This window comes from Ammospiza caudacuta, chromosome 2 (genome assembly GCF_027887145.1).
Source record: "Ammospiza caudacuta isolate bAmmCau1 chromosome 2, bAmmCau1.pri, whole genome shotgun sequence".
Classification (NCBI taxonomy): Eukaryota; Metazoa; Chordata; class Aves; order Passeriformes; family Passerellidae; genus Ammospiza; species Ammospiza caudacuta.
Window position 1 is genome coordinate 92,800,633 of NC_080594.1, and position 121,896 is coordinate 92,922,528.

Below are 121,896 nucleotides of genomic sequence, written 5' to 3' on the forward strand. Positions count from 1 at the left end.
GAAATCCTCTCCCCAGAGCAGCTTTGGGGATATGACAGAAGGCATGCTCCACTTCTGGCAGAGATAAAGCAATTTATCCTTCTTTTTGCTGTAGAAAGCCCTGAATTTCTTTCAAGAAATGACAGTGGTGTGTATTAGTACATGATGAGGAAAGAAATTGCAAGAAATTGTCTGGGGTGGTGTGGTGGACTATTTTTTTGGACCACCGCGGGGCATTTTTATCTACAGAGTTGTGTCAGCGATTTCTGTGAGTTTATCCCCACTCTGTCGTTGTTGATGTTGGTGGTGCTGTAAATCTGCCTGTAAGGCACTGCCTGCAAAAGCAGCATGTAAAGCAGAAATTTGTCCTTTGTATTTTGAGCAAATTAGAGGCAGAAATTACATAAGCTGGCTCCCCAGTTCTGTCAGACAGTCTGGAGTCTGCTTCACTGGTCTCCTTTCCTTGCAAAAGTTATGGGGTTGAGGTGGCATTTATATACCCCATATATATACACTTATATATTTTCATTGATACAAGCATGCATGAAAATACAGATATATGCATATATGTGTGTGTATGTATATACATATATATATATATATATACATGCTTCTGTGTGTACATTTATATATACACAAGACAGAGGTTTCAGATGAGGGGCTGTGTATCTGTAATTATCTAGATTCTTTTGGTGAAACTTATTGAACACATCTTTATAACAGAGAAAATTGACTGAACGTGTGTTTTACATCTTCTTTTCTCCTCTTTATCTATTTTGGGGTTTTTTTGTATTTTGTTCTTTCTTTTCCCCTTTCTGTCTAAACATATTGAATGATAAACAGAGTCTAAAATTGGCTTTGCAGCAATAGTGTTGTGAGGTCTACTTAGGGAGGAAAAAAATCTTCTGAATAATTGTATGTAACGAAGATGCATTTGAATATACATTCTGTGTCTCTCATGAGCAATGTTCATCCCATGTTTGCAGCTTAATGTAAAGATACCACTATGCTTACATGACATGTTATGGCAATGTGGTATGCAAGAACATATGGAAACATACACTTGAAAAGAATGATGAAAATAATATAAATATTTCTTAGCATACTTAAAATTCATGCCTACATCTCAACTCTAGCATGTTTCTGTATGGGTACATGTGCTTTGTTTCTGTAGGTATTAGCCAGCCTTGCTATGAGTGCATGTGTGTGGGAGGAAAGGATATGATTATGGATTTGCATAACATCCTGCGTGAATGTAGACTGAAACTGAAAACATGGAGGAAATTATATAATCTATTTTTAAAGTCTACATTACTGCAAATGTTGCTTCATCAAGCTCTTATCGTTGCTGATTAATTATGTAGAATGAAGTGAGATGAGTTCTAGCCTTATATTCCATGTCTGCATAGGAGAAGAAATTTAAGCAGGGACTTGCAAAGAGGTGTTTCGGCATACAGTGGAGTACCATAACCTTATTTTTCTGTCCCCTGGACATTCCAGTTACTGGTGTCTCTCCTCATGCATGACATTATTGATCTCCATGGCAGAAATGAATGATGAAAAGGTCAACTTTTAAATGTGAACAATAGGGACCACTTGCTACTACAGTGGTTGGTGTAGGCAATGTGTGCCCTTGCCTTTTGCAAAGATTTCCATTATATCAACAATATTGATCTAATTGATCTAATCTAAGATCTTGCTCTCTTATATTTTTGTCTTCATACTACTTTTCTCCAGCACTTCCAGAATGAAACTTTTTATAGTTTTGATAGCTCTCTGCTTCCTAATTTTCTTCTTTTCCAGCATGGGAGGCACTGAAGCACAGCTCTTGGCTGTGCTGGTGCCCTCCTGATGGCTACTGTGGGAGGTGACCCATCTGGAGGGCACTTTTCCCACTACAGCACCCCAGCCTCTCCTTGCAGTCCCCAGTGGTCCAAAAGGTGCCAGCTCAGGAGAGAGCCCCTGTGGCTGCTGTTCTTGTAGGTGGGCTGTGCATATCCAGGCTGTGCCCCAGGAGACAAAGGTGGGACAGAGAGCACTGATGTAGTTTGGTGCTATCAGATGAGGGAAAAGGGAAGCAGGATATGGGGAGTTATTGTATTTTATTATTTAGGGAAAATGAAGAATGGGTACCAGGGATGAGACCCCAACAAGAGAATCTGAGTAATCCCAGCAGTAACAGTCCCACATCTTGGGAATACAGGGACCAGGGAGCACCCCCCCCCCCCCGCCCATATCTGTGGTATGACAGTTACTGCAAATATCAAGGCATTTCTAAGCTGAAGACACAGCTGCATCGTGTTTCAGATAAGAAACAGATAGAGTGCCTCAGTCTTCTCATCCTTCCTTCCTTCCTTCCTTCCTTCCTTCCGACACTTCCTTCCGACACTTCCTTCCGACACTTCCTTCCGACACTTCCTTCCGACACTTCCTTCCGACACTTCCTTCCTTCCTTCCGACACTTCCTTCCGACACTTCCTTCCTTCCGACACTTCCTTCCTTCCTTCCTTCCTTCCTTCCTTCCTTCCTTCCGACACTTCCTTCCGACACTTCCTTCCGACACTTCCTTCCTTCCTTCCGACACTTCCTTCCTTCCTTCCTTCCTTCCTTCCTTCCTTCCTTCCTTCCTTCCTTCCTTCCTTCCTTCCTTCCTTCCGACACTTCCTTCCGACACTTCCGACACTTCCTTCCGACACTTCCTTCCGACACTTCCGACACTTCCTTCCTTCCTTCCTTCCTTCCTTCCTTCCTTCCTTCCTTCCTTCCTTCCTTCCTTCCTTCCTTCCTTCCTTCCTTCCTTCCTTCCGACACTTCCTTCCTTCCTTCCGACACTTCCTTCCGACACTTCCTTCCGACACTTCCTTCCTTCCTTCCTTCCTTCCTTCCTTCCTTCCTTCCTTCCTTCCTTCCTTCCGACACTTCCTTCCGACACTTCCTTCCGACACTTCCTTCCGACACTTCCTTCCTTCCTTCCGACACTTCCTTCCTTCCTTCCTTCCTTCCTTCCTTCCTTCCTTCCTTCCTTCCTTCCGACACTTCCTTCCGACACTTCCTTCCGACACTTCCTTCCTTCCTTCCTTCCGACACTTCCTTCCTTCCGACACTTCCTTCCTTCCGACACTTCCGACACTTCCGACACTTCCTTCCGACACTTCCTTCCGACACTTCCTTCCTTCCTTCCGACACTTCCTTCCGACACTTCCTTCCTTCCTTCCTTCCTTCCTTCCTTCCTTCCTTCCTTCCGACACTTCCTTCCTTCCGACACTTCCTTCCTTCCTTCCTTCCTTCCTTCCTTCCTTCCTTCCTTCCTTCCTTCCTTCCTTCCTTCCGACACTTCCTTCCTTCCGACACTTCCTTCCTTCCGACACTTCCTTCCGACACTTCCTTCCTTCCTTCCTTCCTTCCTTCCTTCCTTCCTTCCGACACTTCCTTCCGACACTTCCTTCCTTCCTTCCTTCCTTCCTTCCTTCCTTCCTTCCTTCCTTCCTTCCTTCCTTCCGACACTTCCTTCCTTCCGACACTTCCTTCCTTCCGACACTTCCTTCCGACACTTCCTTCCTTCCTTCCTTCCTTCCTTCCTTCCTTCCTTCCTTCCGACACTTCCTTCCGACACTTCCTTCCGACACTTCCTTCCGACACTTCCTTCCTTCCTTCCGACACTTCCTTCCGACACTTCCTTCCGACACTTCCTTCCGACACTTCCTTCCTTCCTTCCGACACTTCCTTCCTTCCGACACTTCCTTCCGACACTTCCTTCCTTCCTTTTCAGCAATGGGATGTATTAGGTTTGCAAGAAGAGTAGGAAAGCTTGACACTGGTGCTTAAGTTCAAGCAAGCAAACCCAAAAAGGCGTTGTAGAGGAGACTCTCACTAATAGCCAGAAGTTTTAGATTAAATGTTTATTACAGGAGGTAAGAGGCACAGAAGAACATTTGGAAGGTATGAAGAAAACTAGTCACTATGATGCAGTGGAATACATCAACAAACAAGCCAACCAATGTGAGTTTCTGAGAAAGCTGGGGGACTCAGAAAGAAACCACAATTGCAGCATGTCTGTCTACATTCCCCACTACTCTTCATCCCTGAAATAAAAAACAGAACAGAGGAAGAAGTAGGCAGTGTGCCTTTGGAAATCCTGCTTGTCAGGCTCTGCTCAAGTCCCTGGGAAGAGATAAAACTAGCAAGAAAACAGAAGAAGTGAAGGGCAGCCAAAGGGGCATCAGATGAGTTCTGTGCTTAAGAGGAAGCAGACCCCATTTTAAAGAGAGAACTGAAATAAATTGTTGTGAAATGAGAATGATGCAGAACTATATTTAAACACTGTTTTATGTAAACTAAAATGAAGATGGAGTGCTGGCAATTAGGAAGCATCAACAAAATTTTATCTATTGATAAAAAAGCATGTGAGACAACATTTGGTAAATTAGCTGCTCTGACTAAATTAATCCATAATATTGAAGGGATTAATATTGAAATGCATATTGTTTCTCACGTCTCAGAAAAATGGAAAAATACATTAAGATGGGGAACCAGTATAAGGAAACCTCAGCTTGGTGATTTAAGACACCCATAAGCAGGGAGGTACCTACAAAGGACTGAGGCATCCGATGTCCCATTATAATTGCTAGCAGCTTAGGGCTTTGTTCAGTTGCTTACACATAGGCATGGAGTGATGGCCCAAGGGGACAGCAGGCATGCACTGGGGACTAGCAGTTGTATGACAGGAACTACAGGAAACCCATGTCTCTCTGGAGGATAGGACTGGAGGCCAGGCAGGAGAGGGCAGGCCTTGAGCATCTCAAAATGAACCAGGCACCTCTGGTTCACAGCCAAATCAGGAGCTGGGAGCAGGAGACAATGGGAGGCTCCAAATGCCTGTCGCCACAATTTAGCTCGATGTCAGATGTCCTACTGCACTGCCCTAGTGAAAAATAGTTCAGTATATGTATTGGCATCTAAGCATCACAGCTCAAGATTATGTCAGCTGACCTAAGGAATGGGGACCCAAGGCCCTTGAGTGAAAGATGCAGCAGAAAACATCAGCCCAGCAGCTGGGCAGTGTGATACATGGTTACCTCTGCTATCCTGGTACCACTTCAGACCTGTCCTTTAGAGAGGTTTATGATGGACCAACCTCCTCCTCCTCCCCAGCTAATGAAGGGAGAGATGTACAGCGGTGCAAACCCTCATGGCCCAAAGCAGACCTCTAAAATAAAAGGGATTCCCTTTCTTAAGTGTTTGTTGTTCCTGAGAGAGAGATTTTTCTTAGCATTTAGAGCAAAAAAGCCAGGTTCCTGATGGTGCATGCAAAAGGAAAGCAGCTCTTTTTCTTCCTTCTGGGATTTGGAAGTGATTTCTCTTGAAGATTCTAGGAGGGCTCATTATATATGGCAAAATCAAAAAAGAACTGCAACATGCCTAATTTTCATCTGTGGTGCGTTGGCAACCATGCTGCAAAGTGAGCAGAGGCCTTGACTCCCCTCCCTGCAGAGCTGGATCTCCTACAGAGCTGGATCTCTGCCCCAGATCTATCTTGTTCTGGCACTCAGGGCCCCATGGGGAGAGGCACCCACACCCATGGGGCTCTGTGAGGGTCCCTGGTGACGATGGGATACCCAGAGTGAGAGTGTGAGTCACAGTGATGGGCCTGACCCAGGAAATGAGTCTATCACTCACCTTCACCCCTGTCAGGGCCTCATTATAGTTTTATTTAAAAACAAACCCCCTTCAGCATGTAAATGCATACTAACTTAACACCATGGTACAGCAGCCCTTGCCCACAGCTTCCTGCATTTGCTGCCTTCTCAGATTCTTCTGGGTGAGAGTTGCAGGAATTGTGCCCACAACAACACAGCTGGATTGGGTGATGAGCTGGAAAAATGGGGAGTGATTTTTTAGAGGGGGTGTTGAGAATACTTCCTGCTGACATTTTTGTGCCCTGGTGAAATACATCACATCTCTGCAACTGCAGCTGCTGAAGAGGGCAAGTAAAATGCCAAGGGAAGGGAGGGGATTCCTACAATATATATGTATATATATCTCATGCAACTGGAAGAGATTCAATTTGCAGAGATTAAGGTGAACATTAGAGCAGAAATTCCATAAGGATGACATCTATGAAATTACAGAGAGCAATTTGGGAAACTGTGCTTCTTAAGCACTAAGGGGAACAAGAGTGCATTGTAAGGCACAGGATCTCTCATAGTTAATAGCTGTATTACAGTGATGTAGTGTTCATGCTACAGTTTAACATGAATCACAATGCTGACTGATGCATAAATACCATATTGTTTTATATAGGCTATATACGCACCATGACTATGACATTATTTTTATCTGCCCCTATAATGCAAGTTTAGAACTTCCCTCAGCTACTCCATAAGAGTTATGTACAATACTGGGCAAAACCCTTATGAAGTTTAATTTGACCAGTGCTTAAGGAATGTGCTAATTAATTTTTATTTTTTGCATTAGGGAGTAAATAAACTTCAGAAGTTTCCCTTGACAGTAAGCACAAGTTTATCTTCAAATGGTTTTAGACTGTAATGCAGTACTTAAAAATGAAACTTGGGAGTTCCAGTAGTTATCTGGCAAGTGACACAGACTAGGGTTAAGAATGTGACCATCCACTATGAATAGTTCCCACTTACATCTTTAGTATATGAATTTATAGAACTACTTATTTTATGCTTAATGCATTTAGTGGTGGGATCACTGGAATTTGTTCCTGGGCCCACTTTCCTTGAATAAAGAAGCACGGACTGCTGTCTGCTTGGGCTTTGACAAGAAATTATATTTATCTTGTTTACACCTAAAATTGAGGAAAGAGCAAGCCTGGTATGCACAGATCTAAGCATTTGCCTGTCCATTTGCCAGCTGAACATTCAATCACAGAAGTTGCACAAACAAATTAGGCATACAGCTATACAAACCTAGTTTGAAAAATTGGGCCATGCGTGGGTGTGTGCATCTAAATATTTTACAAGCTGAACAATTACCCTGGAGTATTTTAGGTTAGAGATAGATAAATGAGATGTCCATTGAAATTTACATCTAAGCAAAAATTTAAAGATGAATATGCATAAAATCTTTCAATTATCAGGTTTTCAGGCATTATGGGTGTCCTTCCTTCAGAGCAGTGCTGGGGAGAGCTCCATGCTTATGCAATTCAGTTATGTGACACAGAAGTAGCAATAAGGATACTGCCAGAATTCAGATTAAAAGAAAAAAAATTCCAGTAATCTATTTTATTGCTGCAGTATAGCAGATGTTAACAGTGATGAAAGCACTCAAAAAAGTGAACCAGTGTAGTGGCTGAGAGAGGAGATGCCCAGTACTACACTCAGCCACAGTGGGCAAGGCTTACTGACAGGTTCAGGAATTTGGGGGGGAGTTTGTTGTCTCTCCACAGCATTACTCAGTTCAGGCCACAGGTCTCCATACAATGTCTGGGGCCTGGTGATGTGGGGCTTCTTGTGGATGGGCAGTCTGGAGCCGTGCCATTATATCTCAAACCTCCTGGGAGCAGGCAGCAATGTCTGCTCCATGGTGTCATCTGCATCCCTGCATGGCTGGACTTTGTCCCCTCTCAGTGGCTTCACCTCCTTCTTGATGAGAGCTCAGATCCAGCAGGAAGAGTGACGAGCCTTACCCTCCTGAAGTTATCCTACCAAACCATTTTCTTTTCTGAACCCAGGACCACCTTTTTATGTTTGATGTTGCAATTACAGAATCTAGCTACTGGCCTATGAAGTGGTCGTCAAAGGCAAGCCTATGGCTGGCTAAGTCATGAGCAGAATTTGGGAATGGATTTGGAAACAGGCACTAGCTTAGAACAAAGGACATTGATTCTGCTCCAGCAGTTTAGTCTTGCTGTTCAAGGGTGCTCTCAGGATTTCCAGGTGACTAAGGTTACCTCCTGGCCCCAAAGGCCTCCCTGCTGTACTCAGTTGTACTTCAAGGATCATATCCCATATTCACTTCAGTTAATTATTACTTGTATTGAAACACTCCCTTTTAATTAATGGGAGAGTTGATGATCTCATATGTTTATCTGTTAGCAGTTTTGTTACTTTTTAATATCTAGATCACTAGAAGCACACAAACCCACCGCATCAAATGATGACGGCTGATTGTCACCTCAAATGGCGGAGAGGGCTGTGGTTTGGGGAAAACCCTGCTATTCAGGGCCACGTTCTTCTATGTGGTGTTTGGTGTACACCATCAGCTAACAACCACTCTGAGAGGTGCAGCCAGTCTCTTTGAAGGACAGGCAGTGGGAGGGGAAAAAGAAAGTCAACAACAAGAACAGCAGCCTTTTACGTGACACACCTACAAGTGAGCAGTGCTCATTCCCAAGAGGCTGGCAAATAACCACAATTACAGCTGACTGATCTGTCAAAAATTATGATTTTCTCTTATTTTCTTCAATGGAGATATTTTTATTTTGTCTGCTGACTTGAAAAAGCACCCCAGAAATATATTTCCATTTCAGTTTATGGTGATCAGGATGGGGATGCAAGTGAGGGGAAAGGAAAGAAAAGAAAATGCGAACAACTCCCCACATGTATTTCCTGGTAGTGTTGCCTGAACTGGTACATGTCAAGTCCAGAAATACAGAAGACAGAGCATACCAGAACTGTCTACAAACTATCACCTTTACCACTTTTCCAGCAGCATTGCCAACATATTTCTCTGCCCAGAATGTTCCTGAACAACCAAGACTGGGAAAACCTGTGGGAAAAGTAAAGAAAGCCCAAGCTACCTCATTTGCCCACAGCAGTCCCTACAGACAGCACCTATATGTGTGCCTCTCCTCCCTCTCCCGCTGCCCTGAAATACTGAGGCTTACTGCCCATGGGTCTGGAGGAACCTCCTGAATGGGCACTGCAGAGAAGGCTCAGCCCACTTCTGGGTGTGGGACAAATGCAGACTGTCCAGAGAAGATCCTCCTGGTACAGATTTCAGAAAGTATGGTTCCTTCATCAGTAAACAAACAATGAGTCATTGGCTGTCACATGGGAGAAAATGAGATTACAAAGGATGTATAAGTAAATAAATTAGTTCCCATTAGTCATGGCAACAGCTCAGTATTTCCACCCAAGTGTTTTATTCCAATTCATCTTTCTGTCTTTATTTTTGTAATATTGTTACTCTTTTACTTTGGGGAATGAAATTCTAATAAGATTCTCTGTAAATACAGTTTTTACAAATGCAGTTCTTGTATTAGACTACTTTTGAGGACACAGTCTTTATTTTTTCACATTTATGTACAGGGATGGAGCTGTGGGGGAAGAAATGAAGCTGTACCTACCCTCCTCTGCTCTGATAGTACTGCTGGTCTTGCATGTGGCCATTTGTCACTCAACCTTGCAAAAGGAGCTTTTACCATACAGGCATCTGTTGCTCAGCTCCCTGCCCAAATGCGGGTGTATTATACTCTATCTGTTTTACAGATGCCATCCAATAGAGCTCTGGAGGTTTGCTGACCCCTGTCCCCAGGCATCAATGCCAGAATATTGTGATCCAAACAACTGTGTCTCTCTGAGGAAATGTCTATTTTAAAACATGCTTTTGCTCCACTCCTTTCCTTTACATCTGCATCTCAGAGTAGTTGATAAAAACTTTTTGTGTTTACCCCAGATCCTGCAGAGATGGAAATCTTGCAGGAGAGCTGTGTTTTCATCTGTGTTTTTTTTTCCCAAAGACTTTGCTTTGCTATAGATGCCAAATAGTCTACAAATCATATGTTTTAAATATATGTATTTATTACAATTCCTATAATCTCTGTCCATGCCAAAAGCGTGACCTCCAAAGTAGGAGAAGTTGGAAATTATCAGAGTCACATCTTGATTTAAATGTCGCAGTTCTCATCTCTAAGCAAAAGTGGTTACTGTTTTCACTAAGATATGAAAAAGACTTCAGAAATTATTCCAGAGAATTGAATTATTTAAGTATTACCATTATTCACATATTTCCCTAAAACTATTTTCCAACTGATTTTGTCCCTTATTGCAAGATGTAGGAGGAATTTAGGGTGATGGTGCCTTTTCTGGTACATTCTTCAATATGTACAACAAAGAAAATCACTTCCTTTAAAATAACAACAAAAAGCATCTCTCTCCCTCTCTCAGTACAACTGTTTTTATACCTGCAGATGCTGTTAAATATATCTGTTCTAATTGTAAAATTCATTTCAAGCTATAAAGGTGATGGCATTTTCTTGGGGCCGCTGCTCAGGGGTGATTCAAGAGCCATCCAGCAAGACTATAGAAGTATGCTCACAGCCAGCACTGGCAACATAAATCTCTTCATCCTCTAAACAAATCAGTTTGACTTGGTTGGAATTTTTAGGTCAGTGGACCAAAAGTGTACTTGGACCCTTAGTTCCACTATATTTCCTGCATTTTCAATGACAATACTTTATTGAGAGTATTGTCTTTAATCACCCAGCAGAGGTGATGAGTGAGGAGAGGAGGGAAAGCAGAGTGGAAGGGACTTTAGCCCCTGTAAGCACCAACAGGTGCTGCAAGGTTTGTGAAAGCATCAGGTAGACAGCCTGGAGCCATCCCTGCTGTTTATACAAGGACTCTTTTTACTCCTGTCTTGCAAACATGTTTAGGCTGCAATAAATTGAAACTTCCCTGTTAAATTCTCAAGGCTCTCAAAACTTGGAGGCAATGTTAGTAAAAAATTTAAATAGGGGACTTCACAGATTATTCATGCCATCAACTTAAAAGGCTGTGGGATTTGTTGTAGTACAGCAGAGATTTTTTTAAATTATTGGTGTTAACAATAATCATAAGCTGAGGCCTGTGGTTCAGTTTATGGCAGTCTTAATTTATGATTGAAAACTTTATATTTAAGAATAAAAGTGAGAGGATAGCAAAATTATGTTAAAGGTAATTAACTTCATAGATGCAGGGCTGAAGGCTGCTCTAAAGAGTGGAAAAAACTCCAAACAAATCTATATGAGTGATGTATTTTATCCTCTTTCTTTCCAGCAGGTTAAAATTTAAGGTATCTGGTTTTTTTTAATTGACACTCTTAATGAAACAATTTAAATACTACAAAACTGTGTTTTGTTCCACTTATTGCTGTTGTCAAGGGCATTTCTACACAAAACCTGAACAAGAACAGGTCAGGTGGAGCGATGTGTGGGTGAATGCACTTCCTCTACACAGAGTGTAGCAAGACAGATTGTACGTAAACAAGTACTGATTCATGGTCTTGTCTTTGAATGACAGGGACAAATTTGTTTCTAAATTCTCCGTCTTCCTTTCTGACTGGAGAACTGATTCTCTGATGCTGGACTGAATAAATCACAGCTTGTGTTCTCTTATTTTGATTTTTGCTTTTATTTAGAGGGTATTTTTTCTTTCATGAATGGAAAGTAAATATATGAGTCTCACAGAGAAAAAATAAATTAATTTCTTTCAAGGCAATCCATCTGATTTGAGTTGTTCATTTAACAGAGGAAAGTGAGGTTGAAAACCAACTCTCCAAAGGCTAGCTCTGACAGACCAAGAAGGTAAGAATTCACCCATCTCAACCTGTCAAGAGCTGATGCTATCAATCCCTACACTGCTGCATAACAAATGTGTAAGGTTAACACTTATAGGATGGATATTTTCATTTGTTTAGATGATGGGTAAACTTAGGATGGGTTTATTTTTTTAATACTTATGAGAAATCAAAAGCACTTGAAGCAAAATAATTTTGATTCTTATTTTATGAATATAAAAGTATTTGTATTTTCTTGTTGAGACAGTGGGTGGGAGCAGTGGAATCAGGAGCTTTGTATTGAATTTCATCTCTGATAATGAATTCTTGATCAAAGGCAAGTCTCCTAACAGCTGCACGCTATAATTTCTTTGTCCTAAATGTAGCTGTATATAAAGTATACCTGCCTTTTGGGAGATTTCAGCAATGAATAGAACTGTATATGTTGAAAGTACTACATAATGCCACTATAGCTGATATTTAGGTTGAGGCTCTACAGCCTGGGTGCCCTAAACACTTTTCTTATTACCTCATTACTTTCTTTACTTGTTTATATGTGGTCTGTTCAGGTAGAACCCATTAGGCAGTGATAAGAAAAGATGTTCATAGTCAAGTCACCAAAAAGTCCAGAGTTTCTTTAGATAATAACTTGAAATAATTGCAGCCACAATTGGAGGGGGAATGGGAAGGATGGAGTTTGGACTTTGAGGGTTTTGTTTGGGTTTTTTTAAGACTTTGATATCTGCAAACATTTGGAACAGTTTAATGGTTCCCAAGTGTTGCCTAGCTCAAGATGATACATAATATGAAAAAATGTACCATCTATTTTCTGAGATTCTGAGAAAGTCACAATATAGACAAAGGTTACCACCAGAGTGACACAGGTATGTAAAAACTTGTGCACCCCAGAGTATTTTAGTAAGAAAAGTTTATGCAGCTTATGGAAGAATTACTCCACAAGGAAATTCAATTTCAGTAGCTTTTTTATCTCATTTCCTCAGTTCCTATGTCATCCCTGGAGCTCAACCCCTTCTTTAGGAGCCCTGAGTGAGTGGGGAAAAATGTGTTGAATTTAATGGTTGGCTTGGGAAGTCTTCCCCAAAGGACTGTTTGTGCACTATAACTGGCTGTCTGCTGCACTTATTTTGTTTTACTGGCTATAAGGACACGAGTACTTACATTTGCTCTCTTTCTCAAAATATTGTGGTTTGGCTGAGTGGTTTAGACTAAACTGAAGAGATATATCAGTACTAGAGAGGATGGTTTATTTTGGTTGTTTTACCTGTGTGTTTTCAGACTTCATCTGCACTGTGAGTATCAGGCTGCGTGTGGGAGTGGTGCTGCGGTGGGCGGATGTGCAGGATCACCATTCCTACACACAGACACAGAGAAGGGTTTTCCCCAAATGCTACACTCTGTTGTAGAGGGGAATTTGGAGATGGGAGCAAGGCCAGGGACCTCTGCACAGAAAGCTCTGTGTGCTGGGGGAAAGGTAGATTTCCCAGGGACTTAGTACCACATCCCTCACGAGCACAGTGCAATTTAGCTGTAGGCAAGGCAGGGTTGCCCACACTGTGACTTGCATTAATCACACCACCCAGACTGAGCCAGAGGACAGACTGCAGTCAAGGTCAACCAGGGCCGTCCTTGCAGTCACTCTGGCCTAACCATGGTACAGAGTTACCATGAAGCCCCTCACTGCCCCTTCAGCTTGGCTGCAGTGCGCTGCTGTTCCTTGAGGACACTTTTCAGCTGCACTGCCCGGCTGTGCTGCTGCTCTGCTGAACAAAGGGACACCTACCTTTCACCAGAATCAAGTTTGGTAAAATGTTTCTTCTGAGGGTCAGTCAATATGCCAGGGCCCTTGCAGCTCCCCAGGGGCTTGGCCTCCACCTCCAGGCTGCGTCTCTGGCAGCCTGTCCCCTGCAGTCCCATGCTGGGACGCCTGCTCGCCCACAGACATCTGGGCTTGGCGCCTGAAGAAACCTGTTCTCACTCTGGCTGCACCGAGTCTGGCAGCCTATTGCTCACTCCTTCTCGGGGAAACACTGCACTTAAAAGTCTGCAAAGCAGCCCTGAGCACGCTCAAGTCACGTGCGGAAAGGATTTGGATTACAACTCTCCACCTGCATGCGCAGCCCAAGCATTCGGCCTTGTGCAAATGCAGTGGACTTTGCCTATTGAACTATATTTTCCTCTCCAAGAGGACTTTCTTATGAGACAGTTATTCAGAAATTAATTTGTGCTGCAATGGTGATTGTATTGTTAGTGCTCCCATGCAGCTATGGGTATAGGCAATATTTTACAGGAAATCATGAAGAAAAGACTGTTGCTTTGAGCAAGGCTGTAATTTAAAGTTATCCAGAGGACATGACCTATGCTTGTATTCTCACCTCTATAGAGTTGCAAATGGTACAGTGCCAGCTCTAGTCCAGGTGATGTTCTGACCTAGGTTTTCAACATGACCATGTTTATTCTAATTGATAGGTTTAACATTTTAGACCTGGTTCATAAGCCTAAAGTATGAATTAGTGAGCACTTAAACCTGCGGCAAAATTTTCTTGTGTATGAATAAGAGATGCAGGAGTCCAGTATATGAACTCAATGTAGAAATGACTTCTCTCTTTTCCTGCCTGGGATGCATGAGATGTATCTGCAGTTCATGGTTTTATTTCACAGAAGGTATATTTTATTGCCTCAGATTTCATGAAAATGAAAAAATCAGTGATCATACTCAATTAGTCTAAAAAGCATCACTTCATCATTTGTAACAGGAGAAAAAATAACCTAAAAATATGCCCATGTAAATTACTTCTTGCATACGTTCTATTTCTTTTATGTCATTCTAGTGTGAACATCCCCCTTGAACACTTTCCTGCACTGGACATACTGATAAGCAAGTTCATTTAGCAAGCAGAAAATGAATGGAAGTGTTGTTAAATACACCAAAATAATTTGGATCAGAATATATCCCCTTCCTTGAAAAATGAAGGTTGGGAAGAGCATGTAGGAATAACAGCAAACACATAAATGTAGAAGATGCAGTTCAGTCTGGGAGCTGAAAGTGGAGGTGATGCTCCTGTGTCTGGCTCTGCCTGGGCTGGCAGCAGCCGCAGGGCAGGGTGAGTCAGGGCTTCTCCTCTCTGGGGTCAGGGGTGTAACTGGGAGCAAAAGAAAATGTGTGGAGGGGATAGGATTACTGCCTGCTGCCTCTCCCAACCAGAATGAGGGTCAACCACGTTCCACCGATTTATTTGTGGGAGAGGAGTTAGAGGAATTAATTTACTAATCCTACACCCAGCCTCTCTCTTCCCTGACTGCAGTCTTCCACTAATTTCCCAATATAGATTCTGTCTTCCTTTCTGCAGCTGTTTGTTATTGGTAATTCTTAATAACAAAATGCTATTTCCTAAGACTTGGAAACTTTTATTTCTTCATAAAATCAACTTCCACCTAATGTACATAAAGGATTTGTAAACTAAAGCAGATGTAGTAGATTTTTTTCTTGTCTAAATACATCTATCCATTTAATCTGAGGAAATCAGACACCTGCTCTAACAGTAAATGAATGTTCATGAAAATTAGGGAGAATTAGAATGTCAATTCTTCAATCACTTGCAAGTCATGAACATACACTTTTTGAGTAGCCCTGAAATAGTTTGCAGTAGTAGTTTTTAGGTGGCTAAAGATGACTCACTGCACTCCTGTAGTTGCTCAGGTGAGACAATGTGGGGGCAGAGATTCTACATGACATTGCTTCAGCTTCCCGATTGTATGACTGCAACTTAATGAGCTGCTTAGGGCTTACCCAATGAAAGGTTTAAGTGACTAAAAAAAGGCTTATGCATTATTAAGATTCCTGTACTCAACATTGCAAATCCATACCTTCCTGTTTGATTTCGTAAGTCTCTAAATGCTGCCAGCTCTGTACCTGCACGTGTCTGGGACCATCCCTGATACTCTTGTCATGTCTGGCTGCGATTGCAACCCAAAAATACATCACTTATTTGCCTTAAGGGCCTGTCACAGTAGGCTTGGCACACAGCCATTGGACAGATCCAACATCACAGAGGCAGCAGTGGTTATGGAGCAGCTTTGGCTATGAATATGCTCCACCTTTGTTTTTGAAGGTAAAGGCAAATTCATGGGGCAGGAAAAAGGGTGTGTAGTGCCACTGCATAATATGTCAGGTACTTACATGGAAAAGAGGGAGTCAGTAAAATCCAGAGATCTGTATCTCCTAGTCAGCAAAGCAAGTTCAGGATCCCTTCATCCTGGCCAGAGGAACAGGGGTGGGATTTTTAAGAGATACTCATGCACCATGTTTCTTGGTGCTAGGTTGCTTCCTGCAGAAGGTGCTGGCAGAGAATGTTCATATTCTGATCCCTTTGCCCCAAGGATTTTGTATCACAAATCCCAGGGAGTCAAATAACCACTTTGTGACCCCAAAAATGGAGGTTCCACCCATCTCTCACAACGCTGACACCACAGAGTTTCTCTCTGTGTCTTATGGTGACACCAGCACTCACATGCTGGCTTTATACTAGAGTCACCTCAGTTCAACAACCTGGAAGAAAACAAACAACAGCAAATCCTACATAGCTTTATGCCACACTAGTGAGTCAAAGGGAGGGTCCAGTTAGGGCCAGAGCTGGTATAAGCAGGATGCAAAACTGGGAAAGGAGGAGAGGCACATGTTGCCTCTCTTCTCTGTCCTTAGCTGAACACTTTGGTGCCTGTATCCACAGGCTCCATGTGTGCTCTGCAAGGAACACACTGCTGAAGAAGACCAGTAAAAATTAATTAGAAAAAGATTAAGTAATATAAGAATAGACACCTGTACAAACAGTCACAGCTCAAATGGTGGTTCCTGGGGACATGTTTGTATTAGATACATGCTCTCCTAGCTTTGAATAAATGTTTTCTCTCAGAGCAGAAACATTTATGATTTAATCTAGGAATTAGCCTTAGAGACACCACAAATGTCTAGGGTAATGTTAACCTTTGTCTCAGATAATCAATTGTTGTTGGTCAGCAAATAATGAATCTGATTTAAGGAGTTCTTAGGTGACACTGGTCAACCCCACACAGTTCTGCACTGCTGCAGGCAAAGAACTGCAACCAAAACACAGTTCTAAATGCAACAGGTTGCTTCATCCTTGGCACTAGCTCAACATGTAGGCAGCAAAGATAAAGCTTACCAAGACCTTCCTGTCCACCCTGCCCTTTAGAAGGCAAGGAACTGCGAGATGAGGGCTCATAAGCAGACCACAATTTGAGCTAGAGATACATAAAACCAATACAGCATTCATCTAACTGAGAGAAAATAATTGGTAGATACGCTCCTCAAGCTACTTTATTCTGCTTACGTAGAATGTTACATTGAAGACATAAGCAGGAAGAACCTGAGAAATGACAATTGAAAAGCAGATTTGCTATATGTCTTAATTTTACATTACAGCACAAAACACATGCAAGCCTATTTGAGATTGAAACCCTTTTTTAATATGCATATTATTAAAGAGAAAGAAAAAGAGAGAAAGAAGAAATTAAAAAGAAAATAGGAAAAGGAAAAGCGGGAAAGAAAAATGTCTTTTGAGAGTTAATTCTTCAGCCATTTTCCTCCGTTTTTGAGCTGGCACTCCATGACAACATTTCCATTATATGCTGTCTCTGGGGTATTGCTATCAAAGCATACAGGACTTTTCCATTGAGTGGAAAATTGGCGAGCCTTTCTTGTTTATAACTGCAAAGGTAACAACTCTGATAAAGTAATGGACATAATTATGACACTTTTAGCCAAATTGTGGGAAAAACAACGTTACGTTCCCTTAGCCTGCCCATTGCACCTGAATGTGTTATTCTTAAAATCAACACTGATGTTGCTTGTTAACAGCATCCCTGCTCAGAGAGGGCTTTGCACACTCAGTGACCTCCTGGCTTCAACAAACCACAGTAAAAACACCCTCCTTGCAAGTGTAGCTTAAGGATTTTCACAGCAATTGGTGCTCTCAATAGGCTCAGCTTTGGAAAAAGAGTGTGAGATTGACTTCTAGAGGCAGCAAGTGAAGCTCTGGGCTAGAAGGGGACTGGGCAGTTGTATCCATCTCAGCAGAGTCCCTCTGCAGTCCTTCCAGGCTCCACTGTGGACTGCTGCTTCTTCCCAACAGCCCTTAAAATGTCAAGTCCCATCTAAGGCTGAAATATAAATGGGTAGATGCTGCACATCACAGAATTATAAAATCATATAATCATAGAATAGGCTGAGTTGGAAGGGACCCATCAGGACCCCTGAGTCCAACTCCTGGCCCTCTGCAGGACACCACAAGAATCCCACCATGTGCCTGAGACATTGAGTCCCTTCCTCTCTGTCTCATAGTGCCTCAGGTACTGTAGGCTCTCTCACCACACCACTCCCTCCCCATCCTCACAGCTCAGGGAGTCAAGCACTGCAAACTCGCCTGAGCATCAAGCTCCAGACTCCAGCAAGTCCCTTGAATGCTCATCTTCTGAAGGCAACTCCCTAGGAAGCAGCCTGCTCTTTCAATGCTTTACCTTTGTGGTTCTCAAAGAACTTTATGAACGTTCACCAAGCTTATGCTGTAACACCTGTGAGGGGTTAAAACACTGCTATTTTCCCAAGGGTGGAAAACACCCAGAACTACCAACTTCTGGTGCACATAACTTGTGACCCAAAATATGCACTATTAAAAATGCAATGGTGGGCTTGCTTTTATTTACCTCCTAGTAAAAAAAGAGTAAAGAAGTAAAAACATTTTCAAGTGTGCCTCCACAGCTCTGAGAGCAAGAAAATTTTATTTGCTTGTACTTTTTTGCCTGAAGGGAGCTGAGACAACTTAACTAAAGATGCAATTCAGGCAGTTTGGTCTGTAAGTAAAACAAAGTACACACCATATTGGATGACTCATAGTGAAATTGCAAGAGCAGATGAAATCAGTGGGAGCCATGAGCTTTTCCATAAACAATTTCAAAGTTACTGACACTAAAGCACAAGGCAGTGCAGTGTTAGGCACCTGTTAGAGGAAGATACAATTAAAATACATAACATTGTGAGGTGATGTGTTGAACAGGCAGACAGCAATGTGGGGACCAGCACAAAACAGCATTTGTAACATCTTTAGATCAACGTGAACAACAGCATGTCAACATAAAGGCACATTTCATTCTCTCTGGATTGGATGCTTCCCAGGAATTCCCCTCCCGGGGGTATTTCAGTGGAGAGGACCCAATGACTAGGAGGTTTGGGACAGGAATGAGGAGAATGCAACCACTCCCCATTATCGTTTTTCCCACCCACCCTCCCACAGTGAGGAGCTTTTCTCCCTCCCAAGGCTTTCACAGGAGCTCTGAAGCAGCTGGCAAGGGGAGGCATGCCAGCTACAGCTGTGCTGGTGGGGGCCCTTAAGGGGGGCTGCAAAGGCAACTGACCTCAAGCTCTGACCCTCTGTAAGGCTCCCTGTGGTCTGCTGGGAAACTCCTAAGGTAAATTAAACTGTTCTTCAGGGTGAGGGCAGAGGAAATGGTCTTTTCCTGAGAGATCTGCAAAAGGAACATCATGACAAACCAGTATCAATACAAAGTAAATTAGCTGTGATTAGGTTTGCCTACACAATTTGCCCTGTCAGTTAGGGACCTCACCCATCACATTTTAAATCCCATGAGAACAGGTTACTGCAGTGTTGAGCTCCACAGAAAGTCAAAGTGTAGGTGATTTCAAACCTAGAACAGACATGATTGCTAGTATTGGGTCAAATAACTCATTGATTGGACTGCTACTTTTTCGTATGGCAGCTGGACAGCGCTGTGCCTCCTGTCTGGCATGCATTCACAGCTATGGCAAGCAATCTCCACTCAGGAGAGGTTCGCCATTGAAAGAACTGCAATATTTTACACTGGAATTTGAGGAACCATGCAGACCTTTGGTCTGGAATAGACTATTTCTTGCTGAGTAGAAATTGGTCCTGTATTTGGATGGTGTCAATGACTCAAGTGTTTATCCAGAATACTCTGATGCACATGTCCATCTATTTTCACAGGCTACAGATAAACATGTAGTGACTTAGGTTAGCATGACAAAGATGTTTGGCAAATGAGTGTCAAAACTACAAACACAACTGATCCTCCCAAAATTTGTTGAAGAAAAAATAGCACCTGGTATATTTCAGTTGGGTACTGGATTTGTAAGCTAAATCAGGACTGACTTTGCTGCTGCAAGCTGTAATGCTAAAATATACCACTTGTATAGGATGCCCTCTGTGCTTTACCTCTACAAATTATCCATCTCTTCATCATCCCAGTGAACTATTACTATAATCATATTAAACCAAGGAACCCTAAACTATCAAAGCTTTCCTGACTAAGCCAAAGCTATACAGCACTTGGGTGACAGTTGAAAAACAAAGACTAGGAACACTGACTTCTGAATAATTTTTTCTGTCTCTAGACAATTTTTGTATGTAATAGAGATCAGGTAAAAGAACGGTAGTGATGCAGATCCAAGTTTACATATGCTCAGCCAGTTGTTATTGCCATGTTGCTGTCTTTGCAATAGCAGCTTAAAAAAGGGACTGCTTTAAAAAGCCCTACCCAAAACCAAGATAGCCCTAATTGTATTTTGAAAGCTATTTTTTCATGGCTCCTTTGTCATTATTAAAAAGTTTGTTCCTTAAAATAATTGTGATGCAATCAATATTTAAAATAAATTTTACTTTATTTCACTTAACAACCCATAGCTATGATTTTGTATAGTTAAAAATTTTCTTAATCTCTGATTTAAGAATTCAGTGTTTCCAGATTTTTTTTTAATGTAATATTTGTATTTGACCACTGATTTTTATAATGCTGTCTGGTATTCAGTTTTTCTGTTATGCATAATCATTCAGCAATTCCAATTATGACTGATGGAGTCAGGAAAATTTCACTTTCAACCATATTAAGTTCTTCACACTATTTTTCTCCCAGCTAATTGTAATTTTAATTAGATTGAGCAGCGATTGATTGTACTGATGTACTATTCAATTAATTCCACAGCGATGACTGAGGTTATTTGCTGAATGACAGCAAAATACCAGAGTACACCAAATTTCGCAATAATTATGTACCAGTTCTGTTAGAAACAGTGGTCCATCATCTTGTATACCCAAATTCTGATTTTAAAGTCACATCTATTTAGGTATTTTAAATCAATTTCTCATTAGAAAATGAGGATGACTTCACTTGTTAAGTGTAGAGATCATAAGCTCCGCAACATTAAGAAGGAACTTAAAAAACTGACTGCACAAAATATCTTCAATTTAAATTTTTCATCAGAGGCAGCTGGAGTCTTGGTTTATTGTTGTGTGCCCATTGTGTTTTGCCTCCCATTATTGTAGATCACACAGATACAGGGAGAATCATCTAGTGATCACACTACTTATGGTCTTGTCTTTTAATTCCGGATTGAAAAATAAAATACAGACTACACTTCTGTATTTTCTGAACCAGAAAAAAATCAGATTAGACTATGACCATTGTAAGATGATGTTTGATCTGCATGGATTGTACATCTGTCTAGACTGTAGACTAAAATCTCGTGCACTGATCGGTAAGAGTCTGCATTACCCATTCAAATAGGAAATGTTGCATGAAGGTAAAATTCATGCCAGCATATAATAGCAGAAAATGACTTACACTGCCTGACCCAATTCAGAGTCGTCAACCTCAAACATTCAAAAATTGCATCACAACACCAATCATGGAACTAATGTAAAATCCTGATTTAAAAGCACATTGATTTTTCTTTTATCTACAGGTTTCTAAGTTCACAGAGAGCAGGCTTCCAGACTTTCCCTGGCAGTCATGAAGGATTGAAACATTGTTTTGAAGGTTGCATTTCTCAGCATAGGCTTATGCTTCTTGGGATCATTGCTCTGAGAGATACAATACATTTTGTATAACAATTAAAATAATTGGCATAATAGTTTTCAAAGGCAGGGCCCATGATTAGTCACCACTTATTAGAAAATAATTGGGAACGCTAATGGGGAGCATTTGTTTCCTTCTCTGCAGTTAACTACAGCATTGTCAGACTGTGAAACTGACACCAGTCAGACCTCTAAAGGATGAAGTCAGTCCTTTGATATGAAGTTGATAATTAAGGCTGTAGACACTAGTAGAGAGCCAAGTAGGAAGTTAAACCTGAGTCAGCGTGATATCACAGGATTATTGTGCTGCCTTCACTCACAACCTGCAGCTGCTTTTTCAACCTCCTGGCCCAACTCAGTCCCACCATCCCTCTGCTCCATTTGCCCAGGCTCTTGGGGTGACATGGTAAGGTAATTTATCTGTGGATCTGCAGCACATCACTTTGACACTTTTTGTGCTGCAGATCCACAGACCAACCAGACCATGGCTGCTGTACCAAGCTGGGATGGGCAGAGAAGTCCTGTCCAGGCACACAAAAGCTGCAAGGTTGTGGCTGTGGGTCCTCAAGGAAGCTGCCATGGAACTTGGCGCCCATGGAATGGGCTTCCCTGCATCAGTAAACACTACAGACACTTGGAAAATGTTCCTCCCAAGCAAAGAAAGCACTGGTCCCTGGCTTTACACAACGCATAGACTGGTAATGCAGCCTACTGGATCTCCAGGTAAGATAACTTCCTCTGTTTCTTTTCTGTTGCCTCTCCCTATACATTTTTCACTCATGAGAGGGGAGTATCAGCTTGCAGCCCTGAGCAAAGTCAATGTGGGCAATCCCATTTTGCTGACATAACCTACCATAGCAGTGGAATGCTATATCTGCACCACTGGCTCTGAACTGTTGCACAGCTGTGGCACATGTCAGGGGGTTGTGCTCCTCCTTTGAAATGGCTGCACCTCATGGCTGGAAGATGAAATGCCTGTGTCTCTGCACTGAGCAGAGCAGCCAACTCTAGACAGAATTTGGTATTTAAGTGCAAAACGGAGATTACACAGCAGAGTCAAAACATTTAACAGCAGTATTTTGAATTTCAAAACTGGATGAAAGATCAGTTTTAACCTTTGAATAGAGTTCAAAAGATGTCCCTCAGCACACATCCACTTTTAAATAAACAGGAGAATCAAGGGCCCTGACATTTCCAAAGCCCAAAACACCAGTTTGTTTTCCTTACATAAATACTTTGAATCTCAGCAACTGTCTACAAAAGATAACGATAGAATTTGTCATAGTTAAATGTGATCTGCTGATAGATTTAGCTTGCAGTTTTACAGCACCTTTGGGGAGCTCTGGTCCATTGAATAGAAGAATTTGGATGTGTTGTGAGCTCTAAGGACACGCTCTTCCCCTCAACGTTTTTCATAAATGTCATTGAAGATGCAGCAGCCATGCAGTAAGTGAGAAAAGCAGCTGCCTTACCGTCAGGTTGAATTAGAATCATAGTGCAAATATACTTAAGTGACTCAGCAGTAACTAAGTGAGTATTTGGGATCTACTCTCCCCTGGTAGTGGTCATGTAATTCCCCTTCATCTACATGGGAACTGAACACATGTTTAAGCAGAAACTAAATATATAGCGATGTAAACCCTTCAAGATTTTTTTTGGAGAGAAAATACACTGACAGAAGTTTTCTGTTATCTTCTGTTATTGTTGTTTGTGTTATTAAAATTAGCATTTTTGGCCAGGTTAGGGAGAATTAAAAATCCCCTTTTTTCTTCTCCAAAGTGCCTAAGGTTTTTTCACCTTTCCATTTGTTACTGACACAGTAGTAACAACCCCATATGTATAAATGGAGTTTATTAGACTACTGATATCTTTAAAAGGCAGTTTTGAAAATCAGGAGTAGGGGCTTTTGAAAGAGGTTAATCACAGAATCATAGAATAAAATATGTTTTGGAAAGACTTCTCAGATCATGGAGTCCAACATATATTAATTTAGATTAGGTATATTTTCACCCGAGTGGACTAACACAGAGTGACCAAACAGCTTTGCTACCTCTACTCTATTGTCTACCTTTGAACTGGGCAATGTTGTTTTCCAGATTTTCAACTTACCAGTCCCTCTGTCTCACATCCCTGCTAAAATGTCTCCCGATGGGAGTAGGTATTAGCTCATACACTAGATAGAGCAGCTGGTGAGAAAACCTGATGCATCTGGAGAAAAGATCAGGTATTTGTGCAGAAGGAGCCACATCTTGGAGGTGGTTGTTGTCTCCTGCCACTATGTGTGTAAATATATGAGTGTGGTTTGGACCTTCATGGCTGGGATCCATACATTCACGTGCCCGTCCTGTGGAAGCCACTGCTCTGCCAGGCCAGTGGGAAAGCACAAGCAGCAGCACACAGGAGACAGAAAATGGGTAGTCATGAAAAAAGAAAGGTAGGAAAAAAATAAAGAACTATAAACCAAAAGACACACTAGTGGTTTTTTTTTAGCCTCTTGTGCAAAACATGAACATCAAGATGAATTGGCTACCATTATGTAACTGCAAAACAGGTCTATCACACAACCTCTGAGTCTAGGGTTTGCATGTAGCCCTGCCTGAAGCAGCAGTATGAGGCATGCTGTTTCTTTGCCAAAGACATAGATACATATTTCTATTACTTACCCATCTTTTTTTTTTATTTTTTTTTTTTAGTATGTAGTTATGCCCTTAGGCTGGGAAAAATATTTATGCTCTTCTCTCCGGTGTATACATTTTCTAAGGACAGCACCACTCTTATGCATATGCAAAAGTGCATGCTTTACATATTTACTTTCTTTATACAAAAGTGTGCCTGCCACATCATGTACTGCTTTCACTTCTGTGCATATTCCCCCAAATTTATCATCTTCTCATATTTAGAATGTAATTCTCACTCAAATCACAAGCAGCCAGCTCTTCTTAATAACAGTTATTTCAGAGATAACAGCTAATTATGACATTTTAAAAGGCATACATTAATATTTCAGTAGGCTCAATGTTTTGAAATACTACACAGGGCAACATCTTGGTTGTTTTTGCGGAGAAACCTAAGGATTCATTCAGCAAATAGGCAGTTAAAACATCCTTCAACAAACCCTTGCAAACACTTTCTACAGTGTCTTCTGTTCATCATAAGCCACATTTTGAAAAAAACCCCCAGCTTTAATAGATCACTTCTTAATGTAATTAAGTATATTTAACAACAGTATGCTTCAGAGTGCTTAAATTAGTCCTTTGCCTCAAGACAATGTATTCATCTAAATCTCTCCCTAAAACATTCTTATTCTGTAAATCCTATTAGCATTAATCTGCTAAAGTTAGGTGTGTTTTATAATTTTTTTCAGATACCTGGAAAGCTTTGAGAGCTACCACTCATTCAGCAGCTTATGGTTCCTTCTGGAGGTCTAACTTAGCCTGGAAACTTTGAAAGGTTCATGCCACCCTGCCTAGGACATCCTCAACTCAACAGTGCTATAGGGAAAAGAATAAAGTGGAGCATTTATTGTAGGATGGCATTAGCAAGGGTGTGGTAAGAAGGGACAAAACCAAGACTGAAACCTAACTGTGTACTATAAATGCACAGGAGAGAAGGGATAATTCACCTCTCTTTTATCAATTCCACAGTGCATTTTGTTCTAGAAACAACAGAGACTTTTATCTGAAAGTCCTTGGATGACCGATCCCATTTAAATTCAGCCTAAGCCTCTGCAGGCTGGAGTGAGGCCTGACCATGCTGTGAGGTGGAGCCAGCAGGGACCCCAAATATTTTCCAGCTCTAAAAAAGCATGGTTAGATTATTGTTTCAAAAGGAAGATTAACGCCTCTCTCAACTGAAATGAAATGCATGCACAAAAACCTAGGAAAGGGGATTTCTGTTCCTCCCTGAGGTGCATGCAAAGTCTTTATTGGAAGAAAAAAGTGGCCACATTTTCCTTTCAGGTTTATCTCACAGGCATGTGAAAGGCACTTGGAACTTCCCAAACCATCAATTCAGTGCTGTGAGAATTTGTAAAAGTTAACAAGGGGAAGAGCGAGTTATTTGAGGATTTCTAAACCATTTTAAGCAGGAGCATGGAAAGATTGCAGAGCACACATTTTTAAATCATCTTATTTCAAGCTTCTAAAATCTTTGTCCCAAGATCTCACTACTATATTAAGCTTGGTCACAGAAAACAAGACAGCAGGGCTGCTGACTTTAATTTGGATTCAGAAAGAGTAGTGTTGCCTAGCCTTGCCTCCCAAGCCAGGAAATGCTGGAGGTATTGTTCCAGAGCTAACACTGGAAGCTGCCATGTTGTAAAGGGTTTACAATATTTTTGAGCAGCTTCCCCCTTGCTCCCTGCCCACCTTGAGGGATGATCTTTCCCCACAGCCCAGGGACATACTGGGGGAAGCGTGCCAGGTGGAAAGCACTGGGGCTGACAGGTTGGCTATTCCCACTAGAGACCAGGGCCACCATGGGGGCCTTCTCTCCTCTGCCTTTAACCACTCGTGGAGGTCTTTCCCGTGAGTGGAGGGGCACAGCAGCTGGCACGGGCTGGACATACACCCAGCCACGGCTCTGTTTTGGAGCTGGCTTATCCCAGGGACCAGCCTGAAGTGCGTCAGGGGAGGTTTAGGTTGGACATTAGAACACGGTTCTTCATAGGGTGGGTGGGCACTGGAACAGGCGCCCCAGGGAAGTGGTCACAGCACCAAGCTTGACAGAGTTCAAGAAGCATTTGGACGACGCTCTCAGCAAATGGTGGAATTCTTGGAGTGTCCTGTGCTTGGCAAAGAGTTGGACTCGATGAACCTTCTGGTTCTATTCCAACACAGGATATTCTCTGGTTCTGCGGCTTGGGGTGGCTGCCATGCCCACCATCCTCTGCCGAGGGCACAACACATACCAGTCACCGCCCGACCGGGCCGATACAGGGGCGCTGAGGCTGAAACTTCGCCCCGGGCCGGCAGGAAAAGAAGGGCCGGGAAGAGCTACGGCTGCGGCCGCCCCGCGGCTAATGGGCGGCGGCGGAAGCGCCCCGATACCGCGGCTGGAAATTCCCCGGCGGCAGCGGCCCCACAGTCCCGGCCCGTGGCAGCCCCAAGGCGAATCCCGGCGCACCCCTGCCCGCTCCGGGGCACTTCCCCCGGCCCGGCCCCGAACAGAGCGCGTTCCCCCCCATCCCCGGGTCTTTCAGCATTCGCCAGTACTTCTCCCGGGCGCTTTGGCTCCCAGCGGGGCAGCGTCTCCGGGAGCGCCGGGTCTCACGGGGATGGAACGGGAAGGAGGCGTCAGGGCGCCCCTGCCGGGCAGGGCCCCCTTTGCCCCGCCCCGCGGTCCCGGAGCGGTCCTCCCGCAGAGGGGAGGGAGCCACCCAGGCTGTCCCTGCCCGTCCTTCCTGCGCTGGGGCGGGGGAGCAGCGGCCCTCCCGGCGGGCGAGGGGGAGCCCGGAGAGCTCCTCCCGCGCGATCCCGGCAGCGGCAGCGGCAGGAAGGGCAGGGCGGGGGCGGGGGCTGTGCCTGTGCCGGGGGGGGCGGTTCGCGGAGGAGGGGCCGCCGCCGCCGCCGCCGGGCGCAGCAGGCAGAGGGAAGGCAGGGAGCGGAGCTGCCGTTGCCGCCGCCGAGGGCCGGGGCCTTGGACGCGTCCGGCGAAGAGCGCAGGAGGAGAAGGAAAGGGAAGCGGGGGGAGCCAGCCGGCCCCTCTCGGAGGACGCGGCCCGCATCCGCCCAGGGAAGGGCAGAGGGAAGCGGAGGGGGAGCGAGCGGGCGCCGCCGCCGAGGAGACAAAGAAGCGGAGCCCGCCTGGGCTGGGAGCCTCCCCGCCGCCGCCGCCGCCCGCCCCGCTCCGCTCCCCGCCGGCCGGCCGGAGGTGAGCGCGGCCGCGGGCGGGACGGGGATGGGGCCGGGGCGGGGGCTGGGGCCCGCCGCAAACTTGTGGCGGCCGCGGGGGACGACGCGGGGAAGGGGCGTCGGGAGCGGGGGAAAGGCGGGTGTCACCTGTGCGGCCGAGGCTCCGCGGCCGCTCCGCGCAGGAGGGGCCGGTACCTGCCGGGGGCGGCACGGGGGGCCCGGAGCGGGAGGAGTGTTCGTTGTGCCACGTCCAGTTGCGGGGGGGGCTCGGGGGCGGCTCCTCCTCATCCTCCCGAGTTGCTGCTCGTGTGCGTGTGGCAGCCGCTGCTTTGTGCCGCCCGGCCGGGGGGCAGCGCCGGGCCGGGACGCCACCCCCCCGCACCCCTTGCGGGGCTCCGGTGAATGGAGGCGGCGTATCCGGCGGCCGCGGGGCAGCGCCGGGGGAAGGCGGGCAGCGCCTCCCGGCCGGAGAGTGGCGCAACCCGAAAGTTTCCCGGGCGGGAGCGGGAGCGCCGCCGCCCCGCACGGGGACCGGCGGGCGGGCACACCGGGCTGCGGCGGGGACATCGCTCTCGGTCCGCTCCGTCACCGACTTTCGACCTCAGTAGGGCTGAGACCGGGGATTTTCTCAAGGAGCGCGGTGCGCTGTGGCCTCGGTCGATGCCGGTGTAGGTAAAGGACATAAAGGTAAAATTGCGTCTCACGTAACGAGTGTTCAGTGAAGCGCATCCCTGCGTGTTTTGGCAAGAAAATTACTGAAGTTTATAAGTTTTCTCTCCCTGTTTTTAATTAAAAATGTGCCCAGGATAACAGCTACCCCTTGCTGACAGGGTAGGCACTTTGGCCTATCTAAGATCAGGTTGCCAGATCGGGATTCAGGTTTGTAGTTCAGGTCTGACCTGCAGCTGGCTGATCATGAAGGCTCTCGGCTCTAGTTCCTATGTTTTTAAACAGTGAATGTGGTTCTCTGTGTGCATCAGGGTTATTCCGTGAATTCTGTGCAGTATTTCACTCGGAACTATCATGTTTTTGTAAAACAAAGAGAAATCTTTTGTTGTTTTAAAAGTTGTATGGTGACTGAAAGTCGGCAAGAATTTAAAGCATTCTTCAGCTTGAAAAGTGTTTCCTCCCATGAAGCTTTTTTGTTTCTGAGGAACATACTGCTGCTGTTACAGCAGCTTAACGTGGGAGAATTAGACTTTTCTTTCATGAAATGTGCTAGTGGCCTTTGTAAAAACAAATTTTTATGGCCTAACCACGCGTGGTTTGTATCATTGGGAGTTTGGACTGGTAACTTAATATGGAGGAATTTGAAAGGACTCACTGGGTAGGAGATTATGAAGAATTTCTGTTTGAAAGTACTTTTTTTGCCATTGCTTTTTAGGAATCTGAAGGAGTCAGCACCACATAGATGATGTCAATGGTATTATGTTTTCATTTGTAGGATTATAATTTCTGATGTAATGTTGTCTCTTTTCTGAAATATTGATTTCACAACTCTGGAAATCGAAAGCCTCTGTCTCACCCAAGTGTTTAAGAAGTTAAGCAGATCGCTTTGTCTTTGTAACTGACTTTCTTCTTGTGACTTTGACAGAAGATGTCACTTTTGGGAACAGTGAATAAATGTAGCAAGAGAAGGCACCTGTACCATGAAGATCAAGGCTGTAATTAGCAAATATTTTTATATAGGCCATGAAACAGATACAGATTCATTATAATGTTAGCTCTTATTGCTGTTGTTCTGTCGGTGCAACATTAGCTGTTGCATTTGCCTCCTGCTTCTACCAGATTACATTTCCAATTACTTTTGTGAAAAAAAAATTATACACAAAATCTCTTTTGCAATATTTTTCCAAAACTAACAGAGTTAGCCCGTGATAGTCTGAATCATCCTTTTTACTACATCTTGGCTGCTGAACATATGATAAATTCAGAACTTCAGCCTTTGCCTTGTTGCATTACAGAAATGGAACTTACCTCCCCTTCCTCTCTTTTCTTCTCTATTTTCCTGGCTAGCTGTCTGAAAGCTTAAGGGAAGGTGTTTGCTCTCTTCCGTGTCACCTCACATCTTCTGTTAGCTAAAGAGGGACAAGGTCAGCAGTGTCTGCTTCTTTTCCAGCCTTTGTTTTGTTTTGGTTTTTTGTGGTTTTTTTTTTTTTTTGGTTTTTTTTTTTTTTTTTTGGTTTTTTTTTTTTGTTTGTTTGTTTTTTTTGGTTTTTTTTGTGCCTTGTGTTGCTTGTGGTATGTTAATCCTTTGCAGTGCTCATGGCTTTCCTCGGTAGAAACTATAACAGTGATGACTTGAAAAGTGATACCCACATAGCTCTGTTTGCTGGTCCTGGTCTTGAGCAGCAGCAAAACTACCCAGAGTATCTGCGTTTTTCATGCTCCTTGAGCATAAAAGCTGCTTCCAGACTCATGGAGACAGGTGCTGTATCAATTTACTTGCAGAAAATCAAAACCAAGGCATCTTTGAATGTAAAGCATAGGTTGTAAAAAAAAAAATCTTTTCTGTTTGTATTGAGGGACTGATGGTTTCCAAGCTGTGGGTATTCCCAAACCCTACTCCCACGGTGTTCTGAGGAAGGGGGATTGCTGATGTGGATTTATTAGAGGTGTTTGAGGGAGTTTGAAAACTGAAAGCAGGCACTGCTGGGTTGGGGTTAATTCAGTCAGCCCAGGGTGAGGTGCTGGTCGCTGGACACCCTGTTCCCCCAAAGTAGGTCATCTGGCATGTGGAAAAGGCAGAGAGTTGAGGCTGTCTGCAGGAAAGCTGCTTTCTGCTTCTCATCAAATAATGAACTTAAAGGTGGTACACTTTGTCCTTGTGTTTACTAGGTATACAGAAATGTTGTAGAACAGTAGTTTCCAGGGAGTGAAAATCAGGAATTCTTGCTAGTTCCTGAAGTGAACGATGTTTAGAGAGCTGGAATGGTGCTTGCAGCGGGGGAAATAGCATTGTTTTGTTATCCTGAGGTGAAGAAGTGGGGCCTGCACTAATCACTAATCATTTCACCTGTGCACCATTGTCCAGTCTTTACTACATGAGATCCTGCTACACCTTTTGAGAAATGACTTTTCTGTTTGTTTTGCTTTGCAGATTTCTGCATGTTGGCCCAGGAATCCAAAACTCATTTCTGTTTTAGGTAGTTCCAATTTAATTTTTTCCTGCAAATTAATTAGGCCCATTAGTTTTCTCATAATAATGTAGTCAACGGTGTTCTGCCCAATTAAACTGTTGCTCTGTTTGGTAGTGTGTAAAGTAATTCTTCAAAATGGTAAGTTTTTGTTGTTTTGCTTTTTTTTTTCCTTAAAGCAATCTTTTTTCCCCATCATAAGAATTCTTAATTGTTTCATAAATGCTAATGACATGAGTGAGTTGAAGGTGCATTGCAATATGGAATATATATTTTTATATTCAGTTAAGTATATGTGACACAGCAAATCAATTTGTTTCTCGCTATTGATAAAGGGAGTTTATAGTTTAAACCCAACATAAATAATAACTTTGAGGTGGCCTGACAGTGTACATTTTTAAGCTTTCATAGAGTATTGCGAATTTTAAGAATTGAGGTGCAGAGGAGTAAATCTTGATTAGAGAATAGCCACCCATTGCATTTTAAATTACTGCAGCTATACACAAAACCCTGGTGTGAAGTAAAGTTTTAGGAATACTCATGCTATGAAAACCATTTGTTAGAGTGGAAGCTCAGGCATGCTGGTATAGCCTGTATTTGTTCACAATTCTAAAAACAAACTTTGTGGCTTAGAGGCTTTTTCGTGCTGTAGGTTTGCTATGCTGGTTTTGTCCTGATCTCATTAGCCAGTATTAATATGGTGATGTGTAACTACTGTTGATTATTTGCTGGGGCAGAAAATGTGGTGAACAAGGGACATTTGGCAGATCCCTGAATTCTCAAAAGTGTTGATTCTCTCTTACAGTTGTGACAAAATGCAGGTGGAGAATAAAATGCTATATGGGTGTCTTTTTACCTCCCCAGTTTTCCTCAACTCGTATCAGTTACTGTATGCAGAGTACACACAACCATAGAAACAGGTGTGAAAACAGGTAGTGAGATAAACCACAGATAGAATATAGCAGAAATTTTATTAGACAAAAAATGGTCATCTTTTACAGAATCAGGTAGCAACTTTTCTTAGGCAGTCTCCTTTTTAAATATTTTTTAAAAATTAATTGCATTAAATACAAACTTTGTTTCAAATAAGATCTTTTATCAGAAAAAGAAATACAGTTAGGGGAGCCTCTTGTGTTTCAGCAGTTGTGCTATTTGGATAGGTGGGGCGTTAATAACCAATAATAAATGAGCAAGCCTTCAGTTTATTACTTTTTTGATAGGAAGGCAGATTTTAGCCTTCTGAGGTGTTTGAAGTTTCTGTATTCCAGAAATGATCATAGTATTTATGAGGGCCTTAATACAGAGAAGCGACATGAGTGTGAAAGCAGGTCCTGAAGTTTATGGAGAAGCTGGAGGCTGTGGATGCTCTTCCTGATGCAGTCCTCCGAGTCTGGGTCACGTCCTCTTAGAGTGTGAGAAGCTGCTTTTAGCTGAGTGCTGACTCTTGCCTGTCTTTCCCTGTGGGTTACGCTGGGTCAGCTCTGTGCAAGTGCAGAGGAGCCGTCAGACACTGCAGGAGAACGGGAAGAGGGTTAACAAAGGCAGGTGCTTTTCGCTCATGCTGGGGTGGATTATTGATTCTGCTGGCAGTGCATCATTTAAAAAGTATGTGTTCTTTTTTTTAAGAAAATAGAAGCAAGCTCTTGGAAAAAAATTGTCAATTTTGCTTTGGATTCAACTATATTGTTCTTATTTATATTATTTTCAAGAAGTCATTTAACACTGTCTTGCAACCTTTCCTTCAAAATAAGATTAGATCCTTGCAAGGCTGGGAAGGTTTAGAAAGAAATAGTGGTATTCATTAAGCACATAAACTATAAATGAAGTATAGTAGGATTTTCTAATTCATCCTTGTCAAATTTACGTTGGCTGAAATGATGCTATTTATATACCAATTAAGTATTAGTTAACTATATAGTAAAATAAAACCTTTAATTCCTTCAGTCTTTTCATAGGTTTGGGAGAGAAGAGGAACACCATGTCCTGTTAAAACTTAATCTGTATATGGAGAGTTAAACTGTTTTAAATTTTTCAAAGCATTTTGGACTAATAAACGTTTCAGGTAACAGTAATAAGTAAAGCCTCCTGTTTAGCAAAACCTGGCACTGATACCAAAGCAGAGTCCCAAGCATTGATCATCCTGACCCTCTTGGCTTTGATGCAGTAAGAACACCCTCAGCATACCATGGCTGCAAGGTTTTTCCATCCTGTTATTACAATAGCAGTGTATCCATCACACTTGTTTTCTCCCACATCCGTTGTGTGTAGGACTTGCTCCCAGTGCCATCCTGGGCCACTGCTGTTTCAGGGGAGCTGACTTCTTAGTTGACATCCTAATGATGTTTAGGATGACGACAAGGAAAGTATTTTTCAACCTTTTAGTGCAGAAAGAGAGATACGTGGCTCTGTGATATGCTCTCGGGCTGAATTTTGATAGCTGTCATGACAACAAATGACACGTTCATTTCCCTGAATGGATGGTGTCCTTCCAGACACACACTGAGTAATATCAAATTTGACAGGTCTTGAATGATGGCATGTCAAAGATTCTGGATTCTACCACAGGAGACTTGGGCTGCTGCAAATGCACATTGCCACCTGGCTCAGCAAAACTTTAGGCTTTTTCAAGATTTGAGTTCAGGGTTTTTTTAGTTTGTTTTTACAAGTATCCTTTGAGCTTTCATTTTAAATAATCTAATATTGGTTGAAAATTTAGTTGGTAATTTTGGATTGAAAATTTGTTTGCTAAATACTAGAAGAGAAAAAAAGGTAGTTGGACCTCATCCAGTTGCTTTAAAGATGCCTGTGTTTTAAATGCCTTCAGTATTTTCAAAAATTTCAGCAAAACTAGAATGATAGGTTTTGAGTGTTTGCTAGATGGGAAACAAGCACTCTGTTTACTGATATTTTTCATTTTGTGTTAGTGCTGAACTAACAGAGCCAGTGATGGTACAAACACTGTAGATTGCAGGGCCAGGAGCTGACACCTGTATAGATGGTCTACAAACAGGGCCAGCCTGGCACAGATGGCTTAATTGGTTTATTTATAGGCTTGGCTGATGTTTATTTGTAAGGTTGCAGTCTCAGTTGACCAGGTGTTTCTGGTTTAACTGGACTGAAGAAGTCTTGAAAGTTGGGTAAAACCATATAAATGCTGATTTTTGTGTGTTTTGTATTGGAATGTTAAGCTGGATTACGGTCTGTCAGTATCTAGTGCTCTGGTAACTGACTCAAATGACCTGCAAACAGCAGTTTTTCATGTGTGGTGGTGTATTTGTTTATTTATAGTTATGAATTACTTTTGTTAGCAATACTGTCTGGCTATTCCTGTAATATAAGTGAAATGATAACTGGTACTATTTTGGTGTTGGGAAGAAGGTACCATGTTTGTATCTTTAATTAGTCCTTCCTACCAGAACTTGGAATTCTGTGTGTGTAGCAATTTTGGAAATGTAAGTGAAGACATAGAATTTTTCCCAGTGAGTATTAATATTTTGTAAAAATCCCTGCTATTTTTTCAGCTTTGTGGTTTTAATTAAGAATGTTTTTGTTCCAGTCATAAAATAAGTTGGTTATGGTATATCTTGTTTAATTGTGCTTTCCTTTAATCATTGCATGTTGAATGCAAAAAGTGTAGGTGGCTTTTATAGGTATAAACACAGGTATTTTTACATCAAAAAAAGAGTGAAGCCATTTAGAGTATAAACATCCTGAGCCTTACCTTTCCCGTCTTTCTGAAAAAAGATGAAAAGAAAAAGTGATGATCAATCTCCTTCCTTTACATTTTCAGGTCTGTTGGCAGTCTTTCTGCTAGGGCTGCAGGGATAATATAGAAATAATTATATTGTGGACTATTCATAAATTCACACTGTTTTGAATTCCATTTAATTCAAATAGAGAAAGAAATTAATGCTAATATCCCAAATAATGCCATAATAAAGGATCTGCCTTCCACTTGACACTAAAGGACTTATGTTCCGTTACATCAAAAGACCTAAATCATTTTGAGCATTCAATATTAAAATTCTAGTTCATGAATATTAGAAATTTAATCAGATACCTCAGTGAGGACAGTGTGAATTGTGTTGAGTTTAAACACTGGTAATCACAAAGCTTGTGTTTAGTACAAGTATCAAAATATGACACATCATTTTTATGAGCTTTGAGGCTCTTAAGGGATGCATGGGGAATCATAATGAACTGAAATGTTATAGACTTCCTATGGCAGAAAACTGTTAAAGTCTGGATAATGCCATTACTGGGACAACGTTTGTCTTCCTCCGTTAGTCTCATCTTATAATACTCGTGGTTGTATTCCTCTAGGATCTTTTCTGGTTTTGCTGACAGGAGATTCTGGATGTTTATTTTATTCAGGTATTTCTTTCACCACTCTGGAAGACACCGTGTCAAAGCTTTGCCAAACTTTCCTTCCTTGTTTTGTATCCCAGCTTTTGTCTCCGTTGTTGTGGCCCTGTAAAAATGCAAGCTCGGGCTCAGTACCACGAGTGGTCCTATTGGAGTGAACATCTCTTATTTACAAAACACGAAGCTGAGCCATGTGCACATCTCCTCCAAGACAAGAACCACTGTTACACTGCAGGTCAATTCTTTCTTAGTTACACATTCTTTACTTGTCACAACATGTATATTGAATTATAGAACTTCTGCTGTAGTGTCACACAGCCAGCTTATTTTTAGAGACAGATTTTTGCCTATGCATTGTGTATGACGTGACTTTTCCAGCAGTCCCATAAAGTCAGTGTGACTCCTAGTAGTTTAGGATTGTTTAATGAACAGTAATACTGAGCTGTTGTAGAACAGGTGTGGATCAGGCAGTGCTTGATATAATACCTGCTTAAGTTGATGGAAAAGGAAATTACACCTTCAGGGAAGAAACAAGGAATTAGTCTGTTTTGTGTTTTATTTAAAAATGTGGAAACCTAGAATTTAAAATAGAAAACCAAAATTAATGAAAACAGGAAAAAAAATGAGAAAGGCTCTTGAATGCATTGAGGGTTGTAATTCCTGTTGTGGAGGAACCCAGGTTTGAAAATAAGTATATTAATGCAGATCATGGAAATGCATAACTTTTAAAATGCTTTGCCCCCCCCCATGTTTTAACTGTATTAGATTGTTTAATGGTGCAGCTAGACCTGATTTCAATGTTCAGTTATAAAAGTCTTTTCAGCTTGCCCTTGTGATTTGTCTGTTATGTTCTTTGGTTTTTTTTCCTTCTTTCCAGATAGATAATTTTAGTGGTTAAGTAGCTGGTCATTTAGATTCCTTTGAGTTAATATAAGTGATATACTTGTGGTTAAAAGAAGATACCATACATAACTGCAATCTGAATTAATGGCCATTGACTTACTCTTCTCCAGCAATGGCATACATACCATTACTGAGTGTACATAGCATTTGAAGCAGCTTGGTATTTAGTAGATTATACTGTGCTTGCTATGCAGGTAGTAAAATTTTAAATGCTTCATTCTTCAAAAGTAGCAAGAATCTGATGTCAGTGAGTCACGAATGCAGGTGAGTCAAGGTGGAGTTGTGCTAGAGAGGAGGTCATTTTTCCAGTGCTGCTCCCTGGTCAGCTCTGTATGCCTGCTGCTCACCTGACTGGGAGCAGCCCTTGGCTCTTGTTCCTGTGCCATTTTCCTGCCACAGGCTTTTTTGAATGTGAGGGGTGTGCCTAGTTTGCAGGATGTTATGCCTGATGTTAAGCAGCTGGATTTCAGTGAATTTTTAAATTGTTGTTCTAAAATTATGGCACCTACTAGATATTAGGAGGACCCCCACAAAACCCAACAACAATGAAAACTCCAAACCTTAATGTTAATGCTTGCACCTGGTATTGATATAATTCATAGTTTTGACAGTTGTGTACATGAACCTTTAGATTTTCTTAGGGAAGGGCCATTTTATTTTATGATTCTGTAAATACTTAATTCAAGAAAATCTTTGATTTAGTTGGTGCACACCTTGACTATTGTGCCGTCCAAACTGACGGTGATCATCTGTGTCTTTGCTTTGTCAATCTCTTCCCTCTACCTTTTCCATTGCACAGTATTTTGTAGATAATTAGGATTGGGAATAGCCTTGATTACGGACGTGTTTTTGGGTTGTCAGTAATCCATTCATATGGCAGAGATATTTAAGCAAAGAAAAAACAATATTGGATAAAAGTAGAAAAAAAACGTAATCTGTCTAGCATGATTGCACACATTTGGGAATGAGTAAGATTTGACTGGAACATTGTCGTTACATGATGTGCAGAAGTAGAGTTGATGAACTTTCTGAAATGAGGATACACTTGAACCCTTGCTTACAATATTTCTGTAGAATTGATTTTAACGTCCTTCTTCTATGGATATATTCTGGAATTAGGGGTTAGGGTTTTGGGGTGAGCTCCCACATGGGTCAGTCAATATGTGTCTTTCCTTAAATAAGAAGAAACATTTTTAGATTGAGAAATGTAATAAATGTTCTGTATTGTTTTTCTAGAATTTTCAGTGGCATTGATTTGAAGTACTGTAAATTTATGGAAAGCTAAAATGACAGTGTGTAACTGTTTTGCAGAGAAATCTGTTTTCCTGCAGCTGCTGTGTGCGATATGTTGTCTTGCATTACACAGCCCTTTGCTCTAATACCTCTTTCAAAGCATCCAAATCTGCCTCCTTAGCCCGTCTCCCTTCTGCTCCCTTTGCAGTCCCGGGCAGCACCAGTCTGCCCCAGAAAGCCACATCCTGTGGTTAATGCACTCTTTGCAAGCAGCACAGGGCTGTCAGGTAGCTGAATGGCGTCCAGCTGCTGCGTTATGAAGCCCTTTGTCTAACGATCTGCTGTTAAAGTTCCCGTGGAGGCTATTACTCATGTATTCTTCATGCCGGAAGAGCCTTTCCATTAAATTAACAGCTGTGAATAGGATCTGGATGAAGATATTTTTGTTAATGTTTTGTTGGCTCTCTATTCTAGCTAAATATGTAGTTGCACACAGTCATGGAAATAAGGTTGTCTGATTGCTTATATCTGCTCAGGGTAGGAGAAAGTGTAGGGTGCTTTACAGGTTATTCTGCAGAATATCATAGTCTTATTTGCTACCTTCATATGGATATGCTTGCAACTTGGTATTTGAGAATGATTAATTAAATCTGAACTTAATGTGGTCCAAATTGGCATAGGATTTACCAGTATGAACTGTCTTTGGGCTAAGATGAATTGTATAAAAATGACACTGGACTTTCCTTCACTATACATCCTCCTCCTGCTTGTCTATTCTTTGTAGTGTGGGAGAGCTGCTGTAGAGGGAATTGTGTGATGGGATTCAGCACTGGATCTCAGTGTCACAGAGTGTTGGGGGAATGGTAGAAGCAATATTATTTCTTTTTTTTTTTAGTGTTTTCCAATACCTGCATATTCTCTTTTTTTGTAATATTTCTTCAGAACATTGCTGTTCTGAAAAATCTGTGTTGTTCTGTACTGGAAGGAAATGTAGCCTGGGGTTTTTAGCTTGTAGATGTGCTGTAATATACTTACTGACAGTTGCCCATTCTGAGGACTTTATATGCAACAGTGATCTGAAACTTACAAATTTTAAGGGCAGGTAAAGGAAAGAGAGTTGGAAATAGAAATTTTGAGTTCAGGAAGGGTTAGACAAAGGATGTATGATTCACAGTTAGTAGCCTTAAGTGTGTATGAAGGTTTAAAAAATTTTCATGTGGGCATACTTCTAAGATTGTTTTTTAAAGTAATTGTTTTGTGCTTATCAGCTTTTGCTGCAAAGTGGACATTATACAGGTTGCTGAGTCATTGACCCTTGTAACCAACAATTTGTATGTCTTCACCTTGTGTAGCTTCATACCAAGAAGCAGTAGAAATGTGATTTTTATATAAAATCACTAGGTGAATATACTTGTTCACAAAGGAAAGACTTAAATTTTTCTCCAGTATGTCTAATTTTTTATCATTATGTATGGACTTACAGAATGTGCTCAGCTGAGATTGATCACTGGTGTGTGAAATGACCAAATTATAACAATGGAGGGTTTTTTGAGGTTGGGTAATATATTTTCATATGTAGCTTCCAGCAATGACTTTAATACACTGAAGGCCACACTTTCAATGCTTCTGTTATTGAAATGTAGTGCTCTGATCGTTTTTCTGCTGAGCTTCAATTTAGAACTTCATCTGGAAAACATCCAAGGAAAAAAGCATCAAAGCAAAATAATAATTGTCTCGAAATGCAGGAAGATCTTCAAGTATAGAATTACAATAAGTAGCAAGAGCTTGAAAAAGTGCACTGGACACCTTAAAGGCTAAATCTGTAAGTAAGAAAGAAAAAGACTGGCATGTACCTTGATGTTGTAATAGTTTGCTAATCTTCCATACAGGAAGTAAACTACTGCATTCTTACTGTTTATAGCTTTGTTTCTCATCTTGACTCTTTTGGCTTTGCTTTGCCTAAAGTATTGTTACCACTTTACTGATAGATCCTCAAGAAGTATATTGCCACTTGCAGAGCCCTGAATTGGTCCTCTGCTGCACTTCAAAGCCACCAGGTGAACTCTTCCACATGTTTAATCAACTGAGTTATGATACTCAAGCCACTTATGAATGTGTTTAGTTAACTTTTCTGAGGTTTGGATTTGTAAAGAAAAGCACTTACAGGAAGAAGAAAATGATGATTAAAAGGAGTGTATGCACAGTTGAGAATTGGTTCTGATCTTCAGTTTTTTAGGTGTGCCAGTGTGAGAACAGTTTCTCTAGTTCTTCTGTCAGTGTAGTAATAGCTGTGGGAGGATAGTGGTGTGTGTGAGGCTTCAGTAGCTGACAGCTTTTTAGTTTCCTACAACTACAATTAAAAGTACCATAGAAGTTAAATTTCACACTGCTTTTATTGGAAGAATGATTAAAGAAGAAATGTAATCTGTATTATCCAGGAACACCTCTATGTATCATACTGAAGTCATTCAGATTTTCATTTCTTTACAGTAGGTCTGGACCCGTCAAACACAGATTTTGGTGGTTCTTGAATTGTTCTGGCAGCATCAGCAGATGGTTTCAATGCCATTTGAAGAATATATGGAAAGTTCTGTAAAGTGCAGATTTTCTAGGGTTTTGTTTGGTTTTACTATGCTTTGCAGTGAATATTAAAATGTTCAGGAAATTTAGCATACTTTATTTGTCTGCTGGGCACAGTAAAATTTTGCTGTAGCATGTGGAAACCACTTTTCATCCCACCCACAAGCTCAGTGTACCTGAAAAACCCAGTTATTGACTGTGGAATGTGTTGGGGAGAGATCTGCTCTTCAGCCTAAATCTTAGCAGACATGGGGATTTTCTTCACCTTTTGTATTACAGAGGACTCTTCTGCTTGCTTTAGTTTCTGCATTGACTTTTCAGCTCAGCCCACACATTTTTCTTGCTTTTCTAGGAATAGCTTCCCTAGATGGCAACACCAGTGGCTGGCAGCTCTGTGCTTGTTCTGCCTGGGGAAAAAGCCCTGGCTTTCTCAAAGCCCACTGCCTCTAGCAGCAGTGAGCTGATACACTCATCCTTGGGAGATGTATGTGGTAGTCTTGTCTCTGCATGGCTGAAACCCTCATCAGCTGCAGCAGCTGAAAGGATCCTGGTCTGGGATGAACTTGGTGGATTAGTGTAGTGGAAGAGTGTCTGCTAGGTTACATATCCCAGTCAATGCTGCCATGAGTTGTGTTAGGTGCTTGCAAATGTACTCTTCCCAGATTTGGTCAAAATGCTCTTGATTTTCTTCTTTATTCATAGAAATGAATAAAGTAGAATTATTCTGGTAGGTCTGGATTGCATTCTGATAGAACTCTAGTAGAATCACCTGTATTTCCTTGGCATTTTTTCCCAAGTCACCTTGGCTTACTTGGATAAATAGCACACATTCACTGTCTCCAAAACAGGCATTTCTATGGAATATGCACATGGGAAGTTTGTTGCAGATTATAGCATCCACCCCCCTGGAGTGAGATTATTTTCTTGATTTCTGTGCGTGTTTGAAAACTTAGTATCGTGCCTAAAGCAAGTCATGTCAACAGTTACCACTTGCTGGTAATTTTCATTTTAGGGGTAAAAAGATGGGTGTTAGGATAACTTAGTTTCAAGATGCAATATGAGGTTTAAAGAGAGGAAGGGTGTGTGCCTGCAAAAAGGGGAATGATTCTCTGTTTCTCTGTATCTGTGATCACATCCTTGGAAGAAAAAAGCAAGGAGCAAAGTTGTTGTGGTCGTGTAATGTTACTGAATTTCAGTTTGCTAGTCTGAGTTTTCTTTCTCAGAAAAGAAAGATCATTTAATCAGAGATGGCAAATAGTGAAAATTAGACAGCCCTGAAAAGTAGAAATGATAGTAGAGGGATAAATTAGTTGATTTCTACCTAGAGCACAGGATTTGCTCATTTTGGCAACAGCAAGATATTTAGTTCAGCTCCGCCAATTTTTTGGAAATCTCGCTCTAATTTGCTGAGCTTTGTGACTGTGTGATTATTTCAGCCAGCAGGAGAGCCTTACTTCTTTTGTCAGTTGTTGGGGTTTTTTTTTTTTTTTTTTTTTTTTTTTTTTTTTTTTTTTTTTTTTTTAATGTGTTTCCTAACTCTCTGGGGTTTTGTTTGGGAGGTTTTTGGGGTTTTTTTGAATTTTACTTTATCATGTGCACCATTAAACATTTTATGTAGAAATGAGAGGTAATTATTTCTTCTTCAGTTGGTTCACACTGGAATAGCCATAAAACCCTTGATCCTGTTTCTCCACTGTTCTGCAGCTTGTAAATCATTTACTTTGTTCTCCAAGTGCAATGTGTTTGTATAAATCTACTATTGATGTTGACGTATCATTTCTACTTCACTCTCACTTAAGGCAAGTGTAAATAACTTTACAGAGTTGCAAAACAGTAGGGAAATAAGCCTCCTCAAGCGAAGGCATCAGATTTATTTTCTGGGGCAAATGAAGAGATTCTTTGAAGCCTGATCAAAGCCCAGGCTCTCCAGTTGTGCGTAGTATAAACCTGGTGTAGTATTTGAGCAGAATTTGGTGGCTTCAGGAGTTTTGGGTTTGGTTGTTTTTTTTTTTTTTTTTTTTTTTTTTTTTTTTTTTTTTTTTTTTGTTATTGGGGCTTTATATCTCTGGAACCCATATTCAACATATTTCTGGAAATGACAAGTGTACTGCCATATGGCGTACCAGATTTCAAACCACTCTGAGGTGCATGTGTGATTTTTAGAGTGCCTGGAAGAAATGAATGAAAACCACATTCTCAATTTTATCTGTTGCTGAGCTCTGTAGGCAGAGGAATGGGAAGGCTTTGAAGTAAATTCTGCTGGAGGGATTGTGTTCTTATTTCTGAGCCACCATCCTAATGCAGCAAGGTGTAGATATAATTTATGTTTTAAAATATGCACTAATTTCAGCAGGGTTGTCAGTTTATGTGCTGCTGTGCTATTCTGGGAGGTGGTAAGAAATACTGAGCATCTTTTTGCTACTGGCAACTGTTACCATTTTCAATTCTTCATTTCCAACCCTTTTTTGTGCCTAAACCTATTTTTTCAGACTTTAATGCCTGAACTTAATTCTTAAGTATTGTTGAACTGTTACATTTCTGTATATGCCCTGCTTCCTTAAAAGGTTCTGTATTGATTATACTCTTGAGTAGATTTCTTAAGTTTTTGTGGGTTAGTAAAAGCTGAGGAAGCATTACTAAAGGTATTTGTATCAGGGTTATTTTTCATTCTGGAGACTTTATGTAAACTTTTTAAATGCAGAAAAGATGTTTGGGGAAGTTGTGTCAGGTTTTGGTAATAAGAAGCATCTCCTCTTTGCCGAGGGCAAGCTATTAAGGTAGTTCCTTATGATCAGTTGTGTGATCAGCTTACACAGTTCTGTGAATTTTCTTCAGAATCAGAGACAATTAATTTTGAAGTTTTTTTAATGTAGAAAGGGGGGATGTAATGTAGTTGTGAGATAGCTAATTTGAATGATTAATATTTTGCCACGATAGTTGCTTAGCTGGTAAAATTTGGTAAAATTAATTCTTTCTTGCTCTAAGAATAACTGAATGTTCACAGGGGAAATCATGTTATGCTACTTAATAATTTCCTCTAGATTTTTCTTTTAAAAAAAATGTACCTTGATACAATAATTGTTCATGACCACTTCCAACACACAGCCTCATGCTCTTTGATTTGTGTGAAACCCTAAGGCTTTTCATAAAATTCTGAGTTTTCTCCATGTTAAGTCATCTCCATGATTCGATTTAACTTGCTGTGTGCCAGTTATTGCTGTTTCTGACATTGAATGATAGAGTATGTTGTGTGTTCCAGTTTTGAAAAAAAAATGATGGCAAAGGAATGATGTTGCAGGTATGTGAAGCTGCAGTTTTACAGGTGTTAATAATTACGAACATCTCTGATGTTCTCAGATGCACGGGTGAAAAATGTTTTCCTTCTTCCTAGAAAATCCTGATTGTTAGGTCTGTTTTATTTAAGAAATCAGTTTGCTGAGGTTGGCTGTTCTGATGAGTTGAAAAGCAGGAAGCTGTGGTTCTTGCCAGTGGCATCAGGAGGGCCAGGAGCTGCCCTTGGGATCTGTGTGTGTGCAATCCTGCTCTGGGCCTTGGGACAGCCCTCCCTGGTAGGAGTCACAGAGTGGGGGTTCTTAAAGCTGGGAGCATGTCCTCTTGGGTGACAGTGGGCAGCTGTTGGAAAATTCCTGTAGTTTTCAAGGAGGAGAAAACTATATACCTTCTTTCTTTCTGAATGGTTTTGGTTTTTTTCCCCCCTGGTGTGCGATAGATTGTCGAATTATCTTCCTCTTTTTGACATGGTGGCTTTCTTAATAATTTAAGCAAACTTTCTTAAAAATTTAAGCAAACTTTTTAATACAAAATTATAGTTTATGTTTGTATTCCACTTAAAGACTTCTGGAGTAGAGAGATCCCCACAATAGTAATAAGTCACTGTTCTTTACTTTTGGCATTCTGTGAAACCATATGTAGCACCAAGTATATTTTCAGTAAAAAATTTTTCTTTGAAATCAAGAATTTGGAACTTTTGAAATGCAATTTCTGTTTGTCTTGGTAGGAATAAAATAAAGGACATTTTAGAGTTTTTAACTTCACCTGCTTTATGCACAAACAATTTTGAAACATAAGGTTTTGTGTCAGAATTGCCATCCATATAGAAACTGGTTTTGGAATGGTTTAAGAGGGGTGTTAGTACACTGTGAATTTGTTAGATAGTCCTCTTTCTTTACACATTTGTTTCAAAACTCTTCTTCCAGCTTTTCTAGAAATTCTTTGTATATTCATATATTTAAGAAAATCTAGGTAAGAAACACTTGGGAAAAATCACAAAATGGAACTCGTAATCTGTCATTTGAAGAATCCCTGTATGCTGAACTTTTGGTCATGTGTCTCTGACTTGAACCAGAATTAGCAGCAAACAGCTCCTCAGTTCTTCCCTTTCTGAAAGACTGACTTGAATTTGTTAGCATTTTGTTTTAGCTTTCAGAATTGGACTTTAAACTGTCAAATACAAAACCCTAGCTAAAACCTTTTGGTGTAATGGTCACTGCAGGTGATATGTGTTTCCTTTATTACGTATAAATGTTCTTGAATGTATTATCTCAGAAATTTCAGTGCATCAAAACCAGTGTTTGTTCTGAGGATATTACCAGCCAACCTTCATTTTCTATCAAATTGTTCTGAATACTGTAATAATTGGTAGTTGTTTGTCACCAGGTCAAGTTAAAATTAAGCTCTGCATAGGTCTTCTGTGTTAATTTTTCCTTCCCTGTCTGTGAAGGGATTTGCTAATTGCTTAAAACCTTTGTTCATCTCTTTCAGTGTCCCTCTAACATTTTGGCTGTTCTTGTCTTGTTTCTTCATCTTCTTTTTCACTGCTTGACCTTCTCATGTGAGTTATCTTTACTAGTCACTTACTAAAAGACTATATCTGCTATCCATGTTATTGTGTTGAAAACACCAGCAAAGAGCAATTCTGAAATAAAATTGTGATTGCTTGCCCATCCAAGTTTTATTGCTTGGTAGCTATAGCAGGTAATGGCACTAAGGAAGATATGATAGCATGTGTTAGCAATCAAAATGTAGCCCTGGTAGATTTGTAATCTCGTTTACGTCTTGGTACTGTTTGGAGAAGCTCTGTAGACCTGAAGCAGAATTCTTGCTGCCCTTAGGCCATCAATTTGCACATACTTCTGGTTCTGCAAATTTTCTTTGAAATGATAGATGTGTGTGGTTGGCTTGTTTTGTTTTGGGTTGGGTTTTTTAGTGAAGAATTGTTTCATAACATTTAGTGGTAATTAGCCTGAGTCAGTCATTTGAGATGGGGGGAGGAGAAATCCTGCCATGCTGAGAATAACAGAAATCTTGTGACTCTGATTTTGAGGACCCCATGATCTCATTCCATTTTTTGGTAAAGCTTTTGTATAGGTACACAAGATGCCATTCAAAGTTTGTGGATGTGTGTGTGTATCAGTCTAATGGCTTATTCTTTGACGTTATAAATTTGACTGATAAACATGTGCCAATAAATTTGCAAAGCTGGTGCTCAAGTCAGGATTATCTACTCTTCTGCTCACCAGTGTAAGTTGTCTTCAAGTAGCAGGTCCACACAGTCCTCCTGCCTCTCTGCTCCAGGGAGATAGGAGCAGATAGTAAAGAGAAGGTTTTTGTCTGTAGGGACATTGAAAGGCTGGACAAAGAAACAGTACCCTCCTCCTTTGAGGTGATTCTTCCTTCAAGCTTTATTCAAACAGGAGGCATTTTTGCCACGTGACAGTTTTGAGTTTGGTTCTCAGACCCCAAGTGCTCATTTTGAAGCTCCCATCAGGTTGTATTCTGCAGAGAAGAGGAGTCATGTTTCTGTGCTGAGGCCAGCCAGCTTTTTTAGGTGGCAAAGCTAAAACTGGCTTCTGAAACACAAGCTAAGCAAAGTGTGTAATATTTATCCTTACAGTTGATAATTGGGCACTGTCTACTGCAAAAATTTGTTACATGGGTGTAGAAACCCATGCTAGAAATTTTGGTTGATATGTCCTCTGTAGGGTTGCTTTTTTTTCTGTTCTGTTGCCTTTGTATCTCACAAAGTAAGATAGTAATATGTCTTTAATAAAAATAAATTGCCCTGACTTGCTTTGTTTTGGATATTTTTGAAATGTTGAATATTGATTGACTCTTTTTGAGCTCATTAACGCCTGTCATCAGCAGGAAATATAAGAATTCTGATAGAAAGAAGTTTGCACATGTAAAGTTATTACAAGCTGGTAAAATACAAGGTGAGAATAATTTTTTTTTGCAAAGGAATGAATGAATGGTGTACCCCATTTATGGTGTCAGAACCAGTACTAGATGATGCATCATGCTTTTTATCCTTGATATTGTATTGTCATGGTAGGTTTATTTCTGATTCCTGGAACATCACCAAAATTTTGAGTCCTGTTCACGCAGCATGTCTGTTCCTGGGTTGATTTTTTTGAATTTTATTTTTTTGTTTGCCACCACATGTCAAACGTGCTAAGAACTTGAAGCTTGTTGTACTGCTTTCTTAAGGTACCTAGTGCTTCTAAAATTTCAGTAGCTGTAATTTGAGCACTTGATATGTTCACAGTCTGTAGGTAGGTTCTAGTTTTGAAAAGACTAAATTTTTACTGGGAACTCTTACTTCATATTTGTCAGGAAGAAAACACTTGTGGCATTTTGATATTGCTGATTTAAATGAAAGGTTGTTATAACTAGTTTTTTGGAGAAAAATTGTGTGCATGCTTTAGCAATTAATAGTGGGTTTTTGAGACTGTTGCTCTTAGGGTTCATGTCATAGACTTTGTATTCAGAAGCATGTGGGATGGTTGTGCTCTTTTGCAGTTTGAGATGTGTAACGTCCCTAAAGGATCTGTTCTTGTTATAGAATTCATATTTGCCATCATAATCTACTGAAAGGAATGGTAAATTACAAAGAAAGCCAATATAATTAAAATAATGCAGAAAGGAGAGGAAATTGTTCTGCCTCCTTTTAAATTAACCAGGAATTTTGAAATTATTTAAATATACCAGTGCAATCTAGTGTTTTCAGATCTTTATTAGTTTGAAAAAACTCAGCGATGATACTCTTAGCTTAATTTTTAGGCCAAGATGTTCAGATTGAAGCCAGAATCTTCCTATTTCTGTTAGTGAAGCTTCTGTTCCTGCAGGTTGATAAAGCCTATTTAAAGTGTATGCAGAAAACCCCATGGAAATGCACCAGAGAAAACCATGTGATTGAGAAATATGCATGAAAAAATGCCTCTGCCTTTTGTTTCCTTTTGTCACAGAAAGGAAAATAAACCAAACCCCAACCTCATGTTATTGTCTTTTAATCTGCTCTGCACTGAGGAGGCTCTGGCCTAGATCTTCGCATTTTAATTGTGGAATTGGAGTACCAACCTTGAAATTACTTAATTACCCTCCCTCCCCCCATCAGCATCCTCTCTGTCTGGAATTTATCTGTTTCTCAGGTTGTCAATAGGCATGTAAAGAACAAAATTTAATAAAACTGTAACTAGAATTGTTTAATGAAATGTCTGATGTATTTAGAAGTCTGTTCTTTGAGTCTTTCTTTACTAGAAACAAAGTGTTTGGCCTATGTGTTTGAAAGTGGACAGCATATGTTTTCTTGGCTTTTGTTTTTTAGCAACAGATCATATGTTTAAATGGCAGCATGACATTTTGATTTCTAACCTGCAAGAGGAAGATGATTTAGTCAGGTTAGCTATTGAGAAAGAGCTATTCAACAAGGCTCTTCAGAGAGAGCTTTGACTGTTGTGACTGCCTACTACAAATGAGGGATTTTTTTGTTTTCTTTTGTTTTTTGGTTCCCAAAAGAAAGAACAGACTTCGACATCTATAAATATTTGGGTAGTTGGATGAGCTTGGGAAATACTGTGTGGAGAGAGGGACATTATTGTTATATATCCATAAATAAACTGCACTGAAGTTGTGAAGTATTCAGAGCTTCTGAAAGTTGTCTAAATTTATGAAATATTTAGCAATGATAATTTTGAAAATCCAGATAGGGTAAGAGCTAATTTTTAAAATTTTCATCATCTTTTCAGTACCCTTTAGAGTGGTCAGGTTTTGCTTTGACCTCCCCTCCCTGTTTTCCATCATGAAGTAACCCTGTGTCAAGGGTTCCTTACCCAGGAAATCTTTAAAAAACAACAGACAAAATAAAATAAACCCTAACAAACAAGAAAATGAGAACTGGGACACCATTGAAGTAAATGTTGAATTCAGCTGGTGGTTGTTGTTATGGTTGACATATGTTTTGAGCATTGGGACCAGGACCAATTTCTCTGCCACAAGCAGAAGGAACAGTTGTTTGAGAACTATGAAATAGCAACTGGCTTCTTCAAGGGATGGTGGGAAGAAGAGGCATTTCCCAAGTGTTACTGAAATGCCTGGCAGAGAAAGGTAGCTCTGAATTTTCTTTCTTGTAAATGAAATTTTATTAAGCTGTGATTGCCATCTATGTCATACTATAAAGATGGTTGAAAAATGTGCTGATTCTCATTTCATTCAGTTTATTGTCATACCGTATGGGATTTAAATGAGACCTAATGGAGTAGTAATTGGATTTGATTGGATTTGCAGTGCCTGTGTGACATGAAGGAGGATTCATGGTACTGTGCTCAGTCTGTTGTTGAGAGCAAATGCAAAAATTAAATCTCATACAAAACTGGAAACAAATAGATTGATTGAATATACCCTTAAAAAAAAAAAAAAAGGAAGTTGAGGAAAATTGTAGCTAAAGATTTTTGTTCTAGGCTTTGTCAAATTGCTTCTGACAGGCTGATTGACTGCATGATTCAGTTGGGAGATATTTTCAATTAACTGTATATTTACATATATATATATTTATAAACTGTATATTTTCAGTATATTAACTGTATATTATATGTATATAAAGTTAGGTTATTATTAGTTTAGAAGTTTAGTTAAAATTATTGTGTCTGATATTCTGTTATGCTTTAACAGCAGAAAACATATGGGTTGCTGATCTGAATTTGGTTCAAACTGGTAATAGCCAAAATTGCTGCCTTGCAAAGAGATGTCTATGAATACCTCTGAAAGCAATTTTGAGACTAAGTGCCCTAAGAAAATGTGGCTGCTCTTCATTGGTATTGCTTTTGAATTAAGGCTGTCTTGAGTTCTGGAGTGCAACCCTGCATTTGTGTATTAGATATTTCTTTGAATTTCTTTTTGAATTAGCTCTATACTCTAGGATATAGCAGATTTTGACCAAGATAGTTTCTTGTTTTCAGATTTTTCTGAGTATTGCTAATGACTGTATTCAGGGGAAAAAACCAAACGGAAACAAAAAATACCCACCTCTAATTGTGTGAGTTTTGGTGAAGAAGCACAGGCGTGGAATATACAGTCCTAAATATATCCACATTAATAATTAATGCTTTCCTTTCTCCCGAATTCTGTGCTGTCTTGATACCAGAAGCACTTGCAATATATATATATAGTGAATTATATCCTTACCACTGAAAATGTTCTGGACAGATCAGTTCAAGAAACTTTGTCTAAACCAGTCTCCTATTTTTGATCATCATACTTGTATTTAAAGGTTTATTCATCTCTTCATAATAGAGATAAGGCTTTCTAGGTAGAATGCATTTACTAATCAGCATATATTGCTTCAGTTATTTGGCACACGTAGTTTTTTTCTTTTGTTTCATAGCAGTCTCTTGAATAGCTTCATTTAAAAAACAGGTGAACTTACATTTTAATATGCCTGCAAAGAAAGAAAAAAATCCTCATTATTTCTTAGTTGAATTAAAATACTATTTCCCTTTCTCCTTGATCCTTATCTGTTTTAAAACAACAAATAAACAGAATGCTGATGCAGGGTTAGTAAATAGAATCTGGCACATAACTGGGCAGTAGTACATACTTCCAAAGAAAAAGGGAAATCAGAAGTTAAAATGATTTAAGTAAAGCAGCAAGAAGTCATACTCTTAAGTTAAAACACCGTTTGTCAAAAAGAGGGAGAATATTATTTTCTTCTATGTGGACTTCAGGTAAATTTATTTTTTTGTTCTGAGATGTTATACTACTGCTGTTAATGTTTTGTTGGAAAAAGAAGTTTTGGAAAAACCAAAATGGTAGTTGAGGATGGAGAGATAAGCAGAAATCTTTGTTATTACTTGAGTCAATATGTCTTTTTTCAAAGAAGTGGGCCTGGAAGCTATTATCTTGGGGGCAAATTTGGACAAGGTAATTGGCTTTGACCTTTTGCCAGATGTCTAACAGTTCCTTTCCCCCTCTCCCTTGCATCCAGATAAATGTCATGCCTTTAGGTTTTTGTTCCCTTGTTCTGGTTTCAAGAGTGGAGCTGCTTATGTAGCTAATCTGCGCTTAAAATTATTTCCACTTCTAACCCCAGTAGGACTCTCTTTTGGGGTATTCAGACAGCATTGACATAATTGGATTTCTGCCCAGATACTGTATTTAGATAGCTTTGGAGATGTCATTAATTTGACAGCTGCCATAGGAAATCTTTGTTTTGACTATTGTTACAGGGCCTGCAATGTTTCTACTGCATTTTCATTTGTAGTCTGCCACTGAACTGCTGTGATTAAAATGAGTAGAATAAGACACCATCAAATGTATACAAGACATGAAAGGGGAAAAAATCAGTGCTAAAAACTTCAGAAGGTAGGCTGTTGCCAAATTTTATTTGGGTATGATGAGATTCTGGAATACCTAGTTATCTTCCAAACACCAGTAACAGCACAGCCTGCGGCTAGAGCTGCTGTGTGCTGTGATGGAACCAAAGCTGCATTAACACTTCTCTTGTTGCCAGTCTAAAGCAAAGTTTCTGTGTGGTTCAGGCAAAAACTGCTTCACCTGCTTTTCTGATGGTTAACTTGGAAGAAAAACCAGGTTTTTCGGGGGAATGTGTTCTTTGGAAATGGAGGTCCAAGCAACTTGGCCATTATTTCCAAAAGGCAACATGAATCTAAGGATCTTTGTTCTGCATGATGAACGTGGCGATTTTGGGGACTGCTGTCCTGCCATGTTCAAAGAGAATGGCCACTGTACCACCTACCAGGCTGTATAGGTGGCAAAACCACTTCGAAGTTCCATGTGTTTGTCTCCAGTTCCCTTTGGCTCTTAGATGTGAACCTCTAGTTTGGTAGTTTTGTACTTGAACCTTATGCAGGTTATTGCAACTTGAACTTTGTTGTTTTTCATCAGTTACATCATCAGAGGACACTCAGAAAAACTTAAAATCTGAAATACCAGTTTTTCCCAACCTTTGATATACAAATGAACTGTGGCAAAAATACCTTGCTCCTCCCAAACAAGATAATTTTTGTCCAAGCATTACTGAGTACTAAAACCAGATATTGTTTGAGCCTATTCTGGTGTCAGTAAGGGATTTTTTGTTGAGTGGTCTCCCCCACCTCAGCTTTACTATTGCACGCATTCTAGTTTAGTGTCTGATTACGTGGATTCTTCAGCCCTGTGCTTTTTGGCATTGTAAATGAAATACTAAGTTTCAGTAAGCAGTAGTTTTCTGCTCTTCTTGATGGTGGTGGTTTAGAGAGGTTTCTTCAACTTGCTCCCTGTGCTGAAGTTGTCATAGATTTCTTCACCTGAGGGCCAGGGAGCCTGGGCTTCTTTCTGCTGTCCTGTCCAAGAGAAGTGGCTCGTTCATGCTGTCAGTACTTCAGATGCAGTTTGCCTTTGCAGAATAGGGCAGAACTTGCAAAATCTTCAGTGTCAGGTACTTTGCTTGGACAAAAATGCCTAGAGCATCCTTGTTCTTGGCGGCTGAGCATCTGGAGGAAGGATAAAACAGAGATACCTTCAGCAAAAAGGCTCAGGTGTGGGGAATGATGGCTGTTGCTGATGGCAGCTTTTGCTGGGGAGTGCCCAAGCCATGCCTTGTTCTGTCGGCATAAATTAACCACTTGCCACCTTGCAGTTTGAGTTATCAAGAAGTTTCTGACAGTGGTTTCCTTGAAGACATTAGTCACAATCTGCTCTGTGCATTTCCTCTAGTTCTCTCTATCTGCCTGGTGGCTTCAAAGTCAGACACTGACCTTGACCCTATCCCTCTTAAAATCACCATTGCCATATATTTTAGCACCAAAACAGTAGTGGTAGTATTCTTTTAAATTCAGACAGTGCTGTGTTCAATGTACACATAGGGAAAATTTTCTTCAGACTAAGAAAGAATGAATAATTTACCAGAATAGAAACTCTAATAAGGATTTCAGTCAGCCTTTAACTTGAATTGCCAGAAGGCTAAGTCTGCCTTACTTGACCCTCTGTGGCCCCTGGTACAGTCCATTTTCTGTTCCATCTCACCCCAAAGCAAATCATCTCAAACTGTGTAACTGTGAGATTTATTTGCTTATTTCAAGTGTTTGTCATCTTAGCCATGAGTGGTAACCAGTTGTGTCTGCTTAGTGTTTCTCTGATACTGAGTTAATGTCACATTCTCTTGTGGTAGCTAATTCATTGGAATATGTGGTTTTCAGTTCTCTAAAAGGCATCTGTGAATCTTTTTCCAGTTGAGGAGTTAATTTTCAGTAATCTACGTGTGCAGATTACTAGATTTTTCTGAAAAGTATATTAACGTGCTGCTTGTAGTCATCTTCCACAGTCCTGAAATCCATAGGTATTGCGTTAAAAGCTCTGACTCTAGTAGAGAGGTTTGGAAGAACTGGTATAATTCAGTGGGTTGTATACATCTTTGCCTTTAAAATGTTTTACATAAAGATGCAATAGGAAAAACAGATTTGTGAAGGAGCTGCTTGGGGCTGGTAAGTTGCTAACCACTGGGGTCATCCTCAAAAATTCTGAGCTGATTTTATATTCAATGGAAAAGACTGTTGTACAGTTTTTACAAAAAAAGTATTAAATTACTGATAAGAAAAAGGCTGAAGCTCAAATGGAGCCAGTTATTAAACTGTTTGTTTAAAGCAAGAGTTTATGCAATTCTTACTAATGATAGCTGCTAAGATGTTTCTAAAAATGGTATTTGTAATTTGAATAATAAAGCATCCTATTAAGGAAACCAAAAAATTCTTATGCTCAAACCATGGCTCAAGAAGCTCACTTAGTGAAGTATTACCTAGGGCTGAAATCTAATCCTTTCCTTTCCCTAGAGACACTGTGAGACAAAGTTTAAGAACACCCTTGGTACATACAGTTCAGTTTCTGCTTATCTGTGGTTATTGGCAGTTATAATTGGAAATGCAGGTCTTTCCACGTACATTTGTAAGGGTTCTTGAAGTGGTTAGAGCTGTCCTAAGCATGAATCAAGATTTTTGTTGCTTCTCCTATGTGGGCTTAAGGGGTGTTAATCCATATCCTTACAGAGCCAGCTTGTAAACCCTTAAAAGAAGAAAATAAGAAAGGTTGCAAGCTCTGTTTTCTTACTGCAGATAAAGAAGGAAAAATAGGGGATTGATGTAAAATGGAGTTTAAATACTTCACTTTTTGCTGATATTTCTTGAATGAGAATGCTAAAAAACTGGGAGCTATGATGTTTGCACAGCACCTTTGTTGTGAGCTTCCTTCAGCTTGCAGAGTAACTGGTCACAGCTTGCACTTATTTGGGTGCTTGATTTTTGGTCTGAACAACGGACATGTTGTGGTTTTGGTCATGGGGGTTATTTGTTTTGAGACTGCAATATTGCATGTCTTCTCAGAGTTCATAGCCTTCTTGTTGGGGAAGCTTTCTGGCCACCCATTCATGATTTTTCGACTGTGCTTTATGGTTTTTTTTGTTGTTCTCATGCAGGGACTGCTACAGAAGTTTGCAGCTCGACATAATCAAATATGAATTAGGTCATTATCAGGAGGTATCAAGATAGAAAATCCTGCTTAATCCAGGAATTTTAAAAATTGCATATTGCAATGAGTTTAGGTAGTAATTTGTTATCAGTATTTAGGTTTTTTAGTAGCTCAGACTTTTGGGGGAAGAGCTAGAGAATGTAAAAAGCATGTGATTTCTCTTAAAATAATGTGAATTTGTACAATATATGTTGTAGAAATCTCAGTAGATGCATCCACTAACAGATGTATCCCTCCTCATTCCTTTCCTGTCTAAAAAGATGCTAGTCATGCAAGTGATTGGAGGATAGACATACAATAAATAGGAAGCTTGCAATGGCAGCTAGGTTTTGAAAGACAGTATTTATTTTAAATACTGATTTTATTTAAACTACCAACTACTTGTGTGTCATGAGTATTTCAGGTGGTTGTGCAAATATATGTCAAAAAATATTCTTGTTTTTTTGGAAATGCGTACTCCAGAGAATACGCATTTTACTGCAGGAGTTACGTGAGAATACAAGTCAGCATAGATTCTTTAATTGTGTGTGACTAAAGTGTGAGCCATGCATATTTTCTCTAGCTGCATTTCTCTTCCTATTCCCCCCCAAGTATATGTTTATTTAAAGAAGAATGAGTTGTTTGAAGGACCAATGATACGTGTCTAACTGCTTTCTCTTCGATACAGACAGCATGGCCAGAGGTGCACGGCAGCTCTTCCGTCCAGACAGGAGCACAGAGAAGATGCACAACGTCCTACCTGTGTGCTGTTCAATAGAGACATGAATTTCTTAGGGTAACCTGTGCAACCTCTGGTCATGTCTCCAAACCTGGACTGCCTAAAAGAGGCCATTTAAACACGGAAATTTGTCTTTGGTTCAAGGGCTAGTCCCGTTTTTATAGCTGGCATACGAGCTCAAATATTTCCCAGTGTTTTAAGTATCTCACAGTCTTTTCTGCAAGCAAGGCAGCGAACCTATTCTTGTGCCTCATTTTTCTTGCTTCCTCACTGTTAGGGAACCACAATCTTTAGAGAAGAAAAGCTTAGTTGTATAGACTATATGGTGTGAAAGAATTTTAACTCTTTTGTGTTTTGTTTTTTTAAATGTTCTACACATCGTAATGCAGTGTTTTAATTTGCTGCCTTTTTGAAATCTGAAATATGATGTAAATTCAATTTTCCTTTTTCTTTTCTCCGTGTTTCATACTGACTCTGAAAGTGTATTACTATTTTAACGTAACCCTTTTCCTTAGCTGTAGAAGAAGGTAATATTAAGTGAGTTTTGAGACAATGTATATGACTAGGAGGTTTAAAATACAAAGCGTATACTAGAGTATTAAAAAACTTGTCGGGTTTTTTTTCCCTTTAAGCAAATTCAGGCATTGAGCTTTTGAGTGCTTAGGCTGATCTGTCTGCTGCTCCATAGAACGGGATTGTGCTTGCCCAATTGTCTGCATAGTTAAAATATTTTGAACATAGCCTATTTTAATGTAACTTCTTTTGAAATGTCTGCCTAATGGAGAAGTCTTAATGGAATACTTTAATAGCCCAAAGTGGTTACCTGCAATTGCTCCAGTGTATTTCAGTCAATTACAAAGGAAGGCAATATTTAATGTTGGAGTGAAGCTAGATGGTGTAATGAACTGGCAGATTGCCAACTTGATCTTCTCCACAGGAGAATTTGTATTAATGTGATGCTTTTCATTTGTTCTCCAGAAGGTCACCAGTAATATGTCAATTGGAGTTAAAATTCCCACTCTGTGCAGTACAGGTTTATGGTCAGATCATTCTTGTGTATTAGCATATTAAGTATCAAAGAGATTATTTTAGCAATTTCATGTCAGAATTTAAATAGGAGGTGGTTGGGTATTGGGAAGAGAGCCTGAGAGAATTGTCATGGAAATTGTTGCTGTAAGGCTGAATCTGGACTTTAGCCATGGAGATAAAGAAAATGGGGCACATTAGAGCTATTAGTGAAAGAAGAGGTGGTTAATAACTGTGCATGTTTCTTATAATGTAATCATTGTAAGACCACTAATTTATTCTGTGAGATAGTAACCTTTATAATAATGTTCTTATGTTAGATGTTATTGATATTTACCTTCTGGTACTCGTTTCCAAGCATCAAATTCAAACTCTTATTTCTGACTATTGACAGAGGCTTTTTACTGTGGAACCTTTATAGTCCTTGTGTTTGGAAGACCTTGATTTAGAAAGCAAATGAGTGACTAAAGTTACTGTTGAAGACAGATAAATTTGTCTTTTTGCTTTATGTGTCTGTAATCCCATGTTCATCCAATTGCTATACTCTGCCATTCCTATTCCTTGTCATAGTCTTTTGTTCCTCTGCTTTGGGCCTCAGGGGAAGTGTAGGGTGTGGGGAGACTCAAGAGTGCTAAGGAGCCGTGGCATTTCACATGCGGCAGGGCTGACGTTACTCCAGTAGTAGATGCATTGAGTGAGGTGTGGCAAATGGACATGGTGCTAAATGGTCCAGAAGTGATGGGCACTGGGGATACCACGGGAGTATGCCCATGCCCATCTCTCTGCCTCTGTTTGCTTTGCTGACTTCCAAAAAAAGTTGTTGACTTGATTTCCCGAGTTTCCGATGTTGCGCCAGTTTGTCTTTTGGGTGAACACTAAAATCCTGTGTGCTGCAAGGCTTTTGAAGGTGATTCAAAATAATTTTGTACTCTACTCAAAATTTAACAATTCATTTCCCAGAATGTCTATGCTATCAAATATTTCTTTGTATTGCTGGCTAGTAGGACATAGCAGGAGAACCAAAAAACTCCATGTGTGGTGCAAACTCTGCCCTGGGGGCATGCTGTTATAATTTTTTGACCCTTGAGAAGACAGGTCCTGAACTTCTGTAACTGAGGATTGTTTCAAGGAACACATTCTAAAGGAACATTTTAAATATAATTGAAATATTTGAGGTGTGGGTTTCCACCCTGAGTTTGTGTCACTTGGCAAATCACAGCGTTTTGGCAAAGCTTTGGACTGTGGGGGTGTGTGATGGAAATTGACTTCTCCTCTGGGGAAGTGACTGTTAGTGTGACTCCTTGCAGAAAACTTCCTCTGGCTCTTCCAAAGCCAAGTGAAGATTTTTATTATGAGAAAAATAGAAAATGGGCTCACAATGCAACAGGATTGAACTCAAGGAGGACAGAGACCAGTCTGCATCTTGTGCTTGTGTGTCTGTTAGGTTAACAGAGTTTATTTCAATATGACTGTTGTTAGGAGTGGTGGTTTTTTGTGCATCTTCTTCCTTTGACTATTTGCACTATCACCATTAACATTCCAAACTACTTTCAACATGTTTTAATTGAGCTGCCAAAATAAAACCTTTCTCGCGCTACAGAAGGAAGTTAGCATTGTTATGTTGAGATAAACACATGACTCATTCTTTTCTTACACGTTCAGATGAAATTTGGACTGTTTTTATTTTTTTTTCCAACTGTACTTCTCTATTTGACTAATAAATACACGGCTCATTTTTCAGGTATTGATGATGAATAGTGCTGTTTTCCAGCTTACTTTCAAACATATATTCTATTTACAAGTGTGCATTTGTGAAGGTGGAAACAATAATTAAGGGAGCTATTGTGTTTTTCTTTAAGGAAAACAAAAATGCCCTAGCAAAATCAGAGGCTTGGTACAGCACTTCAATGATAGATGGTAATGAGCAGTGGATGATTTGTGAGGTAGGACAAGAAAAGATAGTACTATTCAGAAGATCTTGTACCGAAAAAATGAGGAGATGTTTATTTTCTCTTTTTTAGCTCTTAATATTAAAAATATCCTTGTATTATTGACAGGAGAAAAACACGTACTACAAAACATTCAGCCAGCAGGAAAGTAGATCTGCTCTGTCTTGGGGTTTTAATGTTGCTTCATTTATTAAAGCCTCTCTCCCATTTACTTTATATCTGTCCTGCAATTTCAATAGAGCAGTTTTCAGTGGGAACACAGTTAACGTCTGTAATTGGTTAGAAAAACTGATACAGCAAAGTGTTGTTGCCTGTGGTCTGAGTCTGCAGAACACTGGAAGCCCGGGTGGGACAGCAGCTATTCCAGCCATCACCAGGAAGAGGAGAAGGGATTGGTCACCCTTGAGTCTGCTTTCTGCTCTCACAGGCAAATCTTCATTCAGGTGGTGAATTGGATCAGGAGGCTCTTCTGTTGGAATAACATTTTCTCATAATTTGCCATCCTCCGTTATTCTTTTTTTTTTTTTTTTTAATCTTGTGTGTTTTTTAAGGAGGGCTGGCAGCAGTTTGTTGTCTCTTGCAGTTGCTGAGGACCAAAGGGTGAACTTGCAGGAGCTGAGGGTCAGGGAGTCTCGTGTTCTTCACCCCTTGACAATATGTTTAGGTTTAAATGTTTGTCAAACTGTGACTTTAGTAGTTCTCTTACTCCATCTATTAATTAATGGGAGAGTAAATCTCACTTTGAAACATTTGTGGAAGGTATTTATAATACCTTTGTCAATACTATTTATTCTCCCCTCACTTCGTTATCGTGCATGGGATCACTGGGTGACTTGCTCCTGTGACGTTAATTTCTTCATAGGAGGCTTTTGTAGAGTCACAACTGCTTGGAGCCTTTTCAGAAAAGACTGAACAGAAACATTTGTGCAGGAGTGGCCGGGGGTTGTGTAGGGGTTTTAACACATCGTCCTTATGAGATAAAGGCTGCAGCACAAGAAGTTGCTGAGAATTTTTTTCATCCTTATGAATTGGATCTTAATGGATTGACACAGCCTGATTTTGTCAGACATCCTGTGGAGTTAGAAGGGTCATTAAAAAACAGAAACAAGTGTTTAAATACTTTGACTTCTCTTCTGAACAGTTTCTTTGGTGGCTTGAAATACTTAACAGAACAGTGGAGGCCAGGAGGGACCTCTGGACAAGCCATGCGTGTTCTGTCAAGGCTGAGGCTGTACCTGGGGCCGTGTTCAGTAGAATTTGAGACTCTCCCAGGAAGAAGGCCCATCACTTCATAGGGTGTATGTGGCTGTGCTTGGCAATACTTGTGTCTTCTTTACATCCAGCCAGAATTTCCCTGAATGTGGTTCTGTGACCCTTTGACAAGCTTCACCACTGCTGTCAGAGCTCTCTCATTGGGTCACCATCTCTTGTGCAAGAAGGCTTAGAGCCACATGTGGTAGTAATCCAGCTGAATTGCACATCTCTGTGTGTGTGAGGGCCTTCTGGATGGAAATACTTCACTGCCCCACAAAACTCATGGCTATGCTTTTGTTGCTGTACCTCTTTTCCACACGGAGAGACATTTTCTTTTTCTTAGAAAGTACAGTCAAGTTAAACTGACTAATACAAAAGTGAAGGAAACAGTAAATAATGGTGCTTTGTAAAATACAGTCTTTCTAAAACTAGGCTGAATTTTTAGTTCTGTTTCTTGATTGATTTTAATCTGTATTATGAAGGCTTAACTTGTATGTAGTTTGGATTGTTTGGGGTTACAATTGGCTTGTATTCATTGAGAGAAGTTAAATATGAAGATGGGGTCTGTTTATGCTAAACAGGTGGATCAAGTTCAAGCCATTCTGCCTGCTCTTCAGCATCTCATAGGAGGCTTTGACAGCCTGAAAGCTAAATTACCTATTTGGTAATGTTCTAAGTTTAGTGCTAGAACTAAAATACATGTTTGTTGTTTCAGGTGGTGGTGTATAGAACTTTGTTGTAGAGTCCTGCCTTTCACTGCCTGGATCCTTTTAACAGTGTGTCAAAGGTGAGTGGTTCAAGTTTGGTGGTTATTTTCATAACTTAAGGTAACAAGTGAACTAGAGGTATTGCTTGGTTTTGGCTTTTATGTACTAACAGTGTAGTTGTGATTTTTCGAATTTTTCAACTGCTGGATGAATTATTAAATAGCCTGTCTTTTTCTGTCCATGATCTGGGGCAAATTGGTTCTAGTTCTTACATTCAGAAAAAAAAAATCCAAGAAAAAGTGATAGGTTCAGACTGTTAATTGAGAACTAGATATTGCTTCCACTGTTTTATGACTGCTGTATCCTGCTACTCTCTGTTTTGACTTGGGATGTTTTCCCCTGAAGGTGCTGCCTGAAAGCACAACGTGATGGTGTGGGAAGTGTGGAGGAGAAGCAGTCATCCATAAACCATGGCAGGGCAGGCTTAGTATTATTCTTTGGTTGAATTCTAAAAACTAAGTAATAGCTTTGAAAGTGTTGAAAGTATTGGGTGTAAAGAAGGTTTTCATGTTTTGTGTGAGAGCAGAAGAGAATTGCATTTAGTATATAGAGAGCATCTTCCTAGGCTGACTGAGGACCTGAAATAGTCTAATGAAGCTGATGTGCTGTAGAACATCTTTTTGTGATAGAGTTTGGCTGGCCTTTTTCTTTTAATTTGTGCACACTATTGTCGGTTTCTAGTAGCTGTAGTTGGTCTCTGTGGCTTAGTAGGAATTTATTAACATTACTGCTGTACCAAAAAATAGAAGTAAAATGGTAGAACACTGAATAAGCATTCAGCGTTGTATTATCGCAGCATGGAATCTTGGCTTTATTCAGTACTTTACCATGTGGATTTCTTACTTCTTAGTCAAATTCTCTGTTTAAAAAAATGTTGCCTTCTTCAAGGGGAAGTTATGACGTCCAATTATTGACATTTTGGAACCTACAAATGGAAAGCAATAAATTAAGTTGTTGTGTGCCTTGATATTTGCTGTGAGTTCTATTAAATACCTAATTTATTGTTATGAGATGTTGAATTTAGATTTATTTATTCAATAAAATGAAGGTGAACCACTTAGAATTAAAAATGCAATCCAGTCTTAACTATAATGTCTCCGTATGCTTTTGCAAATGATTGGTTTTCCTTTAAACTGAAAAGGAAATTCTGAAGTAATACTGAGATAGTGGGCTTTTGCACTATATTTTCAAATTATCTGACATATGTCTTTAAATGTACTGAAAAAAATTTGTAACCCAGGCTTTTCTAACAGATCAGTGTAACCTTGAGCACTTAGGTGTTTAAAGACTGATAGTAAGAAACCTTTTGAATTAGTTTTCTTTAATAATTTTTCTATGATGTATAAGTAACAAAGTCAAAATATTCTTGAAAGAACTGTAAATGTGAAAACAAAATAAAAACACAGTCCTAAAGCAAATGATTAATCAAGCTTTTGACTTAGTCATTGTAAAATTATTTTTCTGCAATAATTTCTTCTCAAAATTAAGCCAGTATATTTTTGGCTATGGACTACATTATGTATTTATTTCAAATGTGTAATGTAAAACACAGAGCTTTATCTTTGGAATCTCTTACTTGTCCTTTTTTATGATAGTTTTAAGTTAAATATTCAGTGAAAATAATTTTAAAAGTACTCCACTGCTCACTTAAAGGAAATAGGTGTCTGAAGTCCTGGTCATGTACTTAGTCATCTTTATTTCTTGAGCTAGTTGCTGTGATATAGAGCATATTGAGCAATTTTTCTTTTGCTCTTTAATCCAGTAAATGTGAAGGGCAACCAAACATGCCCAAAGTGGAGTTCTTTGTATCAGGTGAAAGTTTCATGTGTTTTGTCAAGAGGCAGTAAGTAGATAACAGCTCACTGAAAGGTGTCGAAGAAGCACTACCTGGACATGTCATTTGGTGGGGTGTGCAAGGAGTATCTCTCCTTTTGTATCTTTTTTTTTCTCCTTTTTATTGAAGAATGAGTACTCGGGACATTCACTGTGTATGATTGGACCACACTCAATTTCAGTAACAAAATTAAATCTAACCGTGTTAATATTTTGTGCCTTTTTCCATCATTTGTGTGCTTGTTTCTGCTGGACTGTATTCAGCTTGGTAAATATGTGAATCTGCAAAACTTGGAGCATTCTAATGTTGTTCCCAAAAGGAAATGAATGTGTAGGTCTAAGTTCAGTAAAGCCTACTTATGTAATGCTTTGTTGAACCAGTATATAGTACACCTTTTGCCCTTTGAAAAGGAAATGAAATTGGCAACAAAGTAAATTTTCAGAAATTATGCTCCAAGCCCTCAAACTTCGCCAAACTGCAGGCAATCATGTATCCTTAGAGGATTTTGTTGTGGTTATCAAGGTCTGCCGCGTGGCTTTTATGTAGCTGGGCAAGCTGGCTTTTGTCAGTTGTTTGCTTTCCTCTCCCTCTCCTCTAACATCATATTTTATATAGTGGTATTCTGTACTTGTGAACTTGTCCCTGATTCACTTGCAGTAATAGAATCAAAACCGAGATCTTATGTTGTATTTTCACAACAAAATATTTTGAAAAGTGATTTCAGTATTGATATACGCATTGAGCATTTTGTATTTTAGATTAAAATCATTTGGGAAATGTTCTGTGATTTTTTTGACACTTAATACACTCATATGGAATGATTGGTTCTTTAGAGCTACCTCTGTATATGAGAGGGAGATTTTTAGATGAGAATCAAACTGGTATGAACAAAATTATTGATGACTTCATACTCAGCAGATTTGTCAAAGGCTGCAGTACCACACATAGAACAGAAATCCTTGTCTGTAAAGATTCTCAGAGTAACCATGATAGAAATGAGCTCCTCACATTTTGAGACTGGGGACCTGCACAAAGCTTCTGACCGATTGAGCCTCCTCCTCTGTTTGAGAGGAAGAAGCACCACAGACATTTCAACTTGTTGGAGCTGTTTGTGATACTGTATCAGAATATTTTTTGGTATTTTTCTGTGATTCAGCATGTTTGTAGTTGTTGATTTTGGATGTTTTTTAACCCAAGGAAAATGATACCTATTCTCAGTGTTTCATATGAGTTAGTTGTGGGAAACTTTGATACTGACAGTTATGAAGAGAATGAAAGGTATGTGCTGAGTGGATGTCTGGATTCCTTTCTCTTAAAAAAATATTCCTGTAATTATGCCAATTATCTCAGGTGCCCAAAGTGATTGTAAGACTTTGAATGCAACTTCAGTGTTACTTAAATATATTTACAGGCATTTAGTACAACAAATGAATTTATAGAATACTGCTTATTATGTTATGCGAGTGGCATAATACTTTCTAACCTATAATTGAGATGGTGGGGAAGAACACTTTCAGCCCACTGTTACACTTCCATTACCACAGTTATGCACTTCAAATAAATTGATCTTCCCTAAATTACATTATTTTAGTATTTCTTTTTTTAGATTTTTCTTTCCTACATTTTTTTTCTTGTTTCTCTTTGTAGTAATTGTAGCTCTACTTGAACTAGGGGCATGTTTTAATTTAGTAATAATATGAAAGTTAAGAATCAGTTGTCTATATGTTTCCAGTTCTCATAGTTTCAGGTGCAACTCATGATTGTAGGTGTCAGCAGTATACCTGTAACAGTCCACAAATGTCCTTTGCAATGTGCTTTAACTGCTGTCCATATGGATTCCTCATCAGAGAGCACTGTTCAGCTTTCATCAATGCAGGAAAATTAATTTATGTAAAAATATAACAATGACCACATTTATTTTATGATGGAAGTAGTTTTGGTATATGGTAGCCAATATGGGCTTTGTCTTGTCATCCAGCTTGTCAGTTTTTCTAAGCCAAATGGTTTGGTGTGTCATCTGGATGTTGAAGTTGGTGAATTTCACAGAAGGGAGGAATATTTAAAAGCTAGTGTGGTATATTTCTTGTGGAATTCAGTTTCTAATAATTTGGCTAATTAATCTTGGATTACAATTACTCTTTGCACTGTAGTAACAGAGCTTCAATTGTACTAAGCAGAGAGAACTGAGAAAATGAGCTTGTCCTGTTGTTTCTTTTTTAAGCCAGTAGCAATGCAAAGCACAGAATACCATGCATACAGATGCAAACCTTTTACACTTCTTTTTTCCTTTCCCTGATTTTAAGTTTGAGAGCCTTACTTTTAAGACATCACAGGCTCCTTGCCGTCTTGTGGACTGAAGCCCCACTTTCCTTTGTGCTGTCTTTTCACACCCTTTTGTTTCAGGGATCGCCTGCAGACCTCATCCCTCCTTATTTTGGAGGCTGTTGTTTGTGTCAGCTGCTTAGTTGTTCCCAGCAGTAGAGCCTTGGTGTAGCCTATTTTCTACCTGCTCCATCCTCTCTTTTATCCCCCCACCTTTCTTTTAAATGATCCTTCTCCTGATTTTTGATTCAGCAGCTTTATGCGTAATCCTTCCAGGTACTGTTGTTGCCACTCAGACTGTTTTTTTCCTTACCGGTTTGGGTCCTTGAAGTTTTGTAGCACACCTTTTCCTTGTGACTGCTTGTTCCACTTTTTCCTATTAATATTTAAAATCTACCAGTAGCCTGATTTTTTTTTTTTTAAATGTTCAATACCATCAGACGTGTTCATATATATGAGCTAGAAATGTGCCTTATGCAAGCAGCTACAGCAGGTGATGTCAGAGAGATTATTTCCCTGAAGCGACAGGGTGTTGAGGGATCCAAATTTTCCCAAGAAGGTGATTTTGAATTCTCTGTCTTGCACCAAAATCCTCAGTTCTTAGCACATTCCCTGATAAGCTCAGTTGTCTCATACCATTAGTTCTCAGGTTATCACATACCAGCCCCAAAAATGCTGTTGAATGAGGGTTAGACTTCTCTTTATATTTGATCTCTGAATTTGCTTTTCAAGATTAAACAGTCAGAGTATTAGTTTTCCTTGCTTAGTTCTCCCTGAACTAAATCTGAAGATTACTGAATGGTATTTTTTGCCAGCCTTAGATTTTCATGGGATCTGGAAAGGTCTGTTCCATTATTGCTGGGTAGAGGGCTGGTTTATGATGGTGAAGATCAGGATGCGTGGGGATGGGAAACATTTATCTCAAAATGAAAGTGTGTTGACGTGCATGAGTTTGCTTGAATGTTTGGACTAGAACTACAAAACTTGTATTTGTGTTTTTAAAATTGATTTTGAAACTACCTCATAAGGAAGGCTTTGACAATTGTGCTCCATAGAATTTGAATTTACTGTCAAAGGGATGATGGAAGCTGGCATTCTCAGCTGCTGACTTGCACTTCAGGCACTCTTTGGATGCATGGCTGCTGTAACATACTTTCTGACTGCAGTGAGTTACTGAAACTTCAGGAAGTCGTGAGCTGTAAGTCTTCTTCCATGTGACTGCTCACACATCGTTATATGGCCAAAATGGGGGTGTCCCATTTGTGTGCTGGGCTTATGTCCATTGTGTGAAGAGCAACTGCTGCTTTGTATTCCTCAGGAAAAAAAAGTGGTGGCAGTGAGATCTTAAGCCTGCTGGTTGTTGTGACCTGCTTCCTGCCTGGGGTTTAGGAGAAGGGGAGAAAAAGGACAGCACAAAGTAGGTCACTGGTCAGCTAAAGATTCTGGCCTGTAGGTGGGTGGCTGGGCATTTTGGAATTTCCACATCCTGAGTCAATACCCTAACTAATCCTGAAAAATTCTTGAAAATAAGAGAAACAAAACTGAGGGCAGTAATTGATAAAATTACATAGTGCTGCTTAGCTTTACAGACTATAGTTTGGTTTCAAGGTGGAATTTTTTGAACTCAAATAACAATACAGACCAAGACCTGTTCCTCAGACTTTATTTTGCAAGAAGCTAAAGAACAAATAAAGTAAAAATGCTTGGTATTACTCACTTGAAACACTCAGGGATTGTATAGTAGAGGAAAGGAAAAGGGATGTCTCTTCTGTAAGTTCTCCCTGGGGTGCAGAGAAGGAAGGGATGAGTATATCTTCCTACTTGTTCCTATTATTTTTTTTCTCTATTTTTTCTACATTCAATTTTATTCTCTGTTACCTTGAGGTGATTTGTGATTTTTTACATACTGGCTCCTATTTTTGTTTAATCATGGGGTTGTAACCTGCTGCTCCATTAATGCACTGTGCTACAGCTTCCAGTATTTGTGTGTTGGTTTTTGTCAGAGCGCCTTTCCTTGAGGCTTGATCCAGATTTGGTAACACTGTTGTCTTGTTTGAATGAGGTCTGAGTTAGATAATGAAGAAATTGCCTACTTCTGCTGTGCCGTTGCTTTTAACAGGGTTGTGGTCTGTCACTTTTGGATATTGACTACAAGTAATGCTTAGCACTTGACAGCATCTTGTATTACTGTAGTATTTTGTATGGCTTCCAGCTGAACAGGTGTTTGAGAGCAATGGCGTAGTCATTTTTATTGAAAATCAGTAGCAGTATAAATTTTTTAATTTGTACTAATCTAGAAGGAACAAGAACTCTGTGGTTAAAGGTCCACATTTCAGACCTGTGGTTTTGAATTTGTCTTTTCCTTTATTTAGTCTTTGTTCTTGTACAGATGTTAATCCTCACAATCTCTGTCCATGTTTGGAAATCATTTGGCTGCTATTATATCCCTTTCATTTTTGTTGATGCATTTTATTGTTATCTGGCAGGAATAGGGAAGAAAATGTGTCTGGGAGCGTGTGAGGGTAGAATGTCTCATCAGTGCAAGAGTACATAGCATTTCTGGATCAAAGGGAATGTGATGTAGCAGCCAAAACCAAATGTTTAATTTTGAACCAAGTTATTGCAGGGAGATTTTATTCAGGAAAAGCAAGCTTTGGAGAAATTTGACAGAAGATAAAAATAATAGGAAGAGATATAAAGGCATTTGGTAGTACTCCATTTTGTTCAAGCACTGAAGGTGAGAGTAGAAATGAGGGACGATGACAGTCTGGCATCACAAGGCAGTGTTGGTCTCTCTTGAATGTGTATTTTGCTCTTATAAATGCAGACTTTTCTAATTGCTTATTTTTGCTTTTGGGTAACTGTTTCTGTGGAAAAAGTCAGATATTCCTCCAGTGAAAATTTACTTTCAAAAGCTTATCCTTTTGAGCAGCAGATCTGGTGCAGTGGAAAATTGTGTTGGCCCAATAGCAGTGGAACAAGTTTTGAGATTGTCTGTAAGCCTCCTTAGAGCAGCTGGCACCTGAACTGCAACATAAGAGCTCAGAATAAGGAGCATCCTCCTAACGTACTTACAGAAGCGTGTGTTCTCTGGAGCACTCCTGGGGTTTTAGAAGAAGGGTTTTAGAAAATCCTCTTTCATCCTCTTCCCTCTTCTCTGAAAGGTGTTTCTCTCTTGGCTTTGTGTCCCTCTCCATCAACTGAGGAATTAGCAATAGCTAGCTGTTGTAATTTTGTAGCAGAGCACTCACAAGTACAAGTTTTTGGAAGAAGTCCTCATTTAAACTGAAGGAAGATATTCAAGAAATAATTGGATTGAAAGAAATGAATGCTACCAACAGTCCAGACCAAAAATTTGGTCTTGGTTTTAAATTTACAGCATTCTTTCAAAGTTATAGGACACAAGTCATTTTGAACCTGTTTGTTTAGGAAAGTTTGAGGGTTAGTGTTTCCTCTGCATTTGTGCTTTGGTAGCAGTGAGAGGATTCCTTGTGTTGACTCTGAAGTGCTGTTAGATGGAAGAAAAAGTAATTTTAAGGGGAGACTGGGATTGCCATTTCTTACCTAGGCTTACACTTTCTTGGTTAGCACGGCAGTCAGCGTGACTGACGAAAGACTCATGAAGCTGCAGCATTCACTCGCATCTCATAAAAGATCCAGGAGTGTTTCTTTATTTAAATTGTGCTTTCACTGGGTGCATGTCCTATCAGGAAATTAAAAGCATAGCTTCCTGAGTAACTATCTCGTGTTCCAGTCATTTTCAGGAAGATGTACAGATTTATACAGGAATAAATTTAATAGTGTTAGCTGTCTCTTAATGAAATCTGACACTGCATCTTTCAAGCTGCCTGTTTGGTTACATCCATAAGCACAGAATCAAGAATGATATCTTATGTCAAGTGATTATTTTTACCTATACCATTCAAAAACCTTGCTTCTAGAAAGTAGATTTCTGCCTGAGAAACTCTCCTAGACATGAGAAATAAGTGTTCATTAACCACAATTCAGCTTTGGAACTTTGTCTTGAGATTTAAATTAAGGAGTATCCTTTTTTTCCCCCACTTCTACATGCACCCTTTCATATCGGGTAAAAATTTTGGTCCAGGTGACCTGTAAAGAAAATCCAGGAATCTAAGAATTTATTCGGCATTCAAAATGACAGTAAACTGGAAAGTTTACAGGAGCAGAGTCTCTAGTTGCCAAGGTTTACAGGACCTTTAAATTAATTAGTACTCTGTGGACTAGAAAGTTTAAAATTGTTATAACAAAATAGTTTTCTCATTTTCCTGCTGTTATGAGGTAGATTGATGGGGCAATTTTTAGAAAAGCAAATGATAAATCGCTTAAGACTATAGAGTGAATGTTGTCTAGGAATGGCCAATATATTCTTTTTTTTTTCCCTTTAAAAACTTTGGAAATAAATGGGGTTTTTGAACTGAACAAACATCTCTTCTTTCTAGTTAAAAAGTGAATATATGATTTTTCCATTGGGGAACAGAAGGTCAGCAGTTCAGTTTTATTTTCAGCATTTTATAGACAGTTTAAAGTGAAATCCCTTGAAAAGTAGGTAGCGGTGTTTCAAGGGATTAGCAGTAAAACGTAGCAATCCACAGTGATTCTGAGCTTTGTCCTTCTGTGTGAGATCAAGGTTAAACTTCTTATGTCTGAGGACTGTTCTTTGTTTATACAATACAGAAATATACTAATGCTTCCAGTGAAGTATAACTCCTACAGACCATTGAATGTTTGAGCTATGGGAAAAGAAGCAGCAGTGGAAGCAAATCTTTCAAACAGTTTATTATTTGGAATCTTAAAAGAAATTCAAGGATGTCTCCTTTATAAAATCTCATGGTGTTCACCATGTCCTGAGTGGCTGGCTGGTTTAATTTTGAGAAGGAAGGTTTACTGATAGTAAGGATGAAAGTCTGTGAACAGGAGTATACTTAATTTCTTCTTTCACAGAGCATGGATCACCAGTCTGTCACATCGCTAAGTTTACCTAAATGTCCTCTCAGTAGAGCGTCTGGACTTTTTTTCTGACGTTGTGTGCTTGGCTCCCTCCTACTCTGTTTTTTTAAGGGCTGTGGAGAGCTTGTTAGGTGTGAAATGGTTTGTAATTTTGTCTTATGTGGACACCTAGGGTATGTTTTATTCTTCCTGGACTTTCCCTTCTCTTTTATCTTGTTTGTTTTTTGTTTCATGTGTTTCTGAATAGAGAGGCGAACTTAAATGCTGTCTGCTGGGAGAAGTGGAGAGAGAGCCATCCAGTGCAACAGCAACAAACATTAAGCTAATCTGTGTCTCTGACTTTGTAGAAGCACTGAAACACCCATAAACCAGTGCAGGGATATGGTCATTAATCATTGCTGCTGATTTAGAGGTGAGATGAGGTCTCCTTTCCAAAAGTTTTCTTTGGGGCTGCAGAGTTTATTAACTGCATCATTTTTTCTGGAACTGCTTTTAAAAGAATTCAGGAAAAGATGAGTCAAAGCTCTTTTCTGGCCCTCTTGCTATATCTAAATGTGAGGCAGTCTGAGATTTTGTTGTGTTTACTCTGCAGCCAAGAAAAATGGGCCAAAAAAGCTGCCACTTTTCTGTATGTCTCATGTTGTCTGTAGTCAAAAGGTCTGAAGATACACTCTCTGCGCAGTCTGGGTATTCCCACTGCTGTCTAGAATGTACCATTGCTCTTGGTTGCCTTCAAAATAAAGCAGGAAGACTTTGTGCACTAATAGTGGAAAAAGTCACCGCAGGTTGGGTCATTCACAGTCACTGCATTTGCATTAAGCTGCTGACGGAGGCAGAAAAAAACCTTGCAGCTGCTGCCTGTACTTGCCTGAGCCCTGCCTGCTGCTGGGGATTGCAGCAGCAGGTGCAGGAAAGGGAGCTTGAGGGCAGATGGCACAAGCACAGGGAGGGCAAAGGCTGGAGGAAGGGCTGGCCAAGAAGAGGGATATTGGCCAACTGTCTGTTGTTGGAGTTGCTTTATATTCAGACTTTTTTTTTTCTTCTCATCTTTCAACAAATTAAAATCAGCAAAGATGACAGTTCACATTCCCTGTGTTTTCTGGTAAGTATATGATAAAAGGGCATGGAAAGATGTACAGTCTTCAAGATGGAAGGAAATACCTTCTTCCAAAAATACAGTCAGAGAAAAAACAGTAAAATTCATCTTACTGTAAAAATCCTCTTGTTGTTTTTTGGGTTTTTTGCTTGGTCTCTAGAAGGTTGCCAGTACTGTCTGTTAATCTTTGTCCTATTTTCTGAATGACATACAGATACACATTTCTTAAAAACATCACACATCCCAAACAAACTGAAACATGTTTGTTTGGTTTTCTTAATCCCTTAAGGTTGTCATCCCACATTTATGGAAAGATTTGAGCTAGAGTTTTCTCACAAGCACTTTGCTCTGTCTGTTGGTGACTATACTAAGCTTAGTTAAAGACGTGATGAAGTGTTTTCTCTTTAATTTCTGTTACTATTGCTATTTATCTTCTAAGCATAGGTAAGTTATAATGCTTGTAGCTAGTACTGTATAACTGTAACATGAGCTGCTATAATAGAAACTTGTTCCTGTAGAATACCAGCTTTTTGCCCTTTGAAACAGAACTTTAAATTTAAATCATCTTTCAGAAGCTGAAAATGAACACTGCCTACTTTATAACAGTCATACTGTTCCAAAAAAGGCTATAGAAATATCCTCTTCAAGTAAAACATCAAAAGACTTTAAAAAACTCAGCATCCTGAAACAGCAGAGCACTTATCACATAAATAGAAAAGATTATACTTAGTATTATGTGTTTTAAAGTCTGCATTGATTAAGCATTTGTTTCTTGAACTGCACCAGATGAGGAAATTTTGTGGTATAGCAGTATTACTAATGAAAATCTTAAAAAAATATTGAACTGGGAGGGTTAGCTTGTGTGAAAGTCATGACATAAAACAAGAGTGCATAAAATTAGAGTGGTATTGCATGATTAGTAGGCCAGAACTTAGATTTGTGTTCTGATGTTGCAGCAGCCTGCCTCATAACAGTCTGGATGGCTTTCTCTTTGTACCACCAGAGAAGTTAGCAGCCCAAAGTGTCTGTTAGTTTTCATAGAATATTTAGGGATGGAAGGGACCTCTAAAGGTCATCTAGTCCACCCTCTCCTGCAGTGAGGAGGGACATCTTCACGTAGATCAGGCTGCTCAGAGCCGTTTCTAATCTGACCTTGAATATTTTCAGGGATGGAGCATCTACCACACCTCTGGGCTACCTGTTCCAGTGTTTCACCACTCTCATAGTAAAAAAAAAAAATACTCTTTCTTATATCTAGTCTAAATCTACTGTCTTTTAGTTTGAAACCATTGCCCCTTGTCCTATCCCAATAGGCCATGTTAAAATGTCTGTCCCCATCTTTCTTGTAGGCCCCCTTTATGCACTAGAAGATTCTATAAGGTCATCTCTTCTCCAGGCTGAGCAACCCCAACTCTCTGAGCCCGTCTTCATAGAAGCAGTGCTCGAGCCCACTGATCATCTTGGTGGCCCTCCTCTGGACCTGCTCCAACAGGTCTTTCTGTGCCGAGGGCCCCGGATCTGGATGCAGTATTCTGGGTGGGGTCTCACCACAGCAGACTCAAGGGGCAGAACACCTCTGGTGCCATTAAGTGTTGCACCAGCCTGGATCACCCTCACCTTTGACCTGCTGGTCCTGCTGCTTTTGATACGGCCCAAGATGCAGTTGGATTTCTGGGCTGCAAGTAGGCATTGCTGGGTCATGTCCAGGCTTTCATCTACCAATGCTCCACAGTCCTTCTCTATAGGGGTTGCTCTCAATCCCTGCATTCCCCAGCCTGTACTGATATGAAGTGGCCCTGACTCAGGCATAGTACCTTGTACTTGGCCCTTGTGAACCTCCTCAGGTGAGCATGGGCCCAGTTCTTGAGCTTGTCCTTGTCCCTCTGGATGACAACCCCTCCTTCAGTTTTGTCAGCCGTAGTTTGGTGTTATGTGTAGACTTGCTGAGGATGTGCTCAATTCCCCCATCTGTGTCTCTGATGAAGACACTGAACAGTGCTGATCCTAGTATGGACTCCACTTGCCTCTGATCTCTATCTAGACACTGAGCCATTGATCAATGTCCAAATACCCTCTGGATGTGACATCGAGCCAATTCCTCATCCACTGAGTAGTCTGTGCATCAAATCCATATCTCGCCAATGTAGAAAGAAGGAAGGGTGTTGTGAGGGACTGTGTACAGACAACATCTGTATCCTTTCCCTTATCCACAGTTGTAGTCACTCCATCAAGTTGTTCAGGTAAGACTTGCATTTGGTGAAGCCGCGTTCTCACGTAACCATTAGCAATTTTATTCCTATTTGATATTTTCCAAAGTCTTGTGTTTTGTTTCTTCTTGCAGCTTTTGACATTGTGTGCCTCAAATTATGAATCTGTATTAGTCTTAACAGTGGGCAGCTGTGACTGTGAGGTGACTTTGGCTTTCAAGAAAGGAAGAAAAATGTGAGCTGGAAAATTGCCCTCACTGCCCTCATTGTGCTTGGCAGCCCCTTCTTTTGAGGGCATCCCCACCAGTCTTGTACAATAGACACTTGTGCTACACCTTCCTGCTGAAGTGGAGCTTAGAGAGCTGGGAAAACCTACAACCATCAGACATTGAATCACTAAGAATCTGGACTGCAAGCAAAACATAGGTGGGTCTTGCTCAGGACATGCAACCTTTTTGTTTAACACTATTCCTTTTCCTTAAATATTGAGTTTACATTTGAAGCAATCCTGCTTGCTTATTTCACCTGAGCAGACTCATTGCTGTGACAGACATCATGAAAGCTTTGGATGAGAAATTTTCTTACTAACATCTTTTTATACATTGTTAGATAAACACACAAAGATTTTGTTTTTGTTGAATGGTAAAATGCTGTCCTGACTCCTTAGCAGGAAAGATGTATTTCTGGGTGTTTCTAACATATATTCTCCTTTATTTCTCTGTCGGCCTTTTTAAAAGACTCCTAAGCCACTTACAAGACAAAAAAAGTGTTTAAGCTCTGTGCTCTATTGGAGCTGTGCAGAAATTCGTTACCACTAAACTATTCTTGAGGTTTCCTGTTTTCAGTTGTTCTGCAATGCGAGATACAAGGTGCCGGTGTGTAGCTGCAGCTGTATTAGAGATTGGCTTATCAGATCTCTTGTGGGGCCAGGAGAGGCCAACCTTGCCTGGCAGCTGTCACAGGCATTTGGCTGCAGGAGCAAACTCCAGCGCTCGCACCACTGTGCCCGTAAACAGTGGCTGGCCACACCAAGGGGACAGGGTCTGAGGTGTGTAGGTAGCAAGGTCTAGTTAGTACAGCTTTAAACTGCTGCTTAATTATGAGTGATCCTTCACCTTTTTTGGAGATATACCACCTGATTATGTTAACAAGAAATATAATCTAAAAGCCTCATCCTTTGTGTGCCTGTAGAAGGAGACTGTGGCAGGGCTTCCTGCCTGGGTGCACAGGCTGTAGCACCTCTGGTGCCATTAAGTGTTGCACCAGCCTGGATCACCCTCACCCTTTCTTTTATAATTATGCCTTTCTGGTTGTTTTTTTTTACCCCTAAGTGACTTGAAAGGAAACCAAGCATTTTTTGTGCTTCAGAACAAATGTCTCAGTGCTGCCAGGAAAGCTCATGGCACCTACTGAGCCTGCCTTTGGGTCACTCCTGCATTATGGCTGAGGCTATTATCCCTCAGCTGATTGATAAATCTGTCCAGCTTGGGTGGATGGGTAGACCTAAACCAGGATCTCAAAAGAAGTGGAGAAAAGAAATTTAGGGAATAGCTAAAGCTGTAATAGCTTTGTGGATGTTTCTGATATCTTAAAAGTGTTTTAATTTTTCTTATTACTTTTATGTGCTCGTTAATGACAAAGAAGAAAATGGTTGTCTCTGAAAATTAATCCCATATGTAGAAATAAGTATTAAACCTTTTTTTCCTGCATCATGTACAGTCAGATTGATATTCTATCTAATTCTGTACTTATACTTTTGCTAATATTTAAATTATTCCAAGGCAGTTTTAATGCCTTTTTTATAGTTCTTGATGAGCTGAATTTTACTTCTTTCAATACTTTCAGTGTGCATTTCTGGACTTGAGCTTATTGCTGTCAGTTTTTTCTTTTCATGGAAAGGACCAGGGTGAGGGGGCACAGAAAACCTCTAGAGCTTTTTATTTCACTTTTTTAACAGATTATTTTTTAACCAGTTCTTCTTTGGTAAATGCTAAATTGTGAGAGTAGGTTGCAAATTGTAATAGAACATTCCTCCTTTGCAGTGGATGAATTTATTTACATCTTTGTTCACGTTTATTTTTTACAGCCTTCCACTCATCTTTGTTTTCAGCTTTGGAAATCTGACCCGCTAAAATACAGACAGCAGCATCTATTGATTGTGACTGTGTCTTCAGTTTGCACATCAAAGTAAATTAGATAATAATTACTTGCACTTACTCAGCTATCACTTTTAGTTCTGTAATCAATGCATCCTAATGAGACCTAATAGTGAAATCCCCCAAATTAATTGTCAAGCTTGTGCTAAAACAGTCGACTATTTTAGTTTGCCTGGATGTGGGGGGTGTTTTTGCTCAGGTATGTGTTTGACACCTCAGAACCACACAGCTGGGTGATGAATGCTTGTTCACTACATCTATTTAGTTAACTTCCTTTAAAAAAGAGAGAGAGTAGTCTGATGCAGTGACCTCTTTCCAAAGAAATGTGTCTCTTGGGATGAGTTGACACACATTATATGAAGTATTAAAGTGTTAAGCAGTTATACAAAGTGGTCTTTATGTGTTCCATCTCTATTTGTCCAAGCACCAGCGAATAGCTCAAGTAACAAAGCATGCAAAGGGTTTTACTATCTAAAACAAAGGTTATAATTATAACAACTGGTAATAATTTGGGTCAGTTTGTTTTCACTTTTTAGACTTCTGCATTTTGATATTTTCTTGTAGCAATCATTAGAAATATGTCTTCCTTGGTTTAGGTTATCTTTGGCCTTTGAATGAAGGAGGTGATATTTTCCTGTTTCTACTGGAGATAGCTAAAATATATCCAAAAGGTGTATTCTTTTTCACAAGTGTTTATTTTAATTCACATTACTCGTTCTTTTTAATACCTTCTGAGTTCTGTATTTGTGTTAGTGTTTTACTGGTCCTGAAGAACCGAACGAAACAATTTCAAATGTAAAGATGTGGTTTTTTAAAATCTTTCTGTATGTCAAAACTATTCATCTCGGCTGATTTAAAAAAACTAACCACACACTGACTCATGCAACAAAGAAAAAACTGTAGGTGAAAACAAAACTTCAAATTTCCTGAAACTGTGGGCAGGTTTACCAGAGATTGCATTATCATAAACAAGAAAGCTTCAGATTTAGAGTGTACTTCAGATGAAGTGATCTAACAGAAGTTATTAATTGCAGAATACAAGAAGCATATCCAGGTACTATGAAAAAAGTCTGTATGAACACAGCCTTTTAAAAATTTATTTTCAGCAACTATGTTACTTTAGAGGACCAGATATTGCCTATTTGCCATAGCTTATGAACAATTAAACAGTTGTGCACTAGATAACCGGCTTGTCAGCAACAGATGCTGTATGGTTCAAAACACATTTTGATTTTTCAGAGTTTGGGGACAGGAGGAAAGGTTGTTCAGCCTTTCAATCTTAGAAAAAAACATGATATATAATTAGGTAGTTTGCTATTCTTCCCATGTAATTAGCTAAATATCATGTAGTAATTCTGTTTTACTTAATATTGTATAGCAATTAGATGGTTTATGTCCATCAGTGTCATGTAAAAGCCTCTGTATCAATTCTGTCCCTTTCTTTCCGTGTGTCTTCCAGAACAGTCTGTTATATCAATTGGCACTGCCTATTATTAGAATTTTTGCTTGTTCCCTTGGTGAGGGATTACATTTCAAGCATTACTGTCAATCATTTTTCAGTGATGTTCCTTTTTGCAAAACAAATTGTGAACAAGGAGAGCAACTGCTTCCTTTCTCGCTACATGTTTACCTTCTGTTAGTACTGTCCTAACTAACCCTGACATAACTGTGAGCCTTCTTCTTGAGGCCAAGAAAAGATGCTGCCTTTCTACCCACTGGACTAGGGCATTAAACTGGTTGGAGTGTTGACTTGTGTCAGTCTATAGGAGAAGACTGCAGTTTGGTTGGCATGCTAAGATAAGAGTCCTTTCCTATTGGTCATTGTGGAGAAATAGGTTGGTCCTATATGGGGAGGGGGAGAGAGAGGATTGGAATCCAGCCTCGTAAAAAGAGAATGGGATCTGCATAACAATTCTTTGTATTTTGGTATTTAAAATGGCACCAACTGAAAGACACCAGTCTTTCACATGAAGAATCGCTAGTAGATTTACAAGGTTGTTGGAGCAAATTCTCTTAAGTTCCTCTATCTTTAAATTTCCATCATCTCAAATATTACTTGTATGGTTCAGTTTTAGGAAGGCTTCAAAATGGCATCAGTGTTTCTTTATTTAGTTTGTTTTTCCTGTCATTGCTAAGTTGTTGGATTGTTGATAGTTTATTGAACATAACCTTTTCCTTTCTGGACTTTCTTCTCATAAAGTCATACAGAAGCTACAATACTAGATATTCCACCAATGTCTGCATTTATTCTGCCCTATGGTTAGTTAATGTTCTTCACTTGTCTGAGCAGACTTTCAGTACAGCCACAACTGTCTTGCCTTTGGCTGAGTTTTTGTTCATTGCCTTCTTGGCTGCACAGTTTTTCAGTTTTGCTCTCTCTCCCGAGGATAATTTTCTGTAGAAAAATTTTCATTTTCAGCTGCAGTAGGGCAGATTCCATTGAAGACAGGACTCCTTTCCTAACAAAACCTAAGCTGAAGGGAAGTAACTAAGTGTTTGAAAATACATGGGCTCAATCTCACCTATATTAGTTTTAACGTTTCAGCAAAAATACAATGTTGGCAAAATAAATTAGTTTTTTGAGACTGATAGCAGTGAATGAATTGCTGGATTAAAAGGAGTTGGAGTTGTGTATTGGTATTGCAAGAATTAACCTTTGAAGGTCTGGATTGTGGAGTCCTGCTTGCTCTCATTTTATGTGGTGTCTTCATTTTTGGGGTTTTTTTTTGTTTTGTTTTTGAGGTTGGAAGTTGGATTGCCATAGAAGTAAATGACCACTTGATGTGGTAAGGTAAAAGCCAGGGTCACGTGAAACAATATTGTATGGAGGAAAGACTGTTGCAGTTCCCTGCAGACTTGTATTATATCCATATTTCAAAGCTTTTCAGTGGTGCATTCAGTGTGGAATGTTGTTTTGTTAGGTAGGAGAAGACAACTCAGTATTTCAGTGCTTGGACTTTTGAGCTTTTTGGGAAGGAACTTTCCAAAATGGTGTACACTTTTAGCAGTAACAGATTTTCGTTTTCTTGATGTGAAGGAAACTTATGTTGCCATTAAAATCTTTGGGAACTTTGGTATGTTTTATTTTGCAGTATGTGAGCAGTACACCGAAGAAATTTCATGCTTTCAGTCTGTGTCAAGTTTTTACAGTACTCTCAGATGCTTTGGGAGGTTGTGTTATTGTGTTTTCTTTTCATTTTCCCCCAGATCTCATTATGTTGTCTGCTTATAATCTTTTATTTGGCACATGGCTGTGTTGCAGAAGCATTTCAAAGCTATTACCTCTACAGCCTCCCTTCTGGGAAACAAATATGTCTTTATTTACATACTAGGAAATCTTAGCTCTGCAGATGTCACAGTAAGAGCCATATTGAGAGCGTGGTGCTGGTAATACCAAGGTTGTGGGTTCAATCCCTGTATGGGCCTTTTACTTCAGAGTTGGACTTGATGGATCCTTGTGGGTCCCTTCCAGCTCAGAACATTCTGTGGTACTGTCCTTGATGGATACAATCTAATGATGTAATTATAAGAAAATAATTTGAAGAACTTTAATGTATTTCCCCACATTAAAAACAAAGAAAATAAAACAAGCAAACAACCCCAAAACACAAAACAAAATTTGCTCCCCCAGAAAGAACAAACCCAAAATTTTAAAAAATAACCCAATATAACTGAATTGTACACACATGTACACAGTTTTAAATGGACAAATGTTTAACTGCAATTACATTATGCATTTTGACTCTAAATCCTGTCTCCACTTGGGAAGGAGAGCTTGTGCCACTAAGCATTTAGAAAAACCTGGAGACTATTTTACTGAAAGGGGTTATGTGTGACATGATGCTCAGGAAACTTGGCTTCTCTATTCCAGAATACTTCTACCAAAATTGCATCAAGCAAGGGGTCTGCTTGTGAAATGACAGCATTTCTCAGGCATAGTGACAGTTTTACATGTCTAAACTAATGGGAATTTAAGAAATTGAGTAGGTTTGAGCACCCTGTCCTGGGTAGTTTCAGAGGACTACAGTTGATGTTGTCAGCCCTGGTAAATAGTTTCTTCCTGTGCTTCTGTCCTTGCCCAACACCATGGGGAAATACTTGATGACTCTTACAAAAGGGCTTAATTCAAATTGTTTTTTTCTTTAGAGATATAGAAGAGTTTAATAGTTTTCCACTAGTCACTACTCAAATATTATTCCTAATGTGGGGTTTTTATTATTAATATGCTGTAATATTGATAATTTTAACTTGCTTGTATTGTGAAAAAACCTTTTTTAGAAGGGGGGCCTATGTAGTGGCAGCAGCATCAACCAATTGCAATGATGATGTCCTATTTCTTCATGTTCTCCATGTCCCCAGGAATAGTAAGAATTGACCATTTTACAATTGCTGAGATAAAATAAACCAAACTAAATTGGAGAGAGAGATTATATTGATAACACCAGCCTCCAGAACATGTTTGATTGCAGTCCCCTGTGGCTACATCAGCTTATCGACCTGTAGGCTCTCTGTCCATTTTATGTCAGTCAGAAAGCAGGGCAGTTTATTGGAGACTGAGGTCTGAAGTTCAGACTCTTGTCTATCATTGTCAGATGGGATTATTATTTTAAGGGAAAAAAATGCTTGAATTGTTACTGACTTATTTCTTGTAAAGCTATCAGTTCCTCTGCATAAGTCACAGCCTGTTTGAGCTGTGCTTCTCAGCTATTCAAAGCATCATAGCTCCTTTTTAAGTTTGTCTTGGGGACCTCAGCAATGCAAATGCATATTTGAATAATGTTTTAATTGTTGTATTTTTTTTTCTGGTTTTTGATTGGTAAATGAAACCTTAAACCTGTTCAACTCAGCTTCAGATTTTCAAAAATCATGTCTGCTTTGGCCACGAGGAGTAAATTTGCTGGTGTTTGCCAGCAAATGGCAAGCACAGCTTTTTTGCTATCAAATAGTTTAGCAAGTGTAGCTCAGGCCAATGCGATGATCTCCTGGAAACAAAATTCATGATAAGAAGAGGCTATTAATTTATAATAGGGTCCACTATTATGTTTTATGATTGTAGATTAAGTAAGTAAAACAGTTATTTTTCTTAGAGTATATAAGTTGGGTTGTCTGGCATGCAGTTTTCACAGTTTGTACTGTAGCTAAAGGGGAAAGTGTGTTTGTGTGTGTATTTACAGACTACAGAAGGAACCCTTTTGGAATATAGGTGATGTAATTCTGCTGAACAGAATTTCTGAATGAAGCTTGGTTTTTAATTACCTTTCTGTCACATAAACTACTAGGTATCAGAGAAGACAGGGTTGTGGACTTCCAAGACCTAGGCAACAAAGTCAAGTATTACAGAAGCCTTTGGACATTAATAGTTTGAAGTACTTTTGTACCTTTTTCTACTAATCTGTTGTTCAAATGAAATCTACAACTTCTATTAAAAAAAAAAAAACCCAAATCAGACACATTAATTTTCAAATATGTTCTCACCTCCTACTCCTACTCCTACTCTTCCTCCATTCCCTCTCCCCCAACCTGCACGGCAGCAATTAGAACATTTTAGGTGACTTCTCAGAATTTAGAAGGTAAAATCAACATGTCTTGGTTGGCATTATAACATATTTGAATGTCATTGGTACTAGTATTGGACTTTTTCCTTGCACGCTATTGTGCTGCCTCGCATTGTTCCTGGTAATTGCAGGGATGCGTAGGAAAACGTGGAGGCATGCAGCTGTCTTTGTGCAGCTGACAAATAGCTTTGAAAAATATCATTGTTCTTACAAGTAAGTGAGAGAAAGACAACTCATTCAGTCTTAATGGAACTCTGGATATGTTTCAGGTAGGGAAGAAGTGAAATCCAGTGGGTGCTCTTTTCCACCCTGCTGACTAATGCCTGGTGCAGGACTGTGCTGAGCTGGGATCTTCCTGGGAGCAAAGGGGGAGTGAAGGCTCTTAAAGGCAGTTTTGTGCTGCCTGCACAAAACGGTGAACAAAGGCTTGCTAAAGACAGTACCCTCTTATTGATGGTAGATTTCCCTGCTGGGTTACATTGCTTCTTGAATTATTTCTTAACTTTCTACTAAATAAAGATGGACAACTTTGTTTAAATGCAGAAAACTTATATGTGTGAGATTAGTATGAGGATGCGGAACTAGTGCAGAGGGAAAATGCTTTTTTCAAATGCTGCTATTTTATTTTTTTTCTCAGATCAGAGCTTGGAGTGCCACATGTGGGATACTTTTATAATGCTATATGAAAAAATGAAACAGATTTTATAAATAAGCTTCTGTTTATATATATCCATGTAATATTTTATATACATTTGGAAGACGTGAATGTAATACATTAGATTTTATAAATAAGATTTTATAAATAAGCTTCTGTTTATATATATCCATGTAATATTTTATATACATTTGGAAGACGTGAATGTAATACATTAGATTTTATAAATAAGATTTTATAAATAAGCTTCTGTTTATATATATCCATGTAATATTTTATATACATTTGGAAGACGTGAATGTAATACAATATGACTAGAATTTACTGTCAAGATGTTGCCATAGTTTAGTGGCTGAAAAACAAAGAAAAGTCATTATGATTTCCCTTATTTTTAAGATGGTTTTCCCTGTATGACATTCTCATTTTCCCCTAGCCTTTTTCCTACTTATTTTAGAAGAATTCAAAGGAAAAAAAGAGTAAGAATTATATGACAAAGTTTATGAGGATAATGTTTTATTATTTTGTTGCAGAAGGACTCCATGAAAGATGACAGAAGAAGTTATTGTTATTGCAAAGTGGGATTACACTGCACAGCAGGACCAAGAACTTGACATCAAGAAAAATGAGCGTCTTTGGCTATTAGATGATTCTAAGACATGGTGGAGGGTAAGAAACGCGGCCAACAAAACGGGATATGTGCCATCAAATTATGTGGAGCGAAAAAACAGCTTGAAGAAAGGTTCTCTGGTTAAAAATCTAAAAGACACACTGGGTAAGTCCTTTTGTATTTTGGAATAAATTTAGTAGACTTGATGAGTTTCAGGTTGGGAATGTAATGTGGATATAAATATTTTTTAACATGTGTGTTTGGTCTTTATGCTTAGTTTGAGGTGACATAATGGGTAGATGATTGAGGGAGGGAAGGAGGGAGGGAGAGACAGAGAGAGTGGGTGTGGGTGGAGAATCATGTGTAAAAATCTGCAATATGTTTCCTTCCATCACATCCAGAAGAAAAAGATGTTACTTTTGTTCCAGTTTTCAAAGGATCTGTATTTTCAGTGGCTGAAGAACTGAGTTTCATAGACAAATCAACTGCTGAATCCTCTCACACTAACTCCTCTCCCTTGAAAGATGAAGGATGTAGACTGGATTGTTCAGCATAGGTATCATAGCCAAAGCTAAATCATTCTATGAATGGGATTTTACAGCTTGGCTATATACAGTTAAGTTTCTGTAGTCTGAGAAGTTCTTTAAACTTCCTAGTCCTTAAATATGTATTCTACTTTCAACTTGCACATCAAGTGTTCACAACAGTATCTCATACGCATAAAATAATCTAGCTTTGAAAAATTTTGTGTGTATTTTAAAGAAATCTTGTATTTGAAAGTCAAGTTAAATGTTTTTTTTTTTTTCTCTTTGATTTTTTAGACTGATTAAAAAGGGCTTTGCATAGAAAAGGTTAGAAAAGGTTATAAACACAGTGATAAATTGTTGTTTTATGCCAGGAAGACCTACTAGTGGTATTTCAGGATGTTATGAATAAAACAGAACCAGGTACATTAAAAGTGTTTTGAGGGGTTTTCTTTTACTTTTGTTTTGGTTTTTTGCCTGTGTTTTATGAAGTCTTATATAGAGAAAATTTATTCAGTTGCAGACTGCTGTACAAAATGACTCTTCAATAGAAAAATTAGGATTCAGGGATTGGATTTACTAGAAAGTTAAAAGGTTCACTTAAAAATAACATGGCAATAGCTTATGCAGGATAATCCTTTGCCAGTGTTGCTTCTAACAGGCTTTGTTTCTTAGGCATTCCTTCATTACCATGTCTTCCACTACTGAGTTGCCATAAAGCACATGGAAATTGGGGACTAGAGGATGGGTGGCAGGCAAACAAGGTTATCATAAAATTTACCATGGTAACATTTAGAGCCACTGTCCTTTCTACAGATACTCTTAGAACATACTGATTATAGTGCCAGGAAATGTGATTATGCCTTTTCAAAGATTAAAGTCCCAGTTGTGACATTAAGCTCCTTTTATATAGATTTATGTTGTTTAAAACATAAATATAATGTATGTATTTTGTCTGAAAGGTACCTTAGGAAAGGATTGCAGTCCTTTGTAATAATATTTCAAGTGTTCATGTAAAATGGGGGCAATATTTGCTTGATGCAAACACATTTTTATTTATGTCCAACAGAAATCTCTTTAAGTGAAGGAATAGAGGTGTGTCCTAGCCTATGTGTGTGTTTATTTTCAGTCTTAGCAAAACTGCATGGTGCAGGGTGCTTCCCCTCATTCTAGAGGTGAGTGATGAAAAGCTGTGAGAAAAAAGCTTGGTAGTTTCATGGCTGAACCATCCCTAGGTGTCACACCTCCCAAGCCTCAGCCCTTTGTGCACACCTGCATGGGTTTTTAAGTTCTGAAGTACTGTTATGACAAGTAACAGTGCTTCAAAACAGACAGACAACATTCCTTGTTCCCTTTCTAATGGTTTTCTCTGTGTGTTTGTTCAGCTGAGGCAGAAAGTGCCTTATGATGGGGCCTGGTCTTTGTGTGCTGTGAGCACACTTACCTGGTGAGCATCCAGTGTGTGAAGCACCTCTCATGCTCTTCTAAGTTCATATACCCTGTGACAGTGAGAAACTGCCTAAGGCATACCTTAATCACAAATGGATTCAGAATATTCTTAATATCTATCACCCAAAGGAGCTGGTGCTTAAGAGTATTCTTTTTTAAAAGTTTAGCTGCTGTGAACTCCTTACCATAATGAAACATGTATGTGCTGTGTACCATGTATCTGTACGACGTTTTTTACCTTTCCTGAATCAGTGTCCTCAACTAAACTATAGTATTTAAGCCTTTCCTGTCTTGCTGTACAGTAATTTCCCATTCAGAACAAGCAGAGCATGTGTCCTTCCTTAGAGGATCCATTGTTTTGAGAGGCCATCAAAAATGCACTCCTTCTTTTTAAACAAAGGTTTGCAAATTGCAAGACTGACGCTTCCTCTAGTGAAACAGCTTTTGAAAGTTTTGCTTCACCCAGTGAAGCAAGTTCTTAAGTTCTCTTTATACAAATATGTCTAATGTATCACCATGTCTGCCTCTCCAAGGATCACAAGAAAATTCTCATTAAAATACCTCCTAACCCACCTACCCAGTTGGGAATGGTGGTCATGAGTATTAGTCCTTAAAGCAAATCTGTTTCCGACTTTGATCTTGAAGCTACTGCCAAAATATCAGGTACTGAACTTAAAGAAAAACCCCAACAAAATGTCGCTTAATAGTCTGTCAATAATTAATCATGAATCTTGTGAAACCTCAGGAGAGAAACAGCAGACTCATAGCTGCTTCCTGTGACGTACCTACACCCCCCCCTTTTCATGCTTGTGTCACTCAAGCAAATGGTTGTTCCCATGGAGATGCACTTTCCCCTGCCTCTTCCTTAATAGATTACATTTCCTTGTGTTAAAAAGAATTCATCTGAAAGCATCGTTATCATGCAAATGATGTCATCGTGTGTTGTGTATGTGATTACCTGTAGCTATCTGCCACTCTTGTGCTTATCCACCGTAATTACTGGTGCTTCAATTATATTTTTATATTCAATAAATATGAAAAGTGCCAGCCATAGCTCAAATTGTGGCAGACCCTGTAGGAGCTATAACTATTTAATTAATAGTTCCCCTTGTTTGCTGTTGAAGATGCATCATCTGAATAGTTGTTCATCTTTGGCAGTCTGTTTTCTAATGAAACTTTATGCCAGCAGTTATGTTGGTGTCTTGTACACAAAAGCTTATAATCTCATCAGTGAATTAAGTCATGCCTGTTTGATGCTAAAAACTATTTTTTCCTGAACTGTTGACTGTCATTAATTATATCTCAACCCTTGAATATTTTATTAATAGAGTCCTATCAGCTTTACAGTTTTTTGGCTCAGGGTTGATGGAAGGTTGATGGACATATGGTTACCTAGAATAGGCAGCTTGATGTTTTAAAATATCAGCCCATTCTTAGCAATGTCTTAAGGCTTTCTTGAACTTCCATTTTATTTTGCATTTAAAAAAAAATTAATTAAAATGTGTTCGGAGAAGCTCTCCTAAATGTGTTGGATGCTTATTAAAACACTGATTAATGCTTGTTTAGCACATGTTCTTTAAATCAGTTCCTTGTGGACTGAAAAACAGCTCACCCAAAATCTCAAATGACCCCCACTACTTTCTGAAGAGATACTTTAGAATCATCCTATGCCTTTTCACAAAACAATAGCCTTTTCTACACCATTCACTTTGCCTTTTTAAGGGCTTGCTCTATTCTGTTGTATCTTCTTTTAGTCCTGACATCAGGGAATTTTCTGTGGCTTTTAACTTTTCTTAAATTACGTGGAGAAACTTTGAGTCTTGTAATTCTTTGATTGATGGATGTCTGGTTTTGTCATTTTTCTGTTTGATATATACTACTTGTGTCTTCTTAAATCTCTTTCTTGAGTGAGGTCTAATGAATACTCAGCTACAATGGCCTAGTTTTAATTATGGAAATAGAGTGTATAGGCCACCTATTGAGTATTTTAAATGATTCATCTTCTCATTCCCCTTTTTGTCTTGACTGAGTGATACTGCAAGTAAAACGTTAATGGTAATTTGGCCATTTCAAATTGCTGTCTTCTGTTTGCTCATATTGAATGAAATCTGGTAATTATAACTATTCTTAAGGCAAAAGCCAGCTTCTATGCCTGTGATTAAAATTTCATCTTCATTCATTATAATGAAGCTTAAAATAGTTTCCTTTTACAGTATTTCTTTTGCAGGGAGGGTATTTTCTATACATTTTGAATAAGTCTTACTAAGCAAGAGACCTCCAGCATGCATCTTTTAAACTGTAATTTTCTGTAATATAATTCTTCCCATGTGCTGGGGGGTGGAAAGGAATTCCCGTATCCATTTGGTTGGAGTGGGTGTTTGCCAGCACCACCCCCAGAGCTGCCTCTGAGTGCAACTCCACGGGTTTCCCCGTCTGCAGCAAGGATGATCTATGCCTGCTGGCTCGTCTCTGTCATGCCAAACAGAAACCTTATCTCAAGGAAGCCAAAATAATTGAGAAGTCAGTTGTTTGTGTACTCAAAATAAAACTTCTACATTTTTTCCATCCCTTTGCAAGTCATTTTCCTGGCAGCAGCACAACTCCCCAGGCAGCAGCGTGCCATTAGTGACTGAAGCGTGTGATCCAACAGCAGGGTGCCATTTTCATGGGAATCCATGATTTTCTGAATGTTTTTGCTGGTTTTGCTGCTTTTGCTTCACAAGCAGCACTGCATACAGGCTTTTCTTGCAGGTTTCTGGTCTTGTTCCCTTTAGTGAGCAACTACGTAAGAAACCTTGAGGACTCTTCTGCTCTGCTCTTGGTGTGGGTTTTTGAACAGATGCAGTGCAAAAGAAAAAGGTTTAATAAAATGTGTATTGAAAAGGAGATTGGACACCAAGAATACAGAAGAGGTATTTGTAGATCTGTAGAAACAACAGAAACAGATGAGCTTTGGTAGTGATGGCAAGTGACAGTAACTTTGATAACATTTCACAGACATGTTTGAGTTGCAGGAGAGTCTTTTTAAATGGCTCCTTTATTGGGCTTCTGGAACCCAATAAAGGGTTCTGGAAGTCTGCAAAACTTTTCAGTAACTTTTCACTCAGTGTACCAGATTTGGAAAGTAAGAATTGCCAAGTGAGACATAATGTAGAGAAGCCAGTTCTTGCTTGCATCAGTGTTCCTAGCAGGTTATTTCACAAGTGTTATGAGCATCCAGAAGTATTTCCTGTGTTTGTCAACCCCTGTGGTGTGTGTCTATCTGGGTCCCTCTGTACATCTGCAGGAGTCCCTGAATGCCATATATACTGGTGCTTTCAGGAATCAACAGTTTTATATCTCTCTCCTCTCCCCAGTTATTGTTATGAAAATGCTAGAGTTTTTTCAAGTCTATAACTTCATATTTTCTCATTTGAGGGCTACTTAGTGCTACTTTCTCAGTGCTTATTTGGAAATTGACAGGGAAGTTAGCCCTTTTTTGTTTGCAGAGTCACTGTAACAAGCAGAAATGAGGAATTGCTCATTTTTTAATGCAATGGTTTTTTAGCAATGGAAAAACAGTTCCTCATTAATGTTGGTTAAGAGGCTTGGTGAACTTCCGCTTTACATATAAATATTTTAACTCAGATGTAAACAATTACCATCACAGTTCTGTATAACATGGTTATGAAATCTCATTCTCCAGTTAAGTTATCAACCTTTAAGTTCTGGTGTGTGTGTGTTATTGGCCTTTATTTTTCTCCCCTTTTTTGGTTTGATTTTGAGGACTTTTAAAAATATCTTAGTGATCCAATTTTGGGAGCTCTGATATGATATGTGTGGCAGATTTAACTGTATAAGGTGGTATTTTGACATTCATCAGATAGCTTCTAAATCTTGTTTTAAGTACTGAAATTTGATTACTAAAGTCTTTCATTGGTGAAAGTTACTTATGACTCTAACGTTGCCTGTTTTAGCTGAATATTTTCCAGTTCTTCCACACTTAATTTTTAAAAGTGTGTAATCATAAGAAGTATGCACAGTATTTTTTGGCACAGTCAGAGCACTAAGTTGAGTCTTCAGTACCATTTGCTTGATTAATTTGTTACTGTATCAGTGACCTGTCTGAGCCTCATCTGCAAGATTACAGAAAACACATTAAATTTGTAATAGACCCAAGTACCAGTTTGAAAATATTTCTATTCATTCTTAATTAGTTATTTCCAATTACAGTCTTCTATGGACACCCTAAGGGCATAAAATTTGCTACAGAATGAAAGAATTGTGGAAATAAAAATAAATATGGTATCACTGTGTAATAAGTGTATTGTATAGCACAGCCTCTTAAGTCTTATACAACTCATATTAATAAAAACAGGTCAACCTTATAAGACAAACAGTTATTTTAATCTCTCTAGAACTCCAAGCTTCCAATGTTTTTGGCCTTCCTTGTCACAGACCTGTAAGGAATGCTAGTCTTTCCATTCACAACCATTAATAAAGTTGATTTTAAAAAAGAAATAACTTCTTCAAGTATATATCTACTTGTCAAATTATTTATCACATATAAAAATTCCTAAGAAGGAATTGTATGAAATTTTTGTTTAGCCCAACATCTCTAGCTGAAATTGGTGATAAAATCAATTCCCTTTTAAGAATTCAGTAAAAATAAAAGTATTTTTTCTGTGTCTCTTATTGCTGTTTTGAAGCTTTCTAGCTTGTGGGCATGACAGTAGTGGCATGTCTGTTGTGCTTCTTGGAGGATTCGATGAAAGTAAGTCATCTCTTTTTGCACTTTAAAGGAGTTGGCACACAGGACTTTAGGTTCCAATTCAGGGAGAGGAAGTAGTGGAAGTGTTTATATACAGCACAAATTCTTGCTCAATTTCCTAGAATCCTAGAATAGCTCAGTTCATGGTTGATTTTGCTGAACAGAAGCACTTTCTCTGCTGTGCTTCATCCTACTTTGTAGTAGTGTTGCTCAGGATAAGCATGTTTGTTTGTGAGACAGTGTGGCAACCGTGGTGACTCTTCACCAGTGATGAAATTGAGGAGGACATGGTTTTGTGGTAGTGAGAGAAATGATGGGAATTCCTTTTAGGTGTGGTGTCTTTAGTTTCGGGGAAAAATAAGCCGGAACATTTTTCCATGTTCACAATAATAATAGATGATTGTGGTTACATAGATTGCTGAGAAGGGAGGAATGGGAGATGTTCACAATGATTTTAGGCACAGGGAAGAGATTTCTTCTAGATTCCCATCTAGAGCATGTGGAGATAGGTGCTGGCAGTGCTGATGCCACTGGAGTGGTAGCAGATGATTTGTATAATATGTAATTGAAATACTTTGCTGTTTCTGGAAATATATCTGCCTCACAATCATCATTATAATCTAGACTTGATTAAAGTAGTCATTTTCACTTTATTGATGATCTTTGAAAGTATGGAGACATACCCAATAGCAATAGTTTTGCATATGGAAAATGACATAAGAACACTGATGACAGGGTAGGCTCTGTCTTCTGACTATCAATTAGATACGTAATTGCAAAAAAATACATTAATTTTGAATTAGTGTTACTATAAAATGTTTAAATATTTCTTTAAAATGCAAAACAAACTCATGAATTTATGGGTTTGGACCTGTTGTACACCCACAAACATTTAACTAATTTTGATATGCATATCAACTGCGTCCACTGAAAGAAACATTAAAAGAATCCAAGTCTCTGCTTGGTGGAACTGAGACTTTCTAAAAGATACTGTGTTGTAATTTCTAAAGAAACATCTGCTTGAGAAGGAAAAATCTGAAGTTGCAGAGCAGACTAATGCAAAACCGACAAACAAACAAAACCACAACAAAAATCCCCAATGAAAATTGAACACAAACTTCATGCCTTTTAAAGAGCTGAAAGCAAAGCATTAAGGTGAATATTCTGGAGAACTCATGGTACAGAATAATGCTTCTTTTATTGCTTGATAAGAGTTTCTCTGCTGGATGTATGCGGCAGGCCCTTTATTTGCTCCAAAGTGAAAAGCCAAATGCAGCAGTGAATGCAGAACCTGAAGCTTCTTGCAGTGCTAGCTTGTAATGATTCAGAAGTTTTCTTTTCTCAGTTTACAATTGTATGTATTGTATTCTGTTGAAGTTTTAGCTTTATTGGGGTAGATTATTTATTGGGATAGATCATTTAAAGGATGTGCTGCTTCAAGAATAGCAAAGAAAAATATAATGGAAACCATGATGTGTTCTACCTTTCAGCAGATTTTTCTGCTGTGATGGTTGCCGTAAAATGTTGCAAGGCTGAAAGCATAAAGAAATCCTCCTATTTTTAGCCTATATTGAGTAAATACATTTGTTCATTGTATTAGAAGTTTTATCTAATAGGCATACTTTTTCCCCTTTTCCCATGCAGAATGTCTGTGTGTGCTTGGAGGTACATTGGCATTTACAGATCAAAGAACGAGCCTTTATTTTATTCATAATTATATGTGAAAAGATAAAAGGATCACCTTAACTTACTGTGGCTGTGTGTACTGATGTCTTTGGTATTATTTCCCTCAATTGTCACCTTGGCAGACCCTTGGTTTTGCCCCTTTCTGAGCCAGTTATGTTTCAACCTGTAACGTCTGGCCTTAGAGCAAGCCCAAAAATTAGCTCCCAAGGTAGTTTCACAGTTCACTATTAAAGAGAGTGACTCCATTGCCTGTAGCTCCTCCTACGCCCTGTTCCAGCTGTGGAGGCAGTCTTACTTTCTTAGCATTAAAAGTTTATGTCTGAACCCTCAGCTCTTTTGATGTTTCATTTTTTACGTAGAATAAAATACTTAAAGCATTCTGCTAATTATGTCTCTTCTTCTGAACCAGTAGAAATAGAGTGTGGGTTTTTCCCAAGTACTGTCTAGTACTGGATTCATTGCACAGTGTTCCCCTCTGTCTTCCTTTCCCTCAGGTTCCTGGGAGAACTGAAGTTGGCTGAGGCAGCAGAACTGGGGCTGCAGTGAGGGTCACTGCATTGTACCTATCTGCCTGGGCTGGACTTTTTCTATAAGCACATGTTTATAGGAAAACATGTATCTGTGTGCTCTGCATACTGCCATCCCCTTTGGCTTCATGTCCTAGCACGTAAAGGTGGAAGCAGAGAGCAGAAACAGATGACAGTAGCTGAGGCATTAGAGGTATTGTGTGGCTTGTTTGGTGGGTGAAGCTGGGTCACCCTTCTAAAAAAGACCAAGCTAAGGTAACTGGCAAAAGTCAATAGCCTCTGTATATGCTCTGAGGGACACCATTTTCCAAGGAATTACAGTGACTCAAATGACAAGAGATTTTTCAATACATAGGTGACAGTGGCTGTTCCTTCTCCCACCTTAGAATCATTGGGGAATTCTTCTCCTTCAGATGTGGCTATTTCCTTCAATATGCAACTTTAAGTAATTCTTTGGTTTTACTGGATGGATCTCTTTTTTTGGGTATGTATGTCCTTGTGGTGTCTTGAGGTTTAATATTTCAGGGTATATTTTAAATATTGTTTTTTTCTCTACGTGTTTCCACTTGGGTTTCATTGCTTTCTGTTTCTCAGGTTTTTCGAAGACCATGGCATGTTCTCATACCATGCAAATAGAATTTGTAAATTAGCATTCACACTAAAAGAAAACTAGGGTTTGTCTTAGAATGTGTAAGGAAAGGTTTCCTTCCATTTTCTGAGTCTCAAAAGTGTTTTGTGGAGTCTGTCCATAAAACAGGAATTGACATGTGTGGAGTGTATGTAGATAAAGCACAAAGCTGCAGTGCTGGAGAGAATGTCCATCTCTCTTGTTTTAAGGAGAAAGGTTCCAGCACAGATGGCTTTTTTTGAGAGTTGCTTCAGTGGTGAATGTGATTGTTTATTGACAAGTTATTTTTGTGATCACAGCAAGTTCATTTGGACAGACACCTCTCTTAATGGGTGGTCAGCTTGGACAGGTGGACATTTAAGGTTGCTCTTTCTAATAGATGACTATTTGTAGCTGTATTTTGCACTAGAAATTGATTTAGGAATTAGGCTGTAGACTGTCTAAATTGTATGCAGTCATTGCCATAATGCCTGTTTCCAGTCTTTGGAATTTTGTAAATTAAAGGACACGGAAGGTGAAAGAACACAGAAAGGAAAAATGTATTTTGATGTGGTGGAAAGGTCATTCTTCTTGTATATGGGCTCTACCGCTTTCCTAACCAACCTGTAAGATATTTTTAATTGTTTATTCAGGAAATTGTTCTCCAGAACAGAAGATAAATGTATTACTTAATTATTGCTCTATAGCTACTGAGTTTTTAAATGTACAGAAGAAATTTTTCTGGTTTGTGTGTGAATCCTGGGGTTTTGTGTTTTAGTTGTGAGGACTAAACCTCAGAGGAGATGGGCTGTTTTTTTAAGCGAGCCATTTCATCCTGTTACTTCCCCTTCAGAGATGGAGAGGCCTGATTTTGTGTATGTAATTGCAAATAACCTGAGAGCCCTTGATTAACAAAGCTATGTGCATTGAAATTCAGAGAGGAAGTCAGTACAGAAAAGGTAATACTTAGTTTGCTTTCCCCTTCCTAAAAGGAGTTTGTGAGAAAACTGCAGTATTGATGACAGGCTTCTGAGGAATTTTGAGATTTTTACAGAGAAAATGTAATAAACATCCTGTATTTTCTTGTAACACTTATTTAATGTTGGGAAACCTTAGTATGGTATAACATGGGCACCCTGGCCTTATGGTAGAATTAGTAAGGCTTTACATCCTGCTTGATGTTGGTATGTGTCAACTGGAGTAAAACACTGTAAACTCGAAGGGTAGATGACTGTTGTACTTTCAGGAGGGACTGTCTTGGGCTTTTTGATGCTGAGATACTGCTCTTTAGTCAGTATTTGAATCATTGTCTTCTAAAGCATTTCTTTGAGTTGAGGTGCTGTATAATAGCTGCTTTGTAGTTTCTCTGTTCAGGTTTAGGCTTGGTGATCCAAACTTCAGCCTCTATCTGTTATATCTTTGCTTTTCAGATATAGAATTGAGATATAAATTTGAGCGTACAAGAAGTGAAATGACTAAGTTAGAACTATAGTTATATGTATCTAAAATAGAATCATTCCATCTTGGTTATTTGGAATGGTCTTTAAATTGGAGAGTTGTCATCCTGCATTCAGGATAGTCTACTTTGTACCTTGCTGTATTTTTTTCCCCCAATTTCTTCTAATTAGGTGGGTTAGTGTTAGGAAGTCAAATTTGTATCCTGAGCTGTCATGTGCACTTCTTTCACTTCATATAAATGTGAGATAGCTAAATATAAATCATCTTTCCACCAAGTGCTGGAAGGGGAGAGGGAACAGAAGCTGTGATATACTTCCTGAGGGACAGGAGTATGCATTGAGGTAGAGCATCTCATGCCTATGAGTGTTTTATTTTGTCAATATCCTCTGTTATTGTTTGTGAAGGAGGGGCAAAACAGTGTTGCTTTTCTTCTCTACACCAAGGGAACAGAAAGCAAAGGGAAGTCCTACATGACTACTGTGCCTTCTCCAAGCACTTTATAGATATGTTCTTACAATTACAGGGCTGCCTTAGATTTAAGGCGTTTGTGCATATATTCTCTTATCAGAACATCTTTCAAAGTCAAGATAGCATCATTTATAAGATTAAAAATTAGGTGGAAATGTTTTTGTGTTTGAAAGCAGAGACTGCCTATTTAAAGCAAGCAAGTTTCAATTTAAATATGTAGAGGGAAATTGGTAGGTCTTGAGAAACCCCATTCATTTTATATGCCTTCCATTTGAAACCAAGCCTGCTGTTTTCCTGTTATATAGAGGATTTTAAACCCTAAGACCATTAAAATTTGCCTAATGAATCTTCCACTTCACCTTGCCACTGAGGCAGTTTATGTAAGCCTGCAGACTGTGCATTTGTCTCTGTTCACATATGTCCCTATATTACATCTTTAAAATTTTAAGCTTTTGTTCTGTGAAGCTTTGGGTACAGAAAAAGCTGATCTTGTAATTTGAGTGTACCTTTCCTAATCACAAATAGGCATGTGTAGCACAGTGAAAAATTACAGGAATTAATGCAGTAGTTGTTCTCAAAATAGTTGTTGAGTTGATTTCTTTGCAGAAGCCTCCTGACTGAATAGTGTTTGATGCATGGAAAACTTTTTTGTGTATTTGAAAAGCAGTGATAAAGCAGCCTGGTTGTCGAAATGTCAGAGTTTCACTTTGACATTTAGAGAAGAGTTTCCATTTTCTGATTTGTTCTAGTGAGCCTTTTTTTCAATTGAGCTTCTTAGAGAAGATACAAAAAGTCATTAATTGAGCTGTAAAGCTTTATTTCTGTATTACAGATGCAGTTGAAGGTTTCTGGAATTTATAGCAGTGTCCTTTAAAGAGTGCTGTTGATGGATATGTTGCTTCTAAAACACTGACTATCCCATATGGATCTTAGCCTTTGAACATTTTCTTGGAAACTGGACGTGGAGGGGAGAAGAAGTGGGAGGTTGCAGTCTGAAAATGTGCAGAAATGTTTGGTTTTTCTTTCTGTGTTATAGAAGAAACTTTGGTCTGCTGAATTCCTTAGTAATAAAGAAGCAAAGACTAGTTAATTTGAAATTATAAAAGTAATAATAAATAACAAAACTACATGAATGTCTGATTTGAATGTTCCAGTTGACAAGAAGTTGTGTTTAGCTCTGTATTGAGTGGATGAATTACTTAATTTACATTGCATTGTGGTGGGTTTTTTCCCTGAAGAATTTTCTGAAAAGTTAATTGCCTCTTTCTTAATGCAATTTTTAGTTTATTTCAAAACAGACACTGTACACTTTGCACTCTTATTAAATGTATGCATAAATATGCAATATAATTCATTACTGTAATATTCAGAGATGAATAACTTATTTGTTAAACAAGAAAGGATCATTGTTTTTAAGTGCATCTGTGTGAAGTTAGATGGAATTTCAGTTTTGTTAGAATACACAAGAAAAATAGTTTTAGTTATCTTAAAAAATGCCTAAAAATGTTGGAGAAATATTGCTTCTAAGTTAAAAATTAATTTTGAGAAATTTGGTTGTTTCTGTTACATCTAACAGAAAATACTAGATTAGGAAATTGAATGAAAATTTCTGGTTGCCTTGACTTTGAAGATTTTTAAAATAAGGAGAGCTGTTCTGTAAAATGGGATTTAATGTTTAGGGATACTAAAAATTATATAAATATCAGCTGAAATTTTTTTCTTAACTTTTTATAGAACTCTGAAATTGGCAGCAATTATGTTAAATTTTTTTTCTCTGGGTATTTATACTGGGAGTTCTCCTAGTTGATTTGACTTCCTCAAATTTATCAGCCTGAAACTTGTTTATCTTGAATCTTTCAGCTCTTTAATGGAAGTTGTTTTCAGATATTATAATAAGGTTAAATTTTTCAGCATTCTGGAGTGCTTTGTTTCAGTTTGAATTGTAAATAACAAAACCCATTGCTATTAAAAAATGGTTAAAATGAAAATATTTCTATTAAAATTGTACTGTGCTTTTGTTCTTTGTCCAGCTTCTATAATTTTATGGGATTCTTTGGGGGTGTTTTATAGCTATAAAGCAAGTGGTGCTGTTAAAAGCATTTTACTCTAAAGTGAGGGTGGCTAAGTTAAAATGCATTAAAATTAGTATGAAGAATTTTACAAGTAATTGCTTTGTTGTTTTGGGGGGTTTTGTTGCATTTGCTTTTTTGTTGTTGTTGGTTTTGTTTTGTTTTTTGGGTTTTTTAAAGTTCAGATAGTAATGGTCAGTAATATTTTGAAAAACTGAGTTACTGGTTAATTCATATTTCCCATGAAAGATCTTTTTTTAAAATTATTTTTTCCATAAATGAATTTTAAAATAATCATGTGAAGTTTAAATTTAAAGCCCATGCTTTGACAGCCTGTGTGAGAGTTGTGCATGTACATGTGTCCTTTTCAGCTCTATTATCAGTTTTTGTGGTTTTATTAGATTATACAGCATATTTTAATTTTTTGAGAGACAAGCTTGTTGTGTTTGTAAATAGACTGTGAAAAAGAGTACCTGTTTGATGCACTATTTGATGCACTATTAATTCAAGCTATTGATTTGATGCAGTATTATTTCAAGCTATCTCTTTGACTCTTTTCTTGCTCGTTACCTTTTGCCAACTTACAGCTTTGTAGTAATATATAATAACTGATCAAAAACTAATTTCAAATATTAGGGTAGAATACATTATAGAAAAATTATTTCCAACGTGTAATGATAAAAAATCTATTAAGATATGTAAATACAGCAATAGATGAAAATGCAAAAATAGTTGTCTTTCTAATTGCCATGGGGAGAACTAACAGCTTTACTCAGCAACCTTCATTTTTATATTTCCAGCTGCATATTTAGACTTAAAACTGGCTTCTCCAACATTGATAGAAGATAATTGAAGAACACCATTTAATAGAACTCTAGTCCCTTAAAGAGAAAGTAGTTTTCAAAACTCAGTTGTATTGAGACAGTTTTGTTGGTTTTGCAGGGTATTCTATAGTTTAAAGGTGACTTTTGGAGGATTCTTAAGGAGTTGTATCTATTGTATTTAGTAGTATTTGGTCTTTTTCACTGAGTTCTGAATTGAGGAATTCTGCTTTGGAAATTTGGTATCTCACAATTTCTCAAAGCAATATTTTTGTCCTATTGCAATGTTTTTCTGGTTTTTTGTCCTTTGATTTTGATTTGATATGCAGGTAAGCTGCAAAAAATATATTTTCTCATCATTTGTATATTAAAATTTTGTATTAAAATCAGAGACAATTTCTCAGATAAATTTCTCAGAAATTCTCATTTGGTACTGAATAATGCTTTTTGTATACAGAACAGGGAAAAATGGAAAAGGCAGTAATATCAAATCAAAAGACAGTAATAGCAAATCAACTTTAGAAAAAGTCAGATATCAAATCAACTTAAAATTCCTTCAAAAAAGAATTGCAACTGTATTTAGTCTAAAGTTAAGCTACATACAAGATTTTACAAATTTAGTGGGCAGTCTTGGGAAGGGGATCCTAGAGAATTTGACTGCAAATACCTTTAATGTTTGGTTCATGCTGTTCTTAGGCAGAAGTTAATAACCGTGAGTGTGGATAAGCCTGTGGAGATGTTCTTTCATCTCTGGGGATGATCAAATGCAGTTAAAATACAAAATGTGGTTGTTCATCAGTCTCAGACAAGGATACCAGCTTGCAGGAACGTGGAAAGACTTGTTAAATAAGTCTTTGTAAAATTAGGAAGGTGTCTATTTTGTAAATAGTCTTTTCCTAGTAAAGGTAGTGTGGAATATTAAATCATGATTAGCAAATAGAATACAAACTTATACTAGTGGCAAGAATCCCTTTCTATGCAAGTGTTATGTATGTGTTTGATAAGGTATGATTTAAGATCATGTTTTAAATATAGTTCAACTTGTTTATCCTACGAACCAATTTTCAGAGAGATTGTAGCTCTGCAGCCTTGTTTCAGTGCCATCACTGAAGGCAGAAGAGAGAGAGAAACTCTTTTGTTTTCGGCAGGAGCACCTGGGCAGTTGGGGCATCTGTGCTGACAGGCAGCCCAGCTTTGGCCCAGCAGTGTGGCCAGCATGGCAGGAGATGCACACAGGGGCAGGGGAGCCAGCACTGCCCAGCATCGGGCCAGAGGAGATGGACCACAGGGAAATTTCACCACTTGGAGCTCTGGGGCTTGGGGGAGCTCAAGACATTTCCTAGGGAAGTCTAAGGAGGACAAGGTGGGAAGGCTGGGAATGCTGTGGGGAGAGGGAATTGGAGATGCAGGCTCAAGGACCTTTTAGGTACAATGGAAAGACTGTCTCAGGGACAAGCTGGTAATGAAGGGGTGCTTGCACAATGGAAACTTAAGTGACAGGAAGAAAATTCATAGGAAACTGGTCTTCAGCCTGCTGCTCAAAAAACAAGCTATTCTTTAGAGCCACAGCTGAGCTAGGAAAGGAAGACAGCATGTAGTGATGCAACAGGCACGTTTCTGAGTTTCCCTAGGACTCACCATGGGGCCAGAGGATTTCTTTCACTGCAGAGAGAAGGAGGATTTGCAGTGGATCCCTCCTCCAGAAATATTGCTAACAAGTTGATTCTCTTTTTTTGTCTTAGTAGTATATCCTAAGAATTATACCAGCTCACATCACTTGGGAATGTATTTATAAGAGTGCAAGTGAAGTAATTTACTGTGGATTATTGTAGAGTATGAATAGTGTTGCTTCCTACAAATTGCAGTAGCAAAACAGGCTTTCTGCTGCTTTGCAATGCTTCTTTTCCTTCCCCACTTTACTTTCACTTGAAAGCTAACCTCTTGCTTTGGATTACTCCTTACGACTACTGTTTGTGTTACAAAGGATTGTGGCTTCCACAGGTTACAGATGAACTGTACCCAGTGAGTCAGAACAGGAGAAGCACAGTTGTAGCAGATAGGTAGATAGATCAGTAGATAGTTTTTCATAGGTTGTCACAAAGACAATAAAATACACCAAAACTATGACTACAATTGCAAGTATATTCAACTTTTCTACATGAGACTCCCAAAGTGCATCAATGTTTCATTTTCCCATTAAATCCTTTATATGTGTTTCATTCCATTCAGACATAAGAATAGGCATCCCCTTACAAACAGTAGTAAGTGAACATTTCTGTTAGTAGAATGGTAGTGTTTACTCTTCTAGAGATGACTCGTGTAGATTGTACTTTTCTTTTTTTAATGGAGTTGTGTTTTTTCTTTTAGATGCATATACAAAGTTTATAATTGGCCTGACTTTATTCTTGCTTAGCTGTGGTGAGCCATCCCACTAAACTGTATTTTTAGACTTTCCTAAGGAAATGAAGCTTACATTAGTCATGCTGTCACAGTCAGCTGTCATAGTCCGTCCATCTGTCCATCCTTGATAACTCAGCCAATTTTAGGCAAACTTGACAGACTGGCAGAGATAAACTAACTAGTTTTCTCCCAGTCTGTGCCTGGGAGAGTCATTGCTGGTGTCCCTGACTGGAGGAGAAGCCGGAGCACCCCCAGCTCTTTGCTGAGTCCAAGCAGGGCTGAGAGGCAGGGGGGCGCCAGGCACTGTGCTTGGCTGGCCAGCCCAACAAAGGTAGGGAGGAGGGCAGCACCAGGGGAGATGGAGTATGCTTTGAGGGCGTGGGGAGATGGCAGTGGGGACCCAGAGATATGAGAAGGACCTGGGGACGTGAAAGCAGTCATACAGTTTGGAGACTTACTGTGAATCCTGCACGAGAAGGGAGAGGAAGAGGAGGAATAGCTCAGCAGGAGGTACAAAGTGCAAAACAGGAACAGATTTCCATGTTCTGCTCATGGAACAACTTGTTTCCTCTTCAGTCATGGACACAGTTATGAATGTTGCAATCTCACATTAAAAATTGTTCTTAGATAATGTGCATGCCCTTTGCTGTGCCTGACTACAGATGAGTCTCTGCATAGTTTGTTCCTTTGGTCAAAACAACTGGAAAGCCTTTGGTGCACATTGCTGCTATTGCAAAATGTTAATCATTACCATGCTGTCAGCCTTAAAAAGTTTGTTCACATGAAATGTTAAGCTCAAACCAAAGAACTCCAGTTGTCTTTATTGATAAAAATTAGAAACTTTACTATGGTTTTTTTTTTATTATTATTTTACCAAATTTGTCATGATTTATGTTTAATGGTCATGATAGGAAGCAATATTTGAAATGTCAGATGCACTATTGGAAGGTCTGTGAAAAAAGAGGGAACTTCGGCAACTCCAAGTGGAAGACTGTGCTTGAATGATAACTTTTTCCTAAATGCTTAGATACCTTTATCAGATTTCAGAAGGGTTTTTGAGAAATTCTGGATTTTTACCTGTTTGTAAACAGTTTTTTCTCTAGATACTTACGTTTGTGGCATTTTCCTGCCACTCTACATCTACATTTCTCACAGTTATCTCTGTGCTCTATGTTTCAACTAGGTAGGCCAGCTGCCTCACCATCTACTGCTTTTTTCCTTAGTTCTTTTGCTGTAATTCCAAGAAGTGGACTCTGTATCTTCATTAGTGAGCTGATAAAAGCCTAAGTTTTTAATCTGGAAGGTTTAGTCTCAGTGGAGGGCTTTATGTAGAGAGAATCTATTGAAATAAAGTTGCTTGTTTTCCATGAATTTATAAAAGTAATTTCCCTCTTTTCTTAACAGAACGACCTTTAAGTTGTGTTTGTTTATATCACTGTAATTTAATGCTCATTAGTTCTGAAACATCCTTGTCTTTTTGGTTAAAAATGATCTCTAAAGTGATGAAAATTTCCAGTCTTGGCAGAGATCAGAGCCTGACCAGCTTCTGATTAGTACTTGCTTGTACACTCTTTTCCTGTGATTGTGTCCCCTAGTACAATAAGCTGCCTCCCTCGTTTTGCCTGAAAGTGCAGCCGCTGGCTCTTGGCTGGAGTGATGTAGTTAGAATGACAATAGGATGTAGCAGGCTACAGCAGGAAACAAGGCCCTGCTGGGGAAGGTCAGGAAACCACTTTAGGATCATCAGAATTTTCTGCCATCTTCTGAGACCATAAGACCACATATTAACTAATGTATTTTTAACCCTTCTAGACAGTGATCCCTGCATGGTTATGTGTGCACTGTTACTCTGTGCTGCACAGATAACTGTGAAATAAGCATGAAGTTCTGTGGTGAGCAAACAGCTTTGCTGAAGATGCCCATTGTATATGCAAGTACAGATATATATATATATATATATATATCTAAATAAATTAAAACACAGTTTTTGGCAGTGGAGTGGCTGGATTGAATAGGCTTGAATAGTTAAAAATGAAATAGCATGCATGTCCTTATTTCAGATTATTTGAAGAAACAAAGTACCTTTATTTTCTCTCCATTAAGTATTCTATAATCAGCATGTGTGCTCTTGTGTCTCAAATAAATCTCTCACCTTCTGCCCAGGCTCTGTAACTAGGGAGAAAAGTACAAATACTCTTATTTCTGTGAAGGTTTTGCTTTCTGTCCCTTGCATGACATTTTGCTTGGTTGTGCTCTACTGCGTCATAATCTTTTGTTTCTCAGAAATTCTTTAAGTGAATTTCACAAGACAGGGCTACTTGTTCACTTTATTATTTTGTTTATATATAAGCTTAAGGAGGGGTTGCTGCAAAAGTTTGAAAAGTACACCAAGTGTACCAATTGTGTTGTGCAGTTTTTCTGTTTTTAAACAGACATTAGTATGGTTTCTCTAATTAAGAAAAAAAAATACTGTGTTCAATGTTATTGTTGTTTCTTCTGTACATTGTATTTAACACTATAATTAAAGCCATGACAGGACACCAGAATTTATAGATTATAGGGAAATACATGTAAATGGTCTTCCTCACCAGCAGATTTCTGTTGTTATAGTGTGTGATGAAATGTAGGTGAAAGAGGTGTGGGTTTTGGAAGGGGGATCGCAGTTCGAAGGAATTGCAGCAGTGCCTGCCTGGGTACTGCTAGAGCAAAGAGAGCAATACAGTCTGCAGAGAAACTTAGGCTTTTACTTCTGTGCTCGTTAATTTTTGCAGGTTTTCTTTCACTTTTTGTTTGAGCCAAATTGAAGTCATCTCCAAAATTAAAAGGCATGGTCATTTGGCTGGAATTTAAAGATAGAGAAGAGCAAGCTGAGAATCAGTTTCAGTGATTAGCTGTTCTCCCAGTGAAGAAATCACTGTGTTTAAGTGTGCTTAAACTCTGCTTCTTCCGAGAAGAGAATAGAAATCATTATTACACAAATTGCTCTTTACCTAATGGTGCATCAGCTGGATGTTAACAAGAATCTCTTAAAGGTGTTGCTATTTCCTGACGATGTAGTATTAGAGAAGAGATCTCCATTTAGCAGTGTTGTTGAAGTGAGGGTACAACATGTCACCACATCCAGCTTTTGCAGTCTGGGGACAAGCATTCCAAGTGACCACTTTACATTTCTGTCTTTACCAGGCTTGGGAAAAACCAAGAGAAAGACGAGTGCGAGAGACGCCTCCCCTACTCCCAGCACAGACGCAGAGTACCCTTCCAACGGCAGCAGCGCCGACCGGATTTACGATCTGAACATTCCCGCCTACGTGAAATTTGCCTACGTTGCCGAGAGGGAGGATGAGCTGTCCCTCGTTAAAGGGTCCCGAGTGATTGTCATGGAGAAGTGCAGCGACGGCTGGTGGAGAGGGAGCTACAATGGACAGATCGGCTGGTTCCCTTCGAACTATGTGGTAGAGGAGGTTGAGGAGGCAACTGCAGATTCACCCAGCTTCCTCAGCCTTAGGAAAGGCGCTTCCATGAGTAACGGCCAGGGCACCAAAGTACTCCACATCGTTCAGACACTGTACCCATTCAGCTCGGTCACGGATGAAGAACTCAATTTTGAAAAAGGGGAAACGATGGAAGTCATTGAAAAGCCAGAAAATGACCCAGAATGGTGGAAATGTAAAAATTCCAGAGGTCAAATCGGTCTTGTTCCTAAAAACTATGTAGTAATCATTAGTGATGGTCCTTCCATGAACACTTCCCATCCACCTCAGATAAGCTACACGGGACCATCTTCTACCGGACGATTTGCTGGAAGAGAGTGGTATTATGGGAACGTTACCCGGCACCAAGCAGAATGTGCCCTGAACGAGAGGGGAGTGGAAGGAGATTTCCTTGTTAGAGACAGTGAATCTTCGGTAAGTGGTGCTCAGCCCTCAGGTTTGTAACCCCCGTGCATGGGTTAGCAAGCACGGCACTTAACAGACTCCCTGTCTTGTCACCCTTAAAGAAACGAGCAGGGCTTCAGCATTACCAACCAATATCCTCCCTCCTTGTGAGAATGGGTCTGTCAGTGAAATGCAGTGACATTTACACTGAAATTTAACAGCTGTGGTCTGTATTATCCAGGGGTTTTTTTAAATTTGTGGACAATCAAGTAAAATATTTCAGGTTTCCATTTGGCTTTTCATGTGTTTCTCATGCAATCCTCAAATTTAAAGCACTACATGGTAAAATAATTCTAGGTGATTAAAAATTGATTAGTCATTGATTTGATCTGTTTTCAAACAGAATCTTTGCATTGGTCAGTTCTGTTCTACGTTTAATTTTAAAATTACATTGTTTCTTTATCAGTAAAATTCCATTTAAAAGTATTTTTGATCTACTTAGATAATTTAGTTTATAATAAGGTAAAGTTGTTATTATATCTAGTTGTTAAGGTTGTTATATACAGCAGAGAGGGTCAGTATGCCCTGTAAATTGAGCCTTGATGGCATCAGAGGGATCTGAGTAATGCTGATTATGGTTCATGTCATTCTGAAAGTTCAGATTTAAAATTCAGCTGAAAGGACTTTCATGTGTGCTGAGGCCAGAGAATTCACAGTTAAAGCACTAAAATTTAATTATCCTTTGGCTGTGATTTTGAAAAGATGACAGATTTTAATCTTATGTTATACATAACATTGAGAAAATTGACAAAATACAACTTTTCAACAGTCCCAGATATTTTTATCTGAAGACAGTATTGTCTGATTAAATTTCAGGCACCTCTCCTTGATGAATTTGCTCTGCAAAAACCGTGATAGCTATCGAACTACCCTTTCTTGGAAGCTCTGTGTCATTGAATTCCTATTTCTGCTTAATTATAATCTAAACAAAGGCAAATGCAAATAAACCTCAAGAGAACAGGAAAAAAGTTAGAGATTAAATTAAAATAAACTAGAGGAAGATAGGAAGAAAAATAGGAATTTAGAAATCATGACTGATTTACAGAGGCTAAGAGGAATCAAGTTTGTTTATTCAACAGAAGAAAAGACTGATGTGAGACGCACAGTCTTGTAAAATGTAGAAAGCCACTGGAGGATTATGGTAACCATTAAATTACAGTAATTCCTTTTTTTCCCAACATTCTTTTCCTATCAGCATCCTGTCAGATAGAGGCATACTGGATGTGGTGGATTTTTGGCATGTTGGTCCAGCAGGTAGAAGCTCACTTTCAGATCTAGAGGCTTCATTATGATTTATACTGAGACAGTAGCTATCAATTTCCTTTCATCTCTTGAGAAAGTGCCAGAAGGAGAGTGTGAAAATGAAGACATTACTTAAAATGCAAAAATGCTTACCCATTTTTCAGGACATGATATGTCACAGTGACCACTATGCTATAGCTTGGTTTTTTAGCTCTTAAGAGTCTGCCTCTATCTGGAGTAAATGACCTACCTTCAAAGAACACAGTAACCTTTTTATTTAATGTGACATCATAACACTAAATCCTCGCATTCAAAGCAGTTTCAAACTTTTTGCCTGCATTGTGGATGGAAATCATTGCTTTGGAGTACAAAAAGATTCATTCAGAATGTGCTCTTCAAACTATTTCTAGCATCTAACACTAAGTGGCATAACAAAAAAATTATTCAGTTCATATCACAGCAAGTTTTTTGCACACCTGCAGGTAAAAAAAAGGCACTGAATTGAGGAACTTAGCGTTTTTCCTTCTTTTTGTACTCTTTATCTGGTCTTGAAAACCCTGTATTTGAGCCTTTTTTTAGCTATGAGAAAACTGCAGTTATGCACGTAAATACCTCTGTGTTAGTACTGCATGTGGGTTTTAGTTTTTCTTAGGTTTAAAGAAATAATTTACCGCATCTCAAACTTTCATCTGCCCTAATCTTTATGTATCATTCCATCATATAGTGTGTTTATGTATGTGAATTATAAAACACTGGGGATTGCTAGTTTTTTCCCTGGAGTGCCACAAATGATACAATAAGTGAATGGGCATAATTGCAAGCATTGAGAAAAGGATCGTAAAAATCTATTTCAAACTTATTATGTATGGAATAAAAGAGTTTAGCAATGACTAATGAATTTCTGACAGTTGCTGTATTTCACACATGTGACTACAGAGGTTGTTCATGCTGTGGCTTAAAGTCACCAGGAGTGTCTTCACAATCTGAGCAGATGGTCTTGATTAGAGAGAACAGGCTGAACAGAGCCAAGCTGTCAGCTCCCTGATTTGCTCATCTGACCACCAGACCAGCACTTCCCACTACGCTGTGTTGCTAACTCACCTTTAATGCTAGGAATGCAGGGGTTATTCCTTTCTAGAAAGGTCCATAGATAAAACTGTGAGTCATGCTCCTAATACTGTGCCTGATTTTTGACCTGTTTTAGAGTTTTCGGTAGCCTTCCATCACCATAGTTACAAAAATTGGTCTGCATAAAAGTTTTCCTTAGATTTCAATTTTGCTCTTGTTACTGAGCTATGAAAAGCTGTCCTTGGATAGATGAAGGTTTGTATTATTCGGTATTCACTTGATGAGACTGTCATGTTTTTGCATTTCAAGTGTTAGTAGTTGCAAGATTTAACAATATTTCTCTAGATTTAACTTGCCACATGTTTATCTCACAGCTAGATTTCTTTAGCCAAAAATATTTTCCTCAGTAACACTTAGATCTAGAGGATGCTACCATAGAGGAGAATAACCTGAGATGAACTCTGTAAGGTAGCTAGGAGGCTGATTATCTTCATTAATTACGAAATACTATTATTAGAACCATAAACTTGTTTGAACCATTTAAGCCCATAGTTTATGTAACAGGCACAGTTCCCTACTGATAATGTTTTTGCCAACTGTGTTATACCTAGGTAATGTCACCTTATTTTGGAGATCTAAAAGAACTCGGTACATGCCTTATTAGAAATACTGCTAGCTAGTTCTTCTTTCTGTTGCAGGCTGCTAGGTTAATGAAACCTGCAGTTTGTCTCATTTAAGTAACAAAACAATGAAAAAAGAGGCAGATTAACCTATGCAGTCTCTGTGGAGCCACTTTTTGGATTGCAGGCTCTTCAGCAGTCAGATTTTTGGTCTCTTTGTGTAGCTCCTAACCCAAGACAAACAGGTCTTGGCTGATACTGGTGGTCTTGCTTGGGTGGGTGATTGTAATGCTTTGAAGACCTCAGATTTCACTGAGTACAGAAGCAAATTTGAATGGGAGAGGGTTGTTTTGTTCAGGTTCACACCAGGAAACAAGTGTGCTAACTAGTACTGCAGCTAACAGGAAGCAGTAGTGTGTCACCTCCAGCTTCTGAGCAGAGCCTTTGCTGCAGACACCCTTAAACTTCAAAGGGAGCTTCTGTCAGAATTTGTGGGCCCCTTGCAGTCCTCTGCAGGTGGCTGTGAAACTGGTGATCAGGCAAACACCAGTGCTTCGTAGTCCTATGAGGTCTTCTCATGAAGCAGAGGAGGTGTTATTTTTCTCAGCCTATGTTAGTGAGTGAGCTATGCAAGTTTTTGGATGATTTCAGGAGCAGTTGTTCATTAGGAAGTATTGGTTACCTTCTGCTGGTAGTGTTACAGCATTCAGGTTACAGTAACCCATCCTAAACAGAGTTGCAGAGTATAGTTTTAAGATGATACTGATGATTTTGGGCCTATTAAAATGATTCTGAGGATTGTAGATGAGACTGGATTTGTCAGTTTTTGAGATCCTATTTAGCTTCTGTTCTTTGTCTAGCAATAATGACAATAGAAAGAGGAGGCAGAGGTTCAGAGTTTGTATGTTTTTTGAGGTGCTAATTTTGTAGCATTCAGTGTCCCATGTTTTCCTGGGGTTTTAATCCTGCAGCTGTTGGATAGAAGCAAGGAAATGTGGCAACTGTTTAAAAAGTGAACATTGATCATGTTCTGTGACATGCAGTGATTGGTAAGTACAGCAGACATGAGGAGAAAGTTTTTCTTTGAAAAACGGCGTAAGGAAATATCCTAGTGGCTTATTTTAAATGGAAGAACAGAAATCTTATTAGAGCTGTAGTTGAAGATCAATGAAACCAATTCATATTTGTGACCTGTGTAATATTGATTTTGGAACATGAACATTACATAGGGAAGAGAATGGTATTTGCTTATATCCAAATGAAACAGAAGGGATAGAAAAAGAAATTAACCCTCCCAGATGGCTCTTTCCAGCCTGACCTTAGATCTTTGAGCCATAACTTTGAGTTTTTTGGCTGGGTGATAGAGTAAGAGGAGAAGTGAGGGAAAACTTGGGTATGGAAATGGAACGAGTTGGGGAGCCCCAGGACAGGCTCACTGATGGGAGCTCAAAGAGCCTGGAATAGTTTGAAGAATGAGTGTGTGAGAATATCTTTTTGAAGAAAGGACATGGGCAAACAGAAATGGAATGAAAGGGAAAATTTGAAATAAGTTACAGGATCAGTAAAAGATTTTCAGAGGGAACTGTTTTTCACAACCTTGCCATTTATAAATGATAAAATTATCATTTCATTCTCAAATTGAGGATGTGAAGAGGGAACTCGGTTTTTCATGTTTCACTTGTTTTTCCTTATATTGCTTTATCACTTGTTTTTGTGGTATTTTTTAATTGGTTGTGGGTTTTTTTTAAAGAGCATTCCATTTCTCACCAAAGAAATAAAGAAACAACTTCCTACCATTTGTTTTCCACATGGCACCAGCTAGCTGATGATCATCTCTAGGTACAAGCAGGTGTTAATGGAATTGAAAGCAATTCAAAGTACTACAATACAAGGACTGTAGGTGCATTCAACCTAATATTTAATTTTCTGATTTAGGAATTAATTTAACTTCAAGTTAGGTTTTTCAGGTGTAGGTCTTTCCAGTTATGGTGGTGCAGAAATATTCATAGTTTCCCTGCCACAAAGCTATGCTCTGTAACTCTGTTGCAGAATCATCAACTGTTCTATAGATTTAAGGGATTAAAGCTTACTTTTGATCTGCTTTTATTTGGTGTATGTGAATCTGTTTTTCCTGGAAAAGTTAGTGTGTAAACATCCAAATGTAGCAATTAATTTAAGAGGGAGAAGAGAGAAAAATTGGCCAGCAGTTAGAACAAAATAGCTTTAACAGTAAATAAAATAAACAGACTTGGAGCAAATCCAAGGAGGACAGCAGGGAACCAATTCAAACTGCATTGAACCAGCATACTTTGAAATGGAAGTGTTCATAGCAATAGTTTATTTAGATTTTTTAAAATAATATTTTTAACGAATTTGCATTTGTTAGGGCAAGAAGGAACCAAAATAGAAACAAAAACAAGTCAAATTCCTTTTGCTGTTCATTCTTGAGTCCTATAGAAGTTACTACTCTGAGACAAATAAAGGGTTTCAGGATTTTTGCAACAGCTGTTTGAGCTCTTCCATCTCTTTGCACCGGATGATGACTCTCAAAAGAGTTAGATCAGCCCTTCCGCTTTTTACATTTTTTAAATTAAATCAGATAATGAAAAAATAAACTTTGTAACGTAGGCTGCAGAAAATATGATAATGCCTTCTACTTAGGTATCAGTCTAACTAGAGGCTCCAGGGCTGTGGAGAATAGACAATAGTTCATGAGAAATGTTCATTCACTAAGGTTATAATTAAACTGGCAGAAGGAGTATTTAATGTATTGTGTGGATCAGCTCACAGAGATAGATGCCTGGCCAGTGCCTGGGTCATAGGACAGTGGGTCAGAGGTCCAGCATCACTCTGCATGTCATTAGCACATCCTTAATGGCCTAGAAATAATGTTTCTTAAGAGATACAAGGAGCTTTGAAAACTCATAATTTTGACTTGCTAAAAACAACTTTTGTCAGAAAATAGTAAAAGATTTTTGAGAGCAAAGTGATTATTTCAACTTCTTTTTCAACTTTTGCCATAAAATTGTTTCCTGTTTCTAAAACAAACAAAAAACTTTAGTTGAGATTATGAACTTCCTATTTGTAAGTTCTTCTGTTTTAATTGAGGGCCTTTTGGTTACTGGTTTTTGTTTGGTGTAGGCATCACCCATGGAAACAGCAGAACTTAGTCAGCAAGATTTGATATTGTTTTTGGAATTCTAATTGGCTAAGCTGTACTTGCTGCCTCAGTCTGTCCTTGGTGAGACCCTACAGACCTGCCTGTGTTCAGGGCACAGCAATCAGTACACTGCCCATGGGTCTAAACTTCTCCTCCATGAGCTCAGGGTCCCAAAGCTTCCGGAGAGCTTTGTGCAGGCCTGTGCTTTGTTACTGTTTAATGGCTGCTGCTTGGCACTATGGAGGTTCCACTGGAAGCAGGTCCCAGGCCTGTGTGGCTATGGCTGCTGGTGGGTTTGTCCACACTGCATTCAGGGCTTTAACCACAGCAAAGTGTTTGTACAGCCAGGTTGGCTTTAACCCAGTGGGGTAGGTGCTGAAAATAGGCCACTCTGGTGTGAGTTCTGTGCAGCCTTCTTTATGATGCTGCTGAGGCAGGGGCTTCATATCAGAGATAACTGGCTTAAAATAGCGATTTTCGTACTTAGAGTTAGGGATGGACGACAGGGCACAAAATGTATCTTGGGTGGAGCACTGGAAATCCCAAAGATGCACTCTTATGCACATTTCTTTCCATCATGTTCTCCCACCCTTCTCAGTCCCCTCTTGGCAGTCACAGAGAGTGTTCCATGTATTTTGAGCCAGTGGCTGCTCACTGCCAGAGGAAGCCTTCCTGATGGAGCCTGCACTGACCCGGTCAAGGCCCAGTGACCCTGGATTATAGATGGAACAAGTAATTATCCTATGGGTATTACATAAAATAAGTTTTAAAGAAGTGATGCCTGTTGATCTGGAATGTAGTGGCTTTAAGTAGAAGAGGGTTAGGCTAAGGGTGTGGGGAGGTTGCTGCTGCCTTTAGCAGAACAAAAGGAGAAGAGCTGCTGCCCAAAGCTGAGCCTCGAGTCTGAGTTGGACCAGAGCCAGGTCAGCAGGCATGGCAGGAGCTTTGTTTGCTCTGGGCAGGGCCCATGGAGTTAGAGGGAAGGCAGAAAAAGCGTTAGTGCTAAGACAGGTGAGGGGGAGATGCAGGAGATGAGATTTTTGGGATCGACAGGACATGAGGAATGTGTGGGCAGAGACCCATTTTATTGCAGGAATAAAGACAGCATATCTGAGAAAAGGCTGTTCTCCAGCTTATTTGGGTATGTGCTGGGTGTGTGTTTGACCCCTCACAAATGCAGTGTAGAGGACTCAGGGTGTGGTTTTGGGAAGTCTGATGTCAGCAGTAACATGTGAGGGCTCCTGACCCCTCCAGTTGGTCCTCTCTGGCATAGAAATTCATGTTTTGCCCCTACTCTCTAGTGTAAGAGCGATAATAAAAGAAAAGAGGGAAGAAAGAGAAAGTGAAAGGGAGATCAGATGGCAGAGGAAAGGAGATCTGCAGCCCTGGATGCAGGATCAATCCAGCCAACAGGGTATCCAGGGCCTGGGCAATGTATCACCAAGGCTTTTTGGGGCTACCTGGTTACAGGTAAGCTTTCCCCTCCCTAGGATTAGGTTTCTTCCTCTTCATATTAATGAATCAGCATGAGTACTCTTCTGGATCTTTATGGAAATGGGGGGAGCTTTGAGGGTCTTTTGGTAGTCTTGATCCCCCTCTGCTGGACTTGCCTGTTCCTTGACCCCATTCCCATGCCTGCATTGTTTTGTGTTGTGTGGTCTGCTTGGACCAGAACAGGAAAATTGGCCCCAGAAGGGTGCTGCCCTACCTGTGCACATCCCCTGCTTTCCAGCCACATCCTTCTCTAACTTGCCTGCTTGAATGGTCATTGGTATTTGAGGCATAGACAGCAGCACATTAAATCCTTATTGCCCAGGCTCCTACACCATCTCTGTGGCCAGCCAGCAGCAGTAGGTGGCTGGAGACAGAGTTCAGCTGGAAGCAAGGGACACTGTGTCCTTTCTACCCTCCTATGTGGCATGTGGTGAAGGAAGTGGAATGGTCTCATTCTGGCTGTTTGGATGACAGCTCTCACCTTGTTAAAGCAACTGATTGCCAGGATGAAGAGATTTATCATTAGAAATTGTTATGTCCTGAGTAATTTAATTAGTGCATAAATTCTGTATTTTGTGGGTAGTGGTGTGATGGTGAGATTTGTACGGTGGTTTTTTTCTATAGCTTTATCTTGTTTTACAAAGAAAATGTACTCAATGGGAGAAATTATTCCCTGTGCATGTGGTAATGAAGATAAAAGGTGCATGTGTTTTTGTCTTTTGCAATGCAAAGCAAGAATGGCCCTCTAGTGGTCATGGCTTTAAAAAAAGCGAAGGGGGATTTTCTTCATCTCGCCCAAGCAATATTGCAGTAATTGTTTTCTCCTGGGCACTCTAGTGAGAAAGACATGCATGATAAAAATTCTTCCCTTCTCCTTGACATTCTTGTGCTTCTAGATTGAGTAACTAAGATAATATTTGCAGTTTAGTCATGTAATTGGCAGCTTCAAACTGTGCATCTGGGGAGCTTTCACTTAACTGACTTAACTGCTCACATTAATAACAATGGTAATTATTTATTGAATAATAGGCTATTGGGTTTCTTAAGGAGCTAAAGCACCGAGCTGTGGCTAATGTAAATTACTGTCAACTATATGACACAGTTTGTTCCTGAAATAGCAAAATTATGCTGTCATTTTGTTCTCTTCTATGTAATTTTTTCTTTCTTTCTCAATTCTTCTCAACAGCCCAGTGACTTCTCAGTATCTCTAAAGGCATCGGGGAAGAACAAACATTTCAAGGTGCAGCTCGTGGACAATGTCTATTGTATTGGGCAGCGGCGATTTAATACTATGGATGAGTTGGTGGAACACTACAAAAAGGCTCCCATCTTCACCAGTGAACACGGGGAAAAGCTATATCTTGTGAAAGCACTTCAGTGACGTTGAAGATGGACTTGGCCACCTGGGCCTCTTATAACTTACAAGCCTTAGGTCCTAAATTCACTTTTATAGAGCAGAGCAATATCTGAAGCAGGCTTAAGGAATAGGCTCTTTCTAAAGTGTTTGCTCTGTCAGTTGCTGTTTGTCCTTTTTTTTTTGTTTGCCTCTCTTTGTGTTCCAGTTTTGTTAACCTCTGACCACCTCTCTTCAGGTTGAGAGTTTCCCTTGGGTGGCCGTGGCGAGCACTCACCTTCCCAGCAGAGTTCAAAACGCCCCTCTCCTGTGTACGTTTACATAGTTAGCTCAGATCAAGGAGGGGCGTTTTCAATTCAAACCAGTGTTAATCTGTTCAGACTGCTCATGCAGGCACAACTCTCCCTTCAGAGACATCGGGCACAGTTTGAATGCACTGAAGCTGCAGCTGCTTAAGTGAGAGAGAGTAGACATAACAGTTGTGGCTGTGAGTTCTGTAGCTCTATCGCTTACCGAGTAGGATAATACAAAACCTCCTAGTTCCTAGAAGCACTCTTTACACTGTACTCTGCTGTTACATTGCCTCTCTGACTCTTCGTAAAGAGTACACTAATTAAAAGCATTTTGTAATAGTACTTCTTAAACTACTATGGTAAGATTGTAGTAAAAGAAAACTAGTGTATTTTGGTCTGTAATTGCAAAAAAGAGAAATTTTATTTGAAAGTTGATTACTAGAGAAAGAATAATTGAATTGTAAAGGCTGAATGTTTTGGTAATCTACAACCAAATGTGCCATCCACATAATGCTTTTTCCTCTTGCCCTTCTGCTTGTTTGAATTAAACGATTATGTATTTAATTCTCAAAGTAATATGTATCTGTAGCTGATTGTTGACACTAATACAGAAGATTAATAAAAACTGATCTTGGGACAGGGTGGGGCGGGCTACCGACACTATATATATATTTGCTTTACAGAAAGAAATCTTCGGGTTTTACAGAGGATGGCGTGGTTGGTAGGAAGAGACACACAGAATGTTTATGAAGAAAATGCATTTTTCTCTTTTCTTTACATTTAAACTCCTTTATGGTTTAAATATACAGTCTTTAGATGGCACATTCCTGAGATTGAAGAACGGATCATGAGATCTCAAAATCTTGCATACTCAGTTTTTTGGATATTGTAATAAAAAAGGTATTACGTCATGATGGAGTACTGGATTTATCCTTGGGTGGTAGTCCTGGTGTTATTTTAGCAAGGTGAAATAGAGTAAATAATTAATTTGTTTGTCTTGGAATTTGTGTGGCCTAAAAAATCATCTGCGACTGCAGAGGACAGTTTTGATATGAGGCAGTGTCTATTGAGCTCTGTGTTTCTTGTTTCTGTGATAATTAAGTCCATTCATAGCTTTAATGAAATCTGCAAGATGGACCTATTTCCTGGTACCTCTTTGCTATTAAAACACATTTCTTACCTATTCTGTGTTTCAGCCAGTAGCAGTGCAACTACCTCTGTGTATAACTAGAGCAGGTTAAGCAGATACCAGCACTGTCTGACTTGCTTTGGGGTAAATCATGCCACTGCCAGGAGACTGCCCTGGCACCTTTGCCAATGAGCTGCAGTCTTGCTCAAATCCAAGAGGCAAGTACAATTTCTGAAGTTCTATGCACATACTATTTTTCCACCACTCTTGAAATCTTATTTCTGTAAGATTTTCTGAATTGACAGCTTGTGCTGAAACTAAAAAATGTATTTTTCTGTATGTGCATTAACTAATAACTGGGCAGTGACACTTGTGCTTGGTAAAGCTTAAGGAAAGAAAGCAGTGATACAGAGCAATCCAAAATGATCATGCATTATCCTGAAGAGCACCTACCCCATGACTGTCTTCTAAGAAGATAAAAGTTTTCCTTAGGAAGTTGGTGAGGATTACCAGTTGTTTACACCTTACCTACAGAAAGACTGCACAGTGGGCCTCTTAAAGTTCATGAGTGAATTCTGCAGAGAATGTAGGGATTTGCCTTCTAATACCTAGTTTTTTCTTTAGGTGAATTGAAGCATGTACCGGGTATGGCAATAATATTAAGAAAGTCAGCTATATGTTGTATGAGCATTTTCAGGTTTGAGTGAATTGCTTTTCAGTCTTATTGTCTCTTGGTAGTATTTGCAGAAATTATATATGGGAATGGTTTACCTTTTCAGTAAACAGATTAATTACTGTTTCATGCCCCATGTTCATTTTTTGGTGAACTCTCTTGGTTCCTAACTCCATTCTAGTCTTAGGACCTTAGAACTAAATCAAATAGACATCTGAATGAGGGTTTTACTATATGCTTTATATTTTAATGGATTTATCAAATTTTCTTTGCTTGTTTTTGTTACCTCATCCTCTGTAAACAACTTCTGTGTCTTGAGGTGTAAATTGTAAAGTACTTTGTTTTGGAAGCAGTTAGTTAGTTTATGACTTGTAAATTACCAGCTCAAGTAATTTCTTTTCTTTTTTTTCAAGTAAGTCTCACCTTGGTTTTTCCCATGCTGTTTTTTGTCAGCATGCTTCCCATTCAACAGGCTCATTAATAGCTCTTCAGTTGTTCCCATCATTATTAAGATATGTTCATACAAATTTTGCCACCTTTTCCTGCCCTTTTGATCTCATTTGTTGGACTTGGCCTAAGCATTAATAATCTTCAGTACTATATGCTTCATAAAGGGGCAATAGATGTGGATTTTTTTATTATTTCCCTATTTTATACTCACCTTTCAATTACTTGACAAAATCTCACCTTTATTTTTTGACTACTTAGAGCCTCTTTGTCAAAGCTTGTGGTGGGGGTGGCATTTTTTTTTAAATATGAGCAGAGTCATGGTGACCTGAATTTCTTTGCTTACAATATTCATTAAAGGCTCAAATAATTTCTGATGGAGTAGAAGTTGTGATTTTTCTTTATGGTGTTTAGTCTGGCTTTTGCCATCCTACCTGATTCATACAGGTGCTTAAGTTGTACTTCTAAGTACTTCTCATTCCTGTACAGCTGTTAATGTTTTCTTGCCTTGCTGGTGTCTTTGGAGGAATGTGAATGACTTGTGAATCCATAACAGTTTCCACACAGTGGCAGAAACTTTAGGTCCATGTTTATAATTTTAGCTCTTGGAGCTTGATGACAAACTCCCACTTGATGTTATCTTGACTGTTTGTGGTATCACATATTAGCTGGGGACAAATTAGTAAAGGATTAATATACAAGTGCACTGAGAATATGCCAGGTAAACTCACATGGACCTACAGTGTTGCAAAAGCAAAGGATTTGCTTACTCTTTTTTGAGAAGAGGCAATGAAGACATGCAGTTGGGTATTTAACATCTTTGACTGCGTGAACAAACTCTGATGTCCCACACTTGAATGGTTCTGCTTAGTGTTCTCCATGCAGATCTTCATGTCTCATGAAGGTATATTAAATCCTTAAAGTTTACAGCTGTTCCTCCAAACCTTTATTGCAGCTTCTCTGTACTGTAAAGTTTGGTGTCTAGTTTAATGGTTTCACTATGAGGAAATAGAGATCTTCCACAGTTAGAACAATAGCTTCTGTTACAGCACAAAGTTGAAGTACTTTCAAAATGCCACCATACAATTTCACCTATAAAAATGAGTCAGATTTTTGCCTAAATTATAAATAAAAAACTAGAAAATGGATTACAGGTCCGTTGAACTAGGTTGACAATTTACTTGGCAAAAGCTACTAAATAACTGTAAGGACTTTCATTTCTTCTTGATCTTAAGGTAGTTTAATTCAGTGCTTCAGAGGTAAATGAAACTTGGGCAGTTGCTACAATCTGGATCTGACAGGTTCTGTTTTCTTACTCCAGTGGGATGGGATGACTCATTTTTAAATGGAAGCTTGTTAACGTACAATAAGCTGTGGAAATTGTATTGCTGAAGTAACACTGATCTCTTAAAATGCTCTAGGAACTGTGAACTTTCCTATTAATTTCTTTTCAGTACATTCAAAATTCAGTGCCTTTTTGTGAAGTGGAAAAGTGCAAGCCAGCAAGAGTACAGCATGCACAGTCATGAAGGGCATTACCTGTGCCACATGAATGAAAGGATGCAAGTAAATGCTACCATTCATTCACTATTTTGATTAACAAGTAAATCAGTTGTGCAATAATCTTCCAGAAAGTATACTGCAATTGCAACCCAAGTGTGCACCAGCTTTAGTATGTGATAACAAGGCCTAGTGTATGTTCTTGTGCCATTGTCTTGCAAAAGCAATAGCTTGCTGTCTTTTTCTCTTTTTTAGATGGGCGTTCATGTTGTTGGATATAGTTATAATTTGTTGGAGAAATCAACACATAATGTTTTTTGACATAAATTGACTTAATGTGAAAAATAATTTATATATGGTATACTTAAAACTGTAGTATTTTCTGGTCTTCTGTGTGCTGCTGGAACTCTATGCTCTTTTTGTATTTTAAAATGTAATTTTTTTTCTGGCATATTCTTAGTGTGTCTTTTCTTGTTAGAAAATAGGATGTTTCTCCTGTTGTTACTTGAACTATCCACCCAGGCTGGTACAGAAGCTGACTAATAGAAGTGGCATGTAGCCATTGACACATTAGACAAGTTTTTCCTTGCATTTTCTTTCCCATGTGGTAATATTAAATGGTTGAAGAGTGGGAGGTTAAACAAAAAGAAAGAAGAAAGAAGACTCTAACTTGACAGATTATCTTCTGCAGTGGGAGTCCACAGTTTTGAGGAAAAAGTAACAGGTAAGAAATGTTCTTTTCTATTTTCTTAAATGGATTTTCTTTGAAATTTAGCCTGACATCATATGGCATGAGTGCATGAAGTAATACAAAGATTAACAAAAGAATGCTGATTTAGTCCATTTTATTGAAGGAATGGATGGATAAAGCTGTTGATCTCAATGTCTTACTATAGAAAATAGTCATCTTCAGAAGGGGAGAGCTGGGATTTTGGGGACTGCTTTGTTGGTGGTGGGGCTTTTTGTTTTGATTTTTGAGGGAAGACTTCAAAAGAGGTGCCTTGCTCCAGTTTTCAAGCCAGATTTTACTTCTAAGCTTCTTCCCAAAAAACATCTCTTGGGTGTGGGCCAGGCCACAGGGAATCTGTTAAGTGGAATTATTCTCCCACCTGTAATTGAAACTGGTGGTGAATAATAGGCTACTTTTTTTAAAAAATTTTGATCTCCATTAGATTGGATACATACATCTATATGGTAATTAATTAGTGGGTTCTGCGGGTTACTGCCTTAGTTTTTCACCTGGGTTCAACTCTCTCAAGTTGAAATAAGCTTGATGAGGTGTTTTTTTTAAATTCCTTTTTATGTCACAGAACCAGTAGTGCATTCAGTGCAATTATAATTGGTAATGCAAAGAAGCCCTTCAGTTGTGGGCAGCTGGTATGTTTGGAATACTAAGTCCAGAGATGATGGTGATGATAATACAGCCATAAAGAACAGCAGGTAAGGGCACCAGCAGACAGTTAGAGAGAACAGGCTCTGGCCTCATTAACCAAGTGTCTTGATGGTTCTCTTTGTAGAATTAGGATGTTTATTTTCATTTATATACATAGCTGATTTGTAGAAGTGAAACTTAACCCTTTTTAGGTGTACAGTGTGTTTATACTTAAGTAAATTCACAGGAATTACTGCAGGAGAGAATGTGCATGTTGAGGCCCCAGGAAAATTAAGAGTTCTGGTGTTTATGACAGCTTTCCTAATGAAAATCTTTGCAGATTTATGTCCCTGTGAAAAGTGGGGTGTTAATTCATGTTCCTTGGTTTAGCACTGGCATTGGCCTGTCTCTGTGCTGCCACGACCTGTCTCCACCAAAGACAGGGCAGCTGTGATTATGTTAGAAGAGATTTCCGTAGTGTCAAGGCTCTTGTGTAACTAGGTTGGGCTAAGCACAGAGTGCAGTGTGAAGAGAAGAACAAGGTGTTGAAGAACCCACCAGGAATGGGTGGATGACACAGAGAACTCATTAGACCTAGTTAATGTTTGTCCATTGCCCTTACTAATTTAGCAGTGCATGCTGACATTATCAGTGTTGGATGTTGTGTGTTAATATGTCTCAGAGTTTTTCTTGTGCTAACAGAGATCAGATGTGCCACTTCTCTGGCTTGTCTCTGTGTAATCATTCTGCTATGAAGTTCAGAAAAGTTCAAGAGAAATAGGTCTTCATTTTAGCTGGCATTTCTGGTGCGGTATGTAACTATACCTATATTGTCAGCCTTCTGATGCTCTTTAATGTTACTATTTCTGTAAAAATTAGAAGCCTGAGCATTCTCAACTCAGTCCTTTGCCATGTGATGAGCATTAGATTAGCAGTCATGGGTCCCTCCATGGCAACATCCCATATTGTTTAACAGCGGTCTTGGAGACTTGTCTCCTTAAATTAGCATCAGATTTGTCTTTTTTTTTTTCTCTCTCCAATATTTTTCCTTAGAAATACATGTGTATCTGTATTTACAGTCTTTTTAGTTCCTGGAAAGTCTTCTGGTCTTTGGCTGCTGTTCTGGAACTTTGTGGATCATTTGGAACAATGGCCTTTCCATCCAGTATTGGCTTCTTGGGAAATAATACTCTTCATGTTGAATTGCATTATCCTGTGTTGGGGAAATAAGAGCCAAAGGTGCTTTCCTCCTTCATGATAGTTCTGGGAAGCACTTTGTCCTAATAGAATGAACTCTGGCCGTTCTTTAGAAAAGAAACAAAGAAAAAGAGGGAACAGATTACCCTTCCAGTTTAAATCAAATGCTCTGTAGTAAAAGCTTGCAAATCATTCTAAAACTGTAAAAATGGAGGAACTCATTATATAATGCAATGTCAGGAACTATTTGGTTACTTATGGAAGGAGGAGATTGCTTTCTTCAGCAGTAGCAGGATGTTAATTCTGCAATAGTCTTAGAATTTCTGTAAAACAAGCCCAACCTCCTTCAGGAATATATCTAAAATCTAGCTGTGCGTAGTACAGATCTGAATCTTTGAGGGTAGGGCACCACACAGTCACCTCGCTTGAATTTTTATTATTTTACTGTTAACTGCAATGATTTTGCTTTTATGATGACTCAGATGTATAATTTGTTGTGTATTTTTCCTAGTGCATTTGCATGTGGTCCAGCATAATTTTCATTGAAGCTGGTTGAGCTTCCAGGAATCTTGCTTGTCCTGTGTTTTATTCATGCCTTGTCTTCCTGCCTCATTTGTGCTTGGTCTTCTATTCTGCTTTTTTGCTTTTCTCACCTGTTTTCTCTTGTGCCCTAGAGCTTCTTCAGTTTTTCATCTCCTTCTTGTGTTCAAGTATTTCTACTCTCCTTTCGTTTACAAGCTTTAATATTCAGAGCCTGCCTAATGAAGAGGAATGATTGCTTTGCTCCACACTTCACCCTTACACCCTCAGATTGCAGAGGAGCAGGCCCACTTCCATGCATGGAGCTGTATTTGTGCTGTGGGAACATCAGGGAACAGATAATCAAGCAAATAACTATATGGCCTGAGCAAACCTGTTCTTGCTCACAGAGGTGGTTATTGGATGGTGCAATGCCCACTTGAATCAGCAGCTTGACTTTGGAGCTTCAGTGTATGTGTTCTCACTGTGGAAGGTGCTCAGACAGGCTAAACATCTGCAATTCTGAAATGGGGAGTGGGAAAATACATGGCTAGTATTCCAGCATATTTACCACAAATGCCATACAGCATGCTCATCAAAACAGGGGCAGTGAAATTCTTATGTTGGTATTTGGAAGTGTTGGCCCATCCCTTCTTTCTTCCTTACTGAAGTTTCTTCTTGACGTACCGGCTGGTATTTTCCAGCACTGAACAGAAAGAATAGCAAGGATTCCTCCAAGAGAGTTGCAATTCAGCAGTAGCAGCTTTTGAGATGTGATTTGCTTGAATGCATCAATCCATATTTAGGCTGATATAGTGGAGTTTTTACACTGGCATGTAACTATAATACTATGTTATAGCTGTAAATGCCAGTTTGTGCTGTTTATTGGGACTGTTACAATTATGGTGTGTGCTATAAAATCTTCATTCAAAACCTGATATCATAAACAAAGCCCTTTAATTGAAAATGAAAAATAGCCTCCAGCCCACATACAAAAGGAAGGAACAGCTCAAACTGAAAAGAGGAGCCAAAGTAATTGTTATGCGCTGTACAGTGATGATGGAGAGCAGACAAAGAGCATACACCAAGGAGCCATGGAAATGAAGCAGCATGAAAGGACTGGTGACAGCACCATTGGGAGTGTGCTCACCCACACGAATGGAGTAATGTATGTGTTTGCACCAGTGAGCTGGAGTGGAGTTCAAAATGATTGCACAAGGCATTTGCTAAGGGACTGGGCTCAGCAGGCCCAGGCCAGAGAAACTTCAGTTTCACTCTAAAGAAGTTTGTGCTTTTTCTCTCAAGACACAGAGGCGGGATATAAATAGCAGTGGGCTTGAATAAGCAGTCGGCCTCTGCAGCCGGAAATGAAGACATCTAAGAAATCCCCTTTGTCCCAGATAGATGTGTGTGTGTGCATGTTTACTTTCCCTCCATTTAAAAGACTGCTTCAGATTTTATTTGTTTGAGAACTGACTCAGTTCTCCATTCAAAATCAGTGCAAGCCTTTCCATATCAGACTAGTCACCAGAGAAAGGTTTGATTACCCTTGAGCATGAGTGTAATCCACATAGTCCTAGACTCTACATCCCTGGTGGAAGAGCAGTATTAAGCTCTATCGGTCAATACTAAGTCATTTGACAAAAGCATGGATATGAGTTGGATTGGGAGCTGCTGAAGCATAAAACTTGTTGAGGAGATGTAAAATATGGTGTGTGTCAATTCTGAATCATCTCTTTTTCAGTGAAGAGGTCTTAATGTCTGTTGTGGCCCTCCTATTTATGCAGTTATAACAGCAGACTTACCAGTACACATGCATGAGGGGGATGCAGGGCCTTAAAAACACTGACTGTGATTCTTATTTTTAAAGTGAGAGCATGTGAATCTGAGCTAAAATACACCTTTCTTGTTAGTGATACTGGCTGACCTGGTCTCTTTGCTGGTTCCTCATCAGTCCTTGTGAGGCCTTGTACATTTGACTGGGACCCATCTCTTCCCGGTCAGGATAGGAGCAAGTGAGTTATGAACTCTTAGCAGGGTGCTCTGAACTAGTCCTCGCCTGGGCTTTCAGCTGCTGTGCTTCCCAGTTATGAAAGCTGTCTTTTACTGGCCTGAAAAAGAAAGCAGGGAGATTTTTCCAGAAGGTTTTATCTCTGTCAGCAGGCATTAGGAAGAACAGTCTTAATTGAAATTAAGTCACGGTAAATTGTGATCTAGAGAGCTATAGATTTTTTATGCTCATCTAAGATGAAAGACAGGTACTGAAAAAAAGAGGAAAAATTAATGAACATGTTATTTTTCTCTGAATGTCATTCACCCTTCCTGTAATCCTTATCCTTTCCAGCTGATAGAGAGGTTTGACAGTACTTCCCTTCCCTCCCTGTGAATTTCTTCCCCCAAAACTCAAGAAACTGGCCAGTCTTGGTACTGTCCTCTCTTAAATGATTACAATTTACACTCGCCACATGTTTTGAATATATATATCTATATATATATATATAGATATATATATTTGTTAAGCAAGCATGGCATACAGGCGTGTTTCAGCAAGATTTGTCTATTGTTATGTGAGCACAGACAAAAATCCCAGCTCCTCAGTGATGCTGCCTACACTGAGAAGCACACATATACATTATCTGGCACCCTGATTGTTAGTTTGAGAATGCTTTTGTTTTTAATGGACAGTGCCCACGAACTTGAGATGCAGAAAAAGGAAATTATTTGCAAAGAACCTCTCAACATTATGCAATAACCACAAAGAGCATCAGCATTTACTTTACATGTTCTCTAAGGGCTTATACCAAGGCTGGCTGAAATTCAATGGAAAGATCAAAATGACTGCACTTGGCTTTGGCTCAAACTCTAATACAATTCATTTCTTCCTGACTTCTGTTTGATATCAGAAGGTATTAAGGCCCTTACACTTATGATTTTAAGAGGCCTAATTTTAGATTATATAGGGGATCAGAAATGTTAACTTGTATTCCAGAGCAGCTGACTAAATTATATATCTGTGTTTTCTAAACTATCTTAGGCGAGGCATATTTACTTTACCAATCTCTCATATAAAGAGTGAAGATAATGCCAAATCTGCAAAGAGAATGTTATATGAAAGGGGATTTCATGCTTACTTCAGTATGAACTATTGCACTGTTCTTTATCTGAATCTGGCTTCCTAAGTTTTCTGCTGTAGAATTACTGTGGCTTTTTTCAGATTTTCTAGTTATTAAAATTCAGCCCTCCAACTTCAGAGCTCCCTTGTCTAATGTTATTTGATCCTACCTAGGGGAATGTGTTTTAAGTGTTAGATATTTTTATTGGATAAAACCTTAATAGTAAGAATTTAAAGAATATTATACTTTGGGACTTAAAAACCTCAAGCTGGAGAAAACAAGAATGTTATTTGTTTTCTCAGTTTATTTCACCTTTAAATATTGTTCCAGGTCTTTAAGGAACACTGTGATGTTACTGTGCCTATGCACTTGGACCTTACATTCCTATTCCATAGAGATTTTGCAAGTTTTCTTCATCTATAATAAGCCAATATTAAAAATAAATTCTGAATGTCTCAAAGAATCACATAATGGTTTTGGTTGGAAGGGACCTTAAAGATCATCTAGTTCCAACCCCCTGCCGTGGGCAGGGACGCCTTCCTTTAGACCAGTTTGCTCAAAACCCCGTCCAGTCTGTCTTAGACACTTGCAGGGATCCACAGCTTCTCTGGGGGAATCTGTTGCAGTGCCCCACCACCCTCACAAGTAAATAATTTCTTCCTAATATCTAATCTAAATCTACATCTTTCAGTTTAAAGATGTCCTGTCACTACATCCCTTGTGAGAGGTCCCTCTGCAGCTCTCTTGTCAGCTCCCTTTAGGCTCTGGAAGGAGCTATAATGTCTCCCCAGAGCCTTCTCTTCTCCAGGCTGAACAACCCAGATTCTCTCAGCCTGTTTTCCTAGGTGAGGTGTTCCAGCCCTCTGGTTGTGTTTGCAGCCCTCCTCTGAGCTCCAGTAGGTCCCCATCTTCCCTGTGCTGGATGCAGCTCTCCAGGTAGGGTCTCACAGAGTAGAGCAGAGGAGGGGGGCAGAATCCCCTCCCTTGCCCTGCTGCCTGCACTGCTTTTGATGCAACCCAGAACCATTAACTTTCTGAGCTGCAATGTGCATGTTACCAGGTCATGCCCGGCCTGTATTTATGTAGAAATATATTTTTCTCGAGTCTTTTGGAATTACAGAGAAGACAGTGTCACATATATTCCCAGTTTCAGGACTTGCCTTTGAGATTGTCACTTGTTGCACCATGGTAGTGAAAATTTTTTTCAGTGTATGAAAGAGATTAGGAATGATTGCTTTCAATTCCTTTATCTCCTTGATTTTGATCCATGATCATTTTATCTTTCTGGTGGTATAGCAATACAACACAACTGTAGCTGAAGTTTGACAGTTTATTCCTCTTGAGTTCTCTTTCAGCTTCTCTGTAAGAAGAAGCATTAAGCTTGCTGCTTAGTGATGTTCCTTTCTTCCCTACTGCTTGGAACTGGCTAGCTTTATAAGCTTCATATTGCAGTAATCATTAGAAGATATTTAGTGTTGGGGGCTGGATACTTAAAAGAGCAGAGAGTTTCCAGGCAGGAATCAGATCCTGACAACTGCTTTAGTTTGACAAAGATTTTAATAGACAAGAATTTAGTGAGGTTTCACCTGTTTATCTGCTGCAAACTGGTCTTTTTTTCTTT

The 121,896-nt window shown here is 39.2% G+C and overlaps 1 protein-coding gene across 3 annotated transcripts; it reads left to right on the forward strand.

Annotated features, from left to right (window-relative positions):
- Positions 1 to 26,997: 26,997 nt before the first annotated feature.
- Positions 26,998 to 113,257, forward strand: NCK2 (NCK adaptor protein 2). 3 transcript variants are annotated; one of them, XM_058824893.1, is made up of 5 exons: positions 26,998 to 27,275; positions 58,949 to 59,020; positions 80,324 to 80,565; positions 100,343 to 101,064; positions 109,865 to 113,257. In XM_058824893.1, exons 3-5 carry the CDS (start codon positions 80,340 to 80,342, stop codon positions 110,057 to 110,059), a joined length of 1,143 nt encoding a protein of 380 aa, XP_058680876.1. In that variant the 5' UTR covers positions 26,998 to 27,275; positions 58,949 to 59,020; positions 80,324 to 80,339; the 3' UTR covers positions 110,060 to 113,257. The 3 variants fall into 3 exon arrangements, with proteins under 3 accessions (XP_058680876.1, XP_058680877.1, XP_058680878.1); XM_058824894.1 differs by lacking the exon at positions 58,949 to 59,020; XM_058824895.1 differs by lacking the exons at positions 26,998 to 27,275; positions 58,949 to 59,020 and adding an exon at positions 71,801 to 71,853.
- Positions 113,258 to 121,896: the final 8,639 nt, after the last annotated feature.

Coding starts and splice junctions, on each gene's coding strand:
- NCK2 (XM_058824893.1), top strand. CDS start 80,340: ATGACAGAAGAAGTTATTGTTATTGCAAAGTGGGATTACACTGCACAG. Junction 80,566..100,342: donor AAATCTAAAAGACACACTGG/GTAAGTCCTTTT, acceptor TGTCTTTACCAG/GCTTGGGAAAAACCAAGAGA. Junction 101,065..109,864: donor TTAGAGACAGTGAATCTTCG/GTAAGTGGTGCT, acceptor TCTTCTCAACAG/CCCAGTGACTTCTCAGTATC.